The 136,838-nt window shown below is 43.6% G+C and overlaps 1 protein-coding gene across 1 annotated transcript; it reads left to right on the plus strand.

The window, feature by feature from the left end:
* Positions 1 to 9,732: 9,732 nt before the first annotated feature.
* On the plus strand, positions 9,733 to 118,197 carry GABRR3 (gamma-aminobutyric acid type A receptor subunit rho3). The gene is made up of 9 exons (XM_073616981.1): positions 9,733 to 10,131; positions 23,838 to 23,938; positions 40,849 to 40,916; positions 57,545 to 57,768; positions 79,609 to 79,691; positions 88,110 to 88,250; positions 90,854 to 91,006; positions 114,229 to 114,425; positions 117,785 to 118,197. Exons 1-9 carry the CDS (start codon positions 9,968 to 9,970, stop codon positions 118,076 to 118,078), a joined length of 1,425 nt encoding a protein of 474 aa, XP_073473082.1. The 5' UTR covers positions 9,733 to 9,967; the 3' UTR covers positions 118,079 to 118,197.
* Positions 118,198 to 136,838: the final 18,641 nt, after the last annotated feature.

Here is a 136,838-nt window from a genome sequence, read left to right on the forward strand (position 1 = left end):
TCCAGAAGGTCTCAAGACGTGACTTTGGCCTGATCAGGCAACAAAGTACCTAAAATGCGATCATTTTTAAGTATGTTCCAATGTTTATTAAACATCGTTTTAATTTGCTTATATTGTACAGAGAATATAGTAACCACTGATCATTTGAAGCTGTCATCTGGTTTTGGTCGGGGTTTCACAACCAATAGTGAACCTCTATCAACTCCCAAGGTATTCTGCAACTCAGAATCTACTTCAGCCGGGTCATAACACTTATCGAGAAACCTCTGTCTAAGCACCATGGCTTGCATTTTGAAAGTCTCAGTGTCAGTACAATTTCTGTGTAACTGCAGAAATTGGCTATATGGGACAGAACAAAGCCACGATCTACGGTGGCAACTATCCATAGGGATAAAGCCGTTATGATCAGTGGGTTTGAAATAAGTTTGAAATTTAAACTGTCAATCCCTAATCTCGATTTCAAGATCTAAAAAATGAATTTTATTATGGCTGGACTCATACGACAGAGAAATACCTCTACCATTCCTGTTCAAAGAAGTGAAAAATTGATCTAAAGAATCCACACTGCCATGCCATAGGAGGAGGATGTCAATGATGTACCTAGCCCACAGGACTAATGATGGTCTGTCTTGGGCATAGACGACATCCTCCTCCCATTTGGCATAAAATATTGGCGAGGCTGGGGGCACATTTTGCCCCCATTGCCACACCTCTCTGCTGAAGGTAAAAATGGTGATCGAACCAGAAGTAGTTATGATTTGTAGCAAACTCTAATAGATTCGGTGAGAGAGTGTTCACGACTAAAAAAGTGGGGGGCTGCTTCAATTTCCAACTGGTGGGGTATGTAAGTATACAAGGAGGTGACATTGGCAGTAGCCATATGTAGTCACCCGATATATCTAGACCTTCCAATAGTCTAATGGTTTCCCCGCTATCTTTAAGGTATGAGGGTGTCCGTCTAACGAGAGGTTGAAGGTAAAAATCAATATAACGACCTATATGTGAAGTGACAGAGTCTTTGCCACTCACAATAGGTCGCCCTGGAGGGTGTACTGGGTCTTTGTGAATTTTGGGCAAATAATACATTGCCTGGATTCTAGGTGCTAACGGTACTAAAAATGCTCTTTCTTTTTTATTTAAAATGTTTAGGTCATACCCCTTAGTAATGAGATCCTGTAGCTCCCTTTTAAAAGAGGAGATGGGATTATTGGGTAGCTCCTTATATGTATTCTGATCATTAAAGATACTATACATTTCTATCTCATAATCAGTTTTATCAAGTACTACTATACCACCACCCTTGTCGGCGGGGCGAATAACCAAGTCCTTCCTCTCACATAAGGACCTGAGCACCGCATTTGGCAAAGAATGGAGGTAAATCCGCTTCAAAGGTAGTTGAGCCAAATCCTTAAGGACCAAATCCTTAAAGATATTAACAGCCGGTGCCACCGGGACGGGTGGGTTAAACAAAGATGGATTCGATAGTTCAGAATGTATCGTCTCAGACGTGGCAGCTCTGGTTGTGTTTCTGCAAGGGTTGGAAATCAAATGACCTTGAATGTTAATTTTGAGGATATATTTTTGTACATCAATAAATGTATTAAATGTATCTAGTTTCCAGCGGTTTAGACATTAATGGCTGTGTGTTGAGTTATTTTGAGGGGACAGCAAATTTACACTGTTATACAAGCTGTACACTCACTACTTTACATTGTAGCAAAGTGTCATTTCCTCAGTGTTGTCACATGAAAAGTATTTGCAAAAATGTGAGGGGTGTACTCACTTTTGTGAGATACTGTATCTACGTGAAATTGACAGAGTGTTGGATATTTTGTCTTAAGAGTTCAAAATAATTTATTGTTATGTAAAATTGAAACCCACATCAGAGGTAAAACATAGCCAACACATTTTGGTGGCCAAACAATCCCCTTTTATCAGGGTTTGAATGAGCAGTGATAAATATTTCTATAGAATTGTATCTAGAGAACCCCTATATCCAGAAAGGGACCTTGATAATAGCGATGACTGTGTGTGAACAACGTTAAACAGTGAATAACAGTAATGACCGATATGTGTCAGACTTACAGTCATGGCCAAAAATATTGGCACCCCTGCATTTCTCAGATAAGGCTCCATTTCATCCAGAAAATTATTGCAATTACAAATGTTTAGGCATTCTCATGTTTATTTATGACACGAAAAAGTGGAGAAACAAAATGCCAAATCTGACACATACCACGCAAACCTCCAAAAATGGACTAAACACCTACTGGAAAAAATAACCCAAATCAATTGCTTCCTGTAATCATCAATGAGTTTCTTACACCTCTCTACTGGAATTTTGGACCACTCTTCTTTCGCCAACTGCTCCAGGTCTCTCAGATTGGAAGGGTTTACTTTCCCAATTGCTGTTTTGAGATCTCTCCACAGGTGATCTATGGGATTTAGATCTGGACTCATTGCTGGCCAGTTCAGTACTCTCCAGTGCTTTGTCTTAAACCATTTCTGGGTGCTTTTTGACGTGTGCTTTGGGTAAGTGTCCTGCTGTTAAGCCCCATACACACTATCAGATTTTATGCTGATTTTTTCCTTCAGCAAAACCATATAATATGAGGTCAAACCTTAGGAGTTTCAATTTGTATGCAATCAGGTAGGCCCTTGCACTACATGGTTTTGGTAAATCTGAAGACAAAAATCAGCAGAAAATCTGATAGTGTGTATGGGGCTTAAGACCCATGACCTCCAGTGCACAGACTTGTGTTGACACACCCGTCTGCATGGCCATTAACAGGGAAGAGCAGTGTACTGCTGTTTCTCTGCCTCCTGCTGACACGCCGCCTTGTAGCCCTTTGTGCAGCTGAGAAAAAAGGTTATGTGATCACTTATTTAAAAGGAAGAATTTTTTCCCCAGTGAGGCTTTAAAACAGCAATGAGCAAATTCAAGAAGAGTAGTCTAATAAATGTAGGCATTTAATAATAACAACCCATGTTCAGGGGCATAGTTGGATAGATTAAACTTGGTACATATCAAATCTGGTCCAATAACACAATTCATATTCCACAGTACAATAAAAAAGGCACAAATACACTTTATTTCATGTCATCAACATTTCACAATAGAAAACATGGTACATGTCGTTACATTCCATCATGTTGTAGAGTATATGAGCCCCGACGCGTTTCGACCTTAATACGGTCTCTTCAGGGGGACAAGTGGATCTAGAAAATATATATATTACATATGTACATAATTAGAAAAATATATCATCCTTCATCACGTTAAAATGAACTGAGATGGCAGGTCTTTACCGTTTAAAAGTGGAATGGGTGTTATATAGTCCAAGATAAGAGGAACCGTTGGAGGGATAAGTGATTACTTATTAAAAAAAAAAGAAAGAGATGTGTGAGTGTGTGTATATATATATATATATATATATATATGTATATATATATATATATATATATATATATATAGACAAATTTTGCCTTTCATGTAGATTTTATACTGAATGGGTTATTTTACAAGGTAAGGGTTTACATATACTTTAAATTGAGTCTCAATGGTTTATTTGTTTAATTGATTATTTGTTTTAATACATATTCTAGTTTGTGTGACTGTCAAAAAATATATAAAACTTATACCAAAATATATCAAAAGAATAAAATGTCTTTATTGGCCAAATGGGCAAATATCCCCCAGGGTAAGTGCTCGTTCACATTACAGCAACTTGGGATCCGACTTGTCAGACCTCAAAATGTCGCTGGACATAAGAAATTCCATTGAAGTGAATGAGAGCCGTCTTTATATACACTACTGAAGTTGCTCCTGTGCTACTTCAAGGCGACTTCTAAGCAACCTGTACCCATAGAATTCAATGGAAGTTGCCTTCAAGTCGGATCTCCATCTATATTGAAGCGAGGAAAAAGAAAATAATTTACACGGGTACTTCCCACGTTTGCCCAGGCAACCCCCTCCCTCCCACAGAGCTGATTATATTGTGATTGGCTACAGCCAAAGTCGCCTGTCCTGGAGGCAACTTTAAGTCGCATTGTAAGTTGCGCAAAGTCACACTGAAGTCGCACCGAAGTCGTCTCCAAATCGCCTTGCAAAGTCACGCTGTAAGTCGGGTTGTGTGAACCGAGCCTACACACTAAACCCTCCAAAACATAAACACATAAAAGCAATTAAAAAGCAGAACATGTATTACTATTTATAGAGTCAGGGTGTCTGCTATGTGGTGTTTTCCTTTTTTATATTCTGGTGCTTTTTTTTTTTTTTTTTACTCAATTTATTTTTATTAAATTTTTATTGACAGAGAAAAAAGTGCAAACACAGAAAAAAAATAGATATAGAAGATAAAAGGGGAGATCCTTTAGTATCCAAATTTTCTCTTCCTTATTTGGAATTATTTTATTAATAGTCTTGCTATTTACAGTATACATTACATCAATGCATGCGTACAGGATCAGCTTATACTGGTCTTCAGGAGTGTAGGCTTTATGACCTGAAGTTAAAAACCTGAAAGTGAAACCTTACATTAAAGCTGTCATTCTCTGACTCCTGAGCTCTGTGGAAGTGGAATAAGATTATTGGAATAAGATTCACATTCATTGTCTTGGAATAACTATGCAGCCCAGATTTTAGAGAATGACAGTTTTCATATGTTGTTTCTAACTCAGATATTTTGCTTCAGGGCAGACTCTTTTTACTGTCAGTTGCATTTAGTAAAACTAACATGGTTACTGACAAGTCAGGATAAATACAAGTTTTACAAACTATAGGCTTGTTGGATATATTATTCCCTGCAGATCACCAAAATGACCTATACATGCTAGGCCTACACAAGGATTGTACAAAATCTCACTTATTGTTCCTATTTACGTAGAAATACTCTTGACATACTGAAAATATCTCTTCACCCCAAGCAATCTGACATAATAATGCAGATTCAATTTCCTGTTAGTGTGCAAAATTGGACTCACTTTAACCACTTCAGCCCCAGAAGATTTTACCCCCTTCCTGACCAGAGCACTTTTTACAATTTGGCACTGCGTCGCTTTAACTGACAATTGCGCGGTCATGCAACACTGTACCCAAACGAAATTTGCATCCTTTTTTTCCCACGAATAGAGCTTTTTTTGGTGGTATTTGATCACATCTGCGGTTTTTCTTTTTTGTGCTATAAACAAAAAAAGAGCGATAATTTTGAAAAAAAAAACAATATTTTTTACTTTTTGCAATAATAAATATCCCCCAATTTAAAAAAAAAAGATTTTCTTCATCAGTTTAGGGCGATATGTATTCTTCTATATATTTTTGGTAAATAAATATTGATTGGTTTGCTCAAAAGTTAAAGTATCTACAAACTATGGAAAAGATTTTAGGCATTCTTATGGCATTTTGATCATTATTTTTTTTTAACTAGTAATGGCGGTAATCTGCGATTTTTAGTGATACTGCGACATTGCGACGGACAGATTGGACACTTTTGACACATTTTTGGGACCATTGACATTTATACAACAATCAGTGCTATAAATATGCACTGATTACTGTATAAATGTTACTGGCAGGGAAGGGGTTAACACTAGGGGCGATCAAGGGGTTAAATGTGTGTTCCCTCAGTGTGTTCTAACTGTATGGGGATAGGACTGACTAGGGGAGGAAACATATCGTTGTTCCTACTTAGTAAGAACAAACGACATGTCTCCTCTCCCCTGAAAGAACAGGGATTTGTGTGTTTACACATACAAATCCCCGTGCTGACTCTCGTGCACGCGATTGCGCATGGCCGGCGGTGATCATGACCACAGTTGTGCAGCGGGCGCACGCGCGCACCTTCGACGGCACACGCGCACTCTCTGGCGGCTCTTAAAGGGAACTTTGTGCCTATACAGGGTTTCGCGCAGGGGTGCCATTCTGCCCCTGTAATTAGACGCAAACCGGTTAAAGTGTTACTAAGTCCACAACAGTAAAATCAGTCTGTATACTGTATGCAGTAAAGCATGCTTGTTATACGCATTGTGGAACCTAAGGAGTTAATCCTTTGAATTGTGTAAAAAGGCTGCTTGATCTTGTATGCACAGACCCTTCACTTCTTCCACTAACTCCAGAACAGAGCCTTTGGAGTCAGGCTGCACATGCTCAGTTTGGTGTGTATTGCTAGAGAGAGGGCAAATCAGCACTGTCCAGACAGAGAGTCAGGGGTCTTGGATCCTAATAGAACAGCTCAGTGCAGTATGAAAACTCCTCCTACAAGCTTTACCAGGAACTGATAAAAATCACAAGACTGCTATATACTGCTGATGAGAAAAGGTATTTATCAGTTTATGTTTACTAAAATAATTGCATTTCCATGTCCTGTGTACTGTGTGAGCCCAGATATAGTGAATGCAGGGTCCTGGGTTTAGTAACACTTTTAAGTTCTACTTGGTTAACTATAGCATCTACTTACTTTCCCTTCTTCTCCCCAAACCTTTCCCTCTCTTTCTATAATCCCCTAACGTTTTCCCCATTTCTCCGTTTCTCTTCCTATTATTTTGTGTATTCTCTGGGGTTTCTTAAAGTACCACTCAAACGAAAAATCAAAGGTAGCATCAACCACGATCCCCAAGGTTTCGATGTGATAAATAGAAGACAATACACTGTGATGTATTTTCATCATTTGCTTGCAACCATAACCATTGTCTCTTTGTCAACCTATACTGCTCACAATTATAAATCCCACAGTAACCCTATATATTGATATTTTTTCTTTCAGTAAAGAAATTATAAAAAAACAAACATGATATAACAAATGAGTTGCAGTCATGATGCTGTTTAGATTTGCCCAAGAGTGAACTTTACATACCCCATTCTCTAAAATATGGGCTGCATACTTATTCCAACAATTAAGGTGAAACTATTCTAAATTACAAACTCCCTATCCTTTATGTAGTTTTAAAGTGGTAGTAACAAAAAATAGGGCCCCCAGGCAGTTTAAGTCATGACAGACATACCTGAAAACTTAGTCCAGTGGTGCGCTCTCACCGCTTAAGCTGCTTCAATCTTCACCCGGTCTTCTTTCTGGATTTGCGGGCTTTGGCTATCTGGCTGAGCCCCCAATGATGAGCGGGAGTTGCTGTTTATGGCACGGCTCTGAAGGAATGGCACAGATATGGGTCCTTCAGAGCACATGCCCCAGTGAAGTCACCGGCTGCATCTAAAGTAAATATCTCCTAAACAGCGCACAATTAGGAGATATTTACAGTACCTATAGGTAAGCCTTATTATAGGCATACCTATAGGTAAAAATCAAACATGGGAGTTTACTCCCACTTCAAGATGACTTTGCTACTTTGCTCAAATTCCTGTGCTTTTGCTGCAGTCCAGTGTGGTTGGAGGTATAGACATCATAGAAGTCATGGAGGTGGAATGGGGGGGGGGGGGGGGGTGTAGCCACACCCTCCTCTGCATGTTTTTGGGACTTTCTTTTCCCCTTGAGAATTGCACATCCTGGAGAAATTATGAAGCATTATTTCTTTCCTAATTTTTATTTTTTTTTTCACAAATCTTATTTTGTTTTTACAATTCATATTTTTTTTATATAAAATAACTTTACCACTGTTTGTTTTCAAAAAATAATTTTAGTGTCATAATAAATGTGCAGCCATGTTTTAAATGGGCTGCTGTGCCCACGCAAACGTGGCATGGAGAGCCACATATATGTGAACATAGCCTAAACCAATATTTATTTTCTTTGATCATCAGTTCCATAGTGGTCATAATGCATTATTTTGATTCACATTATTCTCATGAATTAAGAACATCCAACCTAGAGAGAAAATAGCCTAGTAACAAACAATTTGCTGGCTTTCACAAAGAACAAATTTACGTGTATTTTTTTTACAAGAAAAGTTCTGCGAATTATTGAAAAATACATCCTTATGCCCTGTACACACAGTCGGACTTTCCGACGGAAAATGTGCGATCGGAGCTTGTTGTCGGAAATTCCGACCATGTGTGGGCTCCATCAGACTTTTTCCATCAGAATTTCTGACACACAAAGTTTGAGAGCTGGCTCTAAAATTTTTCGACAACAAAATCCGTTTGCGTAAATTCCGATTGTGTGTAGACAATTCAGACGAACAAAGTGCCACGCATGCTCAGAATCAAGCAGAAGAGCAGCACTGGCTATAGAACTTCATTTTTCTCGGCTCATCGTACGTGTTGTATGTCACCGCGTTCTTGACGTTCGGAATTTCCGACCAACTTTGTGTGACCGTGTGTATCCAAGACAACATCTGACGGAAAAAATCAGATGGATTTTGTTGTCGGAATGTGCGATTGTGTGTATAGGGTATAATGCCCCGTACACACGGTCGGATTTTCCGATGGAAAATGTCCGATCGGAGTGTGTTGTCGGAAATTCCGACCGTGTGTGGGCTCCATCGGACATTTTCCATCGGATTTTCCGACACACAAAGTTGGAGAGCAGGAGATAAAATTTTCCGACAACAAAATCCGTTGTCGGAAATTCCGATCGTGTGTACACAAATCCGACGGACAAAGTGCCACACATGCTCAGAATAAATAAAGAGATGAAAGCTATTGGCCACTGCCCTGTTTATAGTCCCGACGTACGTGTTTTACGTCACCGCGTTTAGAACGATCGGATTTTCTGACAACTTTGTGCGACCGTGTGTAGACAAAACAAGTTTGAGCCAACATCAGTCGGAAAAAATCCTAGGATTTTGTTGTCGGAATGTCCGAACAAAGTCCGACCGTGTGTACGCCCTATAAGAGTGTGAATAGTTTTAATTGGTCACATTAAAAGCCCAATTTGTACATCTTTTCCTGTACTCCAGAATGTTTTGATTTGGTATTGATTTTGCAGGACTAATAACTCTCCATTTTTTTATAAATACACCCTTAAGTGATTTATCCTGTACTGACTTTCACCAAGTCATTTAGCAAGGATGCTGACTACTTTGCTTGTAATTCAGTTAACTGCGAAAGAAAGCTCCTACGAATATGATCTCTCTTTTTTCATTGGGAAGTATGATAATATAACTATGGCACAGCACAAGTTCTATGTAAAAATTACCTGCACGTGTTGGTACACATCTCAATAAGAATTTAGTAATTATCAATTCAAAGTTTGTGATTGTTATTACTTATAAAACAAAGTCAACTATTTATAAGGCTACTTTTTCATACTTCATATCTAGCCTCCAGTTGTCATATTAGAATAAACTGTTTAAAGACTATATAAGGGGTGATGAGATTTGTTGCTATGTGCCAATCCATTTAGCGATCTCTTAATTGGGCATTTTTTCTAAGACACTTAGATCCCAAGCTATCAGCCAGTAGCTTGTATAATGTATTTAGGTGCTTTAAATGAAGTAAAACAGCATTCATCCTTTCTGTGTATTTACAGTAAAAATCACCCGTTTTAAAAATTAGTCTAAAGATGCATAGCTGAGATTAAATCCAATGACCTCCACAAAATAAGACCAGATTTTGTAGTGTATTGAAGTTTTTTTTTTTAATGGCGTGTGTAGGATTAAAGAGATTAAATGCCGACATCTCTCTTTTCCATGCTGGAGTGTGTTTGAGAATGTACTGTGTGGGTGGTAAGCTTCATGTTGAGCTTATGTAGGGCTACAGAAGGAGGAAAAGTGGGCCGAATAATGCCCCCATGACCTGAAAATCAGTTTTCTTGATTTGGTTACCTCACAGCAATTAGATATTACTGGTACAAAGACCAGAGGATGTATCACTGTGCATATTTCAGAGGAAAGAGCCTGGATATTTACAGGTTGTATTAGACTGGATAAATCAGGATAATAATCAGCACTGGCTATGTGCTTGCTACATTCTCACAGGAATGCCTCATGTCACAATGGCAGAGTGACACAACTACAAGGATAAGGAGATGAGTGTTTTTTGAGGAGCCGGGGGACAAGGTGCTGTGCTTTCGGAGAAATGGTCCTTATTATTAAACTGCTTCTTCTAACTAGTCTCTGGCCAGGGGCTGTCCTCAATGGGTTCCATCCGCAGAAGGAGCAGCATCATCAACACCACCATCAACTACAGGAGAAAGAGGACATTCACCCAGTGCCCATGAGAGACAGCCGCAAGAATACCAGGTGAGAGGGCCAATCAAAGCAATATGAGTGCTTTTCATTTTGGAGTTCACCCCACAACCATTGGCATTAACCCAGAATCATTGACATTGACTTACACATTACTTACAAATAACTACAAAAGTTACTCATCTATCATTCTGCATTTGTCCTTTTCTGGCTCTTTAACCCTTCTTTTATATTGTTTTGCTGCCCTTTCTAATTTGTTTTCCTCTCCCTCTTGGCCTCTCTCTCCAACACTAATATTCCATACTCCTCTTGATCCCTCTCTCTTTCTCTCTGTCCTTCTCTCTTTCTTTTATTCTCCATCTCTCTTTCTATCAGTTCCTCGCTCTATTTCTCCATCTCTCTTTCCCTCTCTGTAGCCATCTCTTTTTCTCTATCCATCTCTCTCTTTCTTTATATATCCCTCCATCTATCTCTCTCTCTAGTTATATATCCCTCTACCTCTCTCTCTCTATATATCCCTTCATCTCTCTCACTCTCTCTCTTTATATATCCCTCTACCTCTCTCTCTCTTTATATATCCTTTTATCTCTCTCACTCTCTCTCTTTATATATCCCTCTATCTCTCTCTTAATATGTCTCTTTATATGTCTCTTATATTTATATGTCTCTCTGTCTCTTTATATATTCCTCCATCTCTCTTCCCTCACTCTCTATCCTCCCTCACCCCCTCTCTCTCTTCCCTGACTCTCTCTCTCTTCCCCCACTTTTTCTCTCTTCCCTCATTCTCTTCTCTCTCTTCCCTCTATTTTACCTCTCACTCTCTCTTCTGTCACCACCCTCTCTCTCTCTTTATTCCATGATTCTCTCTCTCTTTTCCCTCTCTCTCCATCTCTCTTCCCTCAATCTCCCCTCTCTCTTCCCCCACTCTCTCTCCCCTCTCTCCTCTCTCTCTTCCCTCACTCTCTTCTCTCCCCCCCTCCCCTCACCCCCTCTCTCTTCCCTCTCTCTTCTCTCTCTCTCTTCCCTCACTCTCTTCCCTCATTCTCTTCTCTCTCTCTCTCTCTCTCTTCCCTCACTCTCTCTCTTCTCTCATCCCCTCTCTCTCTTCCCTGTCTCTCTCTCTTCCCTCACTTCTTCTCTCTCTCCCCCCTCTTTCTCCTCTCTCTCCCTCTCTGTTCCCTCACTCTCTTCTCCCTCTCTCCCCTCTTTCTCTTCCCCCACTCTCTTCTTTTTCTCTCCCTTCTATTTCTTCCCTCTCTCTTCTCTCCCTCACTCTTCCCTCACTCTCTTCTCTTCCCTCTCTCCCCCCTCTCTCTCTTCCCCCACCCTCTCTCTCTCTCTCCTCTCTCTCCCTCCCTTCTCTCTCACTCTCTTCCATCACCCCCATCTCTCTCTGTCTCTCTCTCTCTCTCTCTCTATCCCTCTCTCTCTCTCTTTTTCCTCTCTCTCTACCTCCCCTCCCCTCTCTTGTTCCTCACTCTTCTTTTTTCTCTTTTTCCTCTCCCTTATCTTACCTCCCTCTGTCTTTCATATTCTCCCTCTCCTTTCCTCTATTCCGCTCTCATTCCCTTGCCTTGTTCTCTCTTTTCCTCTCTCTTGTGCTTTTTCTTTTTCCTCTTTTTCTATTTCCTCTCCTTTTACCTGTTTTGGGGCTCACACAATTAGTAGGACATGTTAGACATACATATACACCAGTAAATGAGTATATACAAGCAACTGCTGTGCCCTCTCCTTCCATAAACAACTATGTTATAGATAAATGGGTAACGAGAAAATCTAATGGTATTTTAACATTGATTTCATTTGTGTAAAAGATATGCTTATGAGTTATACTGTCCAAACTGCAATAACTGCATGTTAGTCTACATCCACTCTGTAATTATAGCTCTATATCTGCCATTCTCAGCTAGGGCTCCTCCAGAAGCTGCTGGAGGTTTCTTGAGCCATGATTGATTTCCTCCATTTAATGGTGCTTGGATAGTTCTCAACACCACTTGGCAAAGCCAACCGCAGAACACCACAGATCTTCTCAGCTGTTTGCAAGGGAGGCCTTCTTCCTACTGATCACCAATATAAGGGGCATTTTCCCAAGGGTTTCTTGAGACCTGAAAATTATTGTAGAGGCTCCTCTGGGTAAAAAGTTTGAGAACTAGCTGCTTAATATAATGCAGAACTGTTAAGGTGGCCACACGCATACAGGAAATACACCTTACAAAGTAAAGGATAATTCCCAAAAATAGTATTATTGTGATTGGTAATCTTCCTACAATGCTCTGAGAACTCAGTATCAAAAGTGTTTGAAGGAATAACTGTATCTGTTGCCCACAGCAGCCTATTAGAATGTCTCTTCCATTCTTACACACTGTATGGCAGACATCAAAAGAAATAACCTGGTTACTGTGAATAAATGGAACCCTTTAGACACGTCTAAACACAAATTACGATATTCCTAAAGGTACAAATAGCCAGGTTAAAGGAGAACTTTAGGCAACTATATAAACACTATTTAGTTTTCTTTTAAAAATGTTAAATATTTTTTTGCTTATTTAGCCATTGTAATCATTTGAATCTGCTTAAAGTGAGTACAGCAAGATAATGAATGTTGAAATCAGACTTGCAGGAGCAATGCCTGCTCTGTGGAGGTGGGGGGGGGGGTGTTGTTTTTATGGTTTTGCATGCAGGGTGGGCATTATCAGTGTGAGCATATTCTCTAATAGTCTAAGAGCAGGCAGGGAGGGAAAAATCTCATGGAATAAAAAAAAAATGGTATTACCCTACTTATGGCATGCAGCCATTTCCAAGAGTATGTTGATAACCAGAATGTTTGCACTACTTCACAAATATTTTTATCTTGTAAAACAGTTTTTTTAAAATTTGTCTTATTGGCTAATTGACTTGTAGGTAGGTGCAGTCATTTCCTCCACTGCAGGTGGAGCTCAACCGCAGCGGCAGTGCAGAGGGAGAAGAAGTCAGGAGCAATATGGTTTGTGTGGTTTCTTGGGTCACTGGGGCAGCAAGCTGGTTGGATCTTGACAGCCCATGTGACTCTGACAGATATCTTGGGTCAGGCAGAGTCTATTTAAGACCCTGGGTCCTGAGTTTGGCATGCATTTATCATGTGAGTAATGTAGGGACAGGTCACCCATCTGTCAGGGACAGTAATATCAGCAGGGAAATGTTCCAGATCAGTAGGAAAAGTCTAGGAAGTCGCCACTTCAACAAGAAACCTCCCCCTTGGGCACGAGGTGGCCAGGCCATATTCCGCCCCTCATGGCAAACGCTGTCAGTTTGGCTGAAACCTGCTCTGCTACAATCTGCTGTTCACCTGTGAGTGTTCCTGATCAGGCTGTATTCCAAACAGTACAAGTTCTTTCTACTGTAATTGGACTGTGTGTGAGTTACTGTCACTGCACCACGCTGCACCCTCCAACAGACTATTGGACTGGAGTTGCTCTTTAAATGAATACATATCTAATGCAAAGCTTTCCTATACACCACAGGTGTCAAACACAAGGCCCACGGGCCGAATCCGGCCCTCCCGGCCATTTCATGTGGCCCTCTTAACTCTCCTGCAGCTGCATGTGAGCTCCAGTCCTCCTCTGGTCCTCCTCCAGACCCCTACTTTCTGCTTTCAAACAATGTATCCAGCTTCAGCATAAGGAAAGGGGGTGCACTGTGATGTTAGGGAGAGTAGGGGACTCAACTTCTGATGGTGGGGTGGCTCTTGACATCTAATGTAAGTAGAGGGGATGCGCTGCATATCTAATCTTACAGATGCAACCGGCCCTTTTGAGGGCAATCATAATGCTGATGTGGCCCACGATGAAATTGAGTTTGACACCCCTGCTATACACCAATTCAAAGGATGATACCTCAGCTCAGTTGTTGTTGTCAAGTTGACATTCTAAAGTTGGTCATACATTGATTGAAATTTGGCTAGTTCAGCAGGGACTGTCTGGATTTTGATCAGTGTGTGGCCGTCCCTGTTCAATTGAATTGTTTGATCGACTTCTGTCAAAGGGACATGTTGGAAAATTTTTGCTGATAAGCGGCTGTAACCACTGATCAGTTTATTGTGACAGTGGCAGTGGCACTGGACATGAAATAAAAGAAAGATAATCTTACAATGTATAGGTTTATGTAATCTGATTGCCCAGCTGTTCACTGTAGCCCTCAATGTGACTTTCTTCTCTACCTGCAATTGTATTACAGCATTTTTTTGTCTACAGTACAGTTGGCCATACATTAAACATAAAACAAAAACAAAAAGGTCCAATTATCCGATCCAAACATTTTATGTGGATGGAGGAATCCTTACCGCTGTGCTATTGTGTTCTAATGGCGGGGAGCCTTCCCCGGATCAATTTTGGGCGGCAATGATAATTCAGGAAAATCCCTACAGGTTGGTTTACAGAAGTTATTCGGTCCTTGCTGAACTGGCTGAATTTCGCTCCATGTATGGCCGCATTAAAGTGGATGTAAACCCTCACATACAGTATACCCAGTGAAATGAACAGCCTCAGATGATACACAGAGATTGAACAAATCTCCCTACATAAGTTTTTACATATCTGATGTCTTCAGCTTTATAAACTATTTATAAAGTTCAGATCGTGTTAGGAGATTTTCACTTCATGTTCAACACTGCAGTGAAGTCTGGGCATACAGCCAAGACAGCTGATTGGAGGAAAGGCACACACCCCCTCTCCGCATAGATAGAGACTTTTAGAGCTGATCATTGAATAGTTCAGGGCTCTGCGAATCTATTTATAGCATCCTCCCCAACACAAAACCCCGGCTGCTTTTATCATATGTGAAGGAGAACTTGTCAGGAGTTATCAGGCTGATAACAGAATGGAGCAGGAGGCAGCTATGGGACATAGTGCTTTGAAGAGAGATAAGAAAACACTGCAGATATATGTGCCCAGCTCAAATTTCACGAATCGAGTTTACATCCACTTTAAAGCTAACAGAGTGTGAATTTAATGACTAACAGATTTGGATAAACGTGGAAATAAATGTCCCCATCTCTCACTTATTTTTGTGCAACAACCCCTACAGTATATGAAGTGCCTCTTGCATGACCAGTTAATTATACAGAGTATATGGAAACAACATATTATAATGGTAAAATATTCTGCTTTTATAGTCTGTACAATATCTGACACCTGTAATATTAGGCCCATATCCCAGTAAGCTCCTCCCAAGCATTTGACAAGCCCCACCCACTCTTGCCAAAACCCCACTCACTATCATGAAACCATTTGGTAAAACTGTGCATTTCCAACAGTAGTGGATTATTCGTACCTTGGGTGTCAGGCTGTTTTCAGTTCATAGACCCATCCGGTTTCATGGGGTGATTTATAAGGGTTAGGGTAAATATCTGTGTTCTGTTTATGACATATAAAGGCTAAGTTCATCTTTGTTTAAAAAATAATAACTGCACATGTTTTTGCAAGTAAAAAAAAAAGTAAATTTATTATTTTTTTTTTTAGCCTACAGAGCATTGCACCTGAGATCAATGGATTGCGGGTGCAATGTCAGGCTCTTACAGACACTTCCTACTGGTCTCTGCCCGTACTTCTATACAGGCTGTCAGGACTGCAGGAAGTGACAATGGACTATGAGTGCGCTAATCACTGCATTTGCAGTTCATTGAGAACTACAATCTGTTTGCCATGCTGCAAAACAGGTCTTGTAGTTCCTTCATTCACAGATCGATTTAAATGTGACAGCAGCTGTGGAGGCAAGAAGATGCCGCCCACTGTCATGGAGGGGGAAATCTGAGGGGGTTTGTAGCAACATGTTACATGTTACAGCCTAAATATGGGTGTAATATGTTGCTAAAGGTGATTCTATCCTTTAATTTTAACTTGGATCTTAAGCAGAGGTTTACTCATTTCCATTTACACTGCATGGCCAAAGGTATCTGGACAGCTCTCCAAATTATTGTGTAGTACTTTCTTAGATAGGTGCTAGGATTAGATAGATTTAGTTCTGGCTCACTGTGTTCAGTGGAGCTGTATTTTTGTGTGGCAATCTAAATTTAGCTTCTCTCACTGTAATCAGTGTGGCTGCAATCTCTGTGTTAGATACATTTAGTTGTGCTCACTGTAATCAGTGCAGCTGCATGTGATTGGTTAGGTCTGCTCAGTGTTTCAACTGCTGCTGGTTTCATTGTTTCCTCTGCTTTCCAGAGAACTGTAGAACTCTCTGGAACATAGGTGTGGAGCAATGCAAAGGTGTGGAGCAATGCAAACAGCAGCAAAACTTTTTATACAGCCCTGTCCAATCCCAGGGAGGGTAGCCCTGAAGGCTGCTGGAAATCTGTATAAATACTCTGAGACACAGCACTTCTGGGTCTTTTCATTCAGGAGAGGAACACGGCCTGGAGGGCTTGCTGCCCTAAAGGCAACCCTGCCTCGTGCTTGCTGTTCGTGAGGCCTCAGCTGGGCTAGCTGAGGGGCCTGGATACTGGAAACTGAATTCATGTGTTTCCATGTTAAAGCAACAGCATACAAAAACAATTTTAAACAATTGTGCTTCCAACCTTGTGGCAACAGTTTGGGCAAGGCCTTCTGTTCCAGCATGACAGTTCTCCTAGTCAGGTCTATTAAGACATACTGGATGGGTTTGGTGTGATGGAACTCAAGTGACATGCCCAAAGCCCTGACCTCAACTGAAATAAACACATTTGGGATGAATTGGAAATCATATTGTGAGCCAGGTCTTCCCATCTATTCCCGTCACCCTTTGACATGGTGATCCTCATATCTTTAGAATATACAGCAGGGCATACATTATCTCATATAGTAATATGTAGCAATATATAATTTAAAAAAACAGCAAAGGCCATAGAGAATCTCAGACAGATGGTGCTGGAAAGAGTAGGGGTCTTTCAGAAAAGAATCCACAGGGAGATGTTATTAACCTACAATTTCCCCTGGTCTCAGCAAGCAGCCACCCCCTCCTCTGCAAAGCTATTTGTCTGTGTTCTCTTCCAAAGAAGATTTTGAAGCATTAACCAAAAGTACATGAGAGAGATTACTCTCCTGGTCCATTTACTCAATAAACAAGAGACCTTTCTCACCAATAAAAACACAGCTTTTTCTTTGGAGCATTTGCATGTTTTATTATGTACTGCATGAAAAGGCTACAGAGGACTTCAAATTAAAAATGAATATATCCATCTTTCCATCTTATGCTACAGATTCTGAATAATGCCTTAATTTTGTTTATTAATTTGTTTAATCTGAAAGCATTGCTCTACTATCCCCAGCCAGTTGCTTGGGAGCACTGAGATCAATATTATGTTGCTGCTGTTCTTAGAAATATATTATATATATATATATATATATATATATATATATATATATATATATAACAATAGCATTCTGTCTAGCAGTAGCAGAAAGGTGGAGAGACTATTACTTCCTAGAACCTATAGCAGGCATTTTTCTGATCACATGTCTGGTAACATAGAAACAGGAGTCATAAGTGTATCTAAAGCCCTTGTTTTTATTTTGTTTTGGATAGAGTAATGAATGGACAAAACTGCCTGCCAGATTTTTTTTTTTGGTGTCTATGTCCCAAAAGCATCTTCACTTCTTGTTCTGTAGACATAACAAGAAATGGGAGGAAGTCTTTTGGCAAAGAGCAATAAGACAAAGACACTTGTCTTTTGGCTTTAAAGGCACATTAAGCATTACTCAGAAACACTTAAGTTGCACCCTCCTAGTTAGTATGAGGTAGATTTAGTCATTTGGGCTTTGCTGTAGCCAGTGGAGCTTGTGATTGCTTTTTTGCTTGCTGTGCTTGCCACCTCATCCCTTTAAACCCGAACACATACTGTATGAGGCTAATTTAATGCAGATAAGGCACAAAGTGAGTTTAATTAGCACCTTAATCAACCACAGAAGCTGTGTAATTAATATGTGTTCCATTTTAAAGGGATGAGGTGGCAACCATAATTGCCCGTTTTCCCATCGTTCCAGAAATCTCTAGAACATAGTGGGTAGAGAAGGTAAAGTCTGAGCTGGCCCTGTATTCAGTCTAAGCCAATCCCTGGTCAGAAGAGTGACTGAGAGGGGTACTGTATATAGGGGCTGGAGCAGATAGTAGTGGGGTCCTTTGCCTGTTTGAGAGTGACCTAGCCTGGAAGTGCTGTTATACTTTCCAAGGCTCAGAGAAGCTTTCAGAAGTCCAGGATGATTCTAGCTTTAAGGAGCTGAAGGGTGTAGCACTACCCTAGTTGGGGTTGCAGATGACAGAGTACCCCACTGCTGCACAGCCAGGCACACAACAGCTTCAGCTTTCATTCGAACACAATGAACAGTCCTTGGGCTTTGTCTTGTGTAATAACTTGCCCAACTTGATAGTGACAAAAAAAACAGGGACAACTTTCTCCCTACGTACACTCTCAATTGATTCTTCTTTATTCTGTACAGTTCCAATTGATTCCTCCTTCTTGACTTGCACAATTCCTCTTTAGTAGCTAACAGTTTATGTTATATCAGCAAAAGCCCCTTACTGGCTAGCAACTCTCAGTCCCTTTGGAAAGTAGCACAATGTGTTGTGAAATGCATCCTGGAGTACCTTCAACTCCCTTGTAGACACTGCTCTCAGTTCTACCACTGCAGAAAATGCTAGCCCACCTGGCCGCTTCTTCATCAGTCTCCCCAACTAACTTTCTTCACCAGTCTACCCAACTGACTCTCTGGAGATCTCTCCCTGGGCAAGGTAGGAAAGTTTTAAGCTCACCACTATCTTTCATGGAGACTTGCTACATGTGGCAGTCTCTCCCCTTGTAGATCCCTGCACCATGCTGTAGTACTTACACTGTCCTCCTTGCTCCCACTACCTCATAGGGAAGACCCCTTCCAAGCTTTTCCTGTTGCAGGATCCTCCCAGGCCAGCACCGGAGCCCTAGCGCGAGGCAGAGCACCCCCCTCCCCTCCAGTCTAGGGGGTTCGCCTCAAGAACCACCAACAGTCTCCTCAGTACTGCATCTCCATCTTCTACCCGACTCCCTCCCCAGCATGACTCATTCCTATTTAAGGGCTCACTTAGTCCCCTGCCAGGCCCACCTCCTGGGGATTGGCCAAGCTCCTCTACATATGCAGAACAACCCTCCTAGCCTCAACCTTTAGTTTCCAGAATGTTATCCAACTTTCCAAAACCAGGGGGAGGCACCAGAGAGCTGTCTGTATAAGTCATGCTGCCCTGAACTCTAAAAATACATTAGGAGGCAGCAATAGGCACAGACATTGCTGACACCACCAGCCTTGTGTGTCCAGCAGTGAATACAGGCTTCCCTGCTGCCTCCTCTTTCCAACACGCATGAGAACGCTTTACAGCTGCTGGACGGCTCTACACTGCTCTCTACCACCATGCTGAGGATGGACACATGCCACAGATGAGGACTCCTGATTTTATCGTGTCTTTTAACACTCAACAAACTTGTAAGTGCTTTTAACCCTTTGTGCACTTTATTAAATTTTGCATACTGCACTTAGAGGCGCCTTTCTTTTCCTCTTTTATGAATGGAGGACGGGCAGATGATTCAAAGGTCCACCCACTCCATTTATATATCCTGTTTTCATTTGTAGAAGCTGTAGGAATGGCTTCTATAAATGGAGCTGCTGGGTGCAAAAGGCGGGCATACTTAATGGGTGACAGCTCCTCAGAACTATTAAAGTGGTGGTAAAGGCAGAAGGTCTTTTTTTACCCTTATGCATTCAATGTGGAGCCCAGCCACCCCCTTATTCTTACCCGAGCCTGAGGGAGGGAGCGGGAGGTGGGGCCGAGCCATGCTCTGCATATCTTTTGGGACACACAGGGCCAGCTCGGGAGTGAGCACGCGAAAATCCCCCCCCCCCCCCCATAGCAAGCAGCTTGCTATGAGTGCATTCGGCTGGGGGAAGGAGCCATGAATACAAATGCACAGATCAGGTAAGTGTAACATGTTTGTTATTTTAAAGAAAAAAAAAGAAAAAAAGAATGGTTTTAAAGAAAAAAAAAAAAACTTTAAGGATTACCACTTTGAATCCACTCTTTTGTCAAGTCAGTTGGGAACATATCAGGGATGTCCCCTGTCACCCGTGTTGTTTATCCTAGCATGGGAACTGCTTGTGAAACACCCAACAGAATGTAGGTATACAGGTGTCCATCAAAAAACTTCTCTATTCACATATGACATTCACCTATAACTTCCCCACATACATCTGTTCCCAATTTGATAATCCTTCTTTCATTTTTATCTTGAGCGTTCATTTGAACCATTCAAAATAAACCACTTTGAGCATTACTATATCCTCAATTACCAACAATCCCTACAATCACAGTTTCCCTTTCAGCCCTGTTTCACACTTGTGCGGTGCGAATTGAAGCTCAGGTTTCACTGGGGAGATAACAATCTCCTGTTCAACGGATTCATTGTGTTTTTGCTCAGGATTAGAGAGCAGGGAGAGGGGGAGGGAGGGGGGGGGGGGAGAGGGGGAGGTGTAGTGAGGAGAAAGAGAAAATCCTTGTTCAGAACGCAATGCATCTGCGAATCAGATGCGTTCCCATAGGAGATAATAGGCTTGTAGTTCGCACCGCAATGCCCAAAAAACGCACACGTTTTTTGTGCAATGCGCAGTGCGAATGCAACGCACATATGTGAACCAGATGCATTCATATGAATGTATTTTAAAATGTCCTGCGAATTAGATGCGATGTAAGCCGCATCTAATTCGCATAGGTGTGAACCCGGGCTTATAGTGGACGTGGACCCCTACCTGGGCATATTACTCACATTGGCCTACGATTCTTTATATAAAGCTAATAAACTTTCCCCTATCATCTTAGGAATGTATTGACATCCTAGAATCGTAGTTATATTTCATGGTTTGGTCACATTCACATGATCAAAATGTCATATCTACCCAAGTTACTTTATCCCTTCTGGTGTGGGTTTTCAAATTTACCTGGGACCCTACTAAACCCACACTCTACAGAAATGTACTTAATACAACTAAACTGAATGGGGGGCTGGAAGTACCCAATATATCCTGCAACTACAAAGAGCTTAGATTGCACTACTCATTCAACTGTATTCTTCTGAATATGGCATGCCTTTTTTTGAACCCTATTAGAGGTGTTGGATGTCCACCCTGTCTACCTTTCCTCCCTCACATGTATTCTTCCTTCCTTATGCCACAAATCTCTCAACGTGGTTTTACACATGCCTTGGCTACCTGGAAGTTCATTAATATTCAGCAGGCCTAATGCCACCCTATCTGCCCCTTCTCTATTTTTTCAAGTGCCCCTTCTTACCCCTAAGCAGGATGCCTCTTACCACTTTTGTTGGTGGAGCTCACATGACTTCAAAATGCTATATACTGTATTAAACATACACCTTTGAACAACTCAAAGATTCCAAGAAAAACTAAATGGAACTTTCTCTTCCTCTACTTACAAAATTGCAAGTCCAGTTTTTATAAGCGCCGTATAACATATACCGTATATACCGTATATGTATGCAACAATCCCTTACAAGCCCCTATATCACTTCTGTGTTTGCAACCACTGTACTGTTAAGTCATGTACATGTAACATACTTTTTTGAATCATCCTTATCCCTGACAGCATTCAAATCTATCTGCAGATCCAACCCCATACCAACAGAAGTAATATCTTTACTATACTATTCTATCCTGAGTAACTCCTCCTGGTAAGCTCCTAACTAGTTTACCCAGTGGCAACTAGATCTCACTAAAACTCACCAGTGGGTCACTGGCAAGTTATATAGCATGTCCAGCATAGCATACAAGAGGAGGAAAGTATTACTGTCATGTTTACTAACCTATTACATGCCCATGTCATTTTTGGAGAACTGTAATGTGGAGATGCTTAGGAACTGTTTCTCCTATTTGGCCTCCGTCTGTATGCAGCACTAACTCACATATAAGCAATACCATTGTGTTAACATGTGAAAACAGTAATCTTATAACATTTACCATGCAGTTCCCCCTTACTACTAACAATCACATTGACTATGATGGACGGCACAGACACCTATGGGGAAATAGAACATGTACGAGGTAAGGAGCAGAGGGAGTTACATGGACAAAGTATGAGGTCTTCATAACACCACAAGAGACTGATACTAAGTCTTATTTAGGTAGTTACACCTCTTGCACTTAAAAAGAAAGCCTGATGTTGCATTCAAGAGGAGAGAAGTAGTACTGTCATGTTTACTAACCTGTTGCATGCTCATGTAATTTTTGGAAAACTGTAATGTGGAGATGCTTAGGAACTATTTCTCCTATGCTTTATATTCAAGTAAAGAGGGTTCTGACTTAGTAACAATGACTGGTCTGATTAACTGCAAGAGTCAGAGTGTGCTCCTACAGGAAATAGGAATGGGGACAAAGTGTAGACCTTCATGTTAACCTTCTGGGTGATGGAAAGAAAAGCGTAAAAACAAGAAGGAGCAGTCAGCTTGGGAGTGGAGGAGGTGGTGGCCAGTGGTGGAGGTTCTGTCAGAAGAGTAGACTGGTGGCTGTAAGCTCTACCCTTCTAAGCAGCAGGGTCCCTGTGTAAGGGTCCACTGCATAACCGAATCCCCCAAAGGGACTGGGTCTGGACCACAGGTGTGTGAGGCCTCGTAAAACTATACAGCTATACAACTTCTCTCCATGCCTTTGGGTTGAAGCAAGGAAAAGTGTAAGGTACAAGATGTGTAAAGAGCTGGTGGAAGAAAATTGGTGTTCAGCGCTATTTCCTTGAAAATGACCCTGTACTTAGTGCCAGGGCAGGTGTCACTGGCAAGTGAAAAAAACCTTATCCTTCCAGTATTGGGCTTGGTAAAGTAATTTGGCCTCCGACTGTATGCAGCACTAACTCACACATAAGCCTTACCATTGTGTTAACACGTGAAAACAGTAATCTTATAACATTTATCATGCAGTTCCCCCTTACTACTAACAATCACATTGACTATGACGGACGGCACAGACACCTATGGGGAAATAGAACCCGTATGAGGTAGGGAGCAGAAGGAGTTACATAGAGAAAGTATGGGGTCTGCAGAACACCACAAGAGACTGATACTAAGTCTAATTTAGGTCGTTACACCTCTTGCATTTAAAAAGGAAGCCTGATGTTTTATAAATACAGTGTTGCATTAAATTACAGCCTCTTGTTCTACTTTAACTATTTTTTTAATTAAGAAAAGCAATTACATGTAATCTATTGTTTGTTAGAAATTATTTTTTTTTGTTTTATTAGCAATATGTTGGTTATTCACTTTCCTGCTTTATAAACTATAAATTATTGAAAACTATTCTTGAATGGCAGCCAATATGTTCATTGTTTGTGTGTTTGTTTGTTGTTTTTTTATTAGACAACTATCTATGTTTGAATTTGCTGACATTTTGGTAATAATTCTCTTCTTTGGTCCCAAGTACGGTAACATTTTTCTTATTTGGGTCCTCAAATCAAAATGTTAAAAACCCCTGATCTATGCGGACAAGGAAAGGATGAAAAGTTGTGTACTGTAGGAGATCCTAAGCTATTCATTACAAGATTGGCAGATGTTTCTCCACCATTCATTCTCAGTTATCTGCTTGTTTATGGGAATGGCTGTACACAGCTGTCTTATGCAACAGCAATTTAGTGAATGCCTTTAATTTGGATGTAGCATTATTTTGCTAATGATTACATCCAGCACTAAGAATCATCTCAATCACTAACAATGTTTTAATCTTATTTTAAAGTAAAATGAAAAGAATCGATGGCACTAAAGTTCGCCAGGTCAAATCGGAACAGCTTTTGCGCATAGATGACCATGATTTTGCCATGAGACCTGGATTTGGAGGTAAGACATAATATAATATAATATACAGTAATATAAGAATCTTCATGACCACTAGTATTTTGTGCTATTGAAATCTTTGGTGTTTTTGGAACAGTAATTGCAATAAGATGCCACTAATCAGTGGCTGGGAGTTAGCGTATTGACCTCTCAGCACCTCTGATATTTTTGGCTTGGCCACAGTGTATGGCAGCCGGTCCGGCTGACCAGAGTATTCTGTTGTACACATGTCAGCTCATTCTTCTGTGGAGGCATATACTTCCATGGACATGAATGCATCTGCTGGCACATAATTAAAAAAAAATAAAAAAGGTGCAGTTACTCATATGTTAAATAGGAACGACTTAACCTTTTTGATTAATTTTAAGATTTGCTTCAGAAATTTCTGTTTAAAATCATAATCCCATTAGTCTGATGAGACTGAAAAACAAGTTACATACCGAAAAAAAAAAAGATCCTTAGCTTTCATGAATTGAGCCTATTTAAATTACACCATTCACGCTTGAACTAAACATCTTTGGTTAATTTTAGTAACTTTTTTTTGGTGATCCCATTGAAGTCTGCTGGGGCCAAAATGTGCATTTCTGCCCTTATAGAAACCCATGTACTTTTTTGAGCAAGAAAATTCAAGCCTCAAGCAACACTACTCTCAGGTGTAAATGGGCATTATTGAATATGACGAAGATTCTAGTGCTGAGCGTTGAAGTGCTTCTCCTCTAGTTTTATGCACTTCAGGTGTGAATGGGACCTGAAAGCTAAGGGTAGCTACAATGTATTAGCCCGGGTTCACACCTATGCGAATTAGAGGTGCGTTTCCGCACCTCTAATTCGCATAGCAGGAGAATGTGACTGGCTCCCTATGGAGCCGGTTCACATATCTCCGGGGCGGCTGCGGTGCGCACTGCACAAAAACGCTGTGCGTCTTTGGCTGCGTTTCAGGGCCGAATTCAGGCATAGAATCGGCCCTGATTCGTCCCTGAAACGGTGAACAGGGACGCACAGCGCTCCTGTGCGGTCCGCAGCGTATTATGGTGTGAACCCGGGCTTAGTGTTTGCATACATAAGCACATGTCACCTCTGCTAAAAATGTCTTGCATTGATATTCCTTCATTAGAAAAGCACATAAGAACAATAGAATCCCAAAAAGAATAGTGTGGAAAATGGAAAACTTAAAGTGGAAGTCAATGCAAAAACTAAAATCCCTGCATCTATAGCCACCAACATTCTAACACTAACCTCCCTAGCCCTGAAAAGAATAAATCAGTATACATACCTTTTCTGCAGGTGATCCGACCCGATCCCCAGTGGCAGAAGCCTTGCTAAGTACACGTCCGACAACGGCTGTGAAATAAATGGGAAGTGACATCACCCATAGAGTTACTATGGGGCTTATGTTGAAGGACGTGTCCTCTGCACCTGCCCACACAGCAAAGCCTCAGCTGACAGCTCAGTGTGGGATCAAAGCTTCCACTGCTGGAGATCAGGTCGGATCGCCTGCATACACGGTATGTATACTGATTTTTTCTTTTCAGGGCGAGAGGTTGGTGTTAGAATGTTGGTGGCTATAGATGCAGGGATTTTAGTTTTTGCATGGACTTCCACTTTAAGCCTTGTATATATTACTAGGTTTTTTATCTTTCAAACCCAGCGGGTTGAATGTAAAAAAACTGACAGCTCAGGGCAGAGCCGTTGTACTAACAATCTGATGTTAGTACAGCAACCTCCCCTGCTGTGCTATTGTGTTCTCACAGGGTGACGCCCCCCCCAACAGCATACTCTGGTCAGCCGGACCGGCTGCCATACACACAGGCCGAATGTTGGCTGGTTTCTATTGAACCAGCCAATGCTCCCCGACATTCAGCCCATGTGTACTGGGCTTTAGGATACAGCATCAGTCATGTGATAACAATATTTGGCTGTCAGATTGTACAGATTGTAGTTAGCTAAGAGCGGTGAGATGGTTCCTTTAACATCAAAGGCAGGGAATTCTCTTTACAGAAGACTGACTCAGATATGGAGACCACGCCCACCCCCTTGTCACTGGTTCTAGGGGTGAGGGGGTCACCATTGGCAGATTTCACACCACCCATTCAGAAGCTGGAAGTTGCAGCCCATTACAAGATCAATGTAAATTGTCCCTCTCAGTCAGATAATAACAATAATGGCTCCCAGATAATGGATTACAATGGATTACAAAAAAACTGAGCTTGGTTAAACTGAGCTGATATTCCCACTTGCTGCAGTGTAATTCACTGATTTATGTTAGTTATTGCTTAGAGCCAGCTCTGTCCCTAAGTTACCCACAGACATAAGCAAATATTTGATCAAACCCTCCATTTATGGTTGGGACATTTGTATATGGCCTTCCCCGATACCCCATGGCAGGGGGCTAAGATGCAGCAATTTCCTCTCCTTTCCCTCTCTATAGGCACAAACATGCACATTCATCAAAGCCTGGGGCCTACTTGGAGCTAAACATGTCTGCTTGTAAGTAGCAAAAGATTTGGACATCCATTGTAGAGGTCAAATCTTACAAATATGAATGTTGGCACAGGTGCTGAATAGGTATATAGTGCTAGAATAAGAATGGTGATACTATAATGTCCCTTTGCTGACTGGTTAACTGAATCTTGTGACTCCTCTCTGCTAACATGTGTGTCTAACTTAAAGTGGTATTAAACCCAAAACCAAAAATGTTATATATTGTAGCTTACCAATTATTAGATGTGGTGGCTGCATTAGTTTTCTTCTTTTAGGTTTGTTTCCCACTGTTTTCCCCTGGTGATCTGGCCAGTAACAAATGCATTATAGAGACACCACTCTGGATGAAGGAGCTCAGGGGGCAGATTTGGACAGAAACATTGTCAGTCTGGGGGGGAGGGGGTTGTTAGATGTACTAGCAGCTAATTCTTTATAATCAGTTAAAGTAAACACTTTTTTGTAAATACATAAAAGCTGATCATTTTAGGCACCCCTGTCATGCCCCGTACACACAGTCGGATTTTGTTCGGACATTCCGACAACAAAATCCTAGGATTTTTTCCGACAGATGTTGGCTCAAACTTGTTTTGCGTACACACGGTCGCACAAAGTTGTCAGAATTTCCGATCGCCAACAACGCGGTGACGTCAAGCATGTACGACGAGACTAGAAAAGGCCAGTTCAGAACCAAGCGCGGCACCCTTTGGGCTCCTTTTGCTAATCTCGTGTTAGTAAAAGTTTGGTGAGAGACGATTCGCGCTTTTTCAGACTCGTGGATTTCAGATCGTTTTCTGCGGTTCAGTTTGAGCTTGTGGGTTTGTATCTGCTCTTTAGTGCGTGCAAGCAAGCTCTGCGTGACTTTAAGTAGTCATTGTGTTCTTGTTCGTTCGTTACTGTTTTTCAGGTCGCTCTTCACAGGCCTTGCTGTTCTTCAGTGCGTTCTGTTACTTCGTTCTGAGCAGCCGATCGTTTTCTAGCCATGTTTCGTGTACGTACTCCTCATAGAGTTCGTGCTGTGCGGGGGCTTGGTGTTGGGGTCCTGACCTTGACACAAGCCCAGTCCATGAACAGGGTGGGGAGGAGTTCATGGACCAAGAATTGATTGCTTCAGCGTGACCAGTTCTCTCATATGCCTTTGCTCCGTGAGATCCGTGAGAATAATCCTGATGATTTCAGGAACTTTCTCCGGATGAAGGACCCCGTATTTCACCGTTTGTTGGCTTTGCTGACCCCCTATATCAGCAGGCAGGATACCTGCATGAGGCAAGCCATCACTCCCGAGCAGAGGCTAGTCACCACCCTGCGGTACTTGGCGACAGGGAGAAGCCTGCAGGACCTCAAGTTCTCGACAGGCATCTCCCCCCAGGCTCTGGGGATCATCATCCCAGAGACCTGTTCTGCCATCATACAGGTCCTGCAGAAGCAGTATATGAAGGTAAGATTTGTATCCTTTAATATCACATTTTATTGTATTTAATGTTTGCTAAGATATTGTATATCTTTCCTCATTCCCTAATTACCATGATTGTAATATGCTGTGAATGTCCCCTTTGTCCTCATTCATGCTGGATTTTTATGTAATTATTTTTGTACTCCTTCATACATATCTGCCTTCAATAACCTCCCCAACATGCTCTCCTGCCCTATATTCACCTCATGTAGTCACTTAACAATGTATTTTATCAGCTCCATAGTAGTGCTTTACCCAAGACACCCCCTAAAATGTTTAGAAATCTGATTTGTTCTTTAAATTCAGGCAGAGTTCCAGAGGCTTTTTTTTTGTAGTGTCCCCAAATCATTTTTAGTAACCCTCCCTCCCCCCAACTGCTAAGTCAGCCGATCCCAATTCTCTATCTATCCTCAATCATCTATCTGCTGACTTTGCCAAACCCATACACACTATACCCGTCTCTTTTGTGCTCAGATGTATGGATGAATTCCCCAAAGCATGTAGTGCAAGGGCCTGCCTGTATACTTTCAAATGGTACTGTTTAAAGTTTTTGTATTCTATTATTATCTTGATATGTAATATCATAATGTCCAAATGTGCTCAAATGTGTACAGTGTGTATTTATATCTTTGTATTATGACACTTCTTACCTGTCCAGTGGGCTGCCAATAGTTTAACTAAGGAGGGGCTGTTCCAAGTAATACCCTGTATTTAGGCATTCATCTCTCAATGAAGTGGAGAGGGTTACCTGTCCAAGATCCCCCCCCCCATAATGTTACAAAATGGCCCATGGGGGGGGGGTATATGATAGGTGTACCTTATACTTTGGTGTTAATTTCCCCTTAATAAATGCTATCTGGAGGTTGGCCAAGAATGTTTGTGCCTAATCTGCTTGCCATGTTTATGTGCAAAAATACTAATTGATTTTTGTTTTCCCCAACAGGAGGGGCAATTGATGGGAAACACGTCCACATCGTCCCACCACCCAACTCGGGGTCGTACTATTTCAACTATAAGGGGTTCAATAGTATTGTGATGTTGGCGGTGGTGTCGGCTAATTACGACTTCTTGTATGTGGACGTGGGAAGAATGGGCGGATGTCCGATGGTGGAGTCATCGCCCAGACGGAGTTCTACAGGCGTCTCCAGAATGGCAGCTTGGACTTGCCACCTCCAGAGGACAATGTGGAAGGACTCCCATTCGTCTTCATTGCGGATGAAGCATTTGCGCTGGGGGACCATCTTATGCGGCCATTCCTGATGAGAACCCTCACCCCGGAACAGAGGGTTTTTAATTACCGGCTGGCCAGAGCCAGGAGAGTGGTGGAGAACACATTTGGAATCCTGGCCAGCCGGTTCCACCTATTTCTGACACCCATCCATATGGTGGAGTATAAACTTAATCATCTAATCCTGGCGTGCTGTGTTCTCCTTAACTTTTTACGCCAACATTCTGCCAACTATGCTGGCTCAGTTGGGCCTGAGGCCGGAAATCTACATGATACAACCCTGACGGCGCTTGAAAGTGGCCGTCTTGGCTTGCCCTCCCTGAGTGCCCGTGATGTCCGGTTAAGATACCTTGAGTTCTTTGCGGGTAGGGGGGCCATCAATATGCCAGACAATTTGTGAAGCATTTAGCAAATAAAAAAAACAAATTTAATCTTTGGTAACATTTACTGCTTGTGTTTGTTTTAGCTGACCCTGACAGCAATGTGTGGAGTCCAGAAAATGGCGTGATTGTGTAACCTTATACAAAGCACTGTTGGCTGTTATTTACTAAAGGCGTATACAATTTTTATACTACAAGTGCTCTTGAAACTGCACTGAAAATGCACTTGTAGTGCAAAGAGGAATTGCCCTTAGGAAATAACCACCATTTTCTCAGAAAACAGCAATTACATCACCACAAAAGTGTTGTAGCGTTGAGACAATAATCCACACATTCTTGATTAACAAACTTTTTAATAGCTGCACAATCACATGTGCATTTAGAAACGGTTTTTAAAACAAACCAACATGTTTGTTGTATAACAATTTTGGGGGTGGCATTATCAAAAATAGAAATGTCCATTTACGATAAAACAGGCCTGTGTAAAACCAACAAGAAACACAAAAAACTTGAACTTACAAAGTTCACATATGGTAAAACTTGAAGGCAATATTAGACATGAGTATTTAGGAACTGTGTTTGATATTGCGTTCAGATGGGGTGAAGTCACCCCTTGAAAAGCCAAATTTGGAAGATGCACACCAAATTACAAATGTCAACATGTGCTAGCTGCCATCATGGGGGATCAAGGGACGTGTTTTGTGGGAGCAAACCCTTCCTCACCGCTACTTTATTATTGAGGAAGGGTTTGCACCCCCAAAACGCGTCCATTGATCTCCCGTGATGGCAGATAGCACAGGATGGCACACTGTGTGCATCCTCCAAATTTGGCTTTTCGAAACATCGCTCAAAAAGTTAAAAGATTGTACCACACAAAAAACGAAAATGATTTTGTGGGGTTTTAAATTCGCCCCAAAACATCAACGATGTTATTATTTTTTTGAATCACATCATTGATTTTTTTCTTGAGGTTTTCCAATTCTAAATTACACCCCATGATCTCCCCGATCAGGATCTGGGCACTTTCTGATGTGAAAGGATCTCGATCCATAACCTCACGATCACCTAAAAAGAGAGAAACCAAACAAAAACAGGTATCAACAATCTGCCGTCATCCATCTCTTACCTGAGTCTGTGGTCGCAGACACTCACCTGTTGTGGTGCCAATTTCCACCACATCTTCTTCCTCCTCCTGCTCCACTTGTGTTGGGGGTATTTCACCTTCTTCCAGAGGTGGGGGGGTCTCTGGTCTCCTCGGATGAGGGGTATCCTCCGAGTCTTTTCTCCCCTATGTAAAACAAAAATGGTATAATTAGCACACAAATATTTGATGGCAGAACTATAAATAGGAAACACTGCTTGGAAGTGTGGTACAATTGTCTATTTTAGCAGAGTTCAAAGATGTCGCTTTTTTAGTGTCCTTTGTCAACCTGCAATACTTTACCTGTTTTGTACAAGCTTCACAGATGGAGACCCCCCTATAGTATACACTGGAGCACCTGTGTGGGCCCCTTAATAAAAATGGTGTTCTTGTGTCCCACACTAGTGCTCCAGTGTCCAGATGTGAAAACAGCTGCTCAGTGTCCTCTCCTTACACAGAATCTAGTTTGCATTTCATTCTAGTAACAAAGCCATCTACACAACCAAATATTTTGCATCCAAGTAGGCCCTAAAAAATGTCGGAAAATGCATATGGCCTAAACAATGGTGTTTTAGAGGCCGAAAAAAAAAAGTTTGATACGAACGAATAATGGGCCCATGAACATTAAAATTGACATTTTAAACTGTACAATTAAGAAAAGCATATGGAGCAGCACGAACGTAATAAAGACAAAAAGAATAGGAACACAGCACAACTACTTACTTTTTTGCAGCACTCTCCGGATCTTTCTGTACTGCTCGGGCTCTCTTAATTTCAGGTCCGACCACCGCTTCCTGAGCTGATCTTTCGATCGTCGTACCCCGAAATTGCTGTGCAGACTTTTGACCACTTTCGCAATGATCTTGGCCTTTCTGATATTGGGGTTGGGGTAAGGCCCATACTTTCCATCATAGTCGGCTTTCTTCAGGATGTCCACCATCTCCAACATCTCCCCAAAGGACATATTTGTGGCCTTAAATCGTCTCCTTCTGGATCGGGATGTGTCCGGATCCGGGCTTTCCTCCTCCTCCTCCTCGTTCCTGTAATTAGCACACACCTGCTCTGACTCTGCCATGTGCTCTTCACCCACTGCGCCGAACGAAAAGGGGCGGGGCATAGACCAGAAAGAACGTCAGGGGCGGGCGGAGTTACACGCATGCGCAGTGTGTATAAAGCGTACCACACGTGCGTATTACGTACGATCTGTGAGCGGAGGAAGGAGCATTGGAGGCGCCGATCGTCAGAACGAAGGTAAGAGACATACTTGTGCCTATACTGCTTCTACATTGAGGCCTATATTGTAACAAGATTAGTAGAGTTTGGCGTGACATTAGGGTTTGTCTTGTGTTGTGTCTTGCAGTGAAAATGGATATCTTGAATGATACAGACTTCATGACAATCTTCATTGACATGTTCAGGGAGCTGCCTTGTCTGTGGGAGATCAACCACCCACATTACAGGAACCAAACAAAGAGGAAGGCAGCGCTGGATCAATTGTTGGAAATTGTGAAGCAGGTGATCCCCACGGCAGACATCGCATATTTGAAGATCCTAATTGGTGGCCTGAGGAGCACATATGTAAGGGAGCGCCAGAAAGTCCAGAATTCGCAGAGATCCGGAGCAGCAGATGACATCTATGTCCCCAGGATGTGGTACTATGACAGGCTGCATTTTCTGGCAGGCCAGACTGAACCCGGTCATCCCTCTCCAGTCTTCCTTCCACGCTTCCTTCCCCCCCGGCTGAGGCTTCTGACGCCCAACCTGGGTCTTCCAGGCAGCAACATGTGGAGGAGCCCAGATTGAGCCAGGTATAGCATTCTTCTAAATATTTCAGGTTGTCCAATCAATGATGTTAACTAGATGTTAGTTTGGAGTACTAATTTATGATTGTGGTTGATGATGCAAAAACTAAAACCATGTCCCTTTTTCATACACAGGGAAGTCTCAGCCAGGAGGTGGCCGGGCCGAGCCAGCTGCCTGATATGCACCTACACCTGGAAAGAGAAAGTGGCAGGAGGAGGAGTGCCCTAGAGGAGGCTGCCATAGGCCTCTTTTGGAGGGCTACAGAGGCCCTGGGAGCACCACACACCGTGGAGGATGACTTCGCTGCCATCATTGCCTCTAAAATGCAGAGGATGGAGGAGGGACAACAACTCATGTGTGAGTCGCTAATATTGGAGGCTCTTAATAAGGGGATGAGGGCCCAAATTACATCTGATACACACCTTTGTGAACTCACACATGGTCCTCCTCCTCCTCCTGCAGGTCCTCCTCCTCCTCCTTCTCCTCCAGGTCCTCCTAGTCCTCCTCCTCCTCCAGGTCCTACTCCTCCTCCTGCCACATCTCCAACAGCACAGCCACAGCCCAGAATGAAGCGTGGAAGGAAGACCAGAAAGTGAGTACCCTGGATCCAGTCTGGTCGGCCAAAAGATGCAGCCTCTTGTGGTACCACAGCCTGGGGACACAGATGTCATCTGCTGCTTTCTGGATCTCTGGGACTTCTGGACCAGACTGCATTCCCTTACATATGGACTCCTCAGGCCACCAATTTTGATGTTCAAGAATTGATGTCTGCCCTGGGGGTCACAGGCTTCGCTAATTTCTCCTGTTTATCCAGCGTTGCCTCCCTCTTTGTTTGGTTCTGAGCCCTTAATAAAGGAATTTTGGTTTGAATTATACTTGCCTATGTGTGTTTGACTTCAAAAAGGACAGTTTGTTTGTGAGGATTCAGGTACATAGCAAAAATACAATGTGAAATTAACAAGGGACACCAACACCAAACAATCTCCTTGAGATTAAATAATAAAAGATATCAATGGTGTTGTGGTAACTTGACACACAAAACACACACAAAAATATTCTGGAGTAAAACTAAAAATAAAATTAAACAAAGATCAGCCTTTGAAAAAATACAAACATAAAATCGAAAAGAAAAATGGCTTTAAAACCAAAAAAAAAAAATAAAACATTTATGAACGATGTGACAAATAACAATATATTCAGGGAATCCCAAGGAAAAAAAAACAGCAAAGTTTGTGAGAAGTGTGTGTGAATATGAGCAGCAAAACTACTTAATTCTTGTCACATTATAAAGAAGAAGGGAGTGCGCTGTATTAAACCATTTTCAACATTGCAGCGTGACGAAAGTGCTGTATCCATTGCGAACGCTAAGTTTACCAGACCGAGCTGTTCCGTGTCGGAATTTCTTCTGAGCATGCGTGGCACTTTGTGCGTCGGAACAGGCCACACACGGTCGGAATTGACGCGATCGGACTTTGTTGTCGGAAAATTTTATATCCTGCTCTCAAACTTTGTGTGTCGGAAAATCCAATGGAAAATGTCCGATGGAGCCCACACACGATCGGAATTTCCGACAACACGCTCCGATCGGACATTTTCCATCGGAAAATCCGACCGTGTGTACGGGGCATTAGAGTTAATTGGTTTGTCTCATCCCTGTAACTGCAAGAGAGCTTTTCTGTTAAAAAAGGACAGGCTTACTGGTTGGATCACCAGATGAAAATATAATAAAGAATGCTTTAAAAGGTAACTAATGCAGCCATCACATCTAAGAATTGGTAAGCCGCAATATAATAAATGTTTGCTTTTGTGTTTAAAGTGGTTGTAAACCCTTACAACACACTTTTACCTATATTAAGGCTTACCTGTAGGTGCTGTAAATATCTCGTAAACCTACATGGTTTAGGAGATATTTACAATTCCCCATACCAGGATTTCTTCTGCGCATGCGCCAACCTATTCGGCGCATGCGCACTTTAGAAATTTCACGCTGTGCCGTGCCAGGTAAAGGTCATGCCGTGACTGGCGCCTCCCGCGCGCACGCCAGTCACAGAGCCAGAGTTCGCGACCCCGGAAGGGAGATGGACGCTTCCAGTCGGCGAGGAAATCAGGGACATCGCAGGCTACGGTTTCAGGTAAGTGACACATGATGGGTTACTATGCGATGCATAGTAGCCCATTATGCTTTACCTTTGCAGGGAAACAAAGTGGAAGTAAACCCATCCGAGTTTACCTCCTCTTTAATACTGCTTTAAAGAACCTCCACAGGAATTATCTGCACTAGTTACTAGAGAAAAAAAATTTCTGTGCATGTTCACATTATTATTATTATTATTATTATTATACAGGATTTATATAGCGCCAACAGTTTACGCAGCGCTTTACAAGATAAAAGGGAGATAATACAGTTATAATACAATAAAATACAAGAGGATTAAGAGGGCCCTGCTCAGAAGAGCTTACAATCTAATAGGGTGGGGCAGGTGGTACAAAAGGTTGTAACTGTGGGGAATGAGCTGGTGGAAGTGGTAGGAGATTAGTTAGAGACGTTAGACGTATAGGATAGCCTATGGAGAGGTAAGCCAATGAGAAGGGAGTTGCAATAGTCAAGGCGAGAGATAACAAGGGAGTGAATGAGGAGCTTGGTGGTTTCATTTGTTAAAAAGGGGCGAATTTTAGAGATGTTACGGAGGTGAATTCTACAAACTTTTGACAATGATTGGATTTGAGGCTGAAATGACAAGTCAGAGTCTAGGATTACACCTAGTACCCTGGCGTGAGGGGAGGGACTGATGGTTGCATTGTTGATTTGGATGGAAAAGTCATGGAGGGGGGCACGGGCGGGGGGGAATATTGATAGCTCAGTTTTAGAGAGATTCAGTTTAAGGAAGTGGTGCGACATCCATGCTGATATGTCAGTTAGTAAGTTAGTAATGCGAGAGGAGACTGAAGGAGTGAGGTGAGGAGTAGACAGATAGATTTGGGTGTCATCAGCGTATAAGTGGTATTGGAAGCCATGGGCAGTTATTAAGTGACCAAGGGAGGAGGTGTAGATAGAGAAGAGAAGGGGTCCAAGAACCGAGCCTTGGGTGACCCCCACAGAAAGGGGCAATGGAGAGGAGGAGACAGAGTTGTAGGTGACACTAAAGGAGCGCTGTGATAAATAGGCAGAGAACCAGGATAGAGCAGATTCTCAGAGGCCAAGGGAATGTAGTTTATTGAGAAGGAGCGGGTGGTCAACAGTATCAAAGGCTGCAGAGAGGTCAAGTAGTAGGAGTATGGAGTACTGGCTGTTGGTTTTAGCAGTTAGTAAATCGTTAGTGAGTTTTAGTAAGGCAGTTTCCGTGGAGTGCTGCGAGTGAAAGCCAGATTGTAAGGGGTCAAGAAGGTTATTTTCATTGAGGTAGGAGCTAAGATGGTTGTAGACTAAGCTTTCTAGAAGTTCAGAGGTGAATGAGAGCAATGAGATGGGTCTTAAGTTGTTCAGGTCGGTAGGGTCCAGTGAAGGCTTTTTAAGAATGGGAGTGATCTGCGCATGTTTTAGAGGGGAGGGGAAGATGCCACTAGAGAGGGAGAGATTGAAGATGTGGGTGAGGGAGCATAGGATAGAAGAAGAGGGTGACCGTAGTAGTTGTGAGGGAACAGAATCCAAGGGACAATTGGTTAGGTGGGCATCCGAGAAATTTTTGTAACCTCTTCAGTAGTAGCCAATTCAAAAGAGGAGAGTGTTGAATGTGCTGCTAGGCAAGGTATGTTGGGTGGGGAAGACGTACGCACAGTGGAGATGTCCTCACTAATTGCATCGATCTTGTATTTGAAGTGATCAGCAATCTCTTGGGCAGTGAGTGAGTTAGTGGGTAGAGGGGGTGGGGGAAGAAGCATAGAGTTAAAGGTTGAGAAGAGCCGAAGGGGACTGGATGACAAGGAATTAATAAGAGAGACAAAGTTGGCTTGTTTGGCAGCATGGAGGCATGAATTGTATTTTAGAAGGGCAGATTTATATAGGGTGAAGTCTTGCAGGCATTTGGTTTTATGCCACGGTCGTTCAAGAGCATGGCAATGTCTCTTGAGATTTCTAGTGTTGTCAGTTTGCCAGGGTTGTAAGGGTCGGGGCCTGATTCTGCGTGTGGTTAGAGGAGCAAGTGCATCTAGTGATGATGAGAGTGAACTGTTGTAGACAGAGGTGGCCAGGTCAGGACAGGACAAGGGAGAGATTATGTCATATAGGTGGTCAGTATCAGAATAGAGAAGAGAAGGGTTAAAGTGGCAAAGGTTTCTACAAGTAATTGTTTGTTGCTTGGAGGGATGGGTGGTTGGAGGCAAGGATACAGTGAAAGTAATGAGGTTGTGATCAGAGAGAGGAAAGGGGGTGTTGGTGAGGTTGCCAGGGTTGCAGAGATGGGAGAATACAAGGTCAAGGGTATTACCATTGGAGTGAGTGGAAGTATGTGTCCATTGGGTTAGGTCAAAAGATGAGGTTAAGTCGAGAAGTTTAGCTGTAGTTGGGCTGTTAATATTGACAGGAATGTTAAATTCACCAAGAATAATGGTGGGTATTTCAGAGGAGAGAAAGTAGGGTAGCCAGGCAGCAAAGTCATCAAGAAAGCGCAATAACGGTCCTGGAGGCCTATAAATAGCTGCAATCCTCAGAGAAATGGGAGAAAACAGACAAATACAGTGCATCTCAAAAGAAGAGAGGGATAGAGAGGGAGGGACAGGAAGGACTTGGAAGGTGCTTTGTGGCGATAGAAGGAAGCCAACTCCACCTCCTTTCTGTCTGTTGGGTCTGGGGGAGTGAGTCCAATGGAGACCACCATGGGAGAGGGCAGCAGGAGAAGCTGAGTCAAAATTTTGAAGCCAGGTTTCTGTTATGGTGAGTATGTTCCAGCCATGAGAGATGAAGAGGTCATGTACAGATGTTAGCTTGTTACAGATGGAGCAGGCGTTCCAAAGGGCGCATGAGATTGGTGGGGTGCTTTGAGGAAGCAGGGGGATAGAAATTAAACTGAGTGTATTGTATTGTGTGTTGCCAGAGGGGGAGGGGTATTGGATATGTGGCTTGCATTTGGAAAATGGCGGACCAGGATTAGGAGAAATGTCACCTGAGACTAGGAGAAGGAGGAGGGCAAGGAAGGCAAGGTGGGAGTGGGATGTGCATGAGCGCACGTGTCTAGTGGCCCTGGTGTTTATGTCGGCATGTGGGTGCAGCAAATGCAGGAGATGATGGGTGCCATAGTAGGGAGAGGGTAGGAGTGAGAGTGATATGTGCATGCTGCAGGGAAGAGAGGAGGGGTAGAGTAAAGATAATTTGAGGATAGAAGACACCAATGTGAGAAGGAAGAGAATACAGAAAGGGGCATGTTAGTGGATAGAGAATGGGAAACTAACCTAATATAAAATAAATGTCAAAGCTGGTTTGCTTGTCGTCTTGCAGAGTGGAGCAGAGTTCTTGTTGTTGTTCATGCAGCTTTTGTGATCCTGCTTTTGTTAAACTGCGTTGGTGAAACTGTGCATCACTCGTGACAGAGCCATGATGTCAGCGCCTTGCCCCTGTCTGCTCCACCCCATAAGCTGCCATAAATTTATAGGGAGACTAAGCTGGGATGCATTTCTCAGTTGGTCATTATTGGGTCTGATGTGAGACACCTGAATATGGGGAGGAGATGGCCAGTGCCAGACCAGCTACAGACACAGGCTAGGGTCGTAAAGCTAATTACCTCTCTTGACCACTCAAGCCACATGGAGTTGAGAATCAATCACCAGTAATATTGCTATTGCAGTGTGTTTGTTATAGAGCTAGTATTTAAATATGAAAGTTTAAAGATATGGCAGCAGGAGACAATTACCAAAAATATGTTACAGCAAAGTCAGTAAAGTCAGTTCAGTAGAGATGTACAGATGGATAGGAGACAATTACCAAAAATATGTTACAGCAAAGTCAGCAAAGTCAGTTCAGTAGAGATGTATAGATGGATAGGAGACAATTACCAAAAATATGTTACAGCAAAGTCAGCAAAGTCAGTTCAGTAGAGATGTACAGATGGATAGGAGACAATTACCAAAAATATGTCACAGCAAAGGCAGCAAAGTCAGTTCAGTAGAGATGTACAGATGGATAGGAGACAATTACCAAAAATATGTTACAGCAAAGTCAGTTCAGTAGAGATGTACAGATGGATAGGAGACAATTACCAAAAATACGTTACAGCAAAGTCAGCAAAGTCAGTTCAGTAGAGATGTACAGATGGATAGGAAACAATTACCAAAAATATGTTACAGCAAAGTCAGTTCAGTAGAGATGTACAGATGGATAGGAGACAATTACCAAAAATATGTTACAGCAAAGTCAGCAAAGTCAGTTCAGTAGAGATGTACAGATGGATAGGAGACAATTACCAAAAATATGTTACAGCAAAGTCAGCAAAGTCAGTTCAGTAGAGATGTACAGATGGATAGGAGACAATTACCTGTAAAAGAGCAGAGAAGACATGATCAGAATTGATAACTGCGTCGGTGAAACTGCGCATCACTCGTGACAGAGCCACTCAGGACAGAGCCATGATGTCTGTGCCTTGCCCCTGTCTGCGCCACCCCATAAGCTGCCATAAATTTATAGGGAGACTAAGCTGGGATGCATTTCTCAGTTGGTCATTATTGGGTCTGATGTTCTTAGGCACCTCCAGGGAAGTCTATTGGGGCCAAAACAACCTGAAGCTTTAAGCTTGTAGCCCAAAAGTTGCTCATGAACCTTTCCAAGCTGCAAGCTTCACATGACACTACACTCAGGTGTGAACAGGCACAATTAAAAAACATGGCATTTTGGATGTTAAAGTGATTGTAAAGTCTCATTTTTTTAGTTAAAAATAACAAACATGTTATACTTACCTATTCTGTGCAGTGGATTTGCACAGAGCAGCCCTGATCCTCCTCTTCTCAGGTCCCTCTTCGGTGCTCCTGGCCCCTCCCTCCTGTTGAGTGCCCCCACAGCAAGTAGCTTGCTATGCGGGCAACCCGAGTCGAGCTGCAGCTCCGTGTATCCATTCAGACACGGAACTGTGGCCCAGCCCTGCCCCCGTTTTCTCCTCATTGGCTGAGTGACTTTGATTGACAGCAGCGGGAGCCAATGGCGCTATGCTGCTGTCTCAGCCAATGAAGAGGGGAGTCCTGGGAACCTGAGACAATCCTACAACATCGCTGGACAGAGATGGAGCTCAGGTAAGTATTAGGGGGGCTGAGAGGGGCTGCTGCACACAGAAGGCTTTTTATCTCCATGCATAGAATGCATTAAGATAAAAAAAACTTCTGCCCCTTTAAGTATTCCGGAGCTTTGATTTTCCAAAATGCTCAGGTGTGAATGGGGCCTAAAGGACAGCCAGAGGTAAGGGCAATGTGTCCTTGCACAGATTACGTATCAGGTATTTTGTGAATAGATTTACTCACTGCAACTGAAGTTTATGTGATTATCATTGTTTACTAATTCTATTAAAAAAATGAATGCCATGGACTGGAGGCATTGAGCTAATGGTACCATTGCTGTCACTCTGAAATTTTCTAAGAGTCATATCAGGGATAAGACAGGGTACAAATAATACACATGCCTTTTTTACAAATGGTTCCCAAAGATCCCCTTTAAGTTACCTATGAATTTAAATAGCTCAAACTGGGCTACAATCTCATGTCAATGGCTCTCTCTGATACTAAAAACTGTTGCAGCTGTAAAAACATATCAAAATTTGAGAACAACTTTCCCAGTTGCTATTGTACGTCTCCCAGAGATTATTACCTCCTCCTTCCTCCCCTCTCTATTGACATACATTTCCTAAGCAGCAGAGCTGACCTTGCAAGTATATGGAGGGAGGTCAGAACGCATCGGCACATCTCACCACCCTTGTGATGTCTGCTGGCAGCCTTATAATGTCTGAAACAAAATTCATCACAATGTCAGGAAGGGGTTTACCTGGCAGGCATTACAGCCATGTGTCAGATAATATGTGTTTCCTAATGCTTCATCACTGAACAACATGAAAATACAAAAAGTAAGATAAATCATGTATTAGATAATGATCTGTTCCATCACCTCCTACCCTGGAGATCTCCTCTAATCTAGCAAAACAAATTCATTAGGAAGTGTTGCAATTAGCATTGCATAGTCAGATACATATTCTGAACTTTAAAATCTCCCAGGACATTAATGATTGTTATTCACTATCTATGCAAAACTAGAATTATAAGATCATCCAAAATGCTTGATGTACCACAAAGGTACAATCGCACAAAATGAAATTCTTTCAAATTGTATCAGATAACCGTTATGTAGCTGTTATTTCGAATGCACCAAATGAATTTAGTAAGGCGCATAAAATATGCAGATATGATGCAGTAGATATACTATAATGTTGGTCTTTATGTAACTGAAAATGTTTTGTCTTGAAGGCTCAGCTATTCCCGTTGGCATTGATGTGCAGATAGAAAGTATAGACAGTATTTCAGAAGTTGATATGGTAAGTTATGTAATTTTTTTAACCTAAATGTCGTAAACATTGGCTTACAAAGAATGATTTTCTTTATATTGAAAATCTTACTGTTTGCTTTTATTTATTGTTTTTTATGTTACCTTAACTGCATTGTGCAAGAAAACAACATGCTTGTCTTATAATGTTTGGTGTTGTGTCTGTGCAGTGCCGATAGACTGTTAACAGGTCACCAGCTAATAAAGCCGTTGTAAACTCTTACATATACGTACTGAAGTACCTAGCCTCAGGTGATACACGGAAATGAAACAGCTATATAAGTTGTACCTGTTTATCTGCAGTTGTCTCTTCATTACTGCTGTTCAAAGTACCAAATTTAAACAGCATTTCTCACCTCCAGCAAGCAGTGGACAGGGAAGTCACACATTGCATAGTGAGGAGAGCTCTATGCTACACTTGAAAACTTTATAACATTATAAAGTACATAGTCGGTGCCTATGTAAAGTTTTGGCATGCTGAGGGGCGTGGCCAGCGCGGCATGTGAGCAGACGTCCTGTCAGTTATCCTGATTTGATCCGGTTCCCGGCACGATATACCGCCGAATACCGCTGAACAGCCCTGAGAGAGTCTCCTCTACACTCGGTTCACACTCCTGTTCGTACAGAGGGTATGATGACCCAAGGACAGAGAGGAGAAGGCTCAAGGATGGATCCTCAAAATGGCACCGCTCCACCTTCCACACAGAAGCGCGGTGCAGACAAAGCAAAGGAGGGACAGAACAAGCAGCAGAAATGCTCTAAGGATGGCTCCGCTGATCACCCTAAGGATATGAGGTATTATGCCCATAAACTTACTGAAAAATCAGGCCTGATTGCTGCCCAGTCTCTGAGTGATTGTGCTGTACAAAATGATCTTGAGGAGGAGGAGGGAGAAAGGGAGCAGGGAGCAGGCGCCATGATGGCCCAGGAGGATGCTAGCAACGCTCTAGCTGAGGAGCCCGAGGAGCCTGAGGAGGAGGAGGGGGGTGAACAGCCCACACTGGCTGCCATTCTAAAAGCAGTAAATAAATGTACAGCCTCTGTCAACAATCTACAAGCACGCTTTGGAGGCTTGAAGGAGGAGGTCAGTCTCCTTAGGCAGGATATTCAGAAAATCCGAGAACGGACTACTGCTGCAGAAAGCAGAATAAGTGAAGTAGAGGATAAACTCCCTCTGATGATCAAAGAATCCCAAGCCACCACACGTCTAGCAAGAGCCACTGATACACGCGCTGAGGATTTTGAAAACTGTCTCAGACGCAATAATGTGCGCATAGTGGGATTCCCTGAGAAAGTAGAGGGCCGTGACCCCACGCAATTCATAGAACAATGGATGATTGATGTGTTTGGCAAAGAAGCTTTTACCCATTTATATGCGGTAGAACAGGCCCATAGAATACCACAAGGCCTCTCCCACCAGTTCACCCCCCCCCACCCCCGTATGATACTGGCTCGCCTCCTAAATTATCGGGACAGAGAGATTATTTTGAGATTAGCCAGAGATAAAAGGAACATCCATTACAATGGCACGCGGATCTCATTCTACCCCGATTTCTCGGCTGTTGTTCAGAAGAATCGCTTGCGGTTTTCTGAGATTAAAAAATGCTTACAGAAGCTGCAAGCCTCATATGCCATGCTATATCCTGCGAAACTCAGAATCACCCTGAGGGGCCAAGTACATTTCTTTGAACACCCTGCTGAAGCCTCAGATTGGCTGGATGCCAACGAAAACAAGTTTCGCCACAACTGGAGACCTGAAGCGGAGATAGACTGAAACCATTAATACCAGTGCAGGACTCTTCTTTATTCCTCGCTTGGACGAGGGCAGTGCCGGAAACTTACACTGATTTCTTTTTTCATTTGATGCGAGTTCGGAAATGTGATCTGGTGATGTGCATACTAATACTTACCAGGAACTATGTTATTGTTGTTCAGGGCCCCCTTGCTGGTCAGAGGGACCCGTTGTCCCACGAAGTTCTGTCATTTACTCTGACACATCGGTGTCCTGGATTACAAAGAATGCTGGCCCTCCTGTCTGCTGAGTTTATACAGATGGATAGCCTGTCTCAGAAGAGGCCTTTATATTTGGTTCGTGCACCGTTGTGCACTTCAAGGTACTTCTTCATACAAATCTGTTCCGGAGCATTCAAAATATGCTACCATGCGGGTAGAGATGCAGCTTCTTTTCTCTTTTTTTGGATGATTTACCAATTGCCATTATTCCTCAGCCATGGCATAGAGGCCTCCTTCACTCCCTTGTGTGAGAGTAGGAGGGGCAAGCAGTGGTTCTCCCCTGCAAGCTCTTTATTGGCCACTCAAAGATGACGACAGTAACTGTAATTTCATGGAATATTAGGGGGCTGCAAGACCCTCTGAAAAGGACTATGGTATCGTCTCTGCTTCGGAAACACCTCCCAGCTGTCTGTGCCCTGCAAGAGACTCACCTTACCAAGGACTCTCTGTCATGCATTAATTTTCGATAGGTGAGCAGGGCGTATCACTCCACTCATACCTCGTATTCTCGGGGTGTGAGTGTGCTGGTACATAGCTCCATAGATTACGAGGAGTTAGGTTCCGAAATTGATGAGGAGGGGAGATATGTTTTTCTTCTATGTAAATTATTTACTTTTAAATGTATATTAGCCTTTGTTTATGTGCCTCCCCCGTATAACAATCAGCTGTTGAGAGCCCTGTTGGCATACCAAATGAAGCATCCGGAGGTTCCGTTGTATGCCTTCGGGGACTTCAATAACTATACGGATCAGATATTGGACAAACATCCACCTGTAGTGGGGGGGAGGGGAGTGAGCCGTACAGCCCTTCGTAAATTTATAGAGGAAGTAGGGTGGAAAGACCCGTGGAGAGCAAAAAACCCGGGAGTGAGACAGTTCTCTTGTTTCTCCAAGAGTCACTCGTCACTATCGAGGATAGATCTGTGTTTATGCTCATGTGTGGCTGAACGATACATATCGGAGGTGACATATGCTCTCAGAAGTGTATCGGATCATTCTCCACTGATTGTGACCCTAGAGGTGCGTCCTCCTTCTGTGGTGGCGAAGGCTCCATGGAAAATGAATGCATTTTGGCTGAATCTCTTCCCTTCCCATGAGCAAATAGAATCTCATATTACAGAATATTGGCGTATTCATGCCACTGATGAATCGATGGTCCTATCCTGGGAGGCCTTTAAGGCAGTCCTGCGGAGCCTCTTCATTACTGAAATTCAAGCTATAAAAAGAAAAACACATGCTCAGAGGGAGGGAATAGAACATATGGCAGAAGACCTAGAGAAAAAATGTATTATAGATCCAACTCAAACTAACAAGGAGGCATGGCTTTCAGCGCAAGATGCGCTGTATAAGGTCACGTCATCCACAGCGGAGAGAAAGAGATTGTTTCATAAAACAGCTTATTATGAGGAGGGAGAGCACACTGGACGCCTGTTAGCAACTATTGTCCACTCTCATCAAACTTCCCCATCCACTGGGGCGCTACGCACCCACCTCGGTGGGTTAACCAATGCCCCAGACCAAATTTTGTCAGAACTGGTGAAATTCTACTCTTCCCTATATGAATCCAAACAAGCTTACTCATTAGACTCATTAGCTGAGTACTTAGATAGTGTCCAGTTGCCCAGCTTAACGGCGGAATCTAAGGTAGAGCTAGATGCCCCTTTAACTATCGAAGAATTGCAGGTGGCGACCAGTTTGTTCCCCAATTCTAAAGCTCCGGGAGACGATGGACTCCCCATTGAGGTTTATAAACAATATGGTGAATATGTACTTCCACACCTGCTAAAGGTGTTTAATGCAGTGAGACAGAATGGTAACCTCCCTCAGTCAATGACCAGAGCAAATATAGTTCTGATATTAAAACCCAATAAAGATCCACTTGACCCGGGATTGTACCAACCTATCTCTCTTCTACAAAATGATGTAAAGATCCTCACTAAAGTATTGGCGATTTGACTGAATAAAGTCATATCTACCATAATACACTCGGATCAATCTGGGTTTATGCCCCAAAAGTCGACTGCGATAAACTTTTGCAGACTTTTTCTCAACATCCAATCCCAAGCAGACAATAGGGGAGATAGAGCATTGCTGTCACTGGATGCCCACAAGGTGTTTGATAGCGTTGAGTGGGATTATCTATGGGAAGTGATGAGGACATTTGGAATTGGTGACGGATTCATCAAGTGGGTACAACTACTTTATTCTTCCCCGGTAGCAGCTATTAGGGAAGGGGGAGGATCTCGCCACCCTTTAATCTACACAGAGGCAGGAGGCAGGGCTGCCCCCTTTCTCCCCTCCTATTTGCTATGGCTATTGAGCCCTTAGCGGCCATGATACGTAGCAGTCCCTCAATACAGGGGTTTCGATATGGGGATATTCAGGAGAAAGTTATCATGTATGCTGATGACACCATGCTGCTCCTTGGGGATACATCCGTTTCACTGTCAGAGGCAATGGAGGTCATTAGCCGGTTCGGGAAGTACTCTGGTCTAGTTATCAATTGGACCAAGTCCTCCCTTTTATTGCTAGACCGCGAACCAACCCCATCCCAAAGGAATATGCAGGATATCCCGATCTCGACATCCCTTAAATACCTAGGCATACAGGTTACTGCCCGTACGTTGGATTACGTTAACCTAACCCTAACCCCTTTAATTAATCGCTGCCGTGATCGAGTCGAAGTATGGAGCAAGCTGAAACTGTCACAAGTGGGGAGGATAAATCTAATAAAGATGATCCTTATGCCACAGCTGCTCTACGTGCTCCATAATTTCCCAATGGTCATTACTTTGAAAAAGTTCAGGATCATTAACTCTCTCTTCCGGTCATTCATATGGCTATCAAAACCTCCTAGAATTAAACTTGAGCAGTTGCAGCGCCCCAAGGATGAAGGTGGCTTGGTGCTACCTAATCCTTGGGTATACTACTTAGCCTCCCAATTGCAACACATTGCTAGAGTCATACGGCCAAGGCAGGACCTAGAACTGAACCTACGTGACCCTTCGGCCCAATTACTCCTGTTCACGTCCAAAAGTGAGATTTCAGATGGGTTGGAGGCCCTACAATATAATAAATCAAACAAACTTTTCCCAACCTATGCTCTTATGCAAAAGATTTGGAATAAGGTCATAATGCTTCAGGGGGTGAATGGGTTTACTAAATATAGCCCTATTTGGGAGAATAATCATTATCTGGAGATAGCGAAAATACCATATGGATTGAAATGGAAGCAATATGGGGTGTCACACATGATACATATATTCAGGGACGGCAAGCTGAGATCCTTCTCGGAACTCAGAGAGGCCTTCCAACTACCGGTCTCCATGAATTTCTATTATAAGCAACTCAAACATGCGATAGATGCCCAGAAGGGTGCAGATATTTGGACCCTGGAGCCCACATCCATTTTTAATTTCCTTTTTGAAATAACTACCTATAAAGGGTTTATATCTAACTGCTATACCATGCTTTTGAATCTATTTCTGAGGGACACACCATTGAAAGCTATGTCCAAATGGGAACAAGATGTTGGCACATTTGAAGAGCAATGGGAGGAGGCTGTCAAGGACTATACTCACCGAGGCCGAGATGCCGAGAGCGGCTCGCCCTTACGACCACGCGCACCCGACCCCTGGAGGTGATACAGGGAGCTGGGAGCACGCGGAGGCACGGGCTTCCAGTGGAGACTGAATTCCCGAAGGAAGTCCGTGTAGCCGTTGGGCACTAGAGGAGCTGCAAAACAAGTGGTTAACTGGAACTGGGGTATCAGGTCGGGTAAGTCCGTTATTCAGGCAGAGATCAGGACCGGGGTATCCGGCAAGAACAAGTCCGTGTAACAGGCTGAGATCAGGGGTATCAGGCAGGCAGAGGGTAATCCGTTAAACAAGCAGAGGTCAGAGGTATCAGGCAGGCAGAGGGTAATCCGTTAAACAAGCAGAGGTCAGAGGTATCAGGCAGGCAGAGAGTAATCCGTTTCACTAGCAGAGGTCAGGGGTATCAGGCAGGCAGAGAGATTAGTCCGTTACACAAGCAGAGGTCAGGGGTATCAGGCAGACAAGAGTAATCCGTTTCACAGGCAGAGTTAGCACAGGGAACACACTAGGAAGCAGGGAATATCAGGCACAGGGGACAGGGTACAGCTGACGACAAACCAGCAACCCGACTGGGTGCTGGAGCCGTCAGAAGTAGCCCACCGGCGAGCGCGTCAGTGTGACGCACCGCCGGGCACCCGCACGGCCACGGCGCGCACACGGGGACCGCCGTGCACCCGCGCGCGCCGCACCATTGGGCCGCGAACGGGTGTACGGCGCAGCGTGAGTCCTCCGCGCATGCGCCGTGGAGCCCGGCGGACGGAGGCGGCTTGTGCCTCCTGACAGTGCCCCCCTCCTAAGGGCGGACACTGGACGCCCAGACTGGACATCACCTCCGGGTGGTCTCGGTGGAAAGCTTGAATTAAGCGTGGTGCATGTAGGTTCTTTGCGGGTTCCCAAGAGTTGTCCTCAGGTGGATAACCCTTCCACTGGATCAGATACTGCAGTTGTCTGCCCTTCTTCCTACAGTTAAGGATGGACTCCACCTCAAACTCATTCTCTCCATCCACCCTAACTGGTGGCGGAGGAAGCTCCCCTCTTTCCGGAAAAGTGCTGTCCATCACGGGCTTCAGTAAGGACACGTGGAAGACAGGGTGGATTCTGTAAGTCTTTGGTAATGCTAGCTCCATAGCCACAGGGTTGATAATCCTTTTGATGGGGAAAGGACCAATGAACTTGGGTCCCAATTTCCGCGAAGGCACGGATAGTTTAAGGTTGGTAGTGGATAACCAGACCTCTTCTCCTAGTTTAAAAGTTGGATTCTCCCTCCTGCCCCGATCATACTGCTCCTTGTAATCCGTTTGAGCCCTCTGCAACATGTCTTGAATCCTCTGGAAATTTGCTTGTAAAGAGGCTATTCTGTCATGAACCGCAGGGACTGCTATCTCAGGGACATCGTTGGACAGAAAGGTGGGATGGAATCCACAATTTGCCCAGAAAGGCGTTTGGTTGGTAGCAGCGTGAACAGAATTGTTATACGCGAACTCTGCGTATGGGAGAAGGCTTGCCCAATCATCTTGAGATCCCGAGCAGAAACACCGCAGATATTGCTCTAGAGTCTGGTTCGTCCTCTCCGTTTGGCCGTTACTCTGAGGGTGGTAAGCTGATGAGAGGCAGACTTTGATATTTAAGGCTTTGCAGAGCTCCCTCCAAAATTTGGACGTAAATTGTACACCCCTGTCTGATACGATGTTCTTTGGTACTCCATGGAGCCTGATGATTTCCTTTAGAAAAATATTGGCGGTCTCTAAGGCCGAGGGGGTGCCCTTCATGGGCAAAAAATGGGCCATCTTGGAGAGACGGTCAACCGCGACAAAAATAGTGGTAAAACCCCCCGAGGCTGGCAGATCCACTATAAAATCCATGGAGACGTCAGACCATGGTCGTTCGGGGATCGGTAGAGGTCTTAGTAAACCCCAGGACTTGGCGTTTCGACCCTTGTTCCGCTGACACGGAGGGCAGGATGCCACATATTCTTTGCAATCCCGTCTCCACCCAGGCCACCAAAAGGAACGAGAGACCAGCTCAGACGTCTTCCTTACTCCAAAATGCCCTGCGAGTTTATGGTCATGGCACATCTGAAGGGTTAGTGACCGTGTCTCCCGAGGTACAAAAATTTTTCCACGGATCCAAAAGAAATTACCATTTCTTTCCAAGGATTGCACCTCTGGTTCCATGCAAGAGTTGGATGATGATTTGATGGATGACATCAAATCCACTTGTGTCACCCCAAGGAAGTTTTGGGAAGAGAGGATTGTACCAGGTTCTGAAGTTTGGGACTCTGCTGAGAACATCCGTGAGAGTGCGTCTGCCTTTCCATTCTTTGAGCCAGGTCTATAGGATATGTGGAAGTTGAAGCGAGAGAAAAAGAGAGCCCAGCGGGCTTGTCTAGGTTTTAGTCGTTTTGCTGTCCGTAAGTATTCTAGGTTTTTATGATCTGTAAAGATCATTACCGGATGCAATGCGCCTTCGAGCAGATACCTCCACTCTTCTAGAGCGAATTTAATAGCCAGCAGCTCCCTGTCACCCACATCATAGTTTAACTCGGGCGGGCTGAGTTTCCGAGAAGCGAATGCAACGGGATGAAGGATGGCCTTGGGCCCTTGTCTTTGAGAGAGAATTGCTCCCGTGGCAATTTCCGAAGCGTCCACCTCCAAGACATATGGCTGAGAAGGATCAGGATGGTGAAGAATTGGAGCCGAACTAAACAGATCCTTTAACTTCAGAAAGGCCTCTTGTGCGGCCTCACTCCACCGGAAAGAGTTGTGCTGACGGGTTAGCTGGGTGATAGGTGCTACAATGGTCGAGAATCCGCTAATGAACTTCCGATAAAAGTTAGCGAATCCGATGAATCGTTGAACCCCTTTCTTATCGGATGGAGCTGGCCAATCTTGGATGGCTTGTATCTTTTGAGGATCCATTGCGATCCCGTCGGCCGATATGATGAACCCCAGGAATTGTACCACTGACCTCTCGAATTCACACTTCTCCACTTTCAGATAAAGCTTGTGCTGTTTTAATATGGTGAGGACTTTTTTGACATGCCCCTTGTGTAGCTCAATCGTGGAAGAGAAAATGAGTATGTCATCTAGATAGACAACAAGGAAGTCATCCAGGTATTCTCGGAATATGTCGTTAACCAGGTGCTGGAAGGTGGCTGGAGCATTGCATAGCCCGAATGGCATCACCAGGTACTCGAAGTGTCCAAACCTGGACCTGAACGCTGTCTTCCACTCATCCCCGGCTCTGATTCTAACAAGGTTATAGGCACCCCGCAGGTCTAATTTGGAAAAGACCTTGGCAGATCGGAATCGTTGGAATAGCTCCGGGATGAGTGGTAGTGGGTACCTGTTCTTAATGGTGATATTATTAAGCTGCCGGTAGTCCACACAAGGTCTAAGGGACCCATCTTTTTTCCCGACAAAGAATATCCCTGCTCCAGCAGGTGAGGATGAAGGACGGATAAAACCTTTTTCCAGGTTCTCGTCGATGTACTGTCTGAGCGCCTCCAGTTCAGTCTCGGAGAGAGGGAATATACGACCGAACGGAATTACTGATCCTGGCAACAGGTCGATCGGACAGTCATAAGGCCGATGAGGTGGTAGGCGATCAGCCATTTGTTTATTAAAGACCTCCTGGAACTCCAGATATTCAGCGGGAATCTGCTGAAGTTTGTCTGATGAGGTAGTAACCGTAGCACACACCTTCGGGGTTAACAGGAGGCAATGCTCAGAGCAGTATGGAGAGGAGAAGGACACCAACTTGGTGCTCCATTGGATCTGCGGATCATGAGCTTGTAACCAGGGCAGACCGAGGATGACTGGGAAGATGGGAGAATGGATGAGGTCGAGCCGTAGGAGTTCCTGATGCCCGGAGTCGGTGGTTACTAGGATAGGCTGGGTCTCTTGGGTGATTGGACCTGAACTAGGAAGAGACCCATCAGCTAGATGCACTTGTAAACCTTGGGCCTTTGTTTGTAAGGGAATACGGAGGCTGAGGGCCAAGGCTGCATCCATGAAGCAGCTACAAGCCCCCGAATCAATGATGACGGGTAGGCGAGACTCCCCTTCCGGTAGCTGCAAGGAAACAGACAACATCACATAAGACTTTGGAGCATCATTATCCAGGTAATTCATCAATCTAGGCTGAAGGAACTTACTGGGCCTTATTGGACAACTGCGCAGGAAGTGTCCCGCTCCCCCGCAGTACAGACACAAATTGGACTGCCGTCTGCGTTGCCTCTCTTCCGAAGTTAGCGGGGCCCGGACCAGGCCTAACTGCATGGGCTCGGCTTCAGGAGGTGTGGTGGAAGATGGTGACGGCATGGATGGGGCTCTGAATGGCGTCCACGTAGGGCGTGGACCCTGAAACCGCTCTGAGCGGCGTTCTCGCAAGCGCCTGTCCAGTTTCGTGGCTGCCTGAATGAGCTCTTCCAAGGTCTCCGGAGTCTCCATCCTGGCTAGCTCATCCTTGAGAAGTTCAGATAAACCTTGACGGTACTGGTAATGAAGAGCCGGCTCGTTCCAATTCGTGTCGGCCGCCCATTTACGGAACTCTACCGTATAATCTTCAATGGGTCTCCTTCCTTGGGACAAGTGGTGGAGAATGGCTTCAGCGGTAGCCTTCCGTTGCGGGTCATCATAGAGTTTGGCCATACCCTCGAAGAAGGTATCTATGGAATTTAGCACAGGGCTTCCCTGTTCCATTAAGCCGTGGGCCCAGGCCTGAGGTTCCTCTGACAGCAGCGAGATAGCGAAACCCACCTTGACGATCTCTGATGCAAATGTCCGAGGCTGGAGGGCAAAGTAAAGAGAACATGCGTTCTTAAAAGCTCTGAATCTTTTACGGTCCCCGGAGAACCGTTCGGGCGTAGGGACCCTAGGCTCGGGAAGCGCCATGACAACGGTAGGGCTGGCGGTGGCCTGGGGAAGCGGACCTTCATTGCTGGGTGCCGGAACTGCAGCGGCAGGGGGAAGTACTCCAGTAATCTGTTGGAGGCGGTTGTCAATTTGAGTATACCCCTCCTGTAACTTCTGGACTGAGTCGGCCAAAGTGGAGACCTGTTGACACAGGATCTCCAAAGGAGAGCGCGCTCTGTCGGCCTCGGACATGGCTGGTTTGTACTGTCAAGGACTATACTCACCGAGGCCGAGATGCCGAGAGCGGCTCGCCCTTACGACCACGCGCACCCGACCCCTGGAGGTGATACAGGGAGCTGGGAGCACGCGGAGGCACGGGCTTCCAGTGGAGACTGAATTCCCGAAGGAAGTCCGTGTAGCCGTTGGGCACTAGAGGAGCTGCAAAACAAGTGGTTAACTGGAACTGGGGTATCAGGTCGGGTAAGTCCGTTATTCAGGCAGAGATCAGGACCGGGGTATCCGGCAAGAACAAGTCCGTGTAACAGGCTGAGATCAGGGGTATCAGGCAGGCAGAGGGTAATCCGTTAAACAAGCAGAGGTCAGAGGTATCAGGCAGGCAGAGGGTAATCCGTTAAACAAGCAGAGGTTAGAGGTATCAGGCAGGCAGAGAGTAATCCGTTTCACTAGCAGAGGTCAGGGGTATCAGGCAGGCAGAGAGATTAGTCCGTTACACAAGCAGAGGTCAGGGGTATCAGGCAGACAAGAGTAATCCGTTTCACAGGCAGAGTTAGCACAGGGAACACACTAGGAAGCAGGGAATATCAGGCACAGGGGACAGGGTACAGCTGACGACAAACCAGCAACCCGACTGGGTGCTGGAGCCGTCAGAAGTAGCCCACCGGCGAGCGCGTCAGCGTGACGCACCGCCGGGCACCCGCACGGCCACGGCGCGCACACGGGGACCGCCGTGCACCCGCGCGCGCCGCACCATTGGGCCGCGAACGGGTGTACGGCGCAGCGTGAGTCCTCCGCGCATGCGCCGTGGAGCCCGGCGGACGGAGGCGGCTTGTGCCTCCTGACAGAGGCCTTGCAGGCGGTCCCCCTGTGCTCATTAAACGCTGCTCAAAAACTATCCCAGCTATATATACTTTCTAGAGTACATTACACGCCTGCTAGATTAGTCCGTATGGGAATAGGCACAGACTCCACTTGCACCAGATGTTGCAGAGATCATGGAGATCTCATTCACCTCTTGTGGAGATGTCCCAAACTTCAACTATATTGGAATAATGTCATTGACACTATTAACAGGGTTTTCCGGGTGCAGTTACCTTTAGATCCCAAACCATGCTTGCTGGGGATAATAGATGACCTCTTGATGGGAGGTATCCTTAAACAAGCTATTGGAAGAGCTTTGTTTCAAGCTCGTATGCTAATCTTCAGACATTGGAAATCTAAGGACCCTCCCACAGTGCAAGAATTGATCGCACAAATGGGGAATACTCTCCATATGGAAAAAATTATATATCAGCATAGGGGGCATCTAAAAAATATGAGAAACTCTGGGCCCAATGGCTGGATGTGCCTGGGCTAGCGCCAGTAGATTTGGTGATTGATCGCTTATTTTAAAGTTTATGACCGTCCTACTGCTTTAAATAAATATAATAGAGAGAGCTACCTAAAAAGTGATGGATGTATAGTGGAACAGGAGGACGGATATTGTAGTTATCTAAGTATTGCAATATACTCTGTATGTGGCAAGAGAGAGAAATGTAATGCAATAATTGCTCTCTACCTGTATGATATGTTCAGTACTTTGTAAAGGTCTGTATTTGCTCTGGAACTGTATGCAACAATCTTTCTATAATAAAACCTTTTTGTTTGAGAAAAAAAAAAGTTTTGGCATGCTCAGAATTCCGCCAAGTTTTACTCTCCAGGTCATGAGAATGGGAGTTGTCTTTGCTTCCAGATGTTTGTGGTTGTGTGGTAGGGATAGATGCCCAACCAAAGGCTCTTGAACAGGTACTAACCTGCTCACATGCCAAGTTGATCCACCCTCCAGTCTATAGGTTACTGGTCCCAGTGGCTGTGGATTCGTGGAGAACTTGGTTGGTGGCTTCCTTATTCTCACCCACTGGCCAGGAATGAGGGTAGTTGTCTTGGCATTTAGTTTGCATCTCTGTATGTTTTTGCTTTGACCTGCTACCTCTCCACTCCAACTTGCAGGTCCCAGGGTTCTGCTACAATATTTGGTGGCTTCAAACCTATCATCGTTTTGCAGGCGATTCTCCAGTGGCGCTATGAAGAGATGACCTGTAGTGTTGTAGAACAGCAGTTATAGCTTTGCTAAAAAGTAGTCTCTCATGCAGATGTGTCTTTAGGTAATTTTTAAATGTCTAGTTAAAACATTTCACACCTCCATTGACCTGTAGATGGTATTGTGGTGTTAAGATGTGCTTTATTCCCTTTGATTTAAGTAAAGTCTCAAACTCTTTTGAAATAAATTGTGAACCATTGTCGGTAGAGCTGCAAGATCTGGCTAAAATGAGAATCATGATTTTTTTTGCTTATAAGATAGATCACGCTTCTCTCACGATTCTCGCAGCGTAACATCATCTTTCACATTAAAACAAAAAAATTGGGCTAACTTTACTGTTTCTTTTTTTTTTTTTTATTCATTGAAGTGTAATTTTTCCCAAAAAAGACCGCTGGGCAAATACAATGTGACATACAATATTGCAGCAATTGACATTTTATTCCCTAGGGTCTCTGCTAAAATATATATAATGTTTGGGGATTCCAAGTAATTTTCTAGCAAAAAATATTGATTTTAACTTAAGAAACAAGTTTCAGAAAAAGATTTAGACTTTAAGTCGTTAAACTTCCTGCATTTACAGGTTGTTAAAAACTTGACAGACTGCCTGGATTTTTTTTTCACACAAAAGTTTATCCCATTGATCTAAGAAGGAAGAGTTAGTTACAATGTTTCATGTTAAAAACTTGGCAGACTTCCCGGATGTTTTCTTTTGACAGCGGAGTGAGCAGATAAGTCTCTCCACTTGTTATATGAAAGAATCTAGAGATTGTCAGGGGGGTTGAATCAAGATCACGATTTTTTAACGATTAATTGTGCAGCTCTAATTGTCGGTAATGATTTTCAGTTTTAGTACTACCCCACCATGAGAACCATACCTCGAAGGTGGTGATGACAACTTTAGGGGTCATGATTAGAGATGTAAAATTCCTGGATATTTTGAAGCAATGGGAAAAAATTCTGGGAAAAAATTGAAATTTTGGAAAAATTGGGAAAAACAATATATTGTGGAGTAGTTTTACAAATTGAAAGTCGTTTTGTTACACTAGGAACGTGAAATGCAGTGTATATAAAAGTATTATGCTTGGAAAAAAAGCACAGCTTACTCAGTAAACAAACAAAACTTGCTTTTTAAAATTGTATTTTTTATTACAAATGGAATAACAAAGAACATTTCACCTATAAATGAGAACAGGTAACCACCCCCTTTCCCTCATTATAATATAAAAGCTTCCTGCCAATATGCATTTTCAGTTATTGACCATGCAGATCCAGAAGCATACAATATATTAGGTAGTTGTAATCTGTGTAATCCAGTGACTGACACTTCAGAGGTTATTACTAACACACTTACTCCTGTGTCATAATAGAGAAATGCTTGTAGCATCGATTTTACAAGAAGTTGTAATCCTATGTAGATATTGTCAAGACCATAAGTGTTCATATCACCATAAATCCAAAGATCTGAAGCATCTCATGGGGAAAGAGTTTTTTTCCATAGCTGCAACGCAGTTCTGATATATTTTGATAGGATATTGCTGGGCTAGCATAAACCATCCAAATATATGGGCGCTTCTATCTGCATGTATCAAACAAAGATTTTTTGTAACAAATACAATTATGATCTGGTGCTTATAATACTACGCCTCCATCCTGATACAACTAATATGCAATACAAATTTGGGATTTTAAATGAGGCATACCATGTTGGTGATTTATGCATAAAATATCAGTTTATTAAACAATGGATGAAAATCTTGTTCATACATGAACGAATAAGTTAAAATAGCAAGCTGATTTGTTACACCTAGCATACATCAGCAAAAAGTATGCATCATTCTAATGTAATTATTCCATATACATTTTTCACACAGCAGAATTATAAAACATGAGTGCATCATATAAGGCAAGATTTTTTTGTAGCAAAACATTAGTGTATGACAAAGATTGTCTCAGGTCCATTGGACAGATCTTATGCCTAGTACACACTATCATCTTTTTTTCTGTTTAACCCAGTGGGCTGAATAAAAAAAAAACTGAGGAGCTCACTGTAACCCTGCGATGTTAGTACATCGATCCCCCTGACAGAACACACCAGTCAGCGCTTGCAGCCATTGGTTGACAGCGCTCATCGAAAGCTGATCAGATGCTGGCTTTCCAGCATGCCTGTTTAACAGAAGCTGCCTGTTTGGTCAGCTTCTGTTGGACAGGCTGGTGTACACATGGAGACTGATATTGGGGACTGTCAGGAACCATGAATCAGACGGAGACAGAAAATGCAGTAAAAATCACACCTTTTAATATAGTGGTAAAAATGGTACAAATAGTAAACGTAGTCAAAACATAGCCAGAGTTCGGTAATCAAAGCGGGTAGTCAGAACAAGCCAGTAAATCAGGAAGCCAGAGATCAGCATAGTCGGAGACAGCAAACAGGATCAGGAACCAGAAGGGATGTCAGCCAGGCAAGTCTTTAACAGGAACACAGCAGAGAATCTTCAGATATGTTGCCAGGGTGAAGGCATAGGAAAGATGAACCAGGCAGTTTAAATAGCCAGAAGGGGCTGGCTGACGAACAGGAAATGATCACCAGGTGAGGCACTGTGGAACGATGAGTGCTGGCAATTAACCGACAGCTGAGCACTGAGAAGGGAGGGCTGAGCCCAGCACTGACAGTACCCCCTCCTCAACGACCCCTCCCCCGGGAGGACCACCAGGTTTGAGGAGAAAACGTCTATGAAAAGCATGGAGGACGACAGGAGCATGTACGTCTGAGGATGATACCCAAGAGCGCTCCTCCGGACTGTACCCTTTATAATGAACCAGGTACTGTATGCCCCCACAGAACCTACTGGAGTCAATGATTGACTGTATCTCACACTCCTCATGGTTCTCAACCTGATCCAGGGGAGGACGTGGTATCGAGGTGGTGAAGCAGTTGCACACCAAGGGTTTTAATAAGGAGACATGAAATACATTTGAAATACGCATGTTAGAAGGAAGGTCTAATGCGTAAGCCACTGGGTTGATCTTACGATGAATATGGAAAGGCCCAATAAACTGTGGTGCCAGTTTCAGTGAGGAAACACGGAGTCGGAGGTTGCGAGATGACAGCCCAACCCTCTCCTCAACCCTCTAGGAAGGGATAGATACGACGAGCAGGAAATGATCACTAGGTGAGGCACTGTGGAACGAGTGCTGGCAATTAACCGACAGCTGAGCACCGAGAAGGGAGGGTTGAGCCCAGCCCTGACAGGGACCAATATTCGGCCCCTGTGTACTGGGCTTTACCAGTGTCCCTAAGAAAAAGAAGAGTAGCCAAATGTAATGGGCATACACATCAATCAGCATAGGCTAAATGGGAATTCTTAGCCCAAATCTCAGCAATCTACCTACACCTAAAGGGTGAGGAAAGGTTCTTGAGAACAGCAATGTGCACATTTTCCACAGAGTAGTAAAAAGATGGTTTAAAAGAGTTGTAAATGAGGCAACCTATGTTAGATTGGAGCAACCATCCCGTAAAATGTGGGTGCATGTTACACCACATATTGATAGCTTACAAATGTCTTTACTGTGGCACTTTCACACCTCCAGGTATGTCCTTTAGGTTGGCACCTGCCTCAATGAGGGGTATATGTAACAACAATCACATCTCGAATGATATACTCCAACCAACACCTACCTCATGTGTATGGCAGCATATAAAGACTGTATTATGGTGGTATAACCACCCAAAAGATTGTTTATTCTTAATAACAGTATTGTTATAATATATAGATATTTATGCAGCTGCTATTTGTGTAAAGTAATCATATTTTCTTTTCAATTTCTGCTGGCCTTTGAAGGATTTTACAATGACCTTATACCTCAGACATTACTGGAAAGATGAAAGGTTGTCTTTCCAGAGTACCAACAACAGAAGCATGACATTTGATGGAAGACTAATCAAAAAGATTTGGGTGCCAGATGTGTTTTTTGTCCATTCCAAGCGATCATTTATACATGATACCACGATGGAAAACATTATGCTGCGTGTATATCCAGATGGGAATGTGCTATTCAGCCTAAGGTAAGAAGACTGCAGATTGTCTTACTTCATGCTGAGTGACTGATTAACATTTTTCATTATGGAAATGAGTGCATGTATGTTTTTTCCAGTTTATAGACCGGCTGACTCTATAGGAGTCAGGCTGTGTGGCTATCTTTTCCATCCATATGTTCTGAGCACATACATGCAAATAGAATGTTCTCTATGGGAGCTGGGAAACCATAAAAATAACAAACAGCTGTTCTTGTCCTTTAGAAAGAGAAATGGCTGAAATTATTACAAAGTACTACGATAAAGTTTGGAATCTTACCACATTGATTTGAAATATATCGAGTGATAAGCAGATGGGGATAGAAGCTAAAATGTTTAGACATTGCACTGGCCTGTGGCTATGAAAAATTATTTGAATTTATAGATGTGGCCCAACCAGTCAAGAACCATGAGATATGACTAAAGGAACAAAGTAGAACAAAATAAGGAAATACGATTTTATTTCAAGTTTGTGGGCTTTCTTTCCATGACAGGAAAGGCACTTTAGTGAATAAGGAAGGTCTTAGAATACGGTTTTACTGCTTTGAATTTAGGGTAGCCAGCTGAAAATGGTGTGAGAATCTTCTCCAAAAGTTCTAAGGAAGTGCAACTGGGAGTAGGTACTGGAGGAGGTGGACATCAAATGTGTTGAAGTTCCCCAGAAACAACTAGCAGTTGCGAGGCAGGTCTGTCTGCACAGTCTCTTAACAAATCAAAAGTGCATAAAACCAAGGGTGAAGTTTTTACCTTGGCCTGGGGAGCTAATACAATCAAATGCCCCTTTCACAGCAGGGACAGATTTCTGTGTAATAAATAACAAGGATTATTGTGAGACACCTTTTCGCATCTTTCAGAATCAGCCTCCTTTTCAAGCTTTTGGCATGGAAGACTTCCCTGTGCCAGATGATGAAATGCAAGATTAAATTGATTCTAAACCTATTTTTTTTTAAATACCAAACATATTATACTTACCTGAACCAAAGGAGTGCTTAGGTGATAGATTTGCTAATCATTCAAAAGACATTTGACCAGCAGCAGCTAAATTAGTAGCCATTTTTCTTCATTTGGATTTAAATAAAGGGATATTGATTATTATATTTGAAGATGAGTTCAATAGAAATATAGGAACAGGCCTGGTTTTATATTTTTAGTGATGCTTAGTAGATAAAGAACTATGAATACTTCTTGTCTTGGCAGTTGGAGGTAAATAAAGAATTTTCATGAGACTTATTTTAAATGTTTTATGGATATGGGTTTTGCTTATGATCTTTTGATTTGTATTGAGATTTTTGTATATACAGCATTTTTTCTTGATGAGTTATTTGGCTTTTTTTGTATGTTTTAGATTTAAAGTTTCCTAAAGCGTTTTTTTTCTTTATTAAAATAACAAATATGATATACTTACCTGCTCTGTGCAATGAGAACCCGAATCTCCTCTTCTGGGGTCCCCTGCTGGTGATCTTGGCTCCTCCTCTTCTGTTTCTGCCTCTATAGAAAGCCAATTTTTTATGGGGGCAGACCTGCAGGCTCAGGCTGTGTGTGTCTATAGACACACACACACAGCATGACTCAGCTCTGCCCCCTGTCCCTCCTCACATGCTTTGACTGACAGCAGCAGAAGCCAATGGCGTGTGTGTGTGTGTGTGTGTGTGTGGGTGTGAGGGGGTAGAGTGTAGGCACAGACACAGGAAGGTTTACCTAATGCAGAAAATGCATTAAGGTTAAATCCTTTTTGCCTTTAGAACCACTTTAAGATAAAAAAACATGTGGCTATGCAAACACTTTAAATACGGCACTCACACTTCCAGCCACTTTCATCTTAAAGCGGAGTTCCGGCCACATTTTATTTTTTTATTCTTTTCAGGTATCCGAGCATAATGCATTATTAACATAAAGAACGATTTTATATATTTGCTAGTAGATGTTGATAATATATTTATTTTATACTCACAACTTAGTAAATCCTCTTCTGCCCATTGCCATGATGATTTTGGGCATGTGAAGCCCAGTCGCAATCTCTTCCTGAATTACAGATGGAGAGGTGGATGCTGGGTAACCAGCATCCACCTCTCGATATTGCGCATGCTCGATGCTCCGGCGACCGTAGAGCCAATTGTTTAGAAAGTTGCCATAACAACGGGCGGAGACTGAGGATGGTCCCGCCCTGTTGTTATGGCAACCGCCTTAAATCGCATCATTTCCTGTCAGGAAATAACGCGATTTTTGCTCACAGTACTGCCCACAGACTCCTGGGAATTTATAATTCACATTTCCCAGGAGCACAGGCGAGGGCGGAAGTGACGAGGAGTTCCGCGGACCAGGAAGTGGCAGATTAGGAGCACTAAATAGCAACAGGGCGCTTCTGGTAAGTATAAAAAAAAAATTCCCCAAAATGTTTCTTTATAGGATTAAAGGTCTGTGATTAAGTAAAAAATTTTTTCAGGGTGGAACTCCGCTTTAAGTTGGTATATCTACAGAGAGTACCATAAGTCTGAATACTGGGGTACTCTAATACAAAAACAGACCCCCATCCAGCTGATAAATGCCATCATTATGATTTATAAATGAATTACGATTATTTAAGAGATATTATTATCAGTAAACAAAGATGTATAATTTTGGGAATATTTTTTACTATTGGTAAATGGATTAAGAAGTATAATGGTTTTATATAGGTATAAGCAGTGTATTGAGTGGGGTAGGTATAGTTGGAGAACTGTTTGGTTCCTAATAGTCTTCATTTGCAACACATTTAGAAAATGGTGTGATGCCCTTGTTTCATTTTGAAAGAAAATAATTTTCTGAATAGACAGATTTACTTAATTGTTTTGCATATTCGTTGGCAGTAAAAACCAGGAATAGAACTACCTGGGAATAGTTTTAACTGCTGAATTCTGCAACTGACATTGAATATTTGATTTATGACAGGTATTTATATAGCATCAACAGTCTACACACTGTTTTACATACTGTACCTTTCCATCGGTCCCTGACTTTAAATTGGGAGTAAACTCCCTTGTATGATTTTTACCTATAGGTATGCCTATAATAAGGCTTACTTATAGGTACAGTAAATATCTGCTAAACGTGCACCGTTGAGCAGATATTTACTTTAGATGCAGCCAGTGATGTCACCAGCGCATGTACGTTAAACGAATGGCATGCCCTTCCTTCAGAGCCGTGCCATAAACAGTGACTCCCGCGTGCATGCGTGAAGCCCGCAAACCTGGAAGGAAGACCAGGGGAAGATGGAAGCACCTTCAGTGGTGACAGCGCACCGCTGGAGGGCTTCGTTTTTAGGTAAGTTTGTCATAATGTGCTAGTATGTGATGCATACTAGCACATTATAACTTAAACTGCCGGGGGCCAAATTTTATTTTTTATTTTTTGCTGCGGTTTGCTGCCGCTTTAACCACTTGCCGCCCGTCATATAGCAGAATGACGGCGGCAAAAGGGATATCCTGACCAGACGTCATACGACGTGATCAGGATAACGCAGCCGGCAAGCGCCCATGGGGGCGCACAGCGTGGCGATCTGAGGTGTGTGTCAGTCTGACACACCGCAACTCCGATTGTGGTATGAAGCTTCTGACAGAGGCTTCTAACCACATTATCAGCTGTGACCAATCACAGCTGATCATCGCGTGAACCAGGAAGTGCCAGTAAATGGCTTTCCTCGGTTCACGCTGACAGGGAGAGACGATCGGCGGCTCTCCCTGTCAGAGGGGGGGTCTGTGCTGATAATCAGCACATTGATTATCAGCACAGCCCCCATCAAAAGGTGCCCATCATCTGCCAATCAGTGCCCAACACCTGCCAGCCTGTCCCCATAATAAACGCCTGTCTGCCCACAACAGTGCCGATCAGTGCCCACAACAGTGCCAATCAGTGCCTAAAAAAGTGCCAATCAGTGCCCCATCAGTAATGCCTGTCAGTGCCCCATCAAAGTGCCAATCAGTGCCACTCAGTAAGGCCAGTCAGTAGCTTCTCATCAGTGCTGCCTATCCTTTGCCACCTATTAGTGCCCATCAGTGCCGCCTATCAATGCCGCCCATCAGTTGTTTTTTTTAAATTGTCCGTCTTTTTTCGTTTATATCGCAAAAATGAAAAACCGCAGAGGTGATCAAATATCACCAAAAGAAAGCTCTATTTGTGAGAAGAGAATGATAAAAATTTAGTTTGGGTACAGTGCTGCATGACCGTGCAATTGTCATTCAAAGTGCAACAGCGCTGAAAGCTAAAAATTGTCCTGGGCAGGAAGGGGGGAAACTGCCTGGTATGAAAGTGGTTAAGGAGCTTACAGTCTATGGTCCCTATTTCACGTGCATACACGCTAATTTACCTACCAACATGTATATGGAGTTTGGAAGGAAACTCATGTAAACCCTGGAAACTCCATGCAGATGGTAACCTGGTAAGGATTTGAACCAGGGACCCCAGTGCAGCTAGGCAGAAGTGCTAACCATGAAGCCACCATACTGCACCAATAATGTTACATCAATGGCTACCCAATGAAGGTGACCAAGGGGGAACTGGAAAGTAGTGGTGGAAGAGGAGATTGTAATGGTGGGGAAAACAGCAGCAACGGAAAGCCTAGATCTGTCAGTGCTGCAGAATGCAACACTTGTAAGATACAGTAAGGGGGTAATTTACTCAAATTAGTGAACATAGAATCTGGTGCAGTTGTGCATAGTAACCAATCAGCTTTTAGGTTTTATTGTCAAAGTTTAATTGAACAAGCTGAAGTTAAAAGCTGATTGGTTACTATGCCCTGTTGCAGCAGATTCTGTGTGCATCCATGACATCCATGGACCGTGACTCCGTTCCCCGCGAGCATTGCGATGCATGGGGACGGAGCACGGCGCCAAATTTAAAACGTTAGAAACACATTACACATACAGTACACTGTAATCTTACAAATTACATTACTGTATCACATTATTTCACATCCCTTTTGTCTCTAGTGGTTTGTCCGCTGCCCTGCATGCAGTTTTATATTATAAAAACTGTTCTTTCTGCCTGGAAACTGAAGATTGTCCATAGCAACCAAAAAGTGTCCCTTTACATCAAAAGCAGGTTTAGACCAGCTAGAAAACAGCTATAATAAATTAGAATCACTTGCAGAATTGAGCAAATTTCTGTGTTTTTGATCTGATTACATTATTGAATAATTTTATTATATTATTATTTGTTATATTTATTTATAGTTATTTATTATATTATAATTTATAATTTTGTGTTTCAAACTTTATCATACCCGGGCTGTCTACTAGACTCTTGTTTGGACAGATTCAAGTGAGTTATTCCTAAGAATTACAGGCCTACAATATAAAACGCCAAATTTCCATGCAAAACAATGTACTGCTTTGAGCATCAAAAATCTGACATAATCGTACCGCCAGGGAGGTTAAGGGCCCCCCCAACAATCGACATAAGAACATCTCAAAGCACTGCCCCTCCCGTAATAATTATCAGCAAGTCCCCTTTGTTCCCCTGCCTCCTATTCTACCTTCCTCTTTTTCTTTTGGACAGTGCATAACCATTCAGTCTAGGATTAGCATTGCTGCCATAAATGTGCTCTGGCAGCACTAGTTCAAGCACTCGGTAGGATAAAATTTACTACTGCTCACTGCTGCACTTCATGCTGCTCACTTGCTGCTATTTATGCTGATCTGGACTCCAAATGTCAACTCATGCCTAGTTCTTACTGTTAATCACTTTGAATGCCTTTAGTGTTGTTACTATCGTTAATCCATTTTATGCTTGCCATGTTACCAATCAGATTAGGCGACAATATATGAAGTTTGTCTTTAATACCTGGTTTTGGTGCCTGTTTTATTTGATATTGCACTACTACTGGATACTAAGTATTACTTTCAGTGATTTCCTATGTTATTGTATGATTCTACACGCAATGTGGTGTGTTAGACAGGCTGAGATTCTCCAAACGGTCAAAGTAAAGAACCGAGAAATTATCCTAACCAGCTGCTCCTATAGGTTGACTCTGGTAGCAGAATCACTCTTCACTTTGTATATCTTTTCATCCCAGAGACCCAGCTGTGTCCCCCTTTACATGCAGGTAATGCCAGCTTTATGTAGGCATGTAGGTATGTCACCTAAGCAGAGTACCACGAAGATTGAGACTAATTGCCAAACAGAGTTATTTAAACTCTATATATTGTAGAAATTGAATAGGCCCTAATAAGGCAGTTATAGCAATGGTACTACTTATATTGTAGACCAGGAGTCTCCAAAATATCTAAACAAAGCGCTAATTTACTATCTTTCAGACCTCGGGGGGCTGGTGTTGCCAGTGGGAGTAGAAAATGCCCCAGTGTCAGCAGGAGAAAAAATATTCCATAGTACTTGTAGTCAGCTGAAGGAGGAAAAGTGTCCCATCGTTGGTATTAGTGGTGGAATAGTGTCCCATCATTGGTATTAGTGGTGGAATAGTGTCTCATCATTGGTATTAGTGGTGGAAGAGTGCCCCATCATTGGTATTAGTGGTGGAATAGTGCCCCATCATTGGTATTAGCGGGAGGAATAGTGCCCTGTCATTGGTATTATTGGTGGAATAGTGCCCCATCATTGGTGTCAGTGGAAAAAAAACTGCCCCAATGTTGGTGACAGTGGGAGGACTGGTTACCCACTGTTTGGTGTCAGTGGAGGAAATGGTGCCTCCTTGTTGGTGTCAGTAGGAGGAATGACAAGCAAAGGACCCCTTTCGGCCCACAGTCCTCAGAAGGAGACCACTGTTGTAGAGTATACAGTCCTTCAAGCTAAGAAAGTAGTGTTTATCAGTAAGGCAGTTTTCCAGCAGTGTTATGAAAGACACTTTTAGATCACAGAGTGCCAGAGAACTTCCCTTGGAGGAGTTAGGGTAGTACCACATCACACTACGATCCCTAAATGTACCTGCAGATATCTGGCTGCCAGTGTGAGACTGTTCTGAGAAGCTGACAGAGGAGACCCCATTTTAATGGGAAACCTATTCTTTCCCTCCTTAATAGGTACTGTACCTCACCCTAATGCCACTCCTACTCTCACCCTATTCTGCGGGGACTTTACCCCTATATTATTGCCACACTGTGGTCACACCCAGAATCTCCTATTTAATGAACTTCAAGATGCACCCAAATATCACAGGATTATGTTATCCAATTAGATATGCTGTCCTCCCCAATATGAGGCCCATGGCAGGGGACAAACTAGTCCTCAACAGTCTCTTACCAGTTTGAAGAAGTGCCACCTTCAGATTGGTGAATATACTGCAGCCCAACCCCTGCCTTCACTCTCTTCCTCAAGAAGGATGCAGTCCTCGGTATAAAAAACAACCATACAAAATATGAAAAACAGCAATAAAACTAGAATACATTGTGAAGTGCAGTAACATAAAGAATAGGGCATAAACAAATAACAACAGACAAACAGACTTCCAGCCTCAACAGAAGTATCGGGATGCTGCCTAATTTCAACAGGATGGTCAATGCCTCCTGGACAAAGCATCCACAAGAGATAGCAAGTTCTCCTGAACCTGATTGTGATTGATAGCCTCTTTAGGTGGAAAAGAGTCTGCACTGAACACACCAGGTTGGAACAGATCTTGGTGCAAGGGTTTGGGAAGTCCACTTTGCTCTTCAGACTCTACATTGTACACCAGTTGCTAAGGAATGTTGCTGTCCATTCTGACATGGGTTTGAATGCTATTTGGTTTCCAGTTTTCCAGTTAGGGCTATTCCAATCTCTTAAACCTGGAGAAAATCCTGGCTGTCCCCCAATGTAGTATGGGGTGATCACTGTTGTTGACCAAAAAATAAATCTGCACAGAGATTTAAAGGAAGGAACTTAAACTGGTTCTTTTGCAGTGCTGCAACTGCCCTGTGCAGTTTGAACGTCATGACCATCACAACTGATTTTGGTTGAACATGCTGCCTCTCAATACCTTGCTCTTTCTGGACTACATTGCATATACAGGCATTAGCTGCAAGATGAGTAGGCCTGGGGCCTGCACTTGTTTTGGAGCTTCCTGTTGCATTCGTGGAAAGATTCCAGCATTTTGTCCCCACAAAATACCAGACTACTGCTTTGGTTTCCAAGAGGTGTCCTGCAGAAGCTGAAGTATAGTCCATTCCTTTAGTACATTCATGGCAAAAACAACAGGGAGCTCCAGAAAAGCTGAGCCAGGGGCCACCACTACTTCAATTTTATCAAATGTTTGATTAAAAACTAGAGTTCTCATCTAGAGTGGGATGGGTAACTTATTGACAGCCTCCAACGCCATCTGAGTACAGTTCAAAGTCTAATACTGTTCTTGAAGGCTTAGTCCTAAGTAGTAACCTCAGATCCAGTATCTATCACACAGCCTATCATTCATAACTGCCATTGTTACCGGACAAGAAGCCACCTCCCTAGCTCCAAGCTGGATACTGCACAAAATACTCCCTGCAGCTTGTCCCTTTACCTTGTGATTCTTTAGTTTGAGGGTGGTCATTTTTGATGCATAGATCTCTCTTGTCTGCAATTCCTAGCAAAGTGACCAGGGTGGCTACACTCAGAACAATATCTTCTTTGGCAGGAACTATGCCCATGCGATAACAGGATGACTTCCTATTTAACAACCATTACCTCATGTCTAATGGCAGTAATGGACTCTTTCAGTTCTTTGAAAGCGTTCTCTAACACAGACAAGGGAGTGGCAGTTGTCTTGTCAATTGTCACAGATTTCACAGTGCTTTGGGCAGCTCTTACCCAAGCTTATTCATCCTCCTAATCACGTTCTATAGGCCTTTGGAGATGTAGCACCCTGATGTTTAGGCAGGGCTGCTATTAAATTTAGTTGCAAGGGGATAGTTGCCTTGGCCAATTGTTAGGAGATCAATTGATTTCTCCCTAATTCTGGACTTGCTGCACTTTTCTCTTCTGTCACTAGGTGGCACTGTAGCTGGTGACATTGGACAAGACAAGAGCATAGCAAAGGGAGATTAGGTGGAATCAGGTGATCGTGGTTCTGTGCCACCTGGACGGCTGTCTGGGTGGATGTGTGTCCGGGCTGCTAGGCCGTAAGCCTGAGGCCTATCCCGGGGACATCTGGCTGCTAGGCTGTCTGAAGGCCTATCCAGTAGCAGGAGAGCAGTGTAGGGTTGGGTCTGCGGGCTTGTAGTCCAACCAGAACTAATGGTTCCACTGGCCGGGGAATCAGTTGTGGTTGGAGGTAGAGGGGAAGCTAAGGAACCATCCACCTTGCTACCGGAGACCACTGTAAGTAAGCTGAGGCCAGTACCTGTCATAAGGATCCTGCCAGTAACCGCGTCCCAGGCGCACGGGAACCCGGCCACGGGTCCCATTGCGCATGCGCGCGCGTTCACGGGTGCGGTCACGCACGGGCACGCGCGCGCGCACTTCCGCTGGTGTCAGGCAGGCTATTTAAACCTGCCTGTCACACTCCATCCCCGCTGTCTGCTCTACAGCGTTCTGTGAGTGTTACCTGATCTGATCTGTGTTTCCTGTTATCTGACCCGGCTTCCTGTTTGACGATCCTGCTATCTGCCTGCACCAGACCCTCTTGGCTTGCCTGACCATCCCTCTGCATTACCCCTGGTACCTCTGCTGTCCGAACGTTACTGACCACCGGCTTGTTGACCCTCCGCTGTGTTCATCAGCTTCCAGTCTGCTATTACCTGCTGTTGTTCCTGGTTCCAGTCCAGCTTCCAGTTTGCTATTACCTGCTGTTGTTCCTGGTTCCAGTCCAGCGTTCCAGGCTACCTTCTGCTGTGTTCCAGCCCAGCGTTCCAGGCTACCTCCTGCTGTGTTCCAGTCCAGCGTTCCAGGCTACCTCCTGCTGTGTTCCAGTCCAGCGTTCCAGGCTATCTTCTGCTGTTGTTCCAGTCCAGCTTCCAGTCTGCTATTACCTGCTGTTGTTCCTGGTTCCAGTCCAGCTTCCAGTTTGCTATTACCTGCTGTTGTTCCTGGTTCCAGTCCAGCGTTCCAGGCTACCTTCTGCTGTGTTCCAGTCCAGCGTTCCAGGCTACCTTCTGCTGTGTTCCAGTCCAGCGTTCCAGTCTATTACCTGCTGTTGTTCCTGGTTCCAGTCCAGTGTTCCAGGCTATCTTCTGCTGTTGTTCCAGTCCAGCTTCCAGTCTGCTATTACCTGCTGTTGTTCCTGGTTCCAGTCCTGCATTCCAGTCTCTGTCCTCAGTCTACTCCTCAGACTACTGACTCCAGAGGGTGCCACCACTACTGGACTTTCAGCAACTGTTGATCCTGCCAGGCACCCATACCACTCTTCACTCCTGGCCCTCTGTCTCCATTCCAGGGGAACGGGAGTGGGAGCTGTAAGGGAGGTCTTTTCCTGCACTTCAGGCTCACAACCTACCAGGTACGTGACAGTACCAGAGCAGACTTCTCACCAGCTGGGGATGGTGAAGAAGTGGGAAAACTTCAGTAAGTGCCAAGTCAGGGACCCAGCGGGACAGCAGAGGGGTCGCTTGTGGAGCATCAGTGAGTGCCAAGCCAGGGACCTAGTGTGTCAGCAGGGGTGACACTTGAAGAGTATCTGTGAATGCCAAGCCGTAGAAGACGTCACGTATGACGAAACATGTAGGGCGTGGCCTCGCATTGCCTACCATCACGCATCCTACCTTTGCACGGGCGTTCAGCCTTTGTTTTATGCCGGCTTTTTTAAAAAAAAAATTTTTCTACTTTTTATATGTTGTAAATTGCACAAGACCTATGGTCAATTAAGGCAATAAACTCCTATGATTACCAGTATTACACTATCGGAGTTTTCCTTCCCCCTTCTTTTTCTCCTATCCATGGATCATCTGTGTAAGGAGTCTCCCCCCTGATGCTGTAGCGGGTGGCGCTTGTGAGTAGGACCAGGACATCGTCTTCCACTTGTCCCTGCAGAGGGCTATATCTGCCAGCTCGTACGACCTCGCTATACAGGAGGTCCAACAAGTTTGGTAAGAGTACATCCACTACTACTCTCCCGCAACTATTGGTGGCTTGGAAGTGTCCTTATACCTCTCACCTTTTCCAACCTTGATGTGACACACTATAAGAACGGTTCATCCTCTTCATCCACGTTTTTGTCCTGTAAACTTTGTTCCTCACGAACTGAATGTGGCGCTTTTTATAGCGTTTTTTTTGTCTTCAATCACGATTTTTTGAACTTTTCACTTTCTTCTGGTTGTGATATATTTTCTCTGTCACGGAGACGTATTATAATTTGCAATTTGTCACTTCTGTAATACTGTGGTTTAATTTAGAAGTATATACTACAGCTTTGTGTGGCTTTATAGGAAGCCTTGTTTCATTGCAACTTTATTTATGCCAGCGCACAATTTAAGTTTTTATGTTTTATACACTTTATTGATATTTGAAGTATTTTGTTGCAGCTGCACTATGCATCTTTAAAATTTAATTTTTAATATTCAGCTTTTTGGTTTCTTTTCTCATGAGCGCAGGTTTTTTACATAATTGCTTAGTATTTACAAATGCAGCAATTTAGAGATTGGATGAATGGTTTAGCACTGGGAAACACTTTTTGATAGATAAATAGTACATTTTATATACAACTATATAGATCAGACCAAAATGAGGGACAAATGAGGAGGAATGAGGGACACAGAGGGACATTGTTCCAAATCAGGGACAGTCCCTCAAAATCAGGGACAGTTGGGAGCTATGCAATGGTACTACATTCGTTTTAGACCATACAGTTTATCACGTGCCAGGTCCCGGTGGCCAATGGTGAGAGGGCTTCCTTTGCAGCTAAGTTCCAGACTCCCCTGAAGGTGAGAAAGGAGGAGTCAGGCACAAAGTAGCACAGGTCGCCTGTGGAGCTGCTTGCAGAAAGCTCAGGAATACTGCTGTCATAGGCGTGCGCAGCCTATTGCATTAGGGTGTGCACCCGAAAGCTCAAGCACACATACGTGTGTATATGTATTTATATATATATATATATATATATATATATATATATATATATATATATATATATTCAAAAGTATTGGGACACCTGCCTTTACACGCACATGACGTTTAATGCCATCTCAGTCTTATTCCATAGGGTTCAATATTGAGTGCTGAAAGCTTCAAGTCTTCTGGGAAGGCCGTCCACAAGGTTTAGGAGTGTGCCTATAGGAATGATTGACCATTCTTCCAGAAGGGCATTTGTGAGGTCAGGCGCTGATGTTGGACGAGAAGGCCTGGCTCGCGGTCTCCACTTGAATTCATCCCAAAGGTGTTCTATTGGGTTGAGGTCAGGACTCTGTGCGGGTCAGTCAAGTTCCTCCACCCCAAACTCGCTCATCCATGTCTTTATAGACCTTGCTTTGTGCACTGGTCCAAATAATTTGGTGGAGGGGGGATTATGGTGTGGGGTTGTTTTTTGGGGGTTGGGCTTGGCCCCTTAGTTCCAGTGAAGGGAACTCTTAAGGTGTCAGCACACCAAGACATTTTGGACAATTTCATGCTCCCAACTTTGTGGGAACAGTTTGGGGATGGCCCCTTCCTGTTCCAACATGACTGCGCACCAGTGCACAAAGCAAGGTCCATAAAGACATGGACTTAGCAGGGGTGGTGGGAAATTAACTTCAAGTGCAATAATTCACATTATAACCGTAACTAAAACATATACAATTAATTGTAACACTCTAAAAAAATAAAAGTTCCAAAGTGCTATAACGGTGTGAACCTCCCAACTAAAAAGTTGTTGCACTTGAAGCTAATTTGTATTGCAATTATCTGTAGAAGGGTTTTAACCATCCCTGCTAAGGCAGCACTGATGGGCACTGATAGGCAGCACTGATGGGCACTAATAGGCTGCACTGATTGGCAGCATTGATGGGCACTTATTGGTAGCACTGATGTGCGCTGATAGGTGGCACTGATAGGCAGCACTGATTGGCACTGATAGGTGGCACTGATGGGCCCTGGTAGGCGGCATTGATGTGCATTACTGATGGGCTCTGATTGGAAGCACTTATGGGCACGGATAGGCTCTAATTTGCACTGATAGGCTGCACTGATGGGCACTGATAGACAGCACTGATGGGCACCGACTGGCAGCACTGATTGGCACTAATAGGTGGCACTGATAGCACTAATTGTCAGTACTGATAGGCAGCACTGATGGGCAGCACTTATGGGCACTGATTGCCACTGATAGGCAGCACTGATGGGCACTGATATGCAGCACTGATTGGCAGCATTGATGGGCACTGATATGCAGCACTGGTAGGCAGCATTGGTAATTATATTATAGGAACACAGGTGACAAGCTGAGATCAGTCAGCAACTTCAAGCACTGATGCACTTCGTTATACAGGCCCATGTTATGTGCTGCTGGAGACGCTGGGTCCTAGAGCCGTTCTCCTATTGTTGGTGCCCTGACAGATGCTGGGTCCTAAAGACCTTTTTCTGCTATCAGCGCCCTGACATAGTTCTTGAGGCAGAAAAAATAATATTTTCAGTAAGACAGTTTTCCACCAATGTTATGAAATACGCTTACAGATCACAGAAGGCAAGAGGAGTACTACCCTTGGAGAAGTTATAGCATTACTATATTACACTGTAATTCCCAAATGTCCCTGCAGATATCCGACTGTGTCAGGGTCAGAATCTGAACCTGAGACCACTGCAGCTCTCATCACTGTGTCACCTGAGATGCTAAAGGACTACCTGCCTGATTCTCTGGACAACATTTGTATCTTGTTTCTAGTGAACCTTGAACTATTTGCTCATTCCATTAACTTTCTATTTAAGCCATGTCTCTGCACTTCCTATTTGCCAATTATTGTGCTCTCCCAAGCTGATATCTTGCTCAGTTGCATACCTACTGCCGTCCTTATCTTCGTTACCATTCATTATCCACTCTTGGCTTGTTCATTGACTATGCTTCTAACTGCTACTAATTGGTACTGACCTTTTGGCTTGTTCATCAACTATGCATCTACTTGTTCCCTAGATGCTTCATCAGCTACCTGACCCCTTCTTGCTCTCTTCCTGCTGTGGCAATTCAGAGCGCTGTGACCTTGCATTAGCATGCTGGGAAACCCATCTCCACTTTCAGGATCTCTGGTGAAGACCAGCTAGTGGTTAGACCCTACGCCTCGGTTGATCATCCAACCATCATCCACTAGGGGGATTTGTTTGTGTATTCATCCTGCTGACTACTAGACATGTGCACACTGAAATATTTTGTTTCGGAATTTAGTTTTCGTCCGAAAAATACATTTATTTAGTTACTCCCGAAATTCGTTTTTATTTATCCGAAAATATGAATGAATTAAGGTTGAATCTGTCAATTGAAGGCTTACGGTGTCTGTCGAATGTTCTAAGAAGATTCGACGAAGCAGCTAAACTGTACGACGCCACAATCATACATTTCCGGTCGAATGCTCCACCCACAAGCTATAGTAGAATTCTAATGCTGTATGACTAGTAATAATTATATTTATTAATTATTATTACTAGTCAACCAACATTAGAATTCTTCTATAGGCTATGGGCGGAGCATTTGACCATAAAGGTCCGCTCGTGGCGACTGCTTTGTCGAATCTTCATGTCGAATCTTTTCTCTCTATGTCGAATAATCTTGGACTAATAGGGTTAGGTTAGGCACATTCAACTGCAGGTTCGATAGACCCAGATCGCTATTGTCTCCGTCATGTCTAATCTTCTATCTATATCGAAATGTTGTCGCAACTAAATGAAAATAAAGCATTTTTATGTTGGATTTTTCGGATTTCGGATTCTGTGCATTCGTTATCGTTTGTTAAAACGAACGTGAAGATCCCTGAAATTCGGACGAAAATACATTCGGACGAAAACGAATGCACATGTCTACTGACTACTGTGTGAACCTCTCTATTGCTACAGCCATTGGCCTCTGAGCATGATTTCAGACCATGACAGGCTTCCAGTGGGAGACTGTTATGAGCAGCTGACAGGAGAGATACCCTTGTAATGTGAAACCTATTCTTTCCCTCTTCAACAGGTACCCTAATGGTACTCCTACTTTCTCCCTATCCAACAGGAGCTCTGTCCCTATCTTAGACTCACACTGTGGGCCCAATGAATAACGCAGAACCCCCTATTTAAGGAATATTGAATTTATGACTGCCACCAAAATTTTGTGTGATTTCAGTAAGATATACTGTCCTCCTGAAGATGGCTGCCTGGAGCTCATAGTAGGTGACAAGTTAGTCCTCAAAGCTCTGAAGAAGCCTCAAGAAATAGCACAGTACCACCTTCAGGTTGGTGGAAATACTGCAGCCCAGCACCTGCCTACTTTCTACCATGATCTCAGCAATAGCTATAGATACACTTTAATCGCACTGTCACCAGCAGCTGAGACAGAAAGTGTTTTTCTTGTGTTTGCTGCTTTCATCCCATCTGAATAAATGGAAATGCTTATATAGTTTTTCCTTTGAAACCTAATGACTCACTGGTCACTAGCAAGATATTCTCAATATATTTATAATTTCAAGAACAAAACAAAAGTACAAACCAGCAGTATGTTTTTTAATGTGTAGCTTAAAACCTGTAATGGCACACTTTAACAGCATTGATTAAGAAAGTGGGTGTTGACACAAAATATGCATCCATCATCTATATTATCCTCAGATTACCCAGGAGGTCCATGAGCACTGCTATTAAAATCTTGCTTAATCCCACAGTGGGGTAGCCCCCACAAAGACAGCTTATTATATTAAATGTTATATCCTTGCAGGAAAATGCACCAGCTGTCCACTTCTCATTTTTCTGCCACACTGGTTTGATAAACACAAAAAAACACTGCTTGAAGTATGTCAACCAGTAAACGCTGCTCTATAAAATACTCAGACTGCATTGAAGATGTATGGTGCTGTTATAGATCTGTCTTTATACCTTATGTTTAGTCATTATTCGAAAATATATTCACATTTAGAAGTCTGACAATGAGAAACTACCGCTAAGAAAGAAATCTGGTCTAGTGCTAGCAAGGCATATATTGATTGGACCCTGGGCAAACATTTTCTTGGTCGCCCCCCGCCCCACTCTATGCAAATTCACTCTCCACCTTTTCTGAGACATACAATAAATAGCAGCTAGACTGAAAACCAGTTTACTGAATCAGATGAGACAGTGATTGCATTTGGTTGCCAGAGGTTACAGTATATCATTACCGCTCACTGACTGGCTGCTAGAGGTTACAGCACACATTATGGCTCACTGATTATTTGCTAGAGGTTACAGCACATGACTTCTGCTTGTTGATTGGTTGCTAGAGATTACTGCACATCAATACTGCTCACTGATTGGTTGCTAGAGGTTATTGGACATCCTTAGCGCTCAATGATTGGTTGCAAGAGGTTAGTATACATCATTACTGCTTACTGATTGGTTGCTAAAGGTTACAGCACATCATTTCCTCACTGCCCGACAACATGGACTGAGGAGGTGAGGAGACACATCAATAGACAGAAAACTCCTAAGTAATCTAGGACTCCTGGGAACAGTGGCAATGCTGGAAGGTTGATGGGACCAGTGGCAGTGGTTGGGGGATGGGATTAGTTAGGAGGCAAATTCTGAATCATGTAGAGCAAAGCTGGAAATCTTTGGCAAGCATATAGTGGGGGATTTACACTAACCACCAATGTAAGGGGGATATACTCTGACCACCATTTTATGGGGGGGTTACACCACTCACCAATAGGGATTTCTACACTGACACCAATGTAATAGGAGCATTTACATCAACCACCAGTGTAAGGGGAATATACAATGAGCTCCGTGTATGTAGGAATTTACACTGGCAACCATCGTCAAGGACATTTTTACTGACCATCAATGTAAGGTGACACTTCTACACCGACCACCAATGTTAGGGGGGATTTACACTGACCACCAATGTAAAGGGGGATTTACACTGACCACCAGTGCAAGGGCAATTCTGCACTTACCACCAATGTAAAGGAAAATGTACACTGATCACCAATGTAATGAAGAAATTACACTGACAACCAATGTAATGGGGGATTTTACATTAACAACCAATAAAGGGAATTTCTACACTGGCCGCCAATGTAAGGGAGGATTTACACTCACCACCAAATTTAAGGGGGCTTCTACATGGATCACAAATGTAAGTTTGGATTTTTTTTTACTGATTATATAAAGAGACGTTTCTACACTAGCCAATAATGTAATGGGGATTTACACTGACCAGTAATGTAGATTTACACTGACTACCAATGTAATTGGGATTTACACTGACCACCAATATAACTGGAGCATTCACAGTAACCACCATGAAGAAGAAGGAAGGAATTTACACTGACCACAAATGTAAGGGGCAATTTGCTTACCTTTGCAGAACAGGCTGATGTTAGGCTTAATGACAACAGTTGTAGGCAGGACTTTGTAATGTTTGACGTTTTGTAATGTTTAGTGTAAGAGCTTAAAATTGGTGTACAAATATGGGGCTATCAGTGATGAAGAAAAAAATGGATAAAATATCCCTGTGTCAGCAGTATTGGTAAGAGTTAAATTGGCGCTGTTTCAGTGGGAAAAAAATGCAGCTGCACTGGGCTCTAAAGGTTACTCAAAACAGGGACAACTGAAGAAGAACGAGGGACAGAGGGATTTGGTTTAAAAAGAGGGACAGTCCCTCCAATGAGGTACCGTTGGAAGGTATGCATAATACACTTTTCTCTGATGTTCCAATATTTGTGCCCTGCCTCATTGTTGATAACTGATATCAATGCTCAGTATCCTCATGCAGCTTCTTTTTGTAGGGAATGTATCCCCTCTTTAGGAGCCTACTACTGGTATAGTATTTCCTTTTAGGTAATTACTATAATTGTGAATGCTGAGATGATAGGACCGGGGGGGGGAGGGGAGGGGGGGGCATTTACAAATGACAGTAGCCACATGACCTATACAAACATTATATAAACTGCCACTCCTCCATTCCTAGGTCAACAATTATCTATAATTATCTTTATATTGTAGACAAACTACCACCAATCATCGTAGTGGCTAGTTATATCTTTATACCCGACTTTATAACTGTCCAAATATTATACTTGAAAAGACCAGCAATTAGCTTCTAAAGTACAATGGTTAAATAGAACCTCATTTTTATTAAACATTTTAAATATGTCCTCCAGGAACTCGCTGACCTTGCAAAACTCAAAGAGTTGTTTTTTCTTCAAACTGCAATCTGTTAAGGTGGTAGTCACTTAATTTAAAGGAGAATTTTGGGAATAAAAAAAATCAAAAACACACCTACGTGCTGCAGCATCGATCCAATGCGGCTAACTGTCCTCTGCCGGCACTAAGCCCGAGAACGTGGGTTTCCTCCAGATCTTGAAGCAGCCCTGTGATGTCAGCCAACAGCTGGTTTTACCCACTGGTCACAGAAGAGCAGAACTAAGTGGACCTCTGTGACCCACATGAGAAGTATGACCAAAAGAGCTTTGGCCATACTTCTCTTTTAAGCTTTTTGCATAGTTGGTCAAATATCAGCCATATTGTATCACAGTTTAAGATCATGTACTCTCAGAGTGGTTTTACCATCACATACTGTATATTATTATTATTATTATTATAATACAGGATTTATAAAATGCCAATGGCTTGCACGGTTCATTGCATTATAAAAGTGAGACAATACAATTACAATGCATTTCAATAAATGGGGGTTGAGAGAGTTTACAATCTAATAACATGGATTATGTTTAGTACATGCAGGCTAAATTATGTATAAGCGAAAGACTAGCAGGTATACATTACCTGTCAAAGAAATCACAGTATTCCTTCTGAGAATCTACCTTATTCCCCTGGAAGATTAGAGCTATCTGTGTCAGGCATTTTCCTGGGTCAGCATCTACATCCTAGATTAAGATGCACTCATGTAACTCTTGATGTCCCAGCTTTAGACTGTATGTTCTTGGCTGGGTGTACAACACATCACATCCCTATTGCTGGCAATCTTTGTAACTTGTTACAAAATTACAGTGTATAAAATTTGTGAGTGATTACTGTGCGAGGCAAGGGGAGACTGAGCAAATGCTTCTGCTTTCGTGCAAGAGATTTGTAGGCAGGTTGCCTACAGTATTCATTTATAAAAATATAAAACATATGCTGTGCTAATATGAAGAAATGTGAAATGCTGGAGGCTCTTTTCAGTCTCTGCCCGGTGGCACTAACTGGTCATCTGTGGAACTGCCTGAGGAGCGCTGAGTGTCCATCCATGTGAGGCTTTGGATCAAATCTGCTAACAGAGCGTGTTGTGACCTGAGCGTCACATACATTGGGCTAAGTCAGTGCATACATGTGCTTTGGTGGAAGAAGCACTTGGGTGTTTCACATGTGTTTAAAAGCACTATCTTTCAAAAGGAAAGAGGACTTTACACTGGTGGTTACTGATTTACCTTTTGCATGGACTTTAATTTAATATTGGACTTTATTTAGTTGAGGAAAATTTTATATTTGTTCATTCTGTATTAGCGCAGCATATGTTTCATATTTTTACAAGTGTATAGTATGCCCTGTATATTTTGTGTGCTGCTACTTTCACATTGTTTCAATGTACCTTTTGCGTGGTAATTAGCTAGGCTTGTGTGGCTGCCTAGGCTTAGAGAAAGGGGTTAATACTGCTTTCCATTACCTGCTCACATTTGTGGGCTTTTATAGGGTCCAGACTCCTAACCTGTGATACATAAAAGGAAGAGTTTCGGGTCCCAAGAAAGCGTGGAGTAGCAGACTAAGAACAGGAACCGGACCTAGACCTAGCAGCCTGTCTCTGTCGGTTACCAGGAGCGGATTAGCGTTACAGAGATCTCTGGCCCGATCACTAGGTACGGAAAGGCAAGAGTTAAGTTGAGCACATATGAGGTCCACGCAATTTGCGTGGCGGGATCCCATTCTGTTACTGGGAGTGGGGTAACAGAGGTATGCTGACTGGTAGAGTGAGCATAGGCTCTGCGTGTCTCTTCTAATTCAACATATACACCTGTTCAAGTGTGTAGGACAAGGGACAGTATCTTCAGAAGAACTCTGCATACAACACTAGACATAAATGGCTTTTGTCTAAATTGGGGGACTACTTTAATGTTTGACTTTCACATGACCGTGGCCCTTGCCTGGTCCCGGGCATTGGTGAGCACACATTAGGGCAAGGTGTAACCCCTGTGTTATGATGAGTGACCCTGTTCATAGCCTGGCATATCCCAGAAGAACCCACCCAGGGTTCCTATGTGATCCACACTTAGCGCCCTACAAGTTCATGGAAAACATATGGAGGAGGTGGCATTTACCTACTGCAACAGGCACCCCTTACAGACTGATGACGACATTTTCCAAGATTGCACCTTTGAAGCCTATGCAGAATCACATGGAGTTTAAGGATTCCCAAGCAAGTGGTTATTTGAGACGTGGGGCATTTCTGAAGTGAGACTTTCTGCAGCAACATGCACATACTGACTGCTGATGCAGTCAGTTAACTGCTGCTGGTAACTTGGATGTTTGGATTTAGGCATAAGTTTACTTTAAAGCAGTATTAAACCCAAAATAAAACATTTATTATATTGCAGCTTACCAATTCTTAGTTGTGATAGCTGCATTCCTTTTCGTTTTAGGCTTTCTTTCTTCTGTTTTCATCTGCTGATTCAGCCAGCGAGTTTGTTGTTTTTCAAAAGAACAGCTATCTTCCAGATGTATCAGTTTACAGGGATAAGTCAAACCATTTAACACTGGCAGTGGCGCATACAATGACCAGCTTTTATTTATTTATGTAAAACCTTTATCCTAAAAGGAAAAAACAGTTTGCTGTACCTTATTATAAAGTGTGAGCTTGAGTTTGGCTTACATTTGTTAGTGTATTTAAATCTGCTAGTACATCTGACACTCCCTTCCCCCAGACTGACAATGCTCCTGTTCAAAGGTGCCTCTGTTCTCCTTCATCCAGAATGGAGGCACTCTAATACAAAAGGTGTGTTACTGGACAGATCACCAGGTGACAACAAAGGAAAAAAAGAAAACTAATACAGCCACACATCTAATGATTGGTAAGCTGCAATAAAATACATTTTTTGGTTTGGGTTTAATATCGCTTTAAATGTTTCTACAGCATCTTTCATTTCATTAGAAGTACTTGTGCTGTAAGATGGACAAACCCCTCAGGACTTTGTGGTCTGGATAAGGCAGAATTACATGTTACTTAGACCCCTTTCACACTAAGGCAGTTTTCAGGCGTTTTAGCGCTAGAAATAGTGCCTGTAAAGCACCTGAAAACTGTCTCCAATTCATTACAATGGGTGCTTTCACACTCGGGCGGTGCACTTGCGGGACGTTCGGAAAAGTCCTGCAAGTAGAATCATTGGGACGGTTTGGGAGCGCTGTATACAGCGCTCCCAAAACGCCCCTGCCCATTGCGATGAATGGGCAGCGCTCCCGAAGCGCCTGAAAAGCGATTCTGAAACGGCGCAACACAGAAGTTTTTAACCCCTTCTACCAGCCGAAAGCGCTACTTAAACAGGGCTAAAACGAGCGGCGCTTTAGCACTAATGCGGCCACAGCCCCAGTGTGAAAGGGATCTTACAGTATTTGCAATTTAGTTCCCCAATGCTTGGCCAGAAGTTGTAGTGAAGCAGTTGCAATTTGGAGCAGCCAACTTCATGATTGGGATAAATATTTTGGAGAGGGGGTCGGGATGACATATTTGTATAGGTGATAGCATTTTAGGTCTGCTTTAAGTGCCAAAGCATACTTACTGTATATACGAAATATGTTGTTTATGGTTTTTATTCATTATTTATATTGTCCTTCTGATTATTTTAGGATAACGGTCTCTGCTATGTGCTTCATGGACTTCAGCAGATTTCCTCTAGATACGCAGAACTGCTCCTTGGAACTGGAAAGTTGTAAGTAGGTTTGTTCATTGCTTGTGCTTTATAATTGTGCCGAAATTGAAGATATGTGGTGCTAAAATTCATACATAAATAGATTTTACTCCCCAAAGGAGCCGCTGGTCAGGATGGGCCCTCTGTTTTCTGCATCGACCTCCGCTAGAACTTCAACCTCTCTGACACTAGGTTAAGTGCATAAGCAAGCAATATCACAGAAAATCTCTAAATGGATGCTCGGTATTCAGAAATTGCACTACGTGAAAGGAGCAAGCACTGAAACTGTTAGTAAAATCAAACTTGGTTGATTGTCACACAGTAAGGATAGTAATAAAGGAAAGCCTAAAGATGGGTTGGCAATAGTAATAACACAATTGTATATAAAATGAAATCAGTATCAAACACTAAGTACAAGATGACATTTTGTGCCAGATCAGCATAAGCAGCAAAAATTTACTGAAGGGCAGCAATGAACAGTAATATAGGTTACTTGGCTGTGTTTAGGAAACTATACTGCCAAGGTGCCTGTCAGGAAATCCCTTCCAGCAAATGTCCTAGCAATATTAGAACTAGAAGAACACCTGTGCACAAAAGAAAGAGAGAAAAGGGTAGGGGTAAATGGCACTACCTGTGCCGGGGTACCTTGTATATATACTATGCCATGCCTCTATACTCAGAGTGATAAGGACCACTCGTGAAAAACACCATAAGAGTAATCATAAAGAAATCATAGAAAAACAATATATATAAAAGTGTAATGACCGTGTGTGGGCTCCATCGGACATTTTCCATCGGATTTTCCAACACACAAAGTTGGAGAGCAGGAGATAAAATTTTCCGACAACAAAATCCGTTGTCGGAAATTCCGATCGTGTGTACACAAATCCGACGGACAAAGTGCCAGGCATGCTCAGAATAAATAACGAGATGAAAGCTATTGGCCACTGCCCCGTTTATAGTCCCACGTACGTGTTTTACGTCACCGCGTTCAGAATGCTCGGATTTTCCGACAACTTTGTGTGACCGTGTGTATGCAAGACAAGTTTGAGCCAACATCCGTCGGAAAAAATCCTAGGATTTTGTTGTCGGAATGTCTGAACAAAGTCCGACCGTGTGTACGGGGCATATGAGTGATATCTAACAATAACGTAGGGAGAGATCCTATCATCAGAGTCTCTCCCAACAGATGATATAAGATTATAAATAAATGTGTACACTCTATAAAGTGTCTAATAAAATGATACTACTAAACGGCCTTTGACAACGCCTTTGACAACGTCGATGACGAAACGCGTAAGGTGGAGCTACGCACTACGTCATACCTGGAACTCAGAGCGAGCCTGGAACGCAGCTGATATGCACGCCATTCGGCTGATGGTTCCTATCCACAGCTCCCTCTGTGTAATTTCTCTCATATCGAGTGTGAGTTTCTGGCTCCTCTTGCATGGGGAGTTCAGATTGTTTTTATTGGCTGTTTATCGGCTGTTTTTTCCCTATGAGGACGTTAATTAGAGACTGACGGAACATCTGGTATCTGGAGCTGAGACACCTGGTGACGGCTGCACTGGATCTTAGGACGCCTTCTATCGTCTGGTACTACATGCCCATTACCCCTGTAGGGGTTTAAGGAGCTGGTGAGTGGGGATCCTTGAGGGGGAGCACTAAAGTCACTGGAAATCAGCAGTTTTCTTCACGAGAGTCACCATTTACAAGAACTTTGTGCCATTCTGGAGCTTCATATCTACAACACATATTTTTTCATCGCATGTTTCATCCGTACATTTTTTCTATATTCAATTTTTCTTTTTCACTATGTTTACCTCATGGGACTGTGGGTTACAATGGACTCTAGATCTATCTGATTATACACATGGTTTACCTGTCGGACACTGTTTAGTAGTATCACTTTATTAGACACTTTATAGAGTGTACACATTTATTTATAATCTTATATCATCTGTTGGGAGAGACTCTGATGATAGGATCTCTCCCTACGTTATTGTTAGATATCACTCTTACACTTTTATATATGTTGTTTTTCTATGATTTCTTTATGATTATTCTTATGGTGTTTTTCACGAGTGGTCCTTATCACTCTGAGTATAGAGGCACGGCATAGTATATATACAAGGGACCCCGGCACAGGTAGCGCCATTTACCCCTACCCTTTTCTCTCTTTTTTTAGCACTTATCTCACCTCCTTGGGGGTTGCGATTCAGGGGAGGCTGCAGACCGGTTAGTCTGTGAGTGCGAAAATATTTGTGTTAGTTAATACTGTGTACAAAAGAGCCGTCCGGCGCATGCGCAATAGCGCGAATAGTGACGCGCGTAGGAGCGCGCACGTGCGCTCCTTGTGACAGCACTTGGCGCCAAGATGTGCTATTTAAAGGAGACTGATGCCTTGCTGCCTTGCCGTCCGGTCTACAGCATTTCCTGAAGACCCCTGCTGCCCTGTTACCTTGTTACCTGAATCTAGTATCTAACTTGGCCTGTTCCTGACTTCCCTGTTTGCTGCCTGCCCCGATTCCGGCTTGGACTTTGACTACTCTTTTGGATTGCCCTTCTGTACCTGATCCGCCCGCCTGTATTTTGACCCGGCTTGTGTGCACCTCCCTGCTGTCTGCATCCTGCTACGGGACTACAGTTCACCTCCCTGCTGTCTGCATCCTACTACGGGACTTCAGTGCACCTCCCTGCTGTCTGTATCCTGCTACGGGACTACAGTGCACCTCCCTGCTTGCTGTCTGCATCCTGCTATGGGACTACAGTGCACCTCCCTGCTGTCTGCATCCTGCTGCTGGACTACTGTGCACCTCCCTGCTGATTACAGGATCCAGCCCTCTACTCCAGCCTTCCAGTCAGGCACTTGTGCCCCTTTGTACTCTCGAGCCCCTGTCAACACTACCAGGGGTTCCCGAGTCAGAAGTATACGAGAGGCCGTTCCCTGCATTCCGGGCTCTACCTACCAGGTACGTGACAGTACCGGACAGCCATGTCCGAGCCCACGCAGGGAACATCGCCCATGGAGGACTTATGCGGTCATCTAGCTGGACTTACGCAAGCTGTTAAGGACTTACAAAATGGTTATAACCGACTGGAAGAGCATGTTCAAGTTTTATCTACCCCAGCTCCTGGAACGTCTACTGCTCCTTCAGTGGTTATGCTCCCTCCTGAACCCAAAGTTCCCACACCAGAAATGTTCTCCGGGGATCGCAGCAAGTATAGGGCATTCCGTAATGCCTGTGAACTTTTCTTTACACTACAACCCAGAACCTTTTCTCTCGAAAACTACCAAAGTGGGCTTTGTCATTTCCCTCCTGCATCCTGGATTGGCCAGCCCCTACAGATAAAAAGGGAGTTCAGCGCTTTGTGGGTTTTACGAATTTCTATCGCAAGTTTATCAGGGGATTTTCTTCCATCATCTCCCCCATCACAAGTCTGACTCGGCAAGGCACCCGGTTCCAATGGTCCCCTGAGGCTCAAGCAGCTTTCACCTCCTTGAAAGAGCAGTTCGTGTCAGCTTCTGTTCTGAAGCATCCTGACCCAGCTTTACCTTACATACTGGAGGTAGAGGCCTCCGAGATAGCAGTAGGGGCGGTACTTTCACAGAGACAAGGATCCAAGGCTCTATTACACCCAGTGGCGTTCTTCTCCAGCAGGCTAACAGAAGCTGAAAAGAATTACGATGTTGGGGACAGGGAGCTACTTGCAATCAAAGCCGCACTTGAAGAATGGTGTTACCTCTTGGAAGGAGCGGCCCACCCTATTCTGGTGTACACCAACCACAAAAATTAAGAGTACCTGAAATTTGCCAAGAGATTAAAACCATGTCAGGCCAGATGGGCACTCTTCTTTACTAGGTTCGCTTTCCACATCACTTACAGGCCAGGATCAAAAAATACCAAACCGGACGCGCTGTCCCGGATGTTCAGCGAACCTGAAGTTCCTTCTCCTCCAGATACCATTCTTGCTCCTGGAAATTTTCTCATGCTTCAAGGAGACCTACTGTCCCAAATCAAACAGGCATCTTCAACGCCCCCCCCCCCCCCCCCCTTCAACAGACATCACTTTACAGTCCAGAGATGACCTATTATGGTACAAAGACAGAATTTTTGTGCCACAACAAACACGGGTTGCCGTCCTCAAATCTTGTCATGACCATGAACTAGCTGGCCACTTTGGTATACACAAGACCTCCGAACTCCTTCAATGCACGTTCTGGTGGCCTCAGCTACTGAAAGATTACAGACGTTATGTAGAATCATGCATTACCTGCATTCAGAACAAGGGCAGCAAGACCATGGCTTGGGGGCTGCTAAAACCTCTACCTGTACCGGAAAGACCATGGAGGATGATCTCCATGGATTTCATTGTTGAATTACCACCATCAGAAGACTACACCTCTATCTTCGTAGTGGTCGACAGACTTTCCAAAATGGCTCACTTCCTGCATATGAAGGGTACCCCATCTGCCTCTGAAACCGCAGGGATTTTTATTAAAGAGATTGTAAGACTCCACGGTATACCTGCAAACATTGTATCCGATCGGGGGGTACAATTTACATGCAAATTCTGGAGAGCCCTATGTGAATCCCTGAACATTGACCTTTCTTTCTCCTCTGTTTATCACCCCCAGACTAATGGTCAGACTGAACGAACAAATCAAACCCTTGAGCAATACTTATGATGCTATTCTTGTTTTTCTCAGGATGACTGGGTACCCCTGCTACCTCTTGCTGAGTTCGCCTATAATAATTCTGTTCATTCTGCAACCAGTCTCCATTTTTTGCGAACTATGGGTTCCACCCCTTGTTTTTGTCTAACAACGTTCCAGAGTGTGCAGTGCCGGCTGCCCAAGAAGCCTTGAGTTTCTTTAGCACAAATAACAAGCTACTCCAAGAGACAATGGCAAAGACTCAAGAACATAACAAAGAGACATTCAACAGAAAAAGGAGAGGGGACCTTGACCATAGATTGCCGGAAGAGACGCAATCAGGTTCAGTATCTGGTAAAATGGAAGGGATATGGCCCTGAGGAAAACTCCTGGGAACCAGAGACTAATATCCATGCCAAAAGACTGATCCTAGCCTTTAAAAGATCTCCCCCAAGTAAATTGACCCAGTTGGGCAGCCGGAGGCTGCCCATTGGAGGGGGGCAATGTCAGCAAATCCCTTCCAGCAAGCGTTCTAGCAATATTAGAACCAGAAGAACACCTGTGCACAAAAGAGCCGTCCGGCGCAATAGCGCAAATATCGGCACGCTCCTTGTGACAGCACTTGGTGCCAAGATGTGCTATTTAAAGGAGACTGATGCTTTGCTGCCTTGCTGTCCGGTCTACAGCATTTCCTGAAGACCCCTGCTGCCCTGTTACCTTGTTACCTGAATCTAGTATCTAACTTGGCCTGTTCCTGACTTCCCTGTTTGCTGCCTGCCCCGATTCCGGCTTGGACTTTGACTACTCTTTTGGATTGCCCTTCTGTACCTGATCTGCCCGTCTGTGTTTTGACCCGGCTTGTCTGCACCTGCCTGCTGTCTGCATCCTGCTACGGAACTACAGTGCACCTCCCTGCTGTCTGCATCCTGCTACGGGACTACAGTGCACCTCACTGCTGTCTGCATCCTGCTACGGGACTACAGTGCACCTCCCTGTTGTCTGCATCCTGCTACGGGACTACAGTGCACCTCCCCGCTGTCTGCATCCTGCTACGGGACTACAGTGCACCTCCCTGCTGTCTGCATCCTGCTGCTGGACTACTGTGCACCTCCCTACTGATTTCAGGATCCAGCCCTCTACTCCAGGCTTCCAGTCAGGCACTTGTGCCCCTTTGTACTCTCGAGCCCCTATCAACACTACCAGGGGTTCCCGAGTCAGAGGTATACAAGAGGCTGTTTCCTGCATTCCGGGCTCTACCTACCAGGTACGTGACAGTGCCTTACTGGTGACTGTTAGACCTAGGCTCAATGGGCGGAGGTACCCATTAACTGAATAATGGGTAGGGGCTATAAGAATGGCCTAGTGATGGGGGGGATGGGTTGGTGCAGTCCTTCAGCTTGCTCCTCTGCCGGCTATCATCGGGGCCCTGTAAGAAGTGTTGGTGCACTTACTGACATTAAAGCTTCAGTTTTTTTAAATTAAAACAATAAACATGTTATACTTACCTGCCCAGTGCAATGGTTTTTGCACAGAGCAGCCCCGATCCTATTTTTCTGGGGTCCCCTGCTGGTGCTTCTCTTCAGCGAGTGCCCCCATAGGGCATTCGTGTGTGTCTCCACTCATCTATTGACACAAACTGGGTGACTCAGCCCCATCCCCACCACTCACACCATTTGATTTACAGCAGCAGGAGCTAATGGCTCCCACTGCTATCAATCTGCCCAGTGAGGAGGTGAACTGTGGAGAGAGCCGCTGCTCCAGTGCATATCGCTGGATCAAGATTGGGCTCAGGTAAGTATAAGGGGGGCTGGGGGGATTCTGCAGCACAGAAGGCTTTTTACCTTAATGCATAGAATGCATTAGGGTAAAAACCTTAAGGTTTTAGAACCACTTTAATAAACCAGCATGCAGTAAGGATGCAGTATAGGTGCTGTATAAATGTAGTATAGATGCTGGATAAATGTGGTATAGATGCAGTATAGGTGCAATGTAGGTGAGGTATAGGTGCAGTAGAGGTGCCTTATAATCAATGTCCTGTCTCTAGTGGTTCAGTCCTTGCAAACAGTGTGAACAATGGGCAGTGAGCCCTATTACCAGTCCCCATGGTGCGGCTATGACCTCTCGCTGTGAAAAGGGACCCCCTCTATCTCTCTACAGAATGCCTCTGGTGATCAGCAGTGGGAGGAGAAGAGTGAGAGGACACTCTGGTCTCCCTGCAGCTATGGTACAGATGTGATGCTGCAGTCCATGTGGCTCTACACCAGGTGTCTCCACTCCCAGGCCTCAAGCTCGGCCCCCGCTGGTCTGGCCTCCCAGCAGCCCTGTCTACATGCAGATAGATGTACTCTCATTGGTTCCCATGGCACCAAGAGGAAGAGGTTTCTCATGCAGTCCAGTAAAAACCCTCTTGCCACTCCCAATTCTTTGTAGTGTACTCTGGGAACTGTAATGTAAAGGGTCCATTGTCCTTATTCTATGGCTGATATCTTGAACTACAACTCCTGTGATTCTCAGCTCCCTGCAAAGGAGTCCATAGGCTTCCTGGTTATAGCTTTCTCCCTGCTGGCTGGAAGGGATAGTGCAGCATGGCATCCAATATCACAGTAGAGGGTGAAGCAACAAAGGGCAATGTCTCCTTCTCCATGATGTTGTAATCCTACCCCTGGCTACATACTTAAGAAATGTATATGAAACGCTCTGTGCTGTGTCTGTTCAGAAACATTATAACCTATTTCCCCTTTTTTGTTGCTATATACAGTATTATCCCTAAAAATTATGGGAATTCCTTGGGGACCCCCAGGTCACCAGAACTAGTGTCTCCATTGTAAGATTTCCCCTCTATTACTTTTCTAGGGACAACCCAAAGTTTGGGATTTTCTTTTACTTTCACTTTCAAGGATAATGATAAACAGGACAAATAGAGAGGTTGAATATTCATAACGGGAGCGCAGGCAGCAATAAAAACTGACAAGCTTTCAAATCCCTCTACACTCTATTCAAAACTGAAAAAAGTTTCGCCTTTAGTTCTACTTTAAAAGGAATGCCTTCCAAACAGCTACATACACAGTATATAAACTGTTTTATTGGTCAGGATATTTGTAAACGTATTTGGCCACTCTCACGATTTACATATAACATATATAATAAGAGGATGAAACTACTGATATACTACAATTCAGAAGTTATGACTTTGTAGCGCCTTGTAACTCTTCTCCGCCTCCACTGGACCATTACCAATCATACCCACACTGGTGAGAGTCTCTCTGTGCTTCCTCTTCTAAACTAAGCGTGATGAGTAGGTTGGTAATTATTCAGCTTGAGTAAAACAAATGAAGCAGCCAGAGATGTAGAGCAGTCTAAAAGTTTAAGAGGTTCTCTAGTAAAAAGTTAGTTTTTTTTTACGTATTCACAGAATAGACTGTTCCCTGATTTACAACCCTAAGCTTATTACATTCCACAGGAGAGCTGAAAAGTGTTTGAGGTCTTAGACTTAATCAGTGAATGGGACTGGAAGATGGGCTGGTTGGCGCAGGAGGCACCATGGATAATAATAGAAATAGAGGTAGCTATTGCAGAACCCACCCAAACAAACAGCCCATCTCTGCAGCGCAGACATAACAATGACGATGTAAATATAAAATGGAAGGTTTACTTATTTCTATGAATCTAAAGTGTGGAAGAGTATATGTTAATTCATTTTTCAATTACTGTAAGCCATCAAGGAACTTGTGCTTCTAAAACGTTCATTTAATCATTGTCATTCATCTTTTGATTTCAACCAGATGCCTATAATGAGGATGACCTAATGTTGTATTGGAAGCGTGGAAATGAGTCTCTGAAAACTGATGAACACATTGCCCTATCCCAGTTTTTCATTGAAGAGTTCAGTGCTTCTAGTGGACTGGCACTATACAGTAGCACAGGTAATCATTGTTAATAACTGTTTATTAGATGTTGTGACTCCCATCATCTATCTGAACAGTTGCGAACATTCACAGTTCACATGGCAAGACAAATACGATAGGTGACACTTCTCGACTACCATTCCATCAGTCTGAAGCTAAAAGTGCTGCCTGAGATGTCTCTTATTATTTACATATCCAGAAAAGCCTCTTCTGTGCCTTGCCTGATATTATGTTTATTTTGCTAAGGATTCCTGAGCTTCTATGAAGACATAAACTGTTTCATGCACCTTTGACCAAAATCCATCCTCTCAGCCCCTGTATTAATCCTAAATGTCCAGTTGTCTTGGCATATCTGCATGAACAGCTGTTAAAATAATTGTAAATAGCTAAATTGACTTTACCCTGATGTTGTATACCAGGGATCCTCAAACTACGGCCCTCCAGCTGTTACGGAACTACACATCCCATGAGGCATTGTAAAACACTGACATTCACAGACATGACTAGGCATGATGGGAATTGTAGTTCCTAAACAACTGGAGGGCCGTAGTTTGAAGACCCCTGTTGTATACTGTAACATTCCCTCAACAATCTTATATATATGCAGCAGCAGCCCGTCCATACGGGGCACAGAGGTCCTGGCCCCTAATTTACATGTAGGGTGCCAGGAGCATGGATTCCAATTTTTATTTTTATTTTTTAGAAGCACATGATTAGAGCCTGAGGTTCTAATTGGCTTCCAAAAAGGGTGGGCTCTGCACCCCTAGCCCACCCACTTGTGTGACAATGGCGAATGAATATTCGCTATTGTCTTCCTGCTTCTCCTCTCGGCTAATCCCAGCTCAGAAAGCGGGTCCTGAGACCCGACTGGCGGAGAGGTGAAGCCCAGAGGAAGTCTGCGACCTAGATGGGGTAAGTGCGGGGACCGATCAACCAAACGGGGGGGGGTAAGCTGTACACCCACAACTTTACATTGTAGAAAAATCTAATTTCTTCAGTGTTGTCACTAAAAGATATATATATATATATATATATATATATATATATATATATACAGTATCTCACAAAAGTGAGTACACCCCTCACATTTTTGTAAATATATTATTACATCTTTTCATGTGACAACACTGAAGAAATGACACTTTGCTACAATGTAAAGTAGTGAGTGTTCAGTTTGTATATAAGTGTAAATTTGCTGTCCCCTCAAAATAACTCCCCGGTGTCATGCAGAGCATGATCCCCTCCCTTTGGAGACTGGGCTGCAGGGCAGTATTCCAACATGATAACGACTCCAAACACACCTCCAAGAGGACCACTGCCTTGCTTAAGAAGCTGAGGGTAAAGGTGATGGACTGGCCAAGCATGTCTCCAGACGTAAACCCTATTGAGCATCCTAAAACGGGAGGTGGAGGAGCACAAGGTTTCCAACATTCACCAGCTCCGTGATGTCGTCATGGAGGAGTGGAAGAGGACTCCAGTAGCAACCTGTGAAGCTCTGGTGAACTCCATGCCCAAGAGGGTTAAGGCAATGTTGGAAAATAATGGTGGCCACACAAAATATTGACACTTTGGGCCCAATTTGGACATTTTCACTTAGGGGTGTACTCACTTTTGTTGCCAGCGGTTTAGACATTAATGGCTGTGTGTTAAGTTATTTTGACACTCACTACTTTACATTGTAGCAAAGTGTAATTTCTTCAGTGTTGTCACATAAAAAGATATAATAAAATATTTACAAAAATGTGAGGGGTGTACTCACTTTTGTGAGATACTGTATATACACACAGTATACATAGTATTGTATAGTGTTAGCAATTTATTAATGCAGAAAGTTTAAAGTTTGCGTGATACCCTTTATTGGCTAACATGCTACTAAAAATGCAAGCTTTTGGGATGACCTGGACAATTGTATAAAGTTTAAAGAAAGCATCTAAGTGATCCTGAAAGCTTGCATCTTTATTAACTTAGGATAGCCAACAATTGGTATCATTTAAACTTTCTGCAATACGTTATACAACTTAAAAGTAGTCTAATGCAGCACACACACAGGCGGACTTTTCGACCGGACTGGTCCGACGGTCTATCCGACGGACTTTCGGCAGACTTCCCATGGACTTTTCCAACGAACGGACTTGCCTACATACGATCACACCAAAGTCCGATGGATTCGTACATGATGACGTAAGACTGGACTAAAATAAGGAAGTTGATAGCCAGTAGCCAATAGCTGCCCTAGGGTCAGTTTTTGTCTGTCGGACTAGCATACAGACGAGTGGACTTTTTGACCGGATTCGAGTCCGTCGGAAAGATTTGAAACATGTTTCAAATATAAAGTCCGTCAGATTTTTGACCGAAAAAGTCCGCTGCAGGTCCGATGGAGCCCACACATGGTAGGATTGTCCGCCGGATTCGGTCCGTCGGACCAGTCCGGTCAAAAAATCCGCCCGTGTGTATGCGGCATAATACATTTTATTCTGATTGCTAGTTGTGGCTAATGCAAAGCAATGCTATTTATGAGTTTTGAAAATAAAGGCAAATGTCAAGTTAAAGTGTGACCATAAAGCAAACAAAAATCAAATAAAATATTTTAATTTATTTCCATTTTGTTGCTTGTTTTCCAGGATGGTATAATAGACTTTTCATCAACTTCATTCTTAGGCGGCACATTTTCTTCTTTGTGCTTCAGTCCTACTTCCCAGCAATGCTGATGGTGATGCTATCTTGGGTATCCTTCTGGATAGACAGAAGAGCTGTACCTGCCAGAGTATCTCTAGGTAAGGTATGACTCTAGGAGAACCCATCAGCCACCAGTAAATTTTAAAAACACTGGAAACAAGTCAAAGAGTGTACATAAATTAGTCATAGTACTGCATCAAAGAATGATACCATTCCAATAAGTGTTGTCTACAATGGATTTCTACATATTATCCATGTTTCTTCCTTCCAAGTGTTTGAATATATTAAATACAGTATTGCCAACCAAACTTCTATGTTTTTTAGAAGAGCTGCTGAAAATATTTTGAACATTTTCAATTTTTTTTGGATTTATTACAATAGCCGCACTGAACTGTTCCTGGCACTTTTCAATTACCTAATTATTTATTACTGGAAACAGAAAATTGCTGAGCTCATTAAAGGCACTCCCTGAACATCAGTGTTCCAGAATATCTACTTGTTTTGGGCAGAGACTAGTAGTAAATCAAGTGATAAGTGTACATACTGTATCAGCATTGCAATATGAACTAATGGCTGATACGGAATATACAGAAATGTGATCTTTAGGAGAAAATGGTATGAGACACACAAGCAAACACAAGTTTAAATACAGTGGGGACAGAAAGTATTCAGACTCCCTTAAATTTTTCACTCTTTGTTATATTGCAGCCATTTGCTAAAATCATTTCAATCAATTTTTTCCTCATTAACCACCTCAATACAGGGCACTTAAACCCCCTTCCTGCCCAGACCAATTTTCAGCTTTTGGCGCTCTCACACTTTAAATGACCATTACTCAGTCATGCAACACTGTACCCAAATGAAATATGTGTCCTTTTTTTCACACAAATAGAGCTTTCTTTTGGTGGTATTTAATCACTAATGGGTTTTTTATTTTTTGTGCTATAAATAAAAAAAGACCATAAATTTTGTGAAAAATTGCCTTTTTCTTTGTTTTTGTCATAAAATTTAGCAAATTAGTAATTTTTCTTCATAAATTTTGGCCAAAATTTATACTGCTATATATCTTTGGTAAAAATAACCCAAATTAGTGTATATTATTTGGTCTTTGTGAAAGTTATAGAGCCTACAAACTATGGTGCCAATCACTGAAAATTGAAAACATCTGATCAGGCCTTCAGTACATCAGGTGAATCTCATTTCTTGAGGTACTAACTAGTCAGAAAAGTACAAATACCCCCCAAATGACCCCTTTTTAGAAAGTAGACATTCCAAGGTATTAAGTAAGAAGCATGGTGAGTTTTTTAAAGTTGTAATTTTTTCCCACAATTCTTTGCAAAAGGAAGATTTTTTTTTTTTCCAAAATTGTCATATTAACTGGTTATTTCTCTCACAGAGCATATGCATACAACAAATTACACCCCAAAATACATTCTGCTACTCTTTCCGAGTATGGGGATACCACATGTGTGGGACTTTTACACAGCCTGGCCACATACAAAGGCCCAACATTGAAGTAGCACCATCAGGCGATCTACGAGCATAAATTGCACATCTCATGTCTCAACCACCTATTACACTTTTGAAGGCCCTGGAGCACCAGGACAAAGGAATTGCCCACAAAATGACCCCATTTTGGAAAGCAAACACCCCAATGTATAATCTATGAGGCATAATGAGTCTTTTGAACGGTTATTTTTTTTCCAGAAGTTTTTGGAAAATGTGGAAAAAAAATGAAAACGCATTTTTTTTACACAAAGTTGTCCATTTATGAGATATTTCCAACACATAGCAAATACATAGCAAAAATGACACCCCAAAATACATTCTGCTACTCCTCCTAAGTATGGCGATACCACATGTGTGGGACTTTTACACAGCCTGGCCACATACAAAGGCCCAACATTGAAGTAGCACCATCAGGCGATCTACGAGCATAAATTGCACATCTCATTTCTCAACCACCTATTACACTTTTGAAGGCCCTGGAGCACCAAGACAATGGAATTGCTCACAAAATGACCCCATTTTGGAAAGCAAACACCCCAACGTATAATCTATGAGGTATAATGAGTCTTTTGAAGGGTTATTTTTTTTCCAGATGTTTTTGGAAAATGTGGAAACAAAATGAAAACGCATTTTTTTTACACAAAGTTGTCCATTTATAAGATATTTCCAACACATAGCAAATACATAGCAAAAATGACACCCCAAAATACATTCTGCTACTCCTCCTGAGTATGGCGATACCACATGTGTGGGACTTTTACACAGCCTGGCCACATACAAAGGCCCAACATTGAAGTAGCACCATCAGGCGATCTATGAGCATAAATTGCACATCTCATTTCTCAACCACCTATTACACTTTTGAAGGCCCTGGAGCACCAGGACAATGGAATTGCCCACAAAATGACCCCATTTTGGAAAGCAAACACCCCAATGTATAATCTATGAGGCATAATGAGTCTTTTGAACGGTTATTTTTTTTCCAGAAGTTTTTGGAAAATGTGGAAAAAAAATGAAAACGCATTTTTTTTACACAAAGTTGTCCATTTATGAGATATTTCCAACACATAGCAAATACATAGCAAAAATGACACCCCAAAATACATTCTGCTACTCCTCCTAAGTATGGCGATACCACATGTGTGGGACTTTTACACAGCCTGGCCACATACAAAGGCCCAACATTGAAGTAGCACCATCAGGCGATCTACGAGCATAAATTGCACATCTCATTTCTCAACCACCTATTACACTTTTGAAGGCCCTGGAGCACCAAGACAATGGAATTGCTCACACAATGACCCCATTTTGGAAAGCAAACACCCCAACGTATAATCTATGAGGTATAATGAGTCTTTTGAAGGGTTATTTTTTTTCCAGATGTTTTTGGAAAATGTGGAAAAAAAATGAAAACGCATTTTTTTTACACAAAGTTGTCCATTTATAAGATATTTCCAACACATAGCAAATACATAGCAAAAATGACACCCCAAAATACATTCTGCTACTCCTCCTGAGTATGGCAATACCACATGTGTGGGACTTTTACACAGCCTGGCCACATACAAAGGCCCAACATTGAAGTAGCACCATCAGGCGATCTATGAGCATAAATTGCACATCTCATTTCTCAACCACCTATTACACTTTTGAAGGCCCCGGAGCACCAGGACAATGGAATTGCCCACAAAATGACCCCATTTTGGAAAGCAAACACCCCAACGTATAATCTATTAGGGATAATGAGTCTTTTGAACGGTTATTTTTTTTCCAGATGTTTTTGGAAAATGTGGAAAAAAAATGAAAACGCATTTTTTTACATAAAGTTGTCCATTTATAAGATATTTCCAACACATAGCAAATACATAGCAAAAATGACACCCCAAAATACATTCTGCTACTCCTCCTGAGTAAGGCGATACCACATGTGTGGGACTTTTACACAGCCTGGCCACATACAAAGGCCCAACATTGAAGTAGCACCATCAGGCGATCTACGAGCATAAATTGCACATCTCATTTCTCAACCACCTATTACACTTTTGAAGGCCCTGGAGCACCAGGACAATGGAATTGCCCACAAAATGACCCCATTTTGGAAAGCAAACACCCCAACGTATAATCTATGAGGCATAATGAGTCTTTTGAACGGTTATTTTTTTTCCAGAAGTTTTTGGAAAATGTGGAAAAAAATAAAAACGCATTTTTTTTACACAAAGTTGTCCATTTATAAGATATTTCCAACACATAGCAAAAATGACATCCCAAAATACATTCTGCTACTCCTCCTGAGTATGGAAATACCACATGTGTGAGACTTTTACACAGCTTGGCCACATACAGAGGCCCAACATCCAAGTAGCACCATTAGGCGTACTAGGAGCATGCATTACATAGATAATTTCCTGGCAACCTATCATTTTTTAAGGCCCTTCATATTTCTAACACATAACATGTACATACCAAGAATTACAATCCAAAATAAATTCTATTGCGGAAAGGATAAAAAAAAAGTATTACCTGTGCTTTTAGTAGTGTCCACAGAAGAGAGCACTGGTCCAGGCAGCAGTCAGGGATGTGCTTAGTGACAGCAATAGTAATTATCCAGGCAGCAGGCAGGAATATTGTCTATAGTCAGCACAAGGCTATTGTCAGCACAGCCAAAGCATTTGTCCATAGAAATTGTCCAGGCAGAGACAGCCAGCACAGCCAATATATAGGTCCTGGTACACTGTTACCTGCAGACACTCATTATTGTACCGCTCTCCAGCCCTTCATAAACATACTGCCTCTTGCTACAGCGAATTATTTGCATAGTCCAGGTAGCAGGCAGAGGTGTGGTCCGTTCATGCGGCAGGCAAAGGCATGATGGCAGTAAGTCAACAGAAGGCTGAGGGCCGCAATCGGGTAAGACCTGTGCACAGGGGCACAGGGGTAGAGGCTTCGACCCACCCAAATCTCTATGAAGTCTCCGGACTCCAGACCCTAAATTACAAAACCCGGAGAAAACAAAAAAAAATTGTTATCTCCATCCGGAAAAACTATTCTGGAGCCCCTCACATATGTGAGACCCCTGTGTACTATAGTAGCAGGGCAACAGATCAGTCCAAGCGGTAGGCAAAAGCATAGTCCATAAAACAGGCCAGGGTCAGTTAACGTGCAAGCAGTCCAAGCGGTAGGCAGAAGCATAGTCACAAAACAGGCCAGGGTCAGTTCACGAGCAAGCAGTCCAAACGGTGGGCAGAGGCATAGTCAAAACAGGCCAGGGTCAGTTCATGTGGAAGCAGTCCAAACGGCAGGCAGAGGCATAGTCAAAAAGCAGGCCAGGGTCAGTTCACGTTGAAGGCAGTGGCATGGTTATTTGGGGAAGCATGGAAAATGATCAGCGAAAATGGGGAAAATATGGGCTAATAATTTAGGGATGTATGATACAGTTCGAAGCATTCACCAATGCAAAGGCCAGGTTGGGAGGGACACTGGGGACAATGGAAGCTGGTGTCTTTTAGAAAACCTCTTCTGCTGCACATGCGACATCTTTTTTGCCGTCTTCGGCCTGCTTCCGATGGTGGAATGTTGTACGGGAAGTGGCATTCATGAAGTCGGCTAACAGCATCAGAACGAAGTCCTTCTGGGGGGGGGGGTCTTTGTTGATAGATGAGGGACGTGACTACTACTTCTATGAATTTTAGGAAGGGGGCGGGGCTTTCTGTGGATTTTGTGTAGACTATGTAGGAATTGTAAATGGCCAAATGGATTAGATAAATTGCTACCTTCTTGTACCAGACTTCTTGTACGGGACCTCCTTATTGACAAATAGGGCTGAATCATTTGGTCATTGAAATCCACCCCCCCCCCCATGTAGACATTATAGTCTTGGACACATGTCGGTTTTTCAGAGGTCCCATTGAAAAACCGACATGTGTCCAAGACTATAATCTCTACATGGGGGGTGGATTTCAATGACCAAATGATTCAGCCCTATTTGTCAATAAGGAGGTCCCGTACAAGAAGTCTGGTACAAGAAGGTAGCAATTTATCTAATCCATTTGGCTATTTACGGGACCTCCTTATTGACAAATAGGGCTGAATCATTTGGTCATTGAAATCCACCCCCCCATGTAGAGATTATAGTCTTGGACACATGTCGGTTTTTCAATGGGACCTCGTCTTTGCTGAACTACAACTGTAGTGTCATCATGAATGGTGGACATCATGTGCACGTTCCTGTTATCCTTCCACCTCAAGGCCAGCACTTCATTGCATCTCAGTGTTGCTCTTTCCCCCCTTTGCAGCTTTTTGTTCACTATGGATTGTGGGAAGCCCTTCCTATTTTTTCTTGAGGTTCCGCAGGCCAGGGTTTTTTCGATATATAGGTGTCTGAAAAGGGGCAGGCTGGTATAAAAGTTGTCCAGGTATATATGATAGCCTTTTTTCAGAAGTGGGTAAGCCAGGTCCCATAGATTTTTCCAGTTGTGCCCATGTAGGCTGGGCACTCAGGGGGCTGGAGCTGGGAATCTCTTCCTTCATATATGCGGAACGCATATAGATATTCCGTGGCTCTCTCACACAGCTTGTAAAATTTGACTCCGTATTTGGCCTTTTTGCTAGGAATATATTGTTTTATTCCTAGCCGGCCTGAAAATGGTACCAGGGACTCATCCACACATATATTCTTCTCGGGGACATAGAGTTCTGCAAATCGTTGGGAAAATAATAGCACTGGTACTGGGCATTTGTGCGCGGGGCCTATCTCTGGTGGCAGCACTGGTACTGGGCCTTTGTTCCTGGAGCCTATTGCTGGCGGCAGCACTGGTACTGGGCCTTTCTTCCTGGGGCCTATTTCTGGCGGCAGAGCTGGTACTGGGAATATAATCCTGGTTTCCTGGTGGCTTCCTGGTTTCCAGAGTGTCATGCCCTTTTAGGAGGGACCCATTCTTCATCCGAATCATTGCTACTCTCGATCAGTTCAAATGCCGAATTTTGATTCGGAATCAGAATTGGACTCTGATGAGAACTCCCCGGTGCTCTCATCAGTCATAGAGAGGATCTGGAACGCCTCCTCATTAGTATATCCTCTTTTGGACATGGCTGTGTGGCGGGTAGCTGTGCGACGGGTGACATATGGGTGGCAGGTGACGGTCACTGATGGGCTGTGCGATGGGTGGCAGGTGACGTTCACTGAGAGGTGATGGTGTGATGGGCGATGGTCACTGATGGGTGACAGGCAATGGTCACTGATGGGTGACAGGCCACGGACGGTGACGGGTAATGGTCACAGATAGTTGACAGGCGACGGTCACTGATGGGTGACAGGTGCACCGCTGATGGTCACGGATGGGTGACAGGGCACAGTCACTGATGGGTGACCGGTGACAGGGCACGGTCACTGATGGGTGACAGGCCACGGACGATGACAGGTGATAGTCACAGATTGTTGACAGGCGACGGTCACTTACAGGCGATGGTCACTGATGGGTGACAGGTGCACCGCTGATGGTCACTGATGGTTGGCGGGTAACAGGGTACGGTCACTGGTGGGTGACGGGTGACAGGGCAGGTCACTGATGGGTGACGGGTAAAGGGCACGGTCATTGGTGGGTGACGGGTGACAGGGCAGGTGACGGTTGCACCGCTGATGGTCACTGATGGCAGTCTCTTATGTGACAGGTGCACTTTTATGGGGTGACTGTTGGGTGACAGATGACAATTGGGGGGGCGATGGGACAGGTGTGGTGTTGGTGCAGACACTACAATACATAGATCTGTAACTCACTGCTCCTGGCTCTTCTCTCCTCACGCTGGAAACGATGTGTGAGGAGAGAAGGGCTAGTAACAGCTAGTGACAGCTCTTTGTTTACAGTTAGTGATCGGCTGTGAATGGATCACAGCCGACCACATGGTACACAGCCCTGGCCAATGGCTGTGTACTATCGTCGGTGACGAGCAGTGTCCCCGGGAACACGCCGCCACCGACGTGCACGCGCAGCGCGCTCACAATCGCGCGCATGCGCCGCGCAATGCGGGGATGTACCATTAGTGATCGGCCGTGACTTCATCACGGCCGATCACGTGGTAAACAGCCATGCCCAGTGGCTGTTCACCCCTGTCGGTGACGAGCGGTGTCTCGGTGACACGCCGCCACCGACAGTACAGGGCTGCGCGCTCACGATCGCGCGCATGCCCTGTTTAAACGAGCTCATGTCATATGACGTCCGCCCAGAACAAGAGGCTTCCGTCCCGCCGTCATATGACGGCGGGGCGGTAGGCTAGTGGTTAATGTACACACAACACCCCATATTGACAGAAAAACACAGAATTGTTGACATTTTTTCAGATTTATTAAAAAAGAAAAACTGAAATATCACATGGTCCTAAGTATTCAGACCCTTTGCTCAGTATGCAACAAGTTTTTCACACCTGGATTTGGGGATCCTCTGCCATTCCTCCTTGCAGATCCTCTCCAGTTCTGACAGGCTGGATGGTAAACATTGTTGGACAGCCATCTTTAGGTCTCTCCAGAGATGCTCAATTGGATTTAAGTCAGGGCTCTGGCTGGGCCATTCAAGAACAGTCACGGAGTTGTTGTGGAGCCACTCCTTCGTTATTTTAGCTGTGTGCTTAGGGTCATTGTCTTGTTGGAAGGTAGACCTTCGGCCCAGCCTGAGGTCCTGAGCACTCTGGAGAAGGTTTTCATCCAGGATATCCCTGTACTTGGCCGCATTCATCTTTCCCTCGATTGCAACCAGTCGTCCTGTCCCTGCAGCTGAAAAACATCCCCACAGCATGATGCTGCCACCAGCATGCTTCACTGTTGGGACTGTATTGGACAGGTGATGAGCAGTGCCTGGTTTTCTCCACACATACCACTTAGAATTAAGGCCAAAAAGTTCTATCTTGGTCTCATCAGACCAAAGAATCTTATTTCTCACCATTTTGGAGTCCTTCAGGTGTTTTTTAGCAAACTCCATGCGGGCTTTCATGTGTCTTGCACTGAGGAGAGGCTTTTGTCGGGCCACTCTGCCATAAAGCCCCGACTGGTGGAGGGCTGCAGTGATGGTTGACTTTCTACAACTTTCTCCCATCTTCCGACTGCATCTCTGGAGCTCAGCCACAGTGATCTTCTTTACCTCTCTCACCAAGGCTCTTCTCACCCGATAGCTCAGTTTGGCCAGACGGCCAGCTCTAGGAAGGGTTCTGGTCATCCCAAACATCTTCCATTCAGGGATTATGGAGGCCACTGTGCTCTTAGGAACCTTAAGTGCAGCAAAAAATTTTTTGTAACCTTGGCCAGATCTGTGCCTTGCCACAATTCTGTCTCTGAGCTCCTCCCGGCACCTCCCCCTCTCTCCCTTGATTGGCTGACTGACTTTGATTGACAGCTGTGGGAGCCAATGGCGCCGCTGCTGTGTCTCAGAATATCAGGAGGAGTGTCCCGGGTGGCTTAGACACTCGTGGACATTGCTGGAGAGAGATGGGGCTCAGGTAAGTAATTAGGGGTGCTGGGGAGGCTGCTGCACACAAAAGGTTTTTCATCTTAATGCATAGAATGCATTAAGATAAAAAATACTTCTGCCTTTACAACTCCTTTAATTTGTACTAGCAGAGACGTAAATAGCTGATCTTACCACTTAACACTTGATATCCATCATACAGAAGGGTTAACACAAACAATATGATGCAGTAGATGTTGACAATTGCCATGTTTGAAGGTCAAAGGGAATATTTATTTTCAAGCCTCAAAGTGTGCTTTGCAGGAACTCAGGTACCCCAGACAAAACTGACTTAGCATGAGCCATTGCTCTGAAGTCCTGTTGCACATCTCTCTGGCTCCTGCGAACTCTAGCCACTTAAGGACCGCCTCACGCCGATGTACGTCGGCAAGGCGGCACGGGCAGGCAAAATCATATACGTGATTTGCCTCCCGCGGGTGGGGGGTCCGATCGGACTCCCCCCCGGTGCCCGAGGCGGTCCTGTTATGTCCCCCGGCGATCGGAGGTGAGGGGGAGGCCATCCATTCGTGGCCCCCCCCTCGCGATCGCCGCCGGCCAATCAGATCACTTCCTTTGCTGCTGTATGCTAAACAGCAGCAAAGGAAATGATGTCATCTCTCCTCAGCTCGGTATTTTCCGTTGCAGCGCCGAGGAGAGAAGACTTCACTGTGAGTGCACAACACTACACACACAGTAGAACATGCCAGGCACACAAAACACCCCGATCCCCCCCCCCCCCCGATCGCCCCCCGATCCCCTCCCCAATCACCCCCCCCCCCCCCCCCCCGGTCACAAACTGACACCAGCAGTTTTTTTTTTTTTCTGATTACAGCATTGGTGTCAGTTTGTGACAGTTACAGTGTTGGGACAGTTAGGGTTAGCCCCCTTTAGGTCTAGGATACCCCCCTAACCCCCCCTAATAAAGTTTTAACCCCTTGATCACCCCCTGTCGCCAGTGTCACTAAGCGATCATTTTTCTGATCGCTGTATTAGTGTCGCTGGTGACGCTAGTTAGTGAGGTAAATATTTAGGTTCGCCGTCAGCGTTTTATAGCGACAGGGACCCCCATATACTACCTAATAAATGTTTTAACCCCTTGATTGCCCCCTAGTTAACCCTTTCACCACTGATCACCGTATAACCGTTACGGGTGATGCTGGTTAGTTCGTTTATTTTTTATAGTGTCAGGGAACCCGCCGTTTATTACCGAATAAAGGTTTAGCCCCCTGATCGCCCGGCGGTGATATGCGTCGCCCCAAGCAGCGTCAGATTAGCTCCAGTACCGCTAACACCCACGCACGCGGCATACGCCTCCCTTAGTGGTATAGTATCTGAACGGATCAATATCTGATCTGATCAGATCTATACTAGCGTCCCCAGCAGTTTAGGGTTCCCAAAAACGCAGTGTTAGCGGGATCAGCCCAGATACCTGCTAGCACCTGCGTTTTGTCTCTCCGCCCGGCCCAGCCCAAGTGCAGTATCGATCGATCACTGTCACTTACAAGGCACTAAACGCATAACTGCAGCGTTCGCAGAGTCAGGCCTGATCCCTGCGATCGCTAACAGTTTTTTTGGTAGCATTTTGGTGAACTAGCAAGCACCAGCCCCAGGCAGCGTCAGGTTAGCGCTAACACCCACGCATGCAGCGTACACCTCCCTTAGTGGTATAGTATCTGAACGGATCAATATCTGGTCCGATCAGATCTATACTAGCGTCCCCAGCAGTTTAGGGTTCCCAAAAACGCAGTGTTAGCGGGATCAGCCTAGATACCTGCTAGCACCTGCGTTTTGCCCCTCCGCCCGGCCCAGCCCAGCCCACCCAAGTGCAGTATCGATCGATCACTGTCACTTACAAAAGACTAAACGCATAACTGCAGCGTTCGCAGAGTCAGGCCTGATCCCTGCGATCACTAACAGTTTTTTTGGAAGCTTTTTATTGAACTGGCAAGCACCAGCGGCCTAGTACACCCCGGTCGTAGTCAAACCAGCACTGTAGTAACACTTGGTGACGTGGCGAGTCCCATAAGTGCAGTTCAAGCTGGTGAAGTGGCAAGCACAAGTAGTGTCCCGCTGCCACCAAAAAGACAAACACAGGCCCATCGTGCCCATAGTGCCCTTCCTGCTGCATTTGCCAATCCTAATTGGGAACCCACCGCTTCTGCAGCGCCCGTACTTCCCCCATTCACATCCCCAACCAAATGCAGTCGGCTGCATTCGAGGCATTTTCTTTGTCCTCCCGAGTACCCCTACCCAACGAACCCCCCCAAAAAAGATGTCGTGTCTGCAGCAAGTGCGGATATAGGCGTGACACCCGCTATTATTGTCCCTCCTGTCCTGACAATCCTGGTCTTTGCATTGGTGAATGTTTTGAATGCTACCATTCACTAGTTGAGTATTAGCGTAGGGTACAGCATTGCACAGACTAGACACACTTTCACAGGGTCTCCCAAGATGCCATCGCATTTTGAGAGACCCGAACCTGGAACCGGTTACCGTTATAAAAGTTAGTTACAAAAAAAAGTGTAAACAAAAAAAAAAAACACATACAAAAATATAAAATAAAAAAAAATAGTTGTCGTTTTATTGTTCTCTCTCTCTCTATTCTCTCTCTATTGTTCTGCTCTTTTTTACTGTATTCTATTCTGCAATGTTTTATTGTTATTATGTTTTATCATGTTTGTTTTTCAGGTCTGCAATTTTTTATACTTTACCGTTTACTGTGCTTTATTGTTAACCATTTTTTTGTCTTCAGGTACGCCATTCACGACTTTGAGTGGTTATACCAGAATGATGCCTGCAGGTTTAGGTATCATCTTGGTATCATTCTTTTCAGCCAGTGGTCGGCTTTCATGTAAAAGCAATCCTAGTGGCTAATTAGCCTCTAGACTGCCTTTACAAGCCGTGGGAGGGAATGCCCCCCCACCGTCTTCCATGTTTTTCTCTGGCTCTCCTGTCTCAACAAGGAACCTGAGAATGCAGCCGGTGATTCAGCCAGCTGACCATAGAGCTGATCAGAGACCAGAGTGGCTCCAAACATCTCTATGGCCTAAGAAACCGGAAGCTACGAGCATTTTATGACTTAGATTTCGCCGGATGTAACCCCTGTCGCCCCCTGCTCTTGCGCTAAGGCGAACGCAAGCGGCGGTCTGTCGTCAAACGTAAACAGCAATTGCACCATGCATGTGAGGTATCACTGCGAAGGTCAGATCGAGGGCAGTAATTTTAGCAGTAGACCTCCTCTGTAAATCTAAAGTGGTAACCTGTAAAGGCTTTTAAAGGCTTTTAAAAATGTATTTATTTTGTTGCCACTGCACGTTTGTGCGCAATTGTAAAGCATGTCATGTTTAGTATCCATGTACTCGGCCTAAGATCATCTTTTTTATTTCATCAAACATTTGGGCAATATAGTGTGTTTTAGTGCATTAAAATTTAAAAAAGTGTGTTTTTTCCCCAAAAAATGCGTTTGAAAAATCGCTGCGCAAATACTGTGTGAAAAAAAAAATGAAACACCCACCATTTTAATCTGTAGGGCATTTGCTTTAAAAAAATATATAATGTTTGGTGGTTCAAAGTAATTTTCTTGCAAAAAAAAATAATTTTTTCATGTAATCAAAAAGTGTCAGAAAGGGCTTTGTCTTCAAGTGGTTAGAAGAGTGGGTGATGTGTGACATAAGCTTCTAAATGTTGTGCATAAAATGCCAGGACAGTTCAAAACCCCCCCAAATGACCCCATTTTGGAAAGTAGACACCCCAAGCTATTTGCTGAGAGGCATGTCGAGTCCATGGAATATTTTATATTGCGACACAAGTTGCGGGAAAGAGACAAATTTTTTTTTTTTTTTTTGCACAAAGTTGTCACTAAATGATATATTGCTCAAACATGCCATGGTAATATGTGAAATTACACCCCAAAATACATTCTGCTGCTTCTCCTGAGTACGGGGATACCACATGTGTGAGACTTTTTGGGAGCCTAGCCGCGCACGGGACCCGTAAAACCAATCACCGCCTTCAGGCTTTCTAAGGGCGTGAATTTTTGATTTCACTCTTCACTGCCTATCATAGTTTCGGAGGCCATGGAATGCCCAGGTGGCACAAAACCCCCCCAAATGACCCCATTTTGGAAAGTAGACACCCCAAGCTATTTGCTGAGAGGTATAGTGAGTATTTTGCAGACCTCACTTTTTGTCACAAAGTTTTGAAAATTGAAAAAAGAAAAAAAAAATGTTTTTTCTTGTCTTTCTTCATTTTCAAAAACAAATGAGAGCTGCAAAATACTCACCATGCCTCTCAGCAAATAGCTTGGGGTGTCTACTTTCCAAAATGGGGTCATTTGGGGGGGTTTTGTGCCACCTGGGCATTCCATGGCCTCCGAAACTGTGATAGGCAGTGAAGAGTGAAATCAAAAATTTACACCCTTAGAAATCCTGAAGGCGGTGATTGGTTTTCGGGGTCCCGTACGCGGCTAGGATCCCAAAAAGTCCCACACATGTGGTATCCCCGTACTCAGGAGAAGCAGCTGAATGTATTTTGGGGTGCAATTTCACATAGGCCCATGGCCTGTGTGAGCAATATATCATTTAGTGACAACTTTTTGTAAATATTTTTTTTTTTTTTTTTTTGTCATTATTCAATCACTTAGGACAAAAAAAATAAATATTCAATGGGTTCAACATGCCTCTCAGCAATTTCCTTGGGGTGTCTACTTTCCAAAATGGGGTCATTTGGGGGGGTTTTGTACTGCCCTGCCATTTTAGCACCTCAAGAAATGACATAGGCAGTCATAAACTAAAAGCTGTGTAAATTCCAGAAAATATACCCTAGTTTGTAGACGCTATAACTTTTGCGCAAACCAATAAATATATTGGTTTGCGCATTTTTTTTACCAAAGACATGTGGCCGAATGCATTTTGGCCTAAATGTATGACTAAAATTGAGTTTATTGGATTTTTTTAATAACAAAAAGTAGAAAATATCATTTTTTTTCAAAATTTTCGGTCTTTTTCCGTTTATAGCGCAAAAAATAAAAACCGCAGAGGTGATCAAATACCATCAAAAGAAAGCTCTATTTGTGGGAAGAAAAGGACGCAAATTTCGTTTGGGTACAGCATTGCATGACCGTGCAATTAGCAGTTTAAGCGACGCAGTGCCAAATTGGAAAAAGACCTCTGGTCCTTAGGCAGCATAATGGTCCGGGGCTCAAGTGGCTAGACAAGCTTGTGTCTAATCACTTCTTTCAGTTATATCATAAAGCTCACATTGTTCCTTAAAGTTGATGAATATTTCTCTACTACCTAATGCCCCAAATGCTACCTAATACTTTTCCTATCATTTTTTTCCTAATTGAAAATTAAATTATTTTTAAATACAACTGGTGCTGCCCCTTTTCTTCCCTTATAGAGGGAGAGATTTCCTCAAAGGATTATGTAGGTGGGAGAACGCTCTGCTCGAGGTCTGTTCTGCCCTCACTACTTGTGGCTGAGGTATAATTAGACAAACAGCTAACTCTCCTCCCTTAACAACTCATTGAGGCATGCGCAATGTCCTTTTTTCAACTTTTATTGCAGGGAAGTTAGAGTAAAATAAAAAAAAAAGAAAAAACATACAATCAGTGTATACAATATACAAAATATACAGTCCTAACACACTAGTCTAACTAGGGAAAGGGGTTATAAACATACCAGCAATGTTTCCGTTAGGCTGACAAAAGAATGCAGCTGAAAAGGTGTGGAGTCCTTTGGAGAAGATGCATGGATGAGGAAGGAAGACCCCATGGTATAGACCAATGGAATGATGGGAAACTACAGTGCTTTTAAGCAACAATCTCTACCCACAGTAATAAATCTTACAGAACTATGAGTATGCAAAAGAGCCACTAAATGGCGATATTACAACTTACTTTACATAACATTAGCATATTCAACAATTAACAAAGGAACATAAGAAACACTTGCTAAAGGCATGACACTCCCCGCCTGGTAGCCCATGGATGCCAACTATGATGGTCCCTCTGGGGAGAGTAGTATAATTAGTTCGGACACAGGTCTGAGGAAAAGTTTAGGCTCGTCTTGTCTAATGACCTTAACCTCAACGTTCCTGACTTTCCCGTCTTCGCTTGGAAACACTTGGGTTATCAGGCCCAAGGGACATTCGTTTCTCCTCAACTGAGAGTCTTTCACAAGAACAACGGTGCCAGGTTCCAAGTTGGGCTCGCTGTCTTGCCCTTTGTTTCTTAACTGTAGATTGGATAGGTACTGCTTCTTCCACTTTTCCAGAAGATGTCCGCCAAGGCTTGCACTTGTCTTCACTGGCATCTGTATAGGTCTTTAGTGTCAAAGCCGATTGGAGGAGCTGTGGTTCCCCTAACTTTCTGGGTAAACAAAGTGGAAGGGGTGAGCAAGAAAGGATCTTCTGGGTCATTGGGTATTGATGTTAGGGGTCTGGCATTTATTATAGCTGCTACTTCAGCCATGAAGGTTGCCAGTGTCTCGTGTGTGAGCCTTGAAGTTTCTAACTGTAGAATATTGAGTCTAGGATTCTTCAAGCTTTGCCAAACATGCGCTCCCAAGGACCTCCCATATGGGAAGCGTGTGGTGGGTTAAACGTCCATATACAACCCTGTGCTGAAAGGTATCTCTCTACATGTTCTCTGGTCAAGGTTTGAAATGATATTCAGTTCTTTACAAGCTCCGACAAAGTTGGTACCTCTATTAGAGCGAATATGTTTGACAGGGCCTGCAATCAAAATGAACTGTCTGAGGCCATTTATAAAGCTGGATGTGTCTAAGGACTTAATAAAGTCTATGTGTACAGCCCTGATGCACATGCAAGTAAACATGACAGCGCAATGTTTGCTGTTAGCACTGCCTCCTCCTCTCGTGTGAAAGGCATTGGCTCCTGGTCGACCTGGAAGGTGATAGTGTCAGACTTGTGATCCCAATTGAGTCCTAGGCTGCGCTGCATGGGTAGTGAGTCTGTTGCCAAGTTTAGGTCTTTCAAATCACTGGCGTGATCTTCAGAGGGGAAGGCCTCTATAACAGCCTTGCTGTTTGAAGCTATCTTATGCAACCTAAGGTTTGAACAGGCAACTGTGGTTTGGGGGGTTCTCTTAAGTAGACTGATTGCAGCCTCAGGCAATGGAAGTGACTTCAGGCTATCATCTACATAAAAGTCTCTCTCAATGAACTGTCTAACATCTTGCTCATAGTTTTTTCACAGAGCAAGATAGCTTAAGTCCATAGATAGTAACAGCAGGGGATGGGTTATTGCCAAAAACGTGCACTTTCATGCGGTACTCTACATTGTCTTTAGTGGTATTGTTATCCCTAAACCAGAAGAATCTCAGAAAGTTCCTGTGTTCTTTCGTTTCTGGTTTCCTTTGAAAATTGCGCCTGAGAGAAGAAAAGCGTTTTAAAGCTTGTAGTCTGTTGTTAGGAAGACAGGGTCTCTGTGTTTTGAAAGGCAGGGGTGCTAGCCAGCTGTGCGCGTCATTTTTGTAGAATCCCTGTTCCATTATCTTCAAGAAGATGTGATCTTCAATAGATAGGGTAATTTTGTGGTCTTCTTTTGTCTTTTGGAAAACTGAGCATCCCAACTGATCTTTGTCTTCATCGCAGGGAAAATTGCTAGTGTAAAGGTTGGAATGTATGACACTCACAGGTTTCTTCTCTTTTATGAGGAATCTGTTGGGGCAAGGTTGTAAAAGGGATGGACACCCATTTCTAAAGTCTTTGTAAAAAGAGGGTTTACGCTGGTTGGTTTGTGAGCATTCCCTAGGCAAACATTGCCTTCAATGACCCATCCTAGGTCCTGCTTCTGAGCGTAAGGAGAGTTGTGGGGGCCATTGATTTGTTTTCTCTCCTTGTGAACTCTGATAATATCTCTCCCAAGCAGGAACGCTATCTGAGCCTGGGGATCAAGCGCAGGGATGAGATGTGCTATGCTCTTCAGGTGTCTGTGATGAAATGCCAACTCAGGTGTAGGGATCTCCCCTCTGCCAGTTGGGAACTGATTGAACTCGATTAAGGTTGGCAAAGGCAGGGATGTTTGGCCATCAATGGATTCGATTTGGTAACCAATGGCCCTTCTCCCAGTTTCTTCACTCATGCCGTACAAGTCTTGAGTGAGTATGAAGAGCTGGCTCCCTCGATTTTAAAGGTGTCAAAGAAGGCTGAGCTAGCAAGTGATCTTTTGCTTTGATCGTACAAGATCGCTTACAGCTTCACTGCTTTTTGTCTGTGACCTGTGGGGTAAACTGTGACAAGACAAATCTTGCAGCAGGATTTGCCAAAGGGACCTTTTCCGCAGACTTGGGCGCACTGGGGTGTTACTACAGTACATACTGGGTCTCGCTGCTCCCCGCCGTACTCTTCAGCCTGGTTTGAGGCGGTTGGAGTCCATGGCGCTGGCCCTGGATGTAGAACGGTATTGTGCTCTGCGCTGTCACACTCTGAACAGTTTATACCCGCTTTGCAGTTCTTTGCAAGGTGCAAAGTTGATGCACAGCACCTGAAGCAAATTCTATTTTCTTTGAGGAACTTTTTGTGATCTTGAAAAGGTTTTTCTCTGAAACCTCTGCACTTTAGCAATGGGTGGGGCTTCTTGTGAAGGGGACACTCTCTGCTTGGGTTCTCTGTTGGTGATATGCTTGTTTTGTGTACTGCAACAGATATGTCTTTTAAGTTGCGAGCTGAAGTAGGATTACCTGTCGTAGGGTAAGTAGAGTCAGATGATGAGAAGTCAAAACTGGGATCATTTTTAATCTTTGCTTGTTGGCGAACAAAGTCCACAAAGAAAGAGAATGGTGGGAAAGGGACATTATGCTCTTGCTTGTAGTTGGAGCCTCGTGTAACCCACATTTCTTGAAGGCTGTAAGGCAGTTTTTGCACTATGGGGCTTTATCTAGAAAAGCAAGGCCTGGGAAATCTCCTTCTGCCTTGGCTGATTTGAGCTCTGTCACCAGGTCACTTAAATCTCTCAGCTTCTGGAAGCCTTTGCTAGGAATCTTAGGGAAGTCCTCTATTCTTTTAAAGAGAGAATTTTCTATGGCTTCTGGGGAACCGTAACACTCCTCAATTCCCTCCAATATCATGCTCAGTCTTCTGCTTGGATAGTTATTATTGATGTCCCTGATTCTTCTTGCATGCTCTGCTGACTCAGTCCCCAGCCATTTGATTAAGAGATCGGCCTTCTCACTTGCAGATAGATCTAGATCTTTTATTGTATTTCTGAAGGACGATCGCCATGCTCTATAGCTCTCCGGTCGGTCATTAAGCCTTGTGAGTCCTTTTGCCAACAGCTTATGCCGTGCAAAGAACTTGAGAAAATCCAACATACCTTGGTGTTTGTGTGAGTAGTCTGGAGGTGCTCTGCAGTGCGGGGGACTTGGTGGGTATTTGTGGTCGTCAGAAATGCTGTGGCTGTGATTTCTACCCCACGACCTTTCCTTTCTGAAGTAAGTGACTGTATCATAGGGGTTTGATAGCTTGGATGCAGGTTGCACTGAAGGCTGACCTGAGTATGGGATTATTTTCTTGTTTAATGTAGGGTGTGTGGACGGCAGGAGTTGACTCTGCTCTTGGAGCTGAATGCAGGCAGCCATTTGGCTTGGCATGTTGCAGTATATAGTCTGAAGTACACTGCGAATTGTCATGATGATCAGGTTTAATTTCAAATATGTTGCTGAGTCTCTCACTGGCGGGCTTGGCAAGTTCCTCTAAGATCTCTCCCTCAGCTACTACTGCCACTGCTTCCTTCTCTGCAGGCAATTTCTCTAATACAGCTTCTATGCATAGCTTCTCTAATTTCATTTGCATCTCTTTTTCAGCAAAGACAGTCTTTACTTTTGCAGCTTCTGCTTTTGTGCGGGTGATAGCGACCAAGTCGCTGCTCATTGACCTCTTTGAGCTCCTGAAGCTAATCGAGACTTGAGACCTTGGCGCTGACTTTTTCTCTGACATGATGTCTTGCAATATGGATGCTTTGTTAAAGGGTGCTGTTTCACTGGCCCTCTGTGTGCAAGCCTGTTTGCAGCCACCGTTTTACTGGCTTTCTATGTGCAAGCCTGTTTGGAGCCGCCGTTTTATTGTTCTGCCCTCACTAAACGTGGCTTAGGTATAATTAGACAGACAGCTAACTCTCCTCCCTTAACAACTCATTGAAGCAGGTGCAAGGTCCTTTTTTCAACTTTTATTGCAGGGAAGTTAGAGTAAAACTAAAATAAAAGAAATAACATACAATCAGTGTATACAATATACAAAATATATAGTCCTAACACACTAGTCTAGGGAAAGGGGTTATAAAAATACCAGCGATGTTTCCGTTAGGCTGACAATAGAATGCAGCTGAATAGGTGTGGAGTCCTCTGGAGAAGATGCATGGATGAAGAAGGAAGATGGCTCCTGGGGGCTGTCTCTCAGACCTCATGGTATAGACCAATGGAATGATGGAAAACTACGGTGGCTTTTAAGCAACAATCTCTATCCACAGTATTAAATCTTACAGAATTATGAGTATACAAAAGAGCCACTAGATGAAGATATTACAATTTAGTTTACATAACATTAGCATATTCAACAATTAACAAAGGAACATAAGAAACACTTGCTGAAGGCATGACAAGGTCAATTACATACTCAGTGAGGGGAGTATTGAGCATAGCATGTCTGTGCAGTGAGGGGGACCATCCAATTCAGAACAGGTTATACAGAAGAGGCAAAGCTTCTAGGTACTGACAACTCTTGGGGGATAAGCCGTTCTCAATATCAGCGGATCCCCGTTGTCAGTCTGACTAGGAACAAAAAGGTGAACTTGGGGCAACAGTAGGATCAAAGGTTAACAATTGCAACACATTGGGGTTTCTTAGCTTAAAACAGTGAGTTTACTCCACGCCAAATATAGTTTTCAGGGCTTTCCTGCTCAGTTTTATTTAAACGAACACCAAAACTTCACACAGGTATGTCTTCCCACGCAGGGGCTTCTCACCATCACTGCAAAAACATAACATTCAGCCTACTGGCTCTCTTGTGGCAGCTTTACTGCTTCAAGTACCTCGTCAGGGTTTTCCTGAACATTAGTACCGTATATACTCGAGTATAAGTCGAATTTTTCAGCCCTTTTTTTTGGGCTGAAAGTGCCCCCCTCGACTTATACTCGAGTCACCGCCGTCTGTCTGCATGATCAGAGTGTCATGCAGGCAGACGGCGGCCAGCGTGTGATAATACCGTTCGGAGGCTATTCCAGCTTTCAAAAGCCGTGCCTCCTGCTCGTCTGTGATAGGCTAAACACTCCATTTCCCAGCAGTCAGTGTACAGCCTATCACGGACATTCTCTCATCCTGGTCCGTGGTATGAGAATGAGAGAATGTCCGTGATAGGCTGACCACTGACTGCTGAGTGTTCTGCCTATCACAGACAAGGAGGAGGCGTGGCTTTTGAATAGTGGAATGGCCGCCGAAGTGTATTATATACGCTGATCGGAGGATGGAGATCGCCACAGTGAGGATGGAGGTCACCACAGGGAGGATGGAGATCGCCACAGGGAGGATGGAGATCGCCACAGGGAGGTTGCACAGGACACAGGTAGGCTGCACAGGGACACAGGACACATGCACAGGACACAGGGACACATGTACAGGACACAGGGACACATACACATGTACAGGACACATGTACAGGACACAGGGACACATACACATGTACAGGACACATGTACAGGACACATACACATGTACAGGACACATGCACATGTACAGGACACATGCACAGGATACAGGTAGGCTGCACAGGACACAGGGAGGCATGCAGCTGCAGATGGGCATTGTTGACCCTGTTTTTCCACTTACAGTAGCTGCTGCATTTCTCACCCTCATCTTATACTCGGGTGAATAATTTTTCCCAGTTTTTTGTGGTAAATTAGGGCCTCGACTTATACTCGGATTGACTTATACTCGAGTATATACGGTACCTTTTTGGTCCTCCTGACCATGACACACATCCCATTGTTTATGCACAGGCACTGCACTTCAGCTCTGCATCTTCCTTACAGCTTGCTAGTTGTTCTGTCCCTCGTGGACGCTCTCTTAGGCTTGGGCCTTCCTCTGTCCCGACCTGGACACCATGGTGCACACCAGCACCTCTCATGGCTCCCTTCACACACTGACTTCCTCAGGAGAGTGGGTCTCTGAGCTCCAACTCTGGCTTTCATATGAAACCAGCACAAACCTGTGCCATTAGTGTGCTTGCTTTCTACAAAATCTGGCTTAAACAACCATTTTACCCAGTGGCACAGGGTCACCCTGCTACACAATACATCTCTAAAACAAGGATATGAAAATAGAATCTATTGTTAAAGATTATTTGTAGGGGAAACCTTTCAAAAGACACTTTTTAAGTTTTTGGCTGGAGTAACACTTTAAGGAAAACCTCTGCTGAAAGAGATACATAGGTTATTTTTTTTTTCTCGGATGCATCAATAAATAAATGACATACCGTTCATGGAGAAAAAAAAATATTGCTCTAAGCTCCCCCCATTCCTGTTCACATGAGTTGAAAACCATGCATTTGACCAAATGATCTATGCTGAAATAGAGGATTAGTCAAGGATTTTGGTCTTGTGATCAGCAGTAGAGGGAGTCTTGAGTATAATTTGTTTCCTGGACTGTAAGCTTTTCATCCCTTTATCATGGTTCTTATTATATCAATCCAAGATGTTAACCAGAGCTGGCATCTTGTGGAATCATTAGCGCACAAAGCCTTCCAAAACAAAACTTTTTTCCTTCCTTCAGACTCTAAAATTAACATTACATAATTACATATTTATATAGTTAGGTTGAAAAATGTGTGTGTGTGTGTGTGTGGAAAGGGACCCAGGAGAGCTATACTACTGTCCATACATGAATAGCTTGAAATGTTGTAGCAACCTACTGTTTTACTTCTAGTTCTAAAGCTGATGTTATTGAGCATTGGACACATGCATATTTGCTTCACACCAGCTCTGGGTGCTGTAGGGACTATGCATTACTTGTGGTCAGTGTTTTCTACCATCTCTACTGTTAACCTAGCTTGAAAGTGGAAGGCTGGAAGTCTAAATCTTTCTAATGTTAAATCTAAGTCCTATACTAACTAGCCTGTAGAGGAAAAATGTCTATGGATACCTATTCTCAGGGAGCTCCAGTCCAGTCACGTGATCTCCCTTTTTTTTTTTTTCTAAGGAGCCTGCAGAGCATTGCACTCCTAAACAGCAGACTGCGGGTGCAATGTCTGGCTCCTGCAGACTCTCATGATAGTTGTCGGCTTGTACCTCGTGCAGGCAGGCAGTTACCTGAGAGCAGGAAGATCAATGGACTACAAGGACACTCACCAGCGCTCTTGTAGCTCATTGAGAACTACAAGCCGTCAGCCACAATGCAAATAACTCAGGTCTCCCCTACCTGTTTAGAGGCTGCTAGGCCCAGGAACCAGTTCCAGAACACACCAACAAAACTCAGGCTTATTCTAGGGTTGCCTATTTGAAGAATTATTGCAGTGCTTGAACACAGGTGGGTAGAGAGATAAGGGTGCATGATACTCCAAAAACATGCAAAAGTCCTGCAGTAGCAGCCTTAAGTATTGCTGGGGGTAGGGGGGACTGCCAGCTAGTCTGAGTCTCTGTAAGAGCAGTCATAATCCTTGTAGCAACATCTGGTGTCTAACCCTCAAAGCACAAGTACACCTGGAGCTCTAGGCAAAAGGTTCTACTCACAATGTCCAGAGACAGCTCCCCAGCCAGCTTACCTGTGACACTCTTCAGTGAAAGGGTTCCTTCTTCAGTACTGCTTTCTAAACTAGTGTCCTCCAGTAAATTCTCCTTAATCCTATTTCCTCCAGACCCTCAACAAAATACATTACTCTCTTCCAGGGGCCCCAGAAGAGAAAGACTAATCAGACCCTCCCAAACATTTATCACCCCAGCCACACCTTCTAGGTCTACCTCTTCTAGGTCAGATAAATATGTATAACCCATTGACTGACCCTCCTACTCTATTTCTGATAGCTTCTTCCAGAGGCAGACAGGATAGACCTGACCAGACCTAAAAAATAAATTGCTGCCCAGCTGGATATAGCAAAGCCAAATTTATTCAGCCTTTTGCAGGGCATTTTTAATATGTATACACGTAGAAGCATCTTTAGATAAATTGTGTATTCAATAGAGATTTTACTTGAAGCAGTAATGTTACATTCCGTAGCCTCTACTGGTTTTCACATGGCTAAGCCCTTGTTGTATCACTTATATTTCTGTAATAATTATCACTCACCCATAAACCTCTTTTCCTTTACTGACAGGTATCACCACCGTCCTGACCATGTCCACCATCATCACAGGAGTGAGTGCCTCAATGCCTCAGGTGTCTTACATTAAAGCTGTAGACGTCTATTTGTGGATCAGTTTCCTATTTGTGTTCCTGTCTGTTATTGAGTATGCTGCTGTCAATTACCTGACCACTGTGGAGGAACGGAAACAGCTCAAGAGGAGAGGGAAGGTAAATAAAAGAGAAAAGCAGATGAAGAAATCAGGACTCATCGTTGTAGTATAAAAAATATATTATAGAAGTAAAACATGTGGAAATGGTGGCAGATAGGGGCACTGGGTGGGGAGATATGACATGGCAGCTGTGCTCTTATTGGCTTTTTGCAATATAAACATTTTAAAACAAAACTAACCCTATGCTATTCTTTATAGTAAAATGGCGGACAGTATGGTGGGGTAGATTTCATTTTAAAAACAGAAAAACATTATATTGGTATTGATTTATTGAACTATTTTCTTTATAGGGTGGGTCATAAAAGTGCCAATTATAAAAAAATGTACTTCAAAATGTTTGCTTTTAACATTTGATTTTGGAATGAATTGTAATTGAATGAATATCATTTCCTGAACAAGAACCACATTCACTGCTCTTTCAAATGGGCAGCCGCAACAGTATAAGAGCTGGGGGAAGAGAAACAGCAGCACACTGAGCTTCCCAGTGAAAGGCTGTGCAGGGAAGATGTGTCAGGACAAGTCAAATCATTGGACGAGAGCAGGCTGAGTTCCCAGCATAGCTAGAGAACTGACCACGCTGTCTTCTCCTGCCTAATGTGATCAGTTTTTAATAGGAAAGCAGAGGGACTGGCAGGAACACTTATGTATAGATATAAAAAACATTATAAATACCCCTTTTCCCCTTTTTTATAAGTGATCACATACCCTTTGTTCTCAGCTGCATAAGGATCTTAGACAGCCGGGGGAGGAGAAGAAGCAGCAGCACACTGGTCTTCCCAGTGGATGGATGTGCAGAGAAAGCATGTCAGCACAAGTCTGATCATTGGAGGAAAGCAGGCTGAGTTCTCAGCACAGCTAGAAATCTGACCACACTATGTTCTCATGCCTAGTGTGGTCAGGTTTTAATAGGAAAGCAGAGTAACTGGCAGGATCACCAGGGATTTCACATAAAGGAAGCAATACAAAGAACAGGATCAGGGGCGGCCCATCCACTGTGGGCGCTCGGGCACCACCCCCCTATCCATGCCCCGCCGCCCTCTCTATCAATGTGCCCGGACCCTTTCAGGATGCCGGGTGCATGAATTACAGCGGCAGAGATTTTTTTTTTTGAAGAACCTGATTAGAACCAGAGGCTCTAATAGGCTTCAAAATAGGGTGGGCTCGGGACGCAGAGCATTGCATCTGGAGCCCACCCAGTTGTGTTGCAACAGCGAATGAATATTCGCTGTTACAACACTGATCTTCCCCATGGCCAATCGGGAAGCGGGTCTGATACCTTTGATACCTCTCACCCGATTGGCTGAAAGGACAGGCAATCCTATTGGACGCCTAGGAGGAGGGGAGGAGACACACGGCGGAAGCGAGGAGGAGAAGAACCTGATTCCTGCCGCTGCTTGGTGCCTTGATCCCCAGTTCCTCAGATGCCGATCCCTGCCACTCCTCTGATTTGCCTGATCCCAGCTGCTGCTCCTCGGATGCCCGCTGCCTAGATGGGTTTAGTTGCCGCGCGGCGCGGGGGGGGGGGGGGGTGCAAGTACATGGTACAGCAGGCACATTTTAGGAATATGAAATGTTGGGGTAACAAATGCTTCAATGCATGCATTCCTTGCATTATGGTTAAAAATGTTTAGGCATCAATATAACCCCTCCCCCCCCCCTTTCACTTACCTGAACCGTCATTCAATCCAGCCCTGTGTACATCTGCAGCTCTTCTCTCCCCTCGCTTTCTGGTCTCACAGGATTTCCTGAGGAAGTGGGAGCAGTTGGCTCCAACTGCTGTCAAACAAAGCCAGTAACAAGAGGGGGGCAGGGCTGAGTCCCGCTGTCTGTGTGTAAAGACGCAGACAGTGAGGCTCGGGAGTGAGTACGCATGAGTGCCCCCATAGAAAGTAGCTTTCTATGGGGCGCTCAATAGAGGAGACAGGAGTGCCAGTGGAGGACCCGAGAAGGGTCCACTGTGTGCAATTCCCTTGCATAGGGCTTTGAGGGTTACACACCAGAATCTGAAAGAAGCCTTAGAAAGTAATTTGTTCAAGAAAAAATTCCCATCCTGTTCCTTCAAATATTTTTGCCACTATGCAATGGCGGTGCATCCATAAAAGGCGTAGGAGCGCCACCCCCTCTCTCCTGTCACCTCTCTCTCACCATAGATAGATTCATGCATTGCATGAATCTATCTATGGTCGCTGCTGCCACCCCCTATTCAGGTATCCGGCCCCTTGTTGGGTGCCAGGCACCTGAATTACAGCGATGGGGTATTTTTTGGAAGCGCCTGATTAGAGCCGTGGGCTCTAATAGGCGTCCTGATTAGAGCCATAGGCTTTAATAGGCTTCCAAATGGTAAACAGCGACTAAATCGCTTTCCTAACACTGACCCGCCTCTCAGCCAATCAGGTGCTCGGGTCTGGTTACCTGTCACCTGATTGGCTGAAACAACAATACGCCTGATAGAGAAGACCTCGAAAGACATCGAGGAGCATGGACGTGGAGGACGTCACCGTGACCCACTGCGAGACAGGTAAGTCACGACTCCCGGGTGATGCACACTGGCAGCATTTGATGGGGCACAGTAGTGGCAATTGATGGGCACACTGGCAGCAATTGATGGGGCACAGTAGCAGTAATTGATGGGGCACACTGGCAGCAATTGATGGGGCACACTGGCAGCAATTGATGGGCACACTGACAGCAATTGATGGGGCACAGTAGTGGCAATTGATGGGGCACAGTAGCGGCAATTGATGGGCACACTGGCAGCAATTGATGGGGCACAGTAGTGGCAATTGATGGGGCACAGTAGCGGCAATTGATGGGCACAGTGGCAGCAATTGATGGGAACACTGCCAGCAATTGATGGGTACATTAGCTGTGTTTGATGGCACAGTGGCGACAATTTATGGGTACAGTGGCTGCGTTTGATGGCACAGTGGCTGCGCTTGATGGGCACAGTGGCTGCGCTTGATGGGCACAGTGGCTGCGCTTGATGGGCACATGAGCTGCGTTTGATGGGCACAGTGGCTGCAATTGCTTTTTTTTTTTTTTTTTTCAGTTTATTTGCGCCCCCCCCAAAAAATTTTGAGCACCAGCCACCACTGCCACTATAGTTGAAAATTAACATTGATTTAACACCACTAATGTTTAGAAAATTAAACGAACGTTCTTAAAACGAAAAATGTCCTACAAAACTCTGCTTTGGAGCCATTGAGAATTCCAGTACAAATCAAAGGAAAAGGAAAAAGGTATTTAAAAAATTTGCTTGATTTGCCTGGCAATATGAAAGGAACTAACTAGTGTTAAACGTGTACTTGCTCTGTTAAAGGCTGTCATCAATCTGACTTAAGTATATTTTCCTCCTAGTCTTCAACAACCCTGAACCTAGAGGCAGTGCAGGCTATGGCATTTGATGGCTGCTACCACGACAGTGATGCCGACCTGAACTATTCTATGCACTCGGAGGAGAGCTCATCTCGCGGCCGGGCTGCCAGTGTGGCCACTCTGGATGCAGCACGTGTAAAAAGGAAAAGATCCATTAAAGGGAATGTTGGCAGAATAATCCTTGAGAACAATCATGCCATTGACACATATTCAAGGATTATCTTTCCCATTGTCTATATTTTATTTAACTTTTTCTACTGGGGCATGTACCTATGAGAATTATTATTGTGAAGATGTAAATATGTTATATATAAAATTTGAATGTATGGATACGAGAGGAAAGCACTCAGGTTCTTATTACAAATGTCATTATAAGATATCTAACCAGAAAAACTTTAAGCCTTGAAATAGCAAAAAATGCTTGCAACTCGATTGCTTCTTCTTAAATCTTTATTGAGCACTAACAGCAGTGCGACATCTAAAACGCTAACATGTTTCGGCCAGAGCCTTCCTAATGCTATACTGTTGAGGACTGCTGTTAGTGCTCAATAAAGATTTAAGAAGAAGCAATCGAGTTGCCAGCATTTTTTGCTATTTTGATGTTTATGGGACACAACAAGCCTGAGCACCGTTATTCAGCTCATCATTCTACAATCATACAGTAGAGCTTGGGTGAGTTTTTGTCTACATAACCTTAAGCCTTGGCCTGTCAAGCATCTCATAGAGCTAACCAATCGCAACAAGCCATGTCTATTTTCTGAACATTTTATGACTGTCTGTTCAAGGTAGAATTGATTTGGAGGTGCATAACAGAACGTGGGTACTGATGTTTACACTCTGCCATGCACAGCCCAACTTTTTTTTTAACTAGATATGTTCAATCTATGTAAGTGTACATAACATCATAACTATTCAGCATTAGCTGCTGAGATTTTAAAATGTCTTTCTGTCCCTTATTGATGAACCGAACTGCCCTGGGTTCTCTTCAAGCAATGTTCCGCAAACTTTAAACTTTAGAGTTCGGGTGCCGAACCGCATCCCCAAATCAAACCCTATTGAAATGAATGGGAACTGAATCTGTCAAATTAAAAATGGAAGGCGGTGTGAAAAAAAAAAGTTTAAATTCCATGTGGCCGGGAGCAGTGATTTTTTGAAAGGAAAAATGTCACTGCTGTTCCTACCCCTTTAGTTACGTGACTTTGGATTCCAGGTGACGTCAGTAGTTTCTAGGGATGCAGTGGGTGCAAGCACCTGCTGCTTCCCTAGCAACCAGTGACAGCAGGATGATGTCATATGTAACAGCGGTAGAAATAATGATATGATTATTGATTTTTGAGTTATATTTATTTATATGATTTTTGTCTCCTGTTAAACAGGCCATCGGCTCATCCCTACTCTCCCTTAAACAATCCTCCCTGTCACCATTAGACCATGAAATCCTTAACTTGTCTTTATTCAAAGCAGTGGTACCCATACAAGTTACTATATTCATTTTTGGCTAGTTGAAGATTAAATAAAATGATATTAATGTGATTCTGTAATAAGGAAAGTATGAAGATTACCATTTCTGGTTTCCTGAAGAAAATGCTAGTTTCCTGGATGCGTCAGACTTAAAAGCATTACTAAAGGCAAAACTTTTTTTTGTTTTGGATAGAGTGGAGAGGAATTAGAACACCTGTCAGGTTTTTATTGCTGTCAGTGCCCCCATTAGGGAGATTCACCCTCCATATTGGTCCTGTTTACGCTTATCATTGAAAGTGAAAGCAAAAGAAATTACCCAAAGTTTGGGTTGTCCCCAGAAAAGTAATAGAGGTGGAATGTTCCAATGGGGACACTAGTTCTGGTGACCTGGGGGTCCCCAAGAAAGTCCCTTGATTTACAGTGATTTCTTCTCACTTCCTGTTTGGCTATGGGACAGGAAGTGAAGGGAAATTTCCGCAATGGGACATAGTTGGCAAAAAAAAAATTGACAGGGGTTATAACCCTCCCTTGCTGTATCCAAAATAAAAAAAAGTTTTCCCTATAGTTCTACTTTAAGTACTGTACTTTCGAATCACAGAGCAAGAAGTAGCTACTTCAAATGAGTGTCAGAATTCCTTATCTCTGAGAGACTCAGACTGCAATAAAGCAAAAGCATCTGCACCATAGTCAGAGAACAGCAATGATCCTCTGATTACAAAGTCTGTTTCTGGAATGGGTCAAGAAGGTCTCATCCTATTCTCAAAGACAACAATGTACTGTATATACAGTGCTTTCTAGAAAGAAAGCCTGGCACTGCCTGCTGTTTTTGGCCACATCTGTCTAATTGAAAATTCATACCAATTAATAGCTAGATGAAGGGTATGGTAGTAAGATACCTTGGTCATCAACAGAAAAAGGAGTGTATCACCTGTTGACCGAAATTGTTAAACATCAAATATTTATATCCAGTATTTCAAAAAGACGTGAATAAAGAAATAAAAGATGTTTTGAACGTACTAACCAAATTAAGAAAATATATGTAAAAAATATTGATTCTTTTTAAATAAATTCTACTTGAATATTGATTCCTATTTTAAATAGAATCAATATTTTTGTACATATATTTTCTTAATTTGGTTATTACGTTCAAGACATCTTTTATTTCTTTTTTTGCGTCTTTTTGAAATACTGGATATAAATATTTGATGTTTAACAATTTCAGTCAACAGGTGATACACTCCTTCTTCTGTTGATGACCAAGGTATCTTACTACTATACCCTTCATCTAGCTATGAATAGCTCTGTTTTGTTGTGTTTGTGTGTGTTTTGGGGTTAGTGCAGTAGTAGAGTATAGAACCATTGATTCATGCAGAAAGTTTATGTGATAACCTTTAGTGACTAAAGATGCAAGCTTTCTGGTTAACTACTAATTCCTTCAGGCTTTGTACATTTCTGAAAATAACTCTGAAACACATAGAATTAAAGTGATTGTAAACCCTCACCTTGTAAAACAACCCATTCAGTGTAAAACTGAAATGAAAGGCAAAACATTTGTGTATAGAGATAAAAAAAACATTATACATACCTTTTTTTATAAGTGATCACATTCCCTCTGTTCTCAGCTGCATACGAGCTGGGAGGGAGGAGAAGCAGCAGTAAACTGAGCCTCCCACTGAGAGGCTGTGCAGAGGGGGTGTTTCAGGACAAGTCTGATCATTGGAGGAGAGCAGGCTGAGTTTCGAGCATAGCTACAGAACTGACCAGGTGTGCTCTCCTGCTTATTGTGGTCAGTTTTTAATAGGAAAGCAGAGGGACTGGGAGGAATACCAGGGATTTCACACAAAGGAAGCAATACAAAGAGAACAGGATACGTTTTCATACAAGTACATGGTACAGCAGGCACATATTGGGAATTTGAAATGCAGGGGTAACAAAATATATTTTTTTTAATACGATTTTTAATTTCTTGACACGTGTGAGTAGTAAAGGCTGTTGTAAAGAATTCAGTTTTTAAGTATTATTGGGGTCATTGACTCAAAGATAGGAAACCAAAACCAAAGATAGGAAACCAAAAATAAGAGCAATGATGGCTATTGTATAGAGTTAGAATATATCTATAGTTACCGAAGTTTTAGGACTTGTTTATATATGAATGGCTTTATGTCACCTTGATATCACCTGTTTTAACTCACTGCAACTGCACGCGGCTGAGGGGCGGTTGCGGCACAGCCCCATTCAGATGACTGATTAGATGAATGGGTTCTAGTCAGCAGATTGTACTGCCTGGTGAACATGATGAGGGTAGACAGTAAAACATTTGTAGTACTGCAATGCTTTGCATGCATGCAAGCCTGTCTGCTGTCTTTGCAGCTTAAAGCTGATTTTCAGTTTTCCTGTCACTTTAAATAGTTTGTTTGGACCAAGATGGTCCAGATGAACTATTTCCATCACTGCAGTGTCAGTAAGTACCATATGCACTGTGTGTAGCTTTAACTAGATTATGTACACAGTGTTGGGTTGCGGCTGTGAGACAGAGACTTCCCGTCTCACACCCAGAACAATATAGAGTCGATCTGAGCTGCCTTCAGCCATTCATAGGCAGCTTTGTATTCTGGGGATGAATACAAAGCTTCCTCTGATTGGCAGAGAGGAGGGCTGATGATGCCACAATCTCCGACTTGGCCAATCAGAGAAAGCTTTGTATTTATTCACAGAATACAAAGCTGCCTGTGAATGGCTGAGCTCCACTCAGACGGACTCAATATTATGCGGAGTGTGAGACGGGAAGTCTCTGTATCACAGCCCAGAAACCAGCACTGTGTACTGTATGCAGCTGAAGTTTCATACAGCGTTTAGAGTCACTTCAGCACTTAGTGAAGGAAGTAGTTCATTTGGACCAGCTTGGTCCAAATGAGCTATTTAAAGTGATAGGAAACCTTAAAATCAGTATTAAAGAGGAGTGCAAATGTAAATCTAGCCTAATTCACTAGAAGATGAAAAAAGCCCAGATACATTTGTTGCATTTTTGTTGCATTTTTTATTGTTCAATGCGTTTATTGAGTTTAAAGTGGATGTAAACACTCACATATACCCAGTGACGTAAACAAGCTCAGATAATATACAAGGATGAAACAAATCTCCTTACATAAGTTTTACATGTATATCTGCTGTCTTCAGTTTTATATACTGTTTCCCACAGGGATTCCCACATCAGCACTGTCTGTGTTGGTGGGGGAATCAAGCTAATTTCTTCCCTGCAACCACAAAATTCGCTCCATGTATGGCCGGCCAGACAGTGCCTACTGGACTGCAAATCAGATGGTCTTGTCAGATCAGGTCTGAGATCATCCAGTACATAGCAGTCCAGTACCAGTTTACAACAGGACATGGCCACCAGATGTGGAGAGATGAGCCAATCAGTCCTCAGTTTTGAAAGCAATGGGGAGAGCACCCTGAATTGTAATGAGCCACTCTCAAGGGGGTGAAATACTATTTAGTTAGAACTTTAGAGTTTCTTTGCACTGCCAGAGTGTTAGTGGAACAGGATTTAGCAGTTTCTCAAATTTGGGACCAATCGTGAGCATCAAGTTTTAAGTTTAGATCTGATGGCCATTTTATGGTGTAAGTGGGGGGGGGGGGGGGTTGTTGCTATAAGTTGCGAGTAGAGGAAGGAAATCATGCCAAGGGCATGTGGGTCTGAAGCTCATTTGGATTCAAAAGATGTAAGCATTCTAGATCCCTTGTGGTACTGTATGTTAGTTTGTAAGATGTGTTTAATCTGTAGGTATCAAAAGAGCACAATATTCCTGAGATCTTTTTCTTGTTGTAGCTGGGCAAAGAGTTTTACCCCTTTCTTAGTGATAACATCTTTGGTCTTTGTGAGATTCTTAGCACTCTCTATATGCCGAAAGGTTTGAAAGTCCCAAGGGGAATGTGGGATTATGGGTAAAGTCCATAAGCGGTTTATGGGGAGAAAGAAGGTTTGCAGAATATTTTACCGTGTCCCAGGTTCGTAAAGTGAGTGTAATGATAGGTTGGGATTAAAACATCTGTCTGGGAGGTGGAACAGACGAGTGCCTGCTATTGTAATGGCCTGGATTGCTGGGTTGGCCAGGAGTTCTATTGATATTTTTATTGTATCTTTTAAATATTTTAATATTTCTCCTCCTTGTAACCCTTTGTATAGATATACAGTATGGGTTTCAGAACCACATTCAGAAATGTTTAAAGCCTGAAGAAGAGATATAAATTATCCGAAAAGCTTCCATCTTTAATAATTTAAGTTAGTTAATAAAGGTAATCATTTAGGCCTCATGCGCACAGAAGTTCAGAGGCCACAAAGTCCTCTAGCATAAAATATACGTGCTTTCCGGCATCTGGGGAACCCAAGGTGTCATGTACAATCTCCCATACAAGTGAATAGCTGTATGTGGCTTCTGCTTTGACATTTCCCAGAGCATGCACGTTCAATGTATTTCCCCAAAAGCATCAATTTTGAAATACACCCTATGCTGTGCAGGTAACCGTAGGTGTGTTTACATGAATACGGCTGTATACAGCTATTCATTTGTATGGGTGGTGTATGCGACGCCTGTATCTCCCTGAGCGTAGTAAAAGTGCTGGGGGATTTACATTTTGTAGCCTTAAAAAGCTTGTGTGCATGAGGCCTAAAACTCAGACTTTTCTGGGTCGATGCAAAAACACACAAAGGTACATAAAAAAAAAAAAAAAAAAAAAAAAAAAAAAAAAAAAGCTAAAGGCAAATGTCAGTTAAAGAGGAGTTCTGCCGCTCCCAAAAAATAAGTCAGCAGCTACAAACACCTTTTTAGAACACTTACCTGTCCATACATTTAGCGGTGTCCTCCTTAAATCAGCTCTCAGGTACAGATGCCTCCATCTTCGCTAAGGGAAACCGACAGTGAAGCCTTGTGGTTTCATAGCCAGTTTCCTACTGCGCATGTGCGAATCGCGCTGTGCTTTCTGAATGGGCCGGTTGCGGTGGAAGGGGGAGGGGATCCTAACTTCCAGGTTAGTTCGCTGTGGCAAACTTAGCCAGAAGTGGGAGCGGGTACCTGTCAAAACCAGGTACCCGCTCCCCCCTCCCCCCAAAATGTGCCAAATGTGACATCTGAGGGGGGGAGACAAGCAAAGCTTCCCCTTTTGGGTGGAGCTCCGTTTTAGGGTCAATTATAGATTCTTTTGATAACCATCTAAAGCAAAGCAACAAGAGTGTGGAAGCCAAAATAGCTGAAATGTCTAATGCCCTGTACACACGGGCGGACTTTTCGGCAACAAAGGTCCGACAGTCTTTCCGACAGACTTTCGATGGTCTTTTGACGGACTTCCGACGGACTTTCGAAAGAACGGACTTACCTACACACGATCACACCAAAGTCCGACGGATTCGTACGTGATGACGTACACCGGACTAAAACAAGGAAGTTCATAGCCAGTAGCCAATAGTTGCCCTAGCGTCGGTTTTCTTCCCTCGGACTAGCATACAGACGAGCAGATTTTTCGATAGGAACTGGGCGTAAAGATTTGAAACATGTTCCAAATCTAAAGTCCGTCAGATTTTCGACAAACAGTCCGCTGAAGGTCCGATGAAGCCCACACACGGTCGGATTGTCCGCCGGATTCGGTCCGTCGGACCAGTCCGGTCGAAAAGTCCGCTCGTGTGTACAGGGCATAAGGCTTCATGTACACTGGCAGCTTCCGGGAACTCCTAAACTTGAGTTTAGGAGCTTTTGGCATTTTTTGTGCCAAAGCTCCTAAACTCAACACCATAAAAGCCTATGTGTCCATGTCGGCTTTTAGCAGAATTTAGGAGCTGCCGTGTTTAGGTGAGGTTCAGGATAGCAACATTTCAACTGCGGGGCATGAGGAAATGCAACTTTTTTCCCATGGACGCGGTCAGAAGCTGCCAGTGTACATGAAGCCTAAGAGGATCTGAATGAAAATATTGCTAGGGAGGTTAGTGTAAAGCTGGATACACACTATACAATTTTCTTTAGATTTACCAAAACCATATAATATGAGGTCAAACCTTAACAGTTTCAATTTGTATGCAATCAGGCAGGCCCTTGCACTACATGGTTTTAGTAAATCTAATGCCCTGTACACACGACCGGTTTTCCCGTCGGAATAAACTTTGAAGGTTGTTCCGACGGAATTCCCCTCAAGCTGTCTTACCTACACACGGTCACACCAAATTCCGACCGTCCAGAATGCGGTGACGTACAACATGTAGAACGGGACTAGAAAACGGAAGTGCAATAGCCATTAGCCAATAGCTTCTGTCTCGTACTTGCTTCAGAGCATGCGTCGTTTTTGGTACGTCGGAACAGCATACAGACGAGCGGTTTTCCCGATAGGAATTGGTTCCATCCAAAAAATGTAGAATATGTTCTCTTTCTAGGTCTGTCAGAATTTTCGACGTGAAAAGTCCAATGGGGCATACACACGATTGGAATATACGATGAAAAGCTCCCGTTGGACTTTTTCTGTCGGACATTCTGCTTGTGTGTACGCGGCATTAAGGAAATCAAACAACAAAAGTTGTATAGTGTGTATCCAGCTTTACTTTCACAGATTAGTTAACCCTTCCGATTGTGCAAGTTAGATTAACATTTTTGGGTGGAGTAAGCCTTTAGGCTACTTTCACACTGAGATGCTTTACAGGCACTATAGCACTAATAATAGCGCCTGCAGAGAACCTGTAAAGCGCCTCTCCTGTCACTCCAGTGGGAAAGCCCGAGTGCTTTCCCACTGGAGCGATGCGCTGGCAGGACACTAAAAAAAGTCCTGCAAGCAGCATCTTTGAGGTGCTGTAGGAGCAGTGTGTATACCACTCCTAAAGTGTCCCTGCCAATTGAAATCAAAGAGCAGCGCTGTCAAAGCGCCGCTGCAGAGGCGCTTTGCCGACGGTTTTACCCTTTTTCGGCAGCTAGCAGGAGTTAAAAGCGCCCTGCTAGCGCCCGAAAAGCCCTGCTAAAGTTACGGTAAAGCGCCGCTAAAAATAGCAGCGTTTTACCGCCAACGCCCCAGCGTGAAAGTGCCCTTATAGAGCAACTAGTCATGTAGTGAATTTTCTATGTTATCCAAGAGACATTGTAGCTGTGGCGTTTGTATCGAACAGCAAAGGCAGCTTGCATTTGAGATTAGTTTGAGATGCATCTGAAATCATTCAGAGTTCATTGACAGGTTCATTTAACCTGCACCTACCTCCTTCTGATCTGCGTTTGAACTCCTTCCAAGCTGCATCAACTTGCTTTAACCACTTCCCTACCAGCCCACAGTAATATGATGTCCGCAGGAGCGATCTCCAGGCATCATATGACGTCCTTGGCCTCCCGGCCATCTAGGGGGTGCGCGCGTGCCACTCGGGAGCTGGTGCGTCTGCCCGGTGGCCGCAATGTCTGCCGGGCACCCGCGATTGCCCGATAACAGAGCGGGAGCATGGATCTGTGTGTGTAAACACACAGATCTACGTCCTGTCAGGGGAGAGGAGGCCGATCGTGTGTTCCCAGTACAGAGGAACACTGATCAGTCTCCTCCCCTTGTGAGTCCCCGCCCCCTACAGTTAGAATCACTCCTTAGGTAACACATTTAACCCCTTGATCGCCCCCTAGTATTATCCCCTTCCCTGCCAGTGACATTTATACAGTAATCAGTGCATTTTTATAGCACTGATCACTATATAAATGTGAATGGTCCCAAAATAGTGTCAAAGGTGGCCGATGTGTCCGCCGCAATGTCGCAGTCATGATAAAAATCGCAGATCGCCGCCATTACTAGTAAAAAAAAAATAAAATAAAAATGCCATAAATCTATCCCCTATTTTGTAGATGCTATAACTTTTGCGCAAACCAATCAATATATGCTTATTGCGATTTTTTTTTTACCAAAAATATGTAGAAGAATACATATCAGCCTAAATTGAGGAAAAAAATATTTTTTTCTTTTTTTTTAATTGGGATATTTATTATAGCAAAAAGTAAAAAATATTGTGTTTTTTTTTTCAAACTTGTCACTCTTCTTTTGTTTATAGCGCAAAAAATAAAAATCGCAGAGGTGATCAAATACCACCAAAAGAAAGCTCTATTTGTGGGGAAAAAAAAGATAAAAATGTAATTTGGGTGCAGTGTTGCATGACCGCACAATTGTCATTCAAAATGCGACAGCGCTGAAAATTGGCCTGAGCAGGAAGGGGGTGAAAATGCCCTGTATTGAAGTGGTTAAGCTGCTTTTACATTCCCATTAACTTTTTTAGAGAGAGAAGCAGTTCTAATGTGATCAAAAGCACCCCAGGCAGTGTTAAATGGTTTGTCTCAACACTCTTAACTGATACACGTGTAGGAGAGCTTGGTCTGTTGAAAAACAACAGACTTACCGGCAGGATCACAAGGTGAAAATAAAGGGAAGAAAGACTAAAACACAAAATGAATGCAGACACCACATCTGATAGCTGCAATATAATAAGTTTGCTATTGGGTTTAACACCACTTTAAACGGAGTTTAGCTTTAAGCCAGAGAGAGCTGGCTAAAATTTTTAGAGGGAGGTCAGAAATGGCAGCCACATACTTTTGTCATGACAGTTGTCCTTTAAAAACGATGAACCACTTAAAAACCTTCACTTCTTTGTCTAGCTCATCTTGAAAAGATGAAAAATATACAAAAGCTGTACAAGAAATAATTTGTGTCCTGAGCTGAACTGATCGCAGTGAAAATAAAGACTCTGAAATGAAAGAAATTAGAGGTTGTCTCTGTGGTGTTTTATCATTGTGTCGTAAATAGACATTATATAATGGAGGCAGTGTTGCTGTGGAGTGTGTTAAATCAACAACCTTGAGGAAAAAAAATAAGATGTTTGAAAACGCTGCAGAAAATAACTGATATTAAGTCAGCCTGCTGCACTTATCCTCTCAATAGACTGTAAACACAGTTAATGTATTGTCCAAGGAGAATAAACTCAACCTGTGAGAAAATGATACTCTGTTGTTAAGATGTACTCATACCCTGTTTCCCCGAAAATAAGTCCTAGCGTGATTGTCGGTGATGGCTGGAATATAAGCCCTACCCCCCCAAATAAGCCCTAGTTAAAGTCCTTGTAGGTCTTATTTTCAGGGTAGGGCTTATTTTCGGGGAAACAGGGTAGGGCTTATTTAGGGGGTAGGGCTTATATTGCAGCCATCACCGACAATTACGCTAGGTCTTATTTTCGGGGAAACAGGGTAGGTGCTGGAAAAACTGCAAAAGAACTTGCATATGCTTTCAGAACATTTATGGCTATTAGAGAAAGCAAAATCACCAAATGTTGTTCTTAAAGGGTAACTCCACTTTTGTTGAGAAAAGAGCAATTCTCTCTGGGTGAGCTATGTACATTGCAAGGATTTTAACAAACTTTGTAGCAGAGTCCTGTTTCTGTTTTGAAAAAAAAAAAAAAAGATGCTTCTATCATCAGGTAATAGCAAGACCAATTCCTGAATGAGAGGGTCTGGTTCCTTATAACCGCCCGGTGCACTTTCAGTGTTCTAATGAGGAAATTTGCAATGCCTGCATCCCTTTAGAAGTATTTAATTTTTTGGAAGTATATCACCAAAAACAAATTCCTACAGCGGTTGCCGAAAATTTTACCTGTGCAGACTTCTGGGATATGCTTCATTATTTTTTTAACAAAAGTCTAATTCTCCTTTAGAGCAACCGTGTTGCCATTGTAAAGTTGTAAAAAGGCAACAAATACCTGTTACAGAACAGTGAACATTTTTACATTTCCTGTTACTCACATTTTCCTCCGCTCATGAAAAATGGTCCCCCAAAGTCTTCTTGGAGACCAGCACTTCCAAGAGTCCCAATCTCCCGCATTCTCTGCTCATTTCACTGGATCTTCCTGCTCATGCCACTGCCTTTTTCTGCAGTGATGTAAGGTCAGCAGAAGGAACCAGTGACAGACCATGAGGACTGATACTCCCAGAAGCGTTGCTCTTCCAGTGGACTTTGGAGGGCCATTTCTCTAAGTAACTTTAAAATAGCAACAGAGGGGTAGATTTACCAAAACTGGTGCACTCAGAATCTGGTGCATCTGTGCATGGTAGCCAATCGGCTTCCAACTTCGACTTTTCAATTAGAGCCCTTGCACACTGGGGCGGTTTGCAGGCGCTATTGCGCTAATAATAGCGCCTGCAAACCGCCCCGAAAGTGCCGCTGCATGTATTCCTGTGTGAAAGCCCCGAGGGCTTGCACACTGGAGCGATGCGCTGGCAGGACGGTAATAAAAGTCCTGCTAGCAGGATCTTCGGAGCGGTGAAGGAGCGGTGTGTATACCGCTCCTTTACCGCTCCTGCCCATTGAAATCAATGGGACGGCGCGGCTATACCGCCGGCAATGCGCCTCTGCAGAGGCGCTTTGCGGTGGTTTTTAACCCTTTCTCGGCCGCTAGCGGGGGGTAAAACCGCCCCGCTAGCGGCCGCATACCGACGGTAAAACGCCGCCATTAATAGCGGCGTTTTACCGCCGACGCCGCCCCCGCCCCAGTGTGCAAGGGCTCTAAAGCTTTGACAATAAATCCTGGAAGCTGATTGGCTTCTATGCAGAGCTGCTCCAGATTTTGCACACTCCAGTTTTAGTAAGTAACCCCCAAAATCTTTTTTAAAGGTAATCAGTCGGTAATTAAATAAAAATAAAAGAGAAAATATTTAAAGAAGCTATACTATAGCTTTCTTCAATGAAAAGTGCTTTATGAATGGAGGAGGCAGAGCTTTCATTCATCTGCCTATCCCCCGTTTTTAGAACCCTCTTCACAGATGCACACTATAGTACACATTGAATGAATGGTTGGAAAGGGCGGGCATAGACAGCATTCGTGACTAGTGCTTGTGACAGGTCCAGCGTCTTGTATTAACCTATGAAGCACCATAGGATGGAAGATTTGATAAAGTCACGTGATCGTGATGAAATGTGTCAGGGCGGGGCCTAGTGACCATCACATCTACCCGAAGGTGCCTCTGGTTTAGCTATATTGGGTGATGTAGATGTCTAAGCCTTATGAGGACACTGTACCTGCATATACCAACACACTTTTAAAGTGGTGCACTGCTTCCTGAGTGCACTTTTTTGGTAAGTGGGATTATTTTATTACCTTTCATCAAGGTTTTTCTTTTTGTTATGGTAAAACAATAAATTAGCCTTTTTATCATGAGTGGAGGAGAAAGTGGAGGTTCTTTGAGTCTGGAGGAATCTAAACAGAGGTCTGTGAAGCAGAGTCCAGGAGCAGAGAGTTGAAGTACATGGCAGTGAACCCTTTAGATGGGAAAGCGCATGTGACCTATTTTTAAACAGGCCCACATTTTAAGGAGAGGGCAAATTATGAATGGTAGTGGGATTCACCAACCTTTTGCATGCAGAGGATTCACTGAGTTTTTTATTTCGATGCACATATATATCATATTTCAAAAAGTCACTTTTTATTTTAGTTTTATGCAATATATTGATTACTGTTTTTTTGTATGATTAGAGATATCCATAACCATTGTTATGCACTAAGAGGAGTAACAATACATCATTTAATCTGAATTTCTAAAAATGTGTTTAGAATGACACATTATTAATTTTAACGCATGTTGTGAGTTGTGTGTATAAGGTTCACAGGTTTGTGATTTATTGGGATACAAGTTTTTGCTGGGTTGCGCAACACTTTTATTTCATTATATATCCCATTAACATCATATTGCGTCCAACCTGCTTATACAAAAACTGCAACCCTATATTGGTAAGTATGCCAAATTTGGAATTTTTATACTGTTTTGGTTGTCTGACTTAGGGTCGTGATGGGCCCTGGTCTTAAAGGAGTTGTAAAGGCAGAACGTTTTTTATCTTAATGCATTCTATGCATTAAGATAAAAAAACCTTCTGTGTGTAGCAGCCTCCTCAGCACCCCCAATTACCTACCTGACCTCCTTCTCTCTCCAGCAATGTCCACGATCCCCTCAACCATCCAGTACACTCCTCCTGATTGGCTGAGACAGAGCAGAGGCACTATTGGCTCATGTAGCTGTCAGTCAGCCAATCAGGGGAGAGAGGGGGCGGGCCAGGTCGGGGATCCGTGTCTGAATGGCTACATGGAGCTCTGACTCGGCTTGGGTGACAACCTGTAACAAGCTGCTGGCTGAGGGGCACTCAAAGGAGGGAGGGGCCAGGAGCAGCAAAGAGGGAACCGAGAAGAGGAGGATCTGGGCTGCTCTGCGCAAAACCACTGCACAGAAGGGGTAAGTATGACATGTTTGCTATTTTTTTTTAAAAACAAGCCTTTACAATCAATTTAAGCAAAAGTGAAGGAAACCAGGCCAGATAGACAACTAGGTTGTTTGGGGTATTCAAAAACGGGTTTAAGTGTATTGGACCAAGCCCCTGAGTTTCCTTGAGGGCTCCAGTGCTTTCTCTGCAACCGATCTGGATCCAGTACACAGATGGTCGACACACGAGGCTGGAGGAGGAGTCATATATATACAAGGTCACACTGTTGCTCATCCTAAACCACATACTGTCACAGATGTTGGTCCTAGACTTCTTCTCCCCATCCTCCTGGTCACTTGAACCGCTTCCTACCTGGAGTACTTGCATACATAGGCTTATGATGAAAAAATATTAAAGAGAAATTGTCAAAAAATAAATTTAAATAAAATAATTACTAAAATATAAATAATGTTTAAAGCACCCCTGTCCCCCTTCCCACCCCCCTGTGATCAAGCGCAAATGCGAATGCGCATGTAGATCCCACATGCATATGTAAATGGTGATCACACCATACATGTGAGGTAACATCAGAGCGGGAGCAATAGTTCTAGTACTTCCTGTGTAAGTCTAAACTGATAACCTGTAAAGGATTTTAAAGCATCATTTATGGATAATTTAATGTGCTGTAGTTTGTTGCCATTCCACAAGAGTGTGCAATTATAGAGCGTGACATGTTGGGTATCTACAGTATTTACTCAATGCAACATTATCTTTTACATTCTACCAAAAAATTGGCTATTACATCCCTCACATTATTGTAAATATTTTATTATATCTTTTCATATACTTTTTCATATACACTTTGCTACAATGTAAAGTAGTGAGTGTACAGCTTGTATAACAGCGTAAATTTGCTGTCCCTTCAAAATAACTCAACACACAGCCATTAATGTCTAAACCACTGGCAACAAAAGTGAGTACACCCCTAAGTGAAAATGTCCAAATTGGGCCCAAAGAGTCAATATTTTGTGTGGTCACCATTATTTTCCAGCACTGCCTGAACCCTCTTGGGCATGAAGTTCACCAGAGCTTCACAGGTTGCCACTGGAGTCCTCTTCCACTCCTCCATGACGACATCATGGAGCTGGTGGATGTTAGAGACCTTGCACTCCTCCACCTTCCATTTTAGGATGCTTCACAGATGCTCAATAGGGTTTAGGTCTGGAGACATGCTTGGACAGTCCATCACCTTTACCCTCAGCTTCTTTAGCAAGGCAGTGGTCTTGGAGGTGTGTTTGGAGTCGTTATCATGTTGGAATACTGCCCAGCGGCCCAGTCTCCAAAGGGAGGGGATCATGCTCTGCTTCAGTATGTTACAGTACATCTTGGCATTCATGGTTCCCTCAATATACTGTAGCTCCCCAGTGCCGGCAGCACTCATGCAGACCCAGATCATGACAGTCCCACCACTATGCTTGACTGTAGGCAAGACACATTTGTCTTTGAACTCCTCAACTGGTTGCAGCCACACACGCTTGACACCATCTGAACCAAATAAGTTTATCTTGGTTTCATCAGACCACAGGACATGGTTCTGGTGTAATCCATGTCCTTAGTCTGCTTGTCTTCAGCAAACTGTTTGCGGGCTTTCTTGTGCATCATCTTTAGAAGAGTCTTCCTTCTGGGATGACAGTCATGAAGACCAATTCGATGCAGTGTGCGCCATATGGTCTGAGCACTGACAGGCTCACCCCCCCACCCCTTCAACCTCTGCAGCAATGCTGGCAACACTCATACATCTATTTCCCAAAGACAACCTCTGGATATGATGCTAAGCACATGCACTCAGCTTCTTTGGTCGACCATGGCGAGGCCTGTTCTGAGCGGAACCTGTCCTGTTAAACCGCTGTATGGTCTTGGCCACTGTGCTGCAGCTCAGTTTCAGGGTCTTGGCAATCTTCTTATAGCCTAGGCCATCTTTATGTAGAGTGACCAGTATGAGAGAGTGAGAGCAATAACACCAAATTTAACACACCCGCTCCCCATTCACACCTGAGACCTTGTTACACTAACAAGTCACATGACACCAGGGAGGGTGTACTCACTTTTGTTGCCAGCGGTTTAGACATTAATGGCTGTGTGTTAAGTTATTTTGAGGGGACAGCAAATTTACACTGTTATACAAGCTGTACACTCACTACTTTACATTGTAGCAAAGTGTAATTTCTTCAGTGTTGTCACATGAAAAGAGATAATGAAAAAAATGTGAGAGGTGTACTCACTTTTGTGAGATACTGTATATCAGCTCTCAAAAATTCTATTAGCCTGCTCGCATTTTGCGAGTGGATTTTGAGGGCTGGCGTGCTATGGCTGCCTGGGAGCGGGGAGGCGAGCACCGCCGGCAGCCTGGGTGGAATGGGAGTCCTTCTCCTAGCGATCGTGGAGGGGAAGAGAGAGAGAGCTGCCCGGATGATCAGAGCGCAGGGAACACGATAACAGCTTTCATTTCACATTGCCGTGTTTGGCGCCACTTGCTGTCAGATATAGCCCCTCCTCCTGGTCCCAGGACTTTGATAGACAGATCACCCATCCAATTCCGGAATGGGCGATCTGTCAATCAATGTTCCACGGCCAGGGGGCGGGGCTGTATATGATGTTGAGCGGAGGGAACACATCGATTGAAATGAAAGCTGTTATCGCTGTATTCCCTGCGCTGAGCTCTGGTCATCTGGGTGGCTCTCCTCTTCCTCTACTCCCCTGCACAGGAAGGCTGCATGGTGGTCACAGGCTGCATGGTGGACACAGGCTGCATGGTGGACACAGGCTGCATTGGTGGGTACAGGCTGCATTGGTGGACACAGGCTGCATTGGTGGGTACAGGCTGCATTGGTGGGTACAGGCTGCATTGGTGGGTACAGGCTGCATGGTGGACACAGGCTGCATTGGTGGACACAGGCTGCATTGGTGGGTACAGGCTGCATTGGTGGGTACAGGCTGCATGGTGGACACAGGCTGCATTGGTGGACACAGGCTGCATTGGTGGGTACAGGCTGCATTGGTGGACACAGGCTGCATTGGTGGGTACAGGCTGCATTGGTGGACACAGGCTGCATTGGTGGACACGAATAAAGTTGTTGTTGTTAATATTTATTTTTATAACTTAATTCTGCATAAAACATTTAAGTGTCATTTCATGAGATAATTTATGAGGGTGTGTTTAGGGGCAGAATTAGGGGCGGAATTAGGGGTGGGGCAACTGGTGGCGAGTAACCCTTGAGGCCTGGCTAGTAGCTCAGGAGTTGAAATTTTGAGCCCTGCTGTATATTGTGTTTGCGTCCACTAAAATTCATTAAAATGTATTTTTTTCCTAAAAATGTGTGTTTTAAAAATGGCTATGCAAATATCGTGTAACGTTTTTCTACATGTATGTCAAAATTGGTCTGGGCAGCAAGTGGTTAGTTAATAACTATAGGGATGCATACCTCCCAACTTTTTGAGATGGGAACAAGGGACATCTATTAGCAAAAGTATGTAGGCATAGGACACACCCCCTACCACATTCCCCTTAACCACTTCATGCCCAGCCTGTAGACAAATGATGGCTGAGAGGTGGCTTTCCCATCCTGACTGGAAGTCATATAACGTCCTGTCAGAAAGCGCAGATTGTGCGTTATATGATGACATTATACTGCACTGGTGACAGCATGTAAAAATTTCTTAATTTTTCAAAAAATTATGATAAAAAAAATTTTAAAAACCCGCCATGACTTTTACTAAATACCTTGAACTGTCTACTCTTTAAAAAGAGGTCATTTGGGGGGGGGGGGGATTTGTACTGTGCTGGGATTTTAGGGCCTCAAGAAATGAGATAGGCTGTCAGTACATCAGGATTGAGCGGATTTCAGATATATACCATAGTTTAACTTTCACGCAGACTAAATAATATACACTGATTTGGGTCATTTTCACCAAAGAAACGTAGCAGAATACATTTTGGGTTAAATCTATGAAGAACAATTATTTATTTACAAAATTTTATAAAAGAAATGTAAAAAAGCTTTTTTTTTTCTTAATTTTCAGGGTTTTTTTTTGTTTATTACCAAAAAATAAAAATACCAGTGGTGATTAAATACCACCAAAAGAAAGCTCTATTTGTGTGAGAAACATGATACAAAATGTAGCTTGGGTACAGTGTTGCATGGCCACGTAATTGTCATTTAAAGTGCACAAGCGCTAAAAGCTAAAAATTGTCCTGGGCAGGAAGGCGGTAAAAGTGTCCAGTACTGAAATGGTTAAAGCGGAGCTCCACCCAAAAGGGGAAGCTCTGCTTGTTTGCAGCCTCCACTGCCACATTTGCCACTTTTTTGGGAGGGGGAGCAGACAGATACCAGGTACCCGCACCCACTTCTGGGTAGGATCACTGCATGGTGATCGCGGTGATCAACGCAATTTGCAGCCCCTCCTCCTTTCCCCCGTTGCCTTCTGGGAGACACACAGGTCCCAGAAGACAGCGGCACCATTCAGAGAGCGCAGCACGACTTGTGCATGTACAGTAGGAAACATGCTGTGAAGCCGCAAGGCTTCACTTCCAGTTTCCCTTAGTGAAGATGCTGGCTCCTGCACCCAAAGCTGATTGACGTATCGGCTAGGGGTGCTGACATTGCTGGATCCCTGGACAGGTAAGTGTCCTTATATTAAATGTCAGCAGATACAGTATTTGTAGCTGCTGACTTAATTTTTCTTTTTTTTTTTTTACAGGCTGGAAGTCGCCTTTAAGGCCTGGTTCACACTGATGCGGCGTGGGAACCACAGTGATTCCTGTGCGGTTCCCACGCCGCAACAGAATCGCAGGCAGTTCACACTGTGCTCTGTGAACCGTTGTGGGTGTAAATATAAAGTTAGTGACACCACCCCCAAATTGGTTTGCAGAACTCAGTGCGAACACCCATGAGATCCGATTCCAGTGCGGACACAAAAAAGGGTCCTGCATGTTTTTGGTGCGGATCTAGTATGCATACCTCCCAACTTTTTGAGATGGGAATGAGGGACACTTATCAGCAAAAGTATGCAGGCATATGACACGCCCCCTGCCACGCCCCTTAAAGGAGAATTGTACAAAAAAAAAAAAGATTGGCTAAACCCATTTTTTTATCATTACTATTCCTTTATATTGGCTTTTGGAATTTACAAATGCAGCAATTTAGAAATCAGATGAAAGGTTTAGTGCTGGAAAACACTTTTTGATAGATAAAAAGTGCATTTTAAAAACATCTATACAGATCAGACCAAAATGAGGGACAATTGAGGAGGAATGAGGGACAGAGGGACATTGCTCCAATTCAGA

The sequence above is a fragment of the Aquarana catesbeiana genome, linkage group LG02, assembly GCF_042186555.1.
Source record: "Aquarana catesbeiana isolate 2022-GZ linkage group LG02, ASM4218655v1, whole genome shotgun sequence".
Classification (NCBI taxonomy): domain Eukaryota; kingdom Metazoa; phylum Chordata; class Amphibia; order Anura; family Ranidae; genus Aquarana; species Aquarana catesbeiana.

Excerpts from the sequence above, each read along its gene's own strand:
- GABRR3 (XM_073616981.1), top strand. The coding sequence starts at position 9,968 with ATGGTCCTTATTATTAAACTGCTTCTTCTAACTAGTCTCTGGCCAGGG. Across the intron at positions 79,692-88,109 it reads CTCCTTGGAACTGGAAAGTT|ATGCCTATAATGAGGATGAC; the intron begins GTAAGTAGGTTT and ends GATTTCAACCAG. Across the intron at positions 114,426-117,784 it reads AGCTCAAGAGGAGAGGGAAG|TCTTCAACAACCCTGAACCT; the intron begins GTAAATAAAAGA and ends TTTTCCTCCTAG.